Source organism: Phaethon aethereus (assembly GCF_964289735.1).
Source record: "Phaethon aethereus genome assembly, chromosome: 2".
NCBI lineage: Eukaryota > Metazoa > Chordata > Aves > Phaethontiformes > Phaethontidae > Phaethon > Phaethon aethereus.
The window spans coordinates 13526574-13670752 of NC_138582.1; the positions used below are offsets into that span (position 1 = coordinate 13526574).

Genomic DNA, 144179 nt, shown 5'->3' on the forward strand with positions numbered 1-144179 from the left:
TGCCATCAAGCCATATAGGGGCAGAACCCATCTGTATTTCTGGAGTGACAGGGGATCCCAACAGCTGACTGTGCTGGAGGCCGAAGTGAGCCTAACTGGGAATGAGTGGCAGAAGCACCCCATTGTGACTGGCCCGGAGGCTCCGTGCATCCTGGGCATAGACTACCTCAGCAGAGGGTATTTCAAGGACCCAAAAGGGTACCGGTGGGCTTTTGGTATAGCTGCCTTGGAGACGGAAGAAATTAAACAGCTGTCCACCTTGCCTGGTCTCTCAGAGGACCCTTCTGTGGTGGGGTTGCTCAGGGTCAAAGAACAACAGGTGCCGATCGCTACCACAACAGTGCACCGGCGGCAATATCGCACCAACAGACTCCCTGATCCCCATCCATGAGCTGATTCGTCGGCTGGAGAGCCAAGGAGTGATCAGCAAGACTCGCTCACCCTTCAACAGCCCCATATGGCCAGTGCGAAAGTCTAATGGAGAGTGGAGACTGACAGTAGACTATCGTGGCCTGAATGAAGTCACGCCGCCACTGAGCGCTGCTGTGCCGGACATGCTAGAACTTCAATATGAACTGGAGTCAAAGGCAGCCAAGTGGTACGCCACCATTGATATTGCTAACGCGTTTTTCTCGATCCCTTTGGCGGCAGAGTGCAGGCCACAGTTTGCTTTCACTTGGAGAGGTGTCCAATACACCTGGAATCGACTTCCCCAGGGGTGGAAACACAGCCCTACCATTTGCCATGGGCTGATACAAACTGCACTGGAACAGGGTGAAGCTCCAGAGCATCTGCAATACATTGACGACATCATCGTATGGGGCAACACAGCAGAAGAAGTTTTCGAGAAAGGGAAGAAAATAATTCAAGTCCTTCTGAAAGCTGGTTTTGCTATAAAACAAAGTAAAGTCAAGGGACCTGCACAAGAGATCCAGTTTTTAGGAATAAAATGGCAAGATGGACGTCGACAGATCCCAACGGATGTGATCAACAAAATAACAGCTATGTCTCCACCAACTAGCAAAAAAGAAACACAAGCATTTCTGGGTGTTGTGGGTTTCTGGAGAATGCATATTCCAAATTACAGTCTGATTGTAAGCCCTCTTTATCAAGTGACCCGGAAGAAGAACGATTTTAAATGGGGCCCTGAGCAACGACAAGCCTTCGAACAAATCAAACAGGAGATAGTTCATGCCGTAGCCCTCGGGCCAGTCCGGGCAGGACAAGATGTTAAAAATGTGCTCTACACGGCAGCCGGGGAGAATGGCCCTACCTGGAGTCTCTGGCAGAAGGCACCAGGAGAGACTCGAGGTCGACCTCTAGGGTTTTGGAGTCGAGGATATAGGGGATCTGAGTCCCGCTATACTCCAACTGAAAAGGAGATATTGGCGGCATACGAAGGAGTTCGAGCTGCCTCAGAAGTGGTTGGTACTGAAGCACAGCTCCTCCTGGCACCCCGACTGCCAGTGCTGGGCTGGATGTTCAAAGGGAGGGTCCCCTCTACGCATCATGCGACTGATGCTACGTGGAGTAAGTGGGTCGCGCTTATTACACAGCGGGCTCGAATAGGAAATCTTAATCGCCCGGGAATCTTGGAAGTGATCATGGACTGGCCAGAAGGCAAAGATTTTGGAATATCACCGGAAGAGGAGGTGGCGCGTGCTGAAGAGGCTCCACCATATAATGAACTGCCAGAGAACGAAAGGCAATCTGCCCTGTTTACTGATGGGTCCTGTCGTATTGTAGGCAAACATCGAAGGTGGAAAGCTGCTGTATGGAGCCCTATACGACGAGTTGCAGAAGTGGCTGAAGGACAAGGTGAATCAAGTCAGTTTGCGGAGGTGAAAGCCATCCAGCTGGCTTTAGATATTGCTGAACGAGAAAAATGGCCAGTACTCTATCTTTATACTGACTCATGGATGGTAGCAAATGCTCTATGGGGGTGGCTGCAGCAATGGAAGCAGAGCAACTGGCAACGCAGAGGCAAGCCCATCTGGGCTGCTGAATTGTGGCAAGATATTGCTGCCCGACTAGAGAATCTCGTCATAAAAGTACGTCACGTAGATGCTCACGTACCCAAGAGTCGGGCCACCGAAGAACATCAAAACAACCATCAGGTGGATCAGGCTGCTAAGATTGAAGTGGCTCAGGTGGATCTGGACTGGCAACATAAGGGTGAATTATTTATAGCTCGGTGGGCCCATGACACCTCAGGCCATCAGGGAAGAGATGCAACATATAGATGGGCTCGGGATCGAGGGGTGGACCTGACCATGGATGCTATTGCACAGGTTATCCATGAATGTGAAACGTGTGCTGCGATCAAACAAGCCAAGCGGTTAAAGCCTCTCTGGTATGAAGGACGATGGTTGAAATATAAATATGGGGAGGCCTGGCAGATTGACTATATCACACTTCCACAAACTCGCCAAGGCAAGCGCTATGTGCTTACCATGGTGGAAGCAACCACCGGATGGCTGGAAACATACCCTGTGCCCCATGCCACCGCCCGGAACACTATCCTGGGCCTTGAAAAGCAAGTCTTATGGCGACATGGCACCCCCGAAAGAATTGAGTCAGACAATGGGACTCATTTCCAAAACAACCTCATAGACACCTGGGCCAAAGAGCACGGCATTGAGTGGGTGTATCATATCCCCTATCATGCACCAGCTTCCGGAAAAATTGAACGATACAACGGACTGTTAAAGACTACCCTGAGAGCAATGGGTGACGGGACATTCAAAAATTGGGATAAACATTTAGCCAAAGCCACCTGGTTAGTCAACACTAGGGGATCTACTAATAGAGCCGGCCCTGCCCAATCAAAACTTCTACGTACTGTAGAAGGGGATAAAGTCCCTGTGGTGCATGTGAGAAACATGCTGGGGAAGACAGTCTGGGTTACTCCTGCATTAGGAAAAGGCAAACCCGTTCGTGGGATTGCCTTTGCCCAGGGACCTGGGTGCGCTTGGTGGGTAATGCGGAAGGATGGGGAAGTCCGATGTGTACCTCAAGGAGACTTGATTTTGGGTGAAAACAGTCAATGATTTGAATTGTATTATGTTAATTGTTCAGAATGACATTACTACTATGGTTGCTATCTACCATATCAATGGTATTATAGTAAGAATCACCCAGACTGATGAAGAATGAGCTTCACTGAAACCAAGCAATGTGCAGCAGTGATGAAACCAGAACTGGCTTCAGCAGCTTGCGCCCAACAAATCCCTCGAGATCGACATCTTCGACCTGCAGATCATGGACATGGACCGTGCCAGATGACAATCCAACACCACATACCATCTCCCCTGCCCTGAGAGACTGCTATGATGGATGAAGCCCAGAGTCATGGACTGACTGAACTCCATAGACATTTTAAGTGATGGCCCATGGACTAAGAGAGTGATATCTGTGTGTATATATTAAAGGACAGGAAGAGTAATAATGAATAATTGGAATGTATTGAAAAGTATAGGACCTGGGCATGACGTAAATGGTATGGAATAAGGGGTGGATACTGTCCTGGTTTCAGCCAGGATAGAGCTGGTTTTCCTCACAGAAGCTAGTGTGAGACTGTGTTTTGGATTTGGGATGAGGAACTGTTGATAATGTGCTGATGTTTTGGGTTGTTGCTGAGCCGTCAAGGACAGTCCAGCTTCTTGTGCTGGCCTGCCAGCGAGCAGGCTGGGGGTGCACGGGGAGCTGGGAGGGGACACAGCCGGGACAGCTGACCCAGACTGGCCAAAGAGATATTCCCTACCATACGACGTCATGCCCAGTACATAAACTGGAGTTGGCCGGGGGGGCGGAAATCGCTGCTCGGGGATGGGCTGTCGATCACGGGGTGGTGAGCAATTTCTGTATTGGGCCTCACTTGTTCTTGTACATTCCTTTGTTGGTATTATCATTGTTGTTCCCTTCTTTCTTTCTGTCCTATTAAACCGTGTTTATCTCAACCCACGAGGTTTTTCCTAATTCTCTCCCCCGTCCCACTGTGGGAGGGAGAGTGAGCGAGCGGCTGCGTGGTGCTTAGTTGCCGGCTGGGGCTAAACCACGACATTCATGAATCTGGCATCTTCAGTCCCATATGGAGACAAGTCTTTCAAACTCACTTCATGCTTTGAGCACCCTCACTGCTGTTCCGCGTGGAGATCCTCAGCTCAGTTTTGGTAAGCTCCTTGCTGCCTTCCCAAGTGCTTTCAGCCAAAACCATTCAAAAGCTCAGAGAACATCTCCCTGACCTGCCATTTTAAGAATGTCACACAGACTTCTTTGCATTTTTTCACTTGTTTCTTCCTTCATCATCATTACAACAGAGACATCTCAACTGAGTCATTCAGGAACTTCACAGGTCTGCCCTGCTTTACCACTACAACGTGGATGAGGGTAAATTTGGCACAGAAAAGACATCATGCATGAGTCTTGGACAACCACGAAACCCCATGGCATTTCTGACCACGTTACCGCTATCTCTGTAGGCAGTTACAGCTGTATCAGAGCAAAAGATGCCCCGTGGTGCTCACAGCACCACCGATGCCAGATCTTCTGCTTGCATTTGCCAGAGGCGCCGGCGCTTGTCCAAGATGTTTGCATTACACCACCAGTGTGGCTCAGAGCAGACCATACCATAGACTGTAACTTCACTAACTGCAGTCAGAAGCTCCTGGGGCTCTGCTGTGCAGAAAGACACCAGGGCACAGGTGTGGACATTGCCATGCCCAGCAGCACCCTTCCCCTCCTTCAGCCTCAAGTTCTTGGCCCAAAATGACTTTTGATAAAGGAGCAAGACCTTAAATCAAGCAGAAATCAGAGCAGCAGCCTTTTACTCACAAGGGTTACCTAGCCCTGAAGGCAGCCAGCATAATATGGGGAAAGTGTCACCTGTGTACAGCGATGCCGTCATAAACTTAAACCCAGCAAGAAGTGGAGTCACATACCTGAACTTCAAACCAGGCATGATCCCACATTTCGTGCTATTACAGTCACTTAGCAAAATGCCCACTTGTGTGTTTTGCCACACCAGGCTGAACCATCATAAATTGTTATAAGAATAATTCTAATTGACTCTGAAAAGTAAAGAATTTGCAAAAGAAAGTTCTGGGGCATGTGGGGAAGAAAAAGTTAGCATCTCCTGCAAAAGTCAGTTCTCTGTTTCCTTAAAATAATTTGCATCCTTTGAAATGAAGAGGAAAAAGGGTCTGGACTGTGAATTGATGGTTTATTGTCTTTACCGGTTGTAATACCAATAACAATTTTTTATTGCTGAAAATGACGGAGATTCAGAAAGTTGTCTTGTTGCATACTTGGTGCCATAGATAATAAGAGCTTCAGGGTTTCCTCCGGGAGCCATGTGACTGCGTTCGATGATCACGTTCGTGTTTTAGAAAACCTAATCCTGGCCCATGATCTGAGCGTAAGTCACTGATTCTACAATCAAAGGCAAAAATCGCTCAACACAGTTGTCTCACATTTTATGCTGGCTGGACACTTGAATGCTGCATCTGCAATAGCACATGGAACAATGACCATGTTGGCCAATTTTAGTCACTTCATGAGAATTTGGTATCATCTGCCTTGCAGTGAGGCAGCACCTAGCACAGAAAGTGGAGCTGTTTTCACAGGATTACCAGATTTAGACTTCAATTAGCTCCAAGCTATTCATTAACACCTCTGGTTTCTTCTTGGTTCTTCAGTATTTCAGTATAGGAGTTTTAATGAACTTACCAGTGGGACAAAGAGGAATTTTTGCTATGAATTTATATATTTAAGATCTGCCTCAGAAGTATGTGACAGAAACAGATGACATGGATCCCCCGAGGAGGGTCTCTGACAGGGTGTTAGTCTGGGAGGCTTTTCTGCATTTCACACGTAGAGACTCACGCGTCTGAGAGCATTTCCTCCAGAGGCATTTGACAGGGGACACCCTTCAGAGCAGGGAGAGAGGGCATAGAAGGAGAGAACACATATGCGGCACTATAGATGCACGTAACACAGATACACACGCAACTTCCCCACCAGCTTCAAAATTATCCATCAGACCCCTCCTAGGTTTCAGCAGCGGCAGGCAATGCTGCGTAGAGCTCTTCACAGCAAAGACAGGGCTGTGCCTGCTATGCAGGATGCAGAAAAACCTTCCAGCAGGTTTCTGGGCAATTAAAGTTGTAAGTTCAGTCAAGTTTGCAAATTTACAGCAAATTCATTCACCCGCATTTGACCTTCTGCGGACTCGAGCCCTGGCGAGGGCTCTGGCAGTGAGCCAGGGAAGGGATCTCCATCGCTTCTAGAGCACCAAGACTGCGTCCTGCAGCTACCATGCAAACACCACAGCGCCAGCCGCAAGAACTAATTACTTAGAAATGCAGCCTTCAGGGGTCAAGTATCATTATCATCGTTATTATATATTTTATTATACTGCTTATAGCAAGGTCCCTGGTAGGCTACATATTTTTTATTTATAAATTAAATGGCACAATGCAGTCACCGTCATTCTCTGCTGTCCCACTTAGGGCAAAGGTAAGCCTGCAGCAAAATTACTTGATACACAGCATGATTCTGTAGTTGGAGTTGGAGCTCTATTTTTAGTTATTAATAAGACATCCCAAAACTCAGAAGAACTTAATTCATTTTCATTTGGCTTAAGCATTTTTTTCTCCCCCCAAAACTGCAATACGTCTCTGCCCTGAGCCCGCTCCTCACATCACCCACCGTAGGCAGCCTCACACAGCCTGAGAAGCCAGTGAGCACTGAAGCCTCGAGCCCATGTGCGACAGGCACAGCAACACAATATGAATTAACGGAAGGTGTCTGTGCTCTTATAATAATAAATCCTTTAACTGCTACCGTGATTAAATACAGATCTGCAGCAGAAATAAATTTTTCCTGGGTCTGACCTGTGCCTCAGCAATGCAGATGTGTTGTTGGCAGACAGGGCTAGCCTTTCCCCACCGCTGTAATTAGCATGATGGATTCATCATTACATGGAAATTTAGATTTGTTTGGATAATGAGAGAAAAAACCTACTGGGGTCCTGGTGACTGTATTCATTACCTAAAGACACGTCAGCATTCAGATCGGGGTTGGACACACAGAGCTATGGGTGGTTTCTCCCACTGGTCTGTACGTGTGGGACTGGTGGCATCCCAGGGACAGCCACTAAACCTGTCCCCTTCAGCGCCACCAGACACCTCCAATTTCTAAACATCCAAAGCCAACCATTCTCTGGTTCTTTTCTTTCACCCCACTGTAGCTCACGGTTAACATGACAGAGGTGCAGAAGGATCAGGGTATGGACTGTGCCTCAAGCATCGGGACCTCGGCATTGCCTTCCGCAATCGTACCTGGGAATTGCAGCTACATGAAAACACCATCTAGCTCAGGTGGCGGCAACATGAGAAAGCACGCGCAAAGGGCAGTTTGTTTGGTTTATCGGAGTCGGGCAACACACGAGCAGCTGAACAACAGGGTGCAAGATCACTCCATTCACCAGGTTGTCCTCAGGCTGGAGATGTACCTAACCCCAGCTAGTCCTGATGGGCTGGTGTTAAGCGTACTAGACTGACATATTAAATAGGTCGGGGCGCCGAGGCGTGCTGCTAAGCCTTCCAGCCCAGCCTCCCTGCGTGCTGCCTTGCTGAACTCCTCTGAGGGAAACTCAACCTGCCGGGGAACTTACAAAGACCCAAGATAAGCCCAGTTTAAGCTAGCAGCTTAACCCTGGCAGAAGGGAGCTCCACACAGCTGGACCAAGGACCTGGCAAGCACCGGCTATGCCAAAGCATCCCCAGGAGAGCAAGCACACAGCTAATCCAGCCGGACTCCCCCGGCTGCGCTTGCGGCAACAGAAATGCTCTTCCAGTACCAGTCTCCTCCATGAGACGCTCTACAGACATGATGGCGGCGAGTCCTCGCAGCCCCTCAGCGAGGCTGGTGATGTTGTCTTTGCATCTCACGGACAAGAAAAGAGGCAGAGAAGCAGCTTGCAAAGGCCCGGTGAGAGCCATCAGCAGGGCTAACGTCAGAAGTTGAGCTCCTGTGCCCAGTTTAACCTGTTGTTTCTTCACCTGTGAACGCAGCGGGGAGCAAAGATGAGCTGCAAAGGATGCCACCGCCTCTCCCTCAGCACCCTGTGGTCCCAGGCTATGGACACGGCCCTCAGCTCTGCCTCCCACCTGCAAGCCAGGTCTGACAACATACAGAAGTGCCCCTCCAAGGGAAGGGCATTGACTGTTCCTAAAGCACCTCAGTCTGCAGAGATGAAACAAATCGCCGTGAAGTCTCAGGAGCATCAGGGAGAAGCTCCACCCTCGTACAAGCTACCCAAGCTCATGTCAGATGTGTGTCATCTGTGTTTACACACCCGTCTACCTTGGCAGAGCTTCTTTAGAAAGACCAAGACAAAGAAATTCATGCTACTTCTGGTGATAACACCTTTTCTCCTGAAAAGAGCCAGCATCAGTTTCTACAGCCTTTTCAAACTGATCTGCTGCAAGGAAACTTGCTTCCGATCATTTCCCACCATTGCTCCAAAGCAGGACATTGGGGGTGCTGATTGGCAGCATTCTGAGCCAGCAGTGTGCCCAGGTGGCCAAGAAGACCAACAGCATCCTGGCCTGTATCAGAACTAGTGTGGCCAGCAGGAGAAGGGAAGTGATTGTGCCCCTGTACTCGGCACTGGTGAGGCCGCAGCTTGAATCCTGTGTTCAGTTTTGGGCCCCTCACTACAAGAAGGACGTTGAGGTGCTGGAGCGTGTTCAGAGAAGGACAACGAAGCTGGTGAGGGGCCTGAAGCACAAGTCTTATGAGGAGCGGCTGAGGGAACTGGAGTTGTTCAGTCTGGAGAAGAGGAGGCTGAGGGGAGACCTCATCGCTCTCTACAACTACCTGAAAGGGGGGTGTGGTGAGGTGGGTGTTGGTCTCTTCTCCCAAGTAAGTAGTGATAGGATGAGAGGAAATGGCCTCAAGTTGCACCAGGGGAGGTTTAGATTGGATATTAGGAAAAATTTCTTTACTGAGTGGTCAAGCATTGGAACAGGCTGCCCAGGGTGGTGGTGGAGCCACCATCTCTGGAAGTGTTCAAAAAATGTGTAGACGTGGCGCTTTGGGACATGGTTTAGTGGGCATTTAGTGGTGTTGGGTTGACGGTTGGACCTGATGATCTCGAAGGTCCTTTCCAACCTTAATGATTCTGTTATTCTGATGTTTCCAAAGGCAGCAAGCAGCAGAGCTCCCCGCAACGTGCCTCATGAAAAAGTACACCTGCTCTGGGGACACCACTTTCATTGTCCTGCAAAGCAGTAAGTCAGCAAATTAACCTAATTCAGCCCCAGTACAAAACACCAGCACCAATCATTCACATCAGGCAGGTAAGAATTGCACAGCACTCCCCAAATGCAAATTTTCACCATTTTCTCAGGGTAAAAGGAGCCAACACTGTAATTGTTCTATAACCCCAGATAATTCAAGAAAGCACTTTCCTGGACTGGCCTTTGAAGTCAGGGACCATTACATATCTGGCTATGGGATCATGGCAAGGAGACAAGAGGTGTATCCCTTCACAGTAGACATTTTAAATATATATATAAACCATGCTCAAAACATGGATTTACAATTTATCCTGGGATTTCTATGGAACCCAAGAGGAAACCTTTTCATCCTACTGCTGTATGCGTCAGGTGTCTGAGAAGTGAAGACGGCAAACTGGCTCATTGGAGCCACCACAAAAAGCCAAATCCCAGCATGAAATATTCCCAGGCAGGACATGATATCCATGGACACTGCAGTGTCATAAGCCATTCCCTCCCCTCCTCCTTTAAACGCTTTTTAAAAGAAAAACTGTAAAAAGACTATAAAAACCAAAGGAACAGGAACACAAACAGACTCAATTCGTGCACGTCTCAGCCACAGCAGCCACCCACAGCGGCATTGTCCACAAAGCCACCACCGCCAAGCCCCAGCTGGCCACCATTTCAGCCACCCCACTGCTTTGACTTATGACCAGGCAAGCTCAGGAGCTGGAACCACCTTCTTAATAATCCATTAAATCAGGTTGAAATCAGCAGGGCTGGACCAGTCTCTGCAGAGACGGGTCCCTGCGGAACAGCTTTGCGCAGCGAGCAAACTCTACAGGGTGTCCAACCTCTGCAAAGCTCCTCGGGGCAGAAATTCACTGAGGAACAGGGGACGGGAGGCAGGAAGGGGCAGTTGCATCCCATCTGCCAATAAATTTATCTGCAAAAGTCAAAACTAGTTTAGAGATAGGAGCCCAGTTCTGCAAAATCTCCTTCCCCCCTCCCCAAGCTAAGCCTGGCCCAGGATAGCTACAGTTATTACCAGACATGTATGAGGATTTAAACAAACAAAAAAAACCCCAAACCTTATTTCACAGGTAGACTCATCTGATGACTTCTTTGAAGCATTTGAAGGTTTTCTGTCATTTTTCCCTCCATGTACAAGTAAAGTTTGATTGGCAGTTTGAAGCTTGCTATTTAATTAGCTCCTATTTTTAGACCTTGGGGACCATAATGTAGTACAAAGTAAACTTTAAGCAGATGAAACCTGTAAAACCACACAAGGACAGAGGAAGGGGCAAGCAATATGCCAGTAGAGTGATCAGGCAGTTCAGGTATGCCAGAAGAACTCCCCCAAGGGGGCACCTAATCCCAGATATAAAATAACCTTATTCCAGAATCACAACTCTGCTTTGAAGCTTAATTACCCTCTTCCCAAGATGCCATTCAATTCCCTGCTCTAGAAAAATTGAACTTTATGGTGATTACGATTGGAAAGACGTATTTCAGTGACACAAATACAACATAATAGTTAAAAGGAGTCCATGGCATTAAAAAAAAGCTTGCTGCATTTCTCCTCACATGTAAGCCTCCATGTCTTCTAACGTTCTGCAAGGCTTAATTGTTCTCATGCACAGAGCAATCCTTCCAAACGTAATGGCTGCATACAGCTTTGCAGCTCTGAGACCCTCAGGTGTCAGGGCATACCTTCAGGAGACACAGTTTCTTCTTACAGAGGCAGCACAGCTCTAGCAGAGCCCTCTCTGCTGGTTATTGAACACGCAGTAGCTGCAGCTGCACAGTGGCCCAACTGTCCCTTGTGGCCCCAGGTCCCCACACAGACCTTTCTGAAGCCATCTGAGGTGTCAGGACCCCGGGATGTTCAGGAGCGGTTTGGGACACATTTCACCTCCATCCCTTCTCGTCCAGAATGGTGAAGGCGCGGCGAGGTGCAGGCGGGAGCCTTGGCTGACAGACACAGCGCAGCTCTGCCACGGGGAAAAACCCTTTCCAAAGAGCTGTAACGTGCTGCAAGAGCAAGACAGAGCAACTCATGTGTTTCACAACAGAGCCGGAGGAAATGGAGTGGAAAGATCTGCAAAAGCAATCCTGGCCCAGCAGTCCCAGGATGGAATGCAGCAGTGCCAGCAGTAAAATTCCTGCAAGTCCCCCCGCTTGCGTGGTACCGTCTCTTTCTACTCTTCTTCCTCTGCAACCCTGCTAAGAGCCCAGAGGTACCCCAGTGTCAGACTCCTTCCCTTGAATCACCTCACCAGTGCTGCTAATTGATCTCAGTACAGACTAATTAATCTCAGAAGGGGAGATTTTTTTCCATCATGGCAACTTTCTTCAGTGGCAGACCACATAGTATTTAATCAAACTAGATCATCTAGATATTTTAGGAAATCCACCTGAGCTCTTCCCTACTCAAGCAAATGGAGATCTATTAAGAGCATTAAGAATTCTGAAGTTTTTTTTTCTTAAGGTCTAATAAGATCTCCACACTAAGAATCATTTCCTCCTCTCCCCCCTTCCCTCCTCCCACAAAATGTTACCCAACTCTATGTCTGACCGTTAGCCCACAAAAAAAAAAAAAACAAACACACCAAAAAACCCACAAATAACCCAGAGCCCAGGGGAAACCCGTCTACAAATGACATAAGATAATCCACCATGCTACACAACCAGTTTAGGTTTGCAGCAAGCCAGCCAACAGCCACCCCACTGCAAGAGCGACAAGGAATCCAGCCCCATTTTGCTCATGTGGGATGGTCCAAAGGGGTTGGACACAGGGAGAAAACTCTGCTTTCGGGGACATCCGCTTGGGCTGCGCTGCTGAAGTGGTCCAGGGGTCCCTTTTAAGCGCAAAGGGAGTGACGGTCTTTGCCCCATGGATGTATTCACACTGACTGCAAGCAAGAGCGTGCAGAGGCTGGCAGCTGGACTGTTTGCAGAGCACCAACCATCACCTTTGAGAAAAGGCAATCGGCCAGGTGGGGATGCGGCTCGTGGGCTGCCGGGCACACCACACCGGTAGCTCCCAGGGTCCTCGGTCGACAGCTAGGGACCACTGCAGCAGGCACTGCAGCAGCACACGGTGAGAAGCTGCTTCTGCCCTGTAAGCACTTGCAAAGACGAAGTAAAAGTGAGAAGCCAAGCCAGGAGCTGCAGTCAGAAACTTCACACCTTCACAACATGCTCATCCACGCTCTGCAGACAGAGATTCAGCCAGGAACAGGGATAGGAGAGGAGAGGACCTGGTTAGAAAAACAAAAGTACATTTTTCTAAAATCAAGAGTTTCTGAGTAGCTGTTCTCTCTCCTAACCTAGGAGGAGCAACCACAACAGCACTTCTTTGCAACAGATTAGTCTCTTGGTTTTTTTAAACGCAAGACTGCTCTCTGTTGGAGAAGCCCTGCCTGCTGTTTGCATCCTGTTAAAACCCTGTCAGGCAGCAGTTGGTACTTTTCTAGTATCAGCAGGACAGCGGTACCACTGGCTGGGAGTTAAAAATCAGTTTATGAAAAAAGTAACAGTTTGTTCTGCATCCTAAGAAAGCATTATCTAGATTTTTCCCTTGATAAACAAAGCAGCTGTTCTGCCCAACTCAGAGCAAGGACTATAAACAATTCTACATGGGATGCTGATTTTTTTTTTTTTCCTAATTGCGGGCTACAGATTTTCTTTCCATAGTATGCAGCTATTTCTATGAATTATGCTAGTTAGAGCAAAGAGCATACCACTTCAGAGTAGTGGCACACCTGGTTCAGAGCAGGGATTGAGTGCCCTGCAGACATCTCCCTGCTGCAGGGAAAAAGGGTGCAGCGCACACATACAGGCATCTCAGGCCCATGAAGTTCCCTGTCAGCAAATCAGCACTTTCTATCCAGGACTGCTCGTAAAAAGTTCTGAACCAGTTCCAGTTTTGCTGGTCTGAAGTTCAAGTTTACACAAAGTGTGCAGAGAAGGTGTCCTCCGGCGGCTTCACAGAGGTGCCTCCTTTGGCACAAGCTGATTTACCTGGGTCTCTGTCACTTCAGCCCTCCACTTGCTTCCATAAGCAGAGAGGTTGACTCGGGCACCTCGCATATCTATGCGGCCTCGAGGGTGTATTTTGTAGCCAAGACTGAGCTCTCTGCTGCTGCTGGCTTTGCACAGGGCAGGCTGCCTTTGCCCAACTCCCCTCACTTATAACAAGCTCAACAACATCCCCAGGAGCTGCTGGCTCCATCAGCTCAGTCCACAGGCTTGACATAGATAAATTCATTATTTCAGTGCATGAACTCAAGTCAAAAAAGACTGTCTCCAGACCATCCTGTCCGGGGGAACTGGCTCTACTTTATTTCATTTTGCTTCGCTCATACCCCACGGCACCTCCTGTGCAGATGACCTCCTGTAAAGCAAGCCTGAAGACAAACATGCAGAGCACCTCAGTTCTAGATCCTGCTATCTGTTTAGTAATGGATTTCAGATGCACCTGCTCTGAAGACTAAGAAATGAAAACACAGTATCTGCTTCCACCTTCATGAAACATTATCACATATAAGTTATCATGGATAAACCTTCACTTTTGTCACCGACACCCATTCAGTTCCCTCGGGACGTATTCGGCATAGTTTTAAAATCAGCTCTCTAGGAAGAGGGCAAGAAACATTGGCCTAATGAAGAATATGAGCCAACATAATCAGATTTGTTAGCCAAAGAAACTAATACTTTAGAAACTGCTGTATGGAAATTCAGCTAATAATACTTTATCGGACTGCCTTGGAAGCAAGCGCCAAGAAAAAGAGCTCTCTCTGATAATTCACAAGGTCAGAAATACAGAGACAGCCTAGACAGCCAGGATCTATGCAGAGCAAGAAGTGCAAGGAACATCACAGAACCGAGCTTCAGCTGTCCTCTGAATAGAAATCTCAATTTATTTCTGGATCAAATTGCTACACTAGCACTGTCAGACTTGCCAGGCACCTGAGGGAGTACCAGGCCCAAGACAAAAGGATGCTCCATGCTGATATTCTACCTATGCATTAAGAAGACATTTCAAACTCACTCTTCAGCCCGCCAAATCACGATTTTTAAAAGTTTTATGTAAACAGAGTTGAGCTAAACCCACGTTCCTCCTATTTCCAAGGTGTCTCAGACCCAGGTTCACCAGGTTGCTCAGACACTCGGGTCCCACACATTTACTCAAGAGCTGAACAACCTCTCCAGATCTGGATTTGAGTCCTCCAGGAAAGCCAAGTTAGAGGAAGTCTGCCCTCAATGGGTTTACAGCAAACAAACATACGTGAATGTGAACCAGTTGCTCGTACAGAGTAACAAAGTCCTGTACCCCATCCTTCCCTCAGGGGTTCCTAGTTCTGCTTCAAAAGCCAGAACTTGGCTAACTGGGAGCTAATGCTTAACCTAAGAGATGCTGTCATATATGGCAATGCTTATGGAATCAACAAGTTCATTACAACTGATTAATGTCATATCAATATTTGCCAAAGGCTTAGTCCTATTATTTAGTTTTATAAACAGCTATATGGTATTCTGCAAGTAACATTTTAATCAAGTCTATTTTCTGAAGCCTCTGTATCGAGTAAGCAGAGCTCTGCTGTTAATTACATAAAATTGCCTTAGTTCAGTAGTGTTCACTAGCACAGAACATCCACCTCAAGAATACTTCTAACAAAAAAAAACCCCACAAATCCACTGTTTTTCCTGATGCTGCCTGTTGTTGGAAGTCAATACAATAACAAGAGAAGTGCTGACACCTACAGGGCAAGACATTTGTGTGGCTAGAAACCTCAACCCAGCAAGCCCTACTGCATCACTCACACTGTACGGTCCACTTAAACAAGCATATGATTTCAGGGTATGACAGCTACTTGTTCTGACTTAATTTTAAAAATGATTGGAGTAATACCTTGTAACTCATTTTCAAAACATGTTTTGTTTTTATACCTTGAGTGAAAATGCAATCCAGGCCAATTCATGTTGAGAGTTTGAAGGGAGTTCAGAGCACTGGAAAAATAAACCACGGCAGTACTTTTCCAGTTCTATTTCTACTTCCCACTAACATGCTCGGCACCTCTCACTTCTGTGTCTAACTTCTTTCCCAGATTTTTGAGGGTAGGAATGTCCCCTTAGGACTTGTAATTAGGAGTTTCATTTCCATTTCTCTATTCTGTAAGAGCGAGCTCTAGGATGTAACAGGTCAGACAGACACTCCTCTCCTTCCCCGGCTTTTTCTAGACTATTATTTCTTCCCCCTTCTCACCATTAGCTTCTTTTCATCTCTATTTTTGTTCCCCAGTTGAATATATTCCTTCTATTGCAATGACTCTTTTCAGTCAACAACACTGGGACAAAACTCTGCTTACTAAACCTTGTGGCTTATATACATGCTATACATGTCACACGCTATACACACTACAGAACAGCTTCCAAATCGTTGCAAGTTTAGCGTTGATGTCACATGGAACGTTTGATTCCTGACAACTGACTTAATTCTTCCCGTTGTTTCTAAATCTCTCTCTTCTTAGGACTGGGGACTCCGCTGTCCTGCAGCTTCTGAAGAAGCACACTTATAAACTGAAGAAACAAAACAGTGTCTTGTCAAATCATTCAATTGGAACCTGTGTCTGAATTCAGTAGTTCTTAGCCCAGATAACCCCCAGAAATTGGGAGTTATCAATATATGCAGTGCTACCCTTCAAGCAGATGGTGTGAGCAGCAGACTCACAGCTAGGGTAAACGCCCATGCACAGTGCGATGGAGAACAGAATAAACAGAGGTCCTCCCACCCCCATATGGAATTTTACACAACTGCAACAAAAGAAAGCTTTGAGCTTGCCAAAGGCTTTAGAGAAGAAAAACCTCGTGAACATTATTAAAAACAGTAAAGACAAGCAAAGATTCAAGGTTAGATTTTGCACGAGTGTGACAAGCGCAGTGTAAAGTGACCAAGAGGGATGTAGGGACATGTAGGCTAGCCACAGGTAAAAAGCTGAGGGTGCAGCACAAAAACCCATAGGAAACAAAACATCAAGAAGAAAATGGGTATCACAGAAAATGCAATAGATTTTCTGCCTATAAAAGGAAAGCAAGCAAAAGCTACAGTCCAGGAAGAACAAGTTCAAGTCCTGCAACAGTAAAATCATAAAAGAACTCAACGGTTATCACTACAAACAAAATGTCAGATTAGTTGAAACAAGACAAACACAGAAACCACTGTTGCCAGGTGATATTATCATTAATTCATACAATGCAGAAACAATTCAGAAGACACAACGGAACAACCTGTAAAAGCCTCACAACACATCTGTGAACAGTTTCTCATGGTGCTTTTTTCTTCAGCTGGGATGTTTCCTACAGGCACATTACTTCTAGAAACAAAGAATGCAGCCAGTTCATTAGCATTTCCCTCTTTCACATGGAGGGAAAACAACCTAAAACACAATAGGACAGAAAAGTACATAGAAAAGCAGCCACCCCTGAGATTAGGAAATCTGGTTAGCTGCCCAGTAGCCACCAAAAAAACCTTCCTGCGCTGACCTATGTAACAGAGCCACAAAGGAAAACCCACTGCTGCTAGACGGCCACAGCTGAAGCAGTGTTGTGGGTTTTTCAGGAGCAAAACTCACACCCAGAGCTTGAGGCCACAGAAGCCATTCAGCGCTGCTGGATGAGGAAAGCAGTAAATTCCCCCATACCAGACACCAGCAGGTAAGACGGAAGTTGTTGATGTGCTTCCAGGTTCTAAATTGCTGCAGCCACCCATCAACTTGCTACTGCTGTCAGCAGCATCATGCTCCTGCTCCATAGCATTTGATCACCACCATCTCCACCCACCCTCTCCTCCACAGTCTCCATCGCCAGCACCTTGCTGCTGCCCTGCGCTCTTACCCCCGGTCTTCTTGTTGCCATCAAGTTTTCTTGTCACTGACTCAAAGTAGCTGGTACCACACAAACACCACATTCATAAAGCTAGTCTACTGCTGGTAGTTCAACAGCCATGAGCTATATAGCTTTGCAAAAATGTGTTGTGCTGTATTATTGGCTGTATGTTCTGTTATACTAGTGTTCTCCAAACTCACAATTTGAATTTTGTCTAGCATTCAATCCTGCCCTAGTTAAAAACAAGTGTATAAAAATCACTTAATGTATTTTATAACCAGAGGCATAGAATAATGGAGGTTGAAAAGGACCCCAGGTGGTTTGTAGTCCAACCTCCTGCTTGGAGCAAGGTCAGCCATGAGATCAGATAAAGTTGCTCAGGGCTTTATCCAGTGTGTTTTTGAAAATCTTCACGGATGGAGGCTGCACACCACCTCTGGGCAGCTTGCTCCAGCACGTCACTATCTTAATTGCAAAAAAAAAAAACCTTCCTTATAACCTTTGCAGGGAAAAAAAAAACCCAACAAATAAGCAATTCTAAGACACGACCTGAGCACATCATGCAACATCATTCAGCTCTGTGTGTACAAGATGGAACCTGAGCTACATACCTCATTGCATACATACCCCAGAAGTACTTTATGTACTCAATTCCTAAAGCCTGCCTAGTCCCAGCTCACCAGAAGGCCCATTTCAAAAGGCACCTTGTAGCAAGTAATTCCTAAGCAAGTGATCTTGACTACCAAAGTCACCTAAAACCCTATTCAAGAAGCATTAAAAAGCTTAGCTTTGTTCCAGGGGAAGTCAGGGAGGATTAATATTAGCTTTAAGTGTTGAACAATAAAACCAGATACATTTCACCTATGGTCCAAAAGAAGCCTTGAGCTCTATCATGATGACAAAGCTAGAGGCATGCATTTAGAGTATTCACATTCAGATTCATTCATTCACATGCATTTAGAGTTCCACATTCAAGTGGAACAAAGGGACTTGGGGCCAAAGGGAAGAAAGAAAAAAAAAAAAGAAAAAAGGTAGCTACATACAGATTCTCAAGAAAATCCAAGATAGAACACAGGAAGGTTTAAACCCAATAAGGAGGTTATTAGGTTTCTTTCACCATCTAGGTCTCTCCTTTTTTATATTGTAATCAAACAGCCAGATTCTACAGTTATACTGCCAAGATGAATCCTTGGCCTGGATTACTTTAAAGAAACAAAGAAATAACAATTTTGGTCTCATTTCTTCCAAGTTCGTAGTCAAAAACACCTTTAGTCAAAGAAAATGGGTAAGACACCACATGCGCAAGTGCCTTCAAATATCCAGTATCAAACACTACAGGTTTAGATTGTGGCTGAAGGAGATGGAGTATACACCATCCTCTTGTACCTTCCCTTCTCCTTAGGCGTTAAGCATATGATGTGCAAAAGACTGCACTTAATGAAGAGGTTTCTACTGATAAAACTGCATTTCTGCAGAAGTGCATGCACACAGGAAAAAGACACTCTGATGATATTTGTTGGTCTTGAGCACTACAGTGACAGAGTGACATTTTAGTGCTGTGCCCAAGAAGATAACTACTGCATGTAAAGGATTCTGCACATGGTTTGACCTACACCACAGTTTATTTGTAAACATCTGTAACATGTGCCAATAACTTAACTGAACACAGACTTTGTACAATTCAATGCATAATATTAACAATGTCACAGTAGAAGAGCGCAACTGTAGTCAGTCATACTTTAAAAATCTTCAATCAAACCATTTGGAACACTGAGCAAAAAAATAAAGGAAAAATTTGAGAACAATACGGGAAAAGAAAAAAGAACTGTGAAATACTAAGTCATGATCAAAAAACTCGAAAACAAACATAACTCACTTTCTAGCTGGCTCCTGAACATCTTCAGGTATATGCATCTAGAATGAACACTACTTGGGTTGTGCCAGAGCACAAATCCAACCTCTCTTCTGCAAGTTAAAAATCTTGCTGAAGACAGAAACTTAAAACAGCTTTACAAAGTGTAATACATGTGATTTTCCCCACTGTCAATAAAACTACCTGAAGAAAAAGAAATTGATTTAATTTGTCTTTATTTGCAATACAATATAAAATAATTCTTTTGGTATGAAGATCTTTGAGATCTTATTTTTTACACCACATTTAAAACAAAAGTCACATACTTTGAGTAAAGTCTCTGGACCATCCAAGCACTGTAGCTGTGGTCGAGTTTCAGGTATTTTATGGACTTCTTTGGTTGCAATCTATTCAGTAAACTTCAGATATGTAGACTTGAACATTTAAGCTCCTAAACTAGTGTTGAAGCACCTAAATTAGAGTGGCTTGAGTTCTAAAAAACTGCAACATATCTGGAATTCTCTCCATTAACTGTAAGATTTATGGGTATTAAACAACTCTGAAGAGCAGGCTACTTTTATTTAGAAACTTCACTTTAGACAACCTAATAACAAAGGGTATCCTTCACTTAGTAACACTGAAGAGTATGCAGTGAGAATGAGAAATTTTCATCCAATATCAAACTTCCATACAACTTGCGCTATCATCACTTTATGTACTAGTATAGACAGTGCATGGCAAAATTCAATACAATACACCGAACTAGCTCATCTACTACAGCTCACTGTAGCACTTAAGTAACATCTATAGTACTAGAAGTGTAAGCCACCACCTACTGCTTAGTTCCTCTACAGTGCTAGATATTGGCTTAATCTCCACATTACAATTCTCACAGTAAATGTTTCCTCTCTTGTTTCTAGCAGATTAGCATCCAGTTCCTCTTTGATTTCTTTCAAAGGAAATAAGGCAACTTAAAAAAACCACTATGGAGAGTATGCATACCCAGTACAAAAGTCACTGTAGTGTAAATGATCGACTTTATACAGCTCTGTAACATACACAGAATACTAAATACAGCTGCTGTTGGTAAAATAGAAAAACAAAACAGGTGTAAGAAAGCAGCACTGAGCAAACTGAAGTACTACAGACTTCCAGTTTCTTAAAGCACAAGTTCCACACCTACACTTCAGGAATGTATATAAAGCAAAGGAAAAAGAGAACAGTAGAATTTTCACAGTTATAACTGAAGCCACTGCATTATCCTGGTATGCCCGCATATATCATGGTATGTCTGTCCTTTTCAAACTCCTGTCATTTTTTTTTTTTTTTCTTACAGCCGTACAGAACACGATACAAGCCCAAACGTTTCCATTTTTCTCCTCGCTGTTGTCCAGCATCATCTATGCCACAGATTCTTGGTCCATTAGGTATTGTAGGCTATTAATGAAAGGATGGTTAAGTCTCATTTTTAATTATGACTATTTAAAACAAGGCAAAAGAGTTGCCAGGGTACTTTAGACAGCTGGGTTAAAAGTATTAACATTTTACATCTCTTGTTCTCCTCATGTGCTAAATAGGACAGACTTTAAGGTGGCAAAAAGTTCTTAATGCCTAATATAAACAAAGTGATATCATGCTACATAAAATCATCCCCTACAAATAGAGCCAGAACATTTTTAGATTTTAGATGAAACAACTCACTGTTGATGTTTGTCATAATCAGCAGCTAATGGTTCAAGAAAAACAGATTCAGAGAAGCCTCTGCCAACACATCCCCTGATGTTACCTTCCTTTGCTAATGACTGTCACGTGAAAAATCAAGAGCTCTGTTCTTTCAAACATCAATTAACAGGGCAGATATAGTTATCTGCCTTAAACTCAACTTCTGACATCAGGAGTTTTCCCACAGCAGTCACCACCACTTCAAACAACGAGGGACTAACTCCCAGTGTGATCAAATCTCAGACACTCCTGGTTTCATACAAAGATGAATCCATTATCATGAAGCCACCCATGAACACAGCAGACCGCTTCAGCCCTTCCACAATTCCACACCTCCATTGAATTCTGCCAGAGATGAAAGTGCACCACTCATCTTCAAAGCAGCCTTAAGTCATCAGCAGGCCTTTGAGTTTGCACTAGCTCAGCCCTCCTGTAAGTATCAAATCTCTTCCCATTGTACTGATTTGTCAAGGCCTCAGTGTTAAGCTGAGCTACAGAATTCAACAATTCTTAATGCCCCATATCACCATGATAATTTTTTTTTTTAACCAGTAGGTATCACTGAGCTTTCAGTGGAAGAGCCAAATCTCTTACCTTTATACAGAAAGATTTTCAGTAATACAGTACAAAACTAAACAGAATTTATGTCTGAGTAACGAACATAGAAAACTACTATTGCAATTTTGTGGTGACAGCATAGAAATTTAACAATCATCAGAAAGCCTAGAAAGGGTGTGTTTAGTTATAAAAGAAAGATTGTCTCAAGATAAAAATAGTGCTGACAGCTAAAAAGCTCTCTGTTGCAGCAAGATATGCAGTAATGAGTAACAAGGTCTAGACAGTTTAAGCATTTCCCCAATACTGCAACACAACACATTTTTGTAACACTACTTTTACATGGGTTACGCTGCAGCAACAGTACACTTCTTAGTGGCTGGCACTAGGAATTAACTGTAATAGAAGAAGGCATTTAGTGATCAATGCATCAGAATCCCTATTTGACCTGTTCCTTAGGTGTGGTTGAAAAAAACTGAAGAAGGGGACCACCCGTTCCATTCAGATAATACACCTTCTTTGAACATGAGATTCTTGGCAGGAAGTGGAACACCCATATCTGCAGAAACAGGCTGCAAATGTGAACTTGAAGAACCACCATCATGGAGCTGATCCAGTGTTGAAACACCTTCCTAAAAGTAAAGGAAGAAAAAAAAAAAAATAGTGTCTTAAAAACTAGACAAACAATGAAGGATTTAACAGGTAGAATACGATAGGCTAATCTAATCTGCAAATACACTTAGCATTTCTGAAGTGTGTTACTTTAATCCAGTAAATACCAACACATTATGGAAGAAAAAACAGAAAAAACAAGAGAAAGCATGAAATAAGCATACAGTTGCTCAGCTGCATCTATGCATGCATTATTTGGGTTCCAAGAAACCTACAGGGAAGCCTGAGGCTTAAAATCGAAGGGAAGACCTAGCAAAATGAATGTAAAGGTATAAAAATCTTCAGGACAGCTATCATACTGCTATTTATCCCATACTGTGCTAAGAGCTATGTATATATTTGGCACATGGAGGCACTGATCTGACCACATTTTGTGTAGTTTTATTTCCCAGAAGTTTGGTTTATCTCAGCTTAAAAATCACTTCACTTTCTTTTTTTCTCTATATAAAGATAATCATCAAGAAAAGCGTATCTCAGAGGTAACATTTAAGTGATTAGGACAGGAGTCACTTGAGACTCTTTCATAGATGGTTTCAAGGCTTCTAACCTACTGGGAATCTCAAAGTTCTCATAAGGAAGCCGTTTCAGGGTCACATCATCCATAACAACTACCTGGTTAAGTAACCTGCAAGTTCCTTACCCTACAGAAAAGATAGAAATTTAGAGAAAAGTATCGTAAGACATCAGCAGCTAACCAGATTCCATGTTACATGTGGACATGCCTTGCTAGCATACACGTCCATGCAGAATTATAGCAGGCTACAGACCTGGCATTCCTCCTTGCTTGCTACACAAAACCTCTATTCTCTATCTATGCTCTTTAAAAAAATCCTCACAGAGTATGCAGTTTTACATATTTCTACTCATTAAACATCAAGTTCTAGAGTATCTTAGGACAAGTGCAAAAAAATAACTGGTATGAAACACATGTTCATGTATTTTTATTTTCCTAAGGGAACACAGTTAACTTCAGACGCAGATAAATCCTCAAAAGATTAGCATATCCATTGTTTGCAGTAAATCTCCCTAACATATCTAAAAAGCAACCAAGTAACCAGCAGAGTCGCTGTGTAAATAAGGCTAGAAAAGGAATAAAGAAGTGTTCACTTTTGCTACCAGGTTGATAGTGCTCTTAGTAACAGTTACCATTTAAAGAAAAAGCAAATGAAACAAACCATATATGTTTCCATACACCCAAGAATGGAAAGTAGGAGGGTAAAAATGGATGCCAGACCATACAGAATGATTTACATCTGGGTTATTACTCCTTACCTGGAATGAATGAACAAAATTAAGGACCTGAAGAGATAGCTTTCTACTGGAATGTAAGAGTTTTTGAAGGCTGTCAAAAAAAAAAAAAAAGAAGCAGCTATGTCCAAGGTGCACAAATTTTTACTAGTAAAGTACCACCATAGGAACTTGCCCACAAGTAACTAGTAGTACCAATCATCATGTGACAAAGTTAACTTGATAATACTGTTGTCACTGAAGAGGTGCTGGACTCATCTGCTCTTGAGTCTAGTCAGCTAAATGCTATTTTCCCTACCATTTACACCATGCTAAAGTGAAACTATTGCAATTGAAAAGTGTTATTTTACATAAGATATATTAATATATTAGACTTCATCATGTCACATTCTTATGTAGGACAGTCTGGTAACATGACTTTTAAGCAGCAGATTAGTGACACACTGTTAAAAAGCAGGTCAACTACTATAATAAAATACTTAAGCCATGTTTTCAAGCACCCTTATTTTCGGAACAATGCCCTAGGGAAAAAAAAAAATCCCATTGTTTGAGAGAGTAATCTTTCATAAAAAAAAAGCTAAAGTAAAAAGCAGAAGATGGCTTATCAAAAGCCATGATTAAACTTATCAAATAAAATACCAATAGCAAAGAAAATTTCCACAAGAGCTAGATGTATTTTACATCAAAGCATTACCAACAAGCTTCACCCCCCGAACTGTTAGGAGAAGGAAAGAAAGCCTGTGCCAGGCTAGGAACGTGAAAATGAGTAGGATGGCACCCAAATTTACTTTTTTTTCCTCATTTGTTCAGACAGTTTACTACAATTAATTTTCACCTTGCAGAAACTATAAAAACAACCTAATCTTTACCACAACTAAGGACTACTAGATTGTACATTATAGCTAGTATCTATGAGCCAAAAAGCCACCCCACACACTAGAATTAGGTACTCAATGAAATTTAGATGAGTTCTGCTCCTATAGTCATCAAGTTGTAGGTATCGTTTTTTGCAGAAGCTCTGGATATAACACAACCTGTTAAACCTGTAGCTGATAAACTACAGCTCACCTTTCTTTTCTACATAATCCATGAGTGGCAATTTTTCTGCAGACTTTCTGATTCAACTCAGAGCTGAAGAGTGGAATGCCAAAGCACAATTCCAGGGGAACCCATTCCAGTTCTGTTGTAGGTACTGCAGAAAGAAAACCAAGAGACAACCAAGTGTTAAGAAAAGATGAAACAATAATATTGATCCCAGAATCAGTTATCTCAGATCAGGATCCATTGGACAGTTCATATTTTTTAAGACAGTTCAGTTACTGAACTGCTTAAAGATTGAAGGGAATCTGAATTCAAGCGGAGTAACAGTTAGTGTTGCACTTGTTCCAGACAATAATCAATGTGTTCCAATCCTTAAAACAAGATATCTCATTGGACTGAAAATGTTTAGTACAAGCCATTTGTGATGTTTTTACCTTCAAGGCTTTGCTTGACTGCAGAATCCATTGAGGCTTCTTCTATTACCATCTCAAATGATTCTGTGCTCCCATTTACATCAGATCCTGATGTTAGCTCAGCCTCTCCTAAAGGTAAAGTAATTCTTACATAAACATGTAAATGAATATAAGTTTAGTTACCACCTGATGTAAGGAACATGACACAAGCTTTGCCAAAAGACCATGCAGCTATAAAACTGGAGGAAGGGATATGGAGAAACACAGGGCCTGACTCTTTTTAGGACCAGTCATGTAGAGATCCTCAACACACTTATGAAAGATTAAGTTCTAGCTTATAAAAGTGACACAATTTACTTAGAGTATTTTGAAATTACTCTTTTTTTTTTTCTTCTGATGACTGTTCTAGTCCAGTCATTTTTCAGCCTGTAATTGCTATTTCTGAGCTAGTCACAGAAAAGAATTAGGAAGCAAGCCTACTGCAAATAGTTTTACACTCAAAATGGGTTCCTATCTGTGTTGGATAGTATTTTGTAAAGCTCCAAATCAAAGAGTCTAACCCTTTGTTCACCGTTGCTAAAGTGGTTGTATGCAAAATTAAGGGAACACAGACAAGAAAGACAATTATTGGTAACCAACCTCTTCCATCAGAAGCATCGCTGAGCTTTCTGTTAGCATGGCGACTTGAAGGATTCAACATCGTGACATAGCCACAAAAATGCTGCAAGTCAACTTTGTTTCTCAGTATTTTTAAAGCTGTATGAATGCCCATGTTCACACGAGAGAAGTCTAGTAGAAAACAACACATAGTCCAGCTTACTTTACAAGAAGCCTCCTCCATAACCATATAGTTCATCTCTAGGCCAGGCTAAGTTTTTTATCTGGATTTCTCTGTCTTGTAATGCTCCATCTTAGTGATCACAGTGGTAGAGCTGGGATAACACATCACAGAATCATTAGGTTGGAAAGGACCTTTCATCAAGTACAACCGTTAAGTGATAACATAAGTGGTAACAGTCTTCCCACACCAAGCCCTAACTGGTATTTTATAGTACAGTAAAAGACACGAGGAGAAAGAAAAACACAAACAGAAGATGACATCTCTCTCACACACAGACACATACAGACAACAGAGATAGCAAGGTTCAGCTAGGAATCAGATGTCCAGCTCTTTCAGTGCCAGAATCTTTTATGACAAATTCAATGCAAGATACATTTTCCACATACCTGAAATCTTGAAGAATTAGAATACAGTATTAGAGGTTAACAAGGAGTTTCAACATTGAGTTGTTCATGCTAGAACTTAGAGAGTCTGCCTTCAAGATTTTTCACCTAGCATCAAGTCAGAAGAAAGCAGACATCCCAGAGAGAGCAAATATAGAAGTAACTCATTCTGAACCTAGCAAAACTAAACTAGGAAGTTAGCTTTACTTCTAGTTGGCCCAGATTTTTCTTAGTAGCTTAAAGAATTTTATATTTCATATCTGGAAAGTCATACTTTTATGACAGCTCTCAGTTGGGAAGGCTATGGCCTCAACTATGCAAAGCTTATGTCCCACTCATCAAGGAGTATTTCAGAACATGTTAATTCCTGCCTTTCAAAATCAGTAGGGCTAGGCAGACTTTGAAGCAATAGGAGATTTTGCTAAAAAAGCTCTTCCTAGGGAAAAAAAACTCCATAATAGTTCCTAGTGCTACTAATCAAGATAAGTTTGTTCAGTTTCAGTCTCACCCATCTCACAGTTAAGAGATGCTGAATAGAATACACGGAAGATTTATTTATGCAGTTAATAAATATGCTAGTTAATAAGCAAGTATGCACAAAGAAAGATTCGGAGGTGTTTGTGGAAGTTACTTCTTTATATCTGTGCTAGAAGAGAGGACAGAAAACACATTTTAGTTATGACAGAGAAGATAGGAGAAGACCATATCTCTAAGCTCAGAACAGACTTTCAACCATTTAAATACTTTCACTTTTCTCATCTAACTTCTCATAAGTACAAGAAAATTTGTATTAAAAGTATTATTGTAACCCTACTGCACAAGGTAATGTGCCAGAAAATTGAATACAGTGATGTACAGATTACATTGAACACAGTCAGTTACCTCCCTGCTGCTCAGCTTCATCAAATGGGAAAGGTATGTGCATTGTTTCCCCCACTCCGTGCATGCCATGCCCCTGAACATGAAGAAATTAAATTAGGAACAGAAAAATATACTCATCAGCATAGTTTTGTCCTACTTGTGCTCCCTTTTAAGCAGTACCAATCAAGTTGATGAAACAAATGAGCAGATCATTAAAGTTCTTGCTTAGCTGAAGTAAGTAATTAAATTAAATACCCTGTCTTTCCTCCTAAAATGCATCTGAGTAAACTCATTGAAGTTAAATTCTTCCTGTGAAGAGGAACAATTTTTCTCTCAAATTACTAGTTAAAAACAGATTTCATAATTGCCAAGCACTTCTGGACCAAAATGGAGTTTCCATGCCTAAAAACAGACCATTTTTGAACAGTCAAGGCTGTCACAAGTGGGCCTTTAAGAATGTGTAATCTTACGTTTGTCACACTATTAAACATCTATGTATTTGAATGATTAATCTTGAGAGTTCAGCTGAACTGATGGAACAGAACAGGAAGCTATTTTACTTCTCCCAAGAAGACAAACCCACTCTATTTCTGCTGTTTGTGATGAAGAACATATTTTGCTATTTACTGCAAGAGCTGAATAGCAAGCATTGTGGAAAAAGTGCATTTCTACAGCAACAGTTCATACTCCCAGCTACCTTAAAGCATTACTGTTTAAAAAGCTTGTGGGCTCTTCACTTTCATTCCAACTTCCTATATCCCCAACAATCTCATAAATCTACATCTCATTTTTAGCTAGCAAAACTCTATTGTATCTACCCATAATACCGTAACGCATACGGAACACGCATTCAGTTCAAAACCCATGTCTTAACCACCACTGAATCACAGCAACACTGGCTACAGAAGTTAAACGTATTTTCAAGTTCTTGGCAAAAGTGTAGCTCTCCTACATTGTTTGCCTCTACCACATAACAGCTTAACTCAAAAAATTATACATGTTTTCATAATTTATACAAAGCACTCTGTACCTGAATTAAAACAGCAGAATGTGTTAAAGCATCATTCAACATCGTGAGCACATTTGAAGTAGGAACTACTCCTGGGTCATGACCCCAAGACGTTATTAGTAAGCGATCATAACCCTAGAAGAGAGAAATTAAGAGTATTTACATTTGTAATGGACTACCCAGGCACATAAAGTGAAATACTAGAGTTAAGCATTAGCATATTGTTGCAATCAGGAAGTTACCACAGGTAACTACAGCTTTATAGAGTTATACTTTGTACCAAGGATCACTTGTTTTCATATTCCTAGTAAAGACAGAAGTTTGCCAACCTCAAAGTCAAGATGCTATTTTGAACAGGAGTGTCATCTATTCTAGTAGAACTATGTGGCCATTGCAGCAGCCTCCTAGCAAATAGCAAATGAAAATAACCCCACATAAATTTAAAAGCAAAATATAAGCTAGATAAACCAACATCGCCAAAAGAGAATGAAGATGTATCAAGCCCCAAAATACCTGCCCAAGGGGGAGGGACAGGAAGACAAGAACACTGACTAGGAAGTAATTGCCTAGTTTCTCAGTTTTCAAGATTTAATTCCCTTACATCTCCGTACGATTTCTAGAAATGTCTTGATAGTTCTCTACAAAAATGACACTGCAAAACAGTAGCAGGAGAGAAGCATTCACATATGCACTCAGGGAAAAAAAGCTCCAATAAGCTTGTGATAGCGCAGAATGTGAGATCATTTAGTACAAAGCAAACACAACCTACCAGCACACTGAGATTAAAGCAGTATCGAAGTTTTCCAAGGCCACCACACTCAACGCTTTTTACTAATAAAAAGTATACAATCCATACATTTACTGGTAGTTTAAGCTAATGACAGGCTAAGGTTTGAATCAAGCTCATCATCACTGGCCTTACAAAATGCCTTCTGCTCTAGAAGCCTTGATTCAATTAATCCTATGTTATCCTAAATTAAGTCTTAGAAGTATCAACAAAATTTTTGCAATCAGAAAGGGAAAGGACACATGAAAGAGGTTTGAGGAATGGAAAATACATCTACAAATCCTAGAGCCAGAAATGACTGCTGATTCAGGTACACCTAAAAATACACATCCCTCCCTGAAAGTCTCCATATCATGCTAATGTATTTAGCTCCTCAAGTATTATTGGAGCACAAGTCTTACGAGGAGCGGCTGAGGGAACTGGGGTTGTTCAGTCTGGAGAAGAGGAGGCTGAGGGGAGACCTCATCGCTCTCTACAACTACCTGAAAGGGGGGTGTGGTGAGGTGGGTGTTGGTCTCTTCTCCCCAGTAACTAGCAATAGGATGAGAGGAAATGGCCTCAGGTTGCACCAGGGGAGGTTTAGATTGGATATTAGGAAAAATTTCTTCACCGAGTGGTCAAGCATTGGAACAGGCTGCCCAGGGAGGTGGTGGAGCCACCATCTCTGGAAGTGTTCAAAAAACGTGTGGATGTGGCGCTTCGGGACATGGTTTAGGGGGCATGATGTTGTTGGGTTAACAGTTGGACTTGATGATCTCGATGTCCTTTCCAACCTTAATGATTCTGTGATTCTGTATCTACTCAGAACGATGACACGAAAACTGCAAAGGCCTTTGCAATTCTAAATTTAACAATATTCTTTTTTTAATTCCATTGTCAGCAGCAAGATGCAAACACTGCTAAGCGTCTGGGGCATTTCAAGTCAAAGTCAATAGATACAATGATGTTTGGTTCAGTCAAGTTTAGAAGTTGCCATGGCCACTTCCACCTGGGTTTGCCTAGTATACTGAAAACCTAACAGTGCTCCTTTGTGGCACATTTGCCCTTATTACCATCTCAGAGACACAATGGGAGAAGGCAGCATCCGAAGTTTTTCAGGCATGAGTTGACCACCTGCACTGTTTTGTGAGACTCCTTGTCAAAGTACTGTATGGATGATAAAAAGTTAAGTGGATTGAAGGCTGTTAAGGAATTTGGGAGAGCAACTGATCACTGCAGAGACAAGAATTCCAGTCACAACCTCCATATACACAAAAATCCCATACAGCTCAGGAAGTTCCAGACCAGAACATGGGGAGGGATTGAAAGGTTTTAAGAGGAAGTATAACACATTGTGCTTATTCTTCCTATTTCCAGCCACTGTTAGAGACAGGCTACTGGGCTAGGAGACCTTTTGTCCAACCCAGCACAAGCTTTATTAAATTATTCTGCTATTTAAATTGCAGGGAGAGTTACAGCCTAGAATTTCAAAGTCTTTATCACAGATTTCTACAGTAGACAAACTGAAAGTGATCACCTTAGTCATCTTCTAAACCAGGCAAAGTTGTATATCACAGAATCATTAAGGTTGGAAAAGACCTTTAAGATCAAGTCCAACCGTCAACCCACCACCACCATGCCCACTAAACCATGTCCTGAAGTGCCACATCTACACATTTTTTGAATGCGTGTGATGGTGACTCCACCACCTTCCTGGGCAGCCTGTTCCAATGTTTGACCACGCTCTCAGTAAAGACATTTTTCCTAATATCCAGAGGTGTCCTTTCTTAGATGATACTAGAAGAAGTACAATATACTATGGTCTCTATCTTTTGATATAGCTCTTCTACATCTTTGTAACACACTCTAGGGATGGGCTTACAAACATACATTCACAATGACTGCAGTACCACATTTTACACTAAAATTGAAAGGGGTGGCATCAAATACACCAAAGTTACATTGTGACAAAAGAGACATAAGTAGCATTCCCTTTTTCAGAACCTGGAAAGAAAACAAACTAAGATGCTACATAAAACTTACTTCTAGAAAAGGTACATCATCTACAATGAATTATACCTCTGACTTCAGCTGTTATCCGTGAATAGTCTACAACATCTCTTTGAAACATTTAGAAAAGGAAGGGAGAATAAATCTATACATACACTACCTGAAAAATGTCTGGAAGTTTTCGAAGTCGTGTTCCTTTAGAGAGCAACAAAGAGGGTGGCCCTTGTCCAGTTATGTGGTAAATATACAGTTTGAACCAAACTGAACTGACTTCTGGTATTGCAGGTCCAATATGCTGAAGAGATATTCAAGAAATTAGAAAGAACCTAATACTGCAACTGTCATATGTACAGATATCATCTAAGAATCAACATTTTTAAAAAAATATAAATCTGGTTTTGTAGCACAGGAGTTCAAATGTATTATTCTGCTACTGATGATGTTCTAGGTACTTAGTCCAGTATTGCAAGACTCTTTACAGAAAGGTGATAGTAAGGTATTTTCTATGAATATAAATTCAAGAACAAAGTATCTGTCATTGACTCTCATTTATGAACAATTTACCTGTTCAAGTTAACAAACTTAGTTTACTAAGTATTCACATTTTCCCTCACTAAACACTTTTTTTCTTTTTAGATGAATGGCAATACTATTCTACATGCTAATTCAGTCTCTTCAAAAGGGACATCTAACACATGTATCCAAAATAAAGCTATTAAGAAAATACTATATTACTAGATACTGTGAGGAAAAACCCCAGTATTTTTTCACCTGGGGAGTACAGCTGCTGATAGGTCGAATTTCATTGGTAAGTGGTGCCATGGAAACCAGCAGAGTATAATTTTTGTTGAGCACTCTGCTGCAGGTAGCTGGATCCAAGCCAAGCAAACTCTCACATCGCAACAGGTCCAAGGGAAACCCTATGTTGAAAATGTAAGATTCTTAAATTATCACTTAAGATGGAACATACAAACCAAAATATGAGTTCAGATTTTCCATTCTTCCTGCTAAGCCATAAATCCAATATTTTCCACAACAAAGTTTTAAATTGAGGTAAATTTTAATAAATCTGTACATAATTTTAGCAATTCCAGTCACACAGGGGTGTCTGGCACAGAACTACAGCTTGCTCCTCACCAACTAGCTGATCCCAGGAATTAAGCAAAGAGGTGCTGAGGAAGTTAGGTAAGATTTAAAAAAAATAAAAATATAATAATATTAATCTACCCCCATTAGAAGAATACACTCCCTTTCATGACTTGAAAAATGTTTCTTTGACTGAACAACTCTGAATAAACAGTGACTCCTTCATCATGGTTGTAAGAAGCACACAATTTGAAACCAATCTCTTCCTCAAGTTCAACTTGTCTTGCCATCATTATGCTTTAATCTGTTGCTTTGGATGTTAAGTCCAAGCCTTGGCAACCAAATCTGTCATTCAACAAGCAAACCCAGTAATGCAGGCTCAAAGGATGATGAAAAAGTGACTTTTTGTCTTCAAAATATCTTTAAACAAGTAGGACATAGATTGTTTTCTGAAACAGCAGCTTAATCAGAAAGCCACGGCAAATAAGTAAACAAACTTAGAAGGATTTCATCAAGTGTTCACAGTACCGTTATTTGGTTGATCAGGCTGTACAGCTTGTGCGCCTAGGTCTTTATTATGCCGCAAAAAGAGTATCGTGTTTCTCAGTGTAAGTGCATGATCGAAGTACCGCTGGGCTTCCCCTTCACCTGTACTTTGAACCTAAGGAAGAAACAAAATAAATGCATACAAGTGGCATGTTGTTTCCACAAGCATCAATTACACAAAAAGAAAGATTAACAAATTAGCATATTAAAGCTTTGTAATTGTGTAACAACCCTGTAGCTTATATGCAAAGGTGATTTACAGCAACTATTAAATGAAAAGCAAATCTTGGCCATGCTAGTCAGTCAAAAAGTACACAAAGACAACAGCTATAAATCAGAACTACGACTCAGTCTTTAAGTAAAAGGATTTATAGGTCTAGTCATCCTGATACGTACAAAAGGATACAGCAATTAACAGCAGTCCTCCTACATAATTCTACAGTTGTCCTTCTGGAATTATCTTCAAAAGGCAGATAGGTTAAACATTCCAGCACATAATGGTCAAATTTTCCTACAAAAATTATGTGCAGTCTCTCATAAATATTAGCACTTTACTAAAAATAAACTGATTTCCATTGAACAAGCCCTAACGCAGGTGTGTGTACACACAGACTCAGGCAAACGTAGTTCATGGAATCACTTTGCTCACCAGACTCACCACATACACGCATACATGCACAGTGTGTCCCTTCAAGTCACTAGAAGTACAAGTGTTGTGAATAAAAAAACCATCTTAACTGAACCACCTAGGTTCAGTATGATAAGGTGTTTTTTCTTATCATTGTATTGCTAAATAATCAGTTTTACACAACGAAAATACTGGGGGTTTTTGCCCCTTTACAATTCAAGTGCTGAAAAAGCATTTGGTCAAATATGTAACAGATTATTACCTTTTCCAGCTCCACTAGGAAGCTGTCAAGACTCTCATCTGACAGCTTCCCAACTTCAAACATAGTGACCGCATGACTTTTCAAGTTCTGGAACAACAAAACAAAACTGTCTTAATTCTTTGAGAATTGAATGGGCAAGTAAAAGTTTCACTAAGCAAAAACATTTCTTAAAAAAGAAACAATACAGCACTTTTTTTAAAATTAGTTACAGCTCTATTATATTGAAGTCAAAGTATTTTAAAGCTCTACATGTTTATTGATGGCATAATACATTGAACAATTTTGACATACTGGTGAAAGATTTCCCATCATTAAAAAGGCAGTGAGAGTAGAATCAAACAGGAAGGCAATACGCTTTGTGTGTCCACTAGACAGATTCAGGCTGCTCACGCTGGCTGTTTCAGCTAACAGAGAATAAAAAGAAAATATATGATCACATTTGTTTTATTTAAAAATAATCAAGTTTAAGTCAAATCTATTAAAATAAAAAATAAAAAAGAAAAAAGCATTAGTTATTCCCACACTGAGTGGAGCAGAATTCCCTTATAACTACTAAACTACTGATACAGTTTGTATCTTTACACCAATTGATACCCATAATACAGATCAGCCTCATCTTCAGAAAAAAGCTACTTGGCTAAAGAATTTTAAACCAAGAAGTAGACACCACCTCTCCCCACTGTATATTCCATATGAAAAAATGAAATCTACACAATCTGTGTTTCACTTGTTTCTAGACCCTTTACAGTCTATGGCACTCTAGAAATATAAAAACAATTGATCCTAATGTATTAAGATTTACTGTTAGTGCTAACCTGGATCATCTTGACTGTTGGTATCTGTATCTGTGGCTGATGACCCAGCTTCCTGTATAGGACTTCTGTTTTCCCCACTGTCCCATGAAAGCAGCATCTTTTGAGGGTCCAAAGTACTCCTATTAATGTGAATTAAAAACCGTATCTATCGGTCACTGTAGCACTAAGAGAAATATCTCTGCCTTCCAGTGCTAGTAGTCCATGTATAGGCATACCCAATACATGCCTTTCAATACTTCTAAGCCCTAAACCAGTCAAGCTTTATATCCCTCAGAGTCCTGCTTCAGCTTCAGCAGAAAAGTTTATTTGGAGGTTTGAAAATACCACATTTTGAAAAAGAGACCTAAAAAAAAAAATCAAACCACTATTGCTGAAGAAGAATCCAATGAAAAAAATCTAATTCACTTTGTTCTCACAGTCTGAATTAGCACTAAAGAAAACTCGGGCATGGCTGTTGTTTTAAATGGCTTAATAGAATTTGAACGAAAAGTGCCTGACCATTCTTAATTAATGCAACTTGGCACTCCAGCATGGAGAACCCTTTGCTGACTGGCATTAACAACAGTGTCCCAGGATTTCCTACAGATATTCATGTATGTAAGAGTGTAAATGACAGAACTGCAATGGTACCTGATAGCAAGCAAGCAAACCTTATGTACATATCCACTGACAGCAGCGCCAACAGACATTGTCTCTGCACTAGCACAGCAACAGCTGTTATTTCTGACCCCAGGAGTTTAAAGCAAATGTACACTTGCCTGCTTCAAAAGTGAGCATTTAAAGGTCAAAAAGCCAGCACTAAGTAACAGCAACAAAAGTAGTCCATTGAACTTACAGAGTACATTATCACCCCTTATCCTCAGATTAAGAGGATCAGGTACTCATGATATACATTAGAAAGCCAAGTGAGATTTGTTGTTCCAGAAGTCAAAGCAAGCAATCAATAGCTTTACAATCAGATTTTGGTGCTAGCTTTCTCTTCAATGAGAAAAATAAGACTTGTGAAAGAAGGGAGACACTTACTTCAGTCTGTTTACCGAAGGAACGTTCTTCCATGATGGATGAAGATTATCCAGGTTTATTACTTGGCCTTTTTTATGCGCAAAGCCTAACCGACAATACATGGACACAGCATTCTGAAGAAACACACACACAATAAGGAATTGCTATATGAATCCAGGTTGCAAGACAGTGAACTTTCCACATCAAGTTCAACAGATGCATCATACACACTTACCTTTACTAAAGATAAGTCAATCTCTAGGACATTTGCAAGCTAAAAAAAAAAAATCAACAATACAGTATTAACAACACACAATTCATCACTTGTGGGCTTCAGCATCTTTTTGTTGGCTTTCTTTATTTTGAAACCCAGCCTGTACTGGTAGAAACAATTTTCTCTTCATTGAAAGTGATGAAAAAAAGGGGACGAAGTCTCATAATTGTCCCACTTGAAACCAGGCAAAAGAAATATGAAGTTATCTTCCACTGTGTAATTCCTAGGTTAATCATGTATATCAGAAGACACACAAAGACAAAAACAAATCCTGGATATATTTAATGGGTATTTTTCAGGTGCTTATTCACCATGTTTTGTGAATAAGACCTTATGAAAACATAATTATCATATTAAAATTATAAATACTTATGCAAAAGTTGCATTCCTACTTTAAGCCAACAGTCTGCATGTCTTCACTGCCAAAGAAAAAAATTATTTTTTTAATTTCACACTAGCAAAACAGACTCTGTTCCAGTTCTAGATAAAATAGTCTACATTAGTCACCCCTGTACAAATTCATTCCAGCTGATGGAATGGGTTCACTGAATTGAAGGTACTCCTTCAAGCCTGAAGGACCATAAGAGTTACATTCAACATAGAAGAAACAGGTTGGATCTTAAGCCTGGCAATAGCTCTAAATAAAATCACTTGATATCGACCCATATCTCTTTATGTATTTTCAGCAGTATGCTTCCTATCTCCCTGACACAGGGTAAGTTTTACTTACCTCTGCCACATTAGTGTGTTCATCTATTGAAACAAATATCTTGTACAGAAGTGTTTCAAAGTAATCACCTTGCACTCTGTTCATCACAAAACCTTCAAGTGGTGGCACTAAAAAGAAGAGTGACTTGCAAAATTACAATTTGGTAACTTCATTAAATTGAAACTGCATAAAAAAGGCAAAATATATTTATTAAGTTTTCAAAGTACCTGTAATCTTGAGGATTTCCCAGTCACAAAGAATAAAAGCCTAAAGATAGTTACATGGTATATAAAATTCTCACACTCCTTAAGAAAAAAGTAATGTTGTCAACGTGTTTTCTTATAAAAACTAAAGCCACTCTACCTTGCATTGTAGCCTTGCAGTCTCCAGCTCATCCACTACAGATAATTTTCAGTCACCCAGACCATAAAATGATTTTGTAATGTGGATGGAGATTAAATCATGGCTTTAATGATTTAAAAAACAGAAAGTGGGGCCACAGAAAACCCACCCCACACACATAATCCAGAGCTGAGACTTCCAAAGCTATCATCTAAGCAGTAACTCTCTTGTACTTAGAGGACTTTCACTTAACTGAGCTCTACTACAGCAATGACAGGTATTTCTGCATGACCAGGCTCCAAACGATTAATGCCTTTGCAGATTATACCGAATTCAGAAACCCCGAAGACCTAGCATAGAATAATGAGTTGTTCAAAGGGCAGTCATATGCTGTACTAGTTTATGCTCCTACATAGTCCCCAGACACAGCGCATAACTATAATTGAGGTGACAATACTATGAAGGATGGAACAGATAGCTATAAAAAAGTTGCATCTGTAGAAAATCGGAGTGAAAAACCCATGCCCTTTTGGTAAGGCAACTACATTTCTCTATACTATTCTTCCTTTTCATTACAGACATGTAGGAGGGTACATATTAATTCATGCCGCGACTCTTTAAAACAATCTCATCTTACCTAAACATGCAAACAAAATAACATAAAAATTCAAGTTGAAATAAATCCTATATAGAAAAAAATGTTTTAATAAGGTTGAAAACATTTAGTCAGGAAAAAAATTTCACAGCTCACATGCTTTGTTTAAACAAACTCATGCACACAGACAAGCAGCTTCCAAGACAACTACAGGATAACTGAAATGAAACCAAGAAAACACAGGTATAATGCCATTAATATTTACTTACCTGCTATACAGCTGTCATCAGATATTGGTACATCAAGGTAAATAAATCCTTTGTTATACAAACCTTTACAAATAAAAGCACATCATTTTAGAAAAAAACATTTTCCAGAGTACTAATGATACAAAGTAGACTTCCCCATCAGCCAATTCAGAACTTAAAGTAATTTTACTTAACAGCCTCTGCAGTAGAATATTACTTTGCAATGCATGGATCAACCAACTGCATCTACTGTTAAAAGGTATCACCCTAAACCAAAGTTATTTACCTGCAGTCTGATGGAGCTCTACAAGTACTCTCAGGACAATCGACCACAGTAGAATGACCACAGATTGAAGCCACAACATTTGACAAAGATGAGTGTGCCTTTGCCTAAATGTTAACTTAGTTTTTGGCATCGTCACTGTACTGTCAAGAGGTAGTTTTTCTATCCTGAATTAGTTTTGGCAGCTGAGGATGCTGGCTACATTTTGGTTCTCCCTTAATTCAGGCTGGAACTCACACACTTCATAGCAAGGATACAAACTAAATCACATCAGTTCTGATGGTCCTCACATGTCCTTCCTACTCATCTTCACAGAAAGTCTTTTTTATACAACTGCAAAAATAAATGCTGGGACACTTCAGCACAAGGCATCAGCAAAGCTGCAGCAGATACAGATGGACATTATATACAATAAAGACAGTAATATGGTAGATTTTTAAATGACACTTCCCCACATGAAGTTGATTTGAGCACTAAGCATCGCAACTGAGTTCTGCAGAGTAGATAATCCAGGGCGAGCTTTTTAAGGAAGGGCAAAACATTTCAGCATGGTTATCTTTAGACTCTAAAGTTTGTAAGAACTATACTCTAATAGTAAAGCATAAAGCTAAATTACACTGTATAAAATAAGCCAAATCTATTGTCAGTTGTTCCTTTGGTGTCACCCAAGATCACTCCATCTACACCATATTCATTACAGCAGGAAAGAAGTGTACCAACAACCCTCAGGTGAAATGTTATTAAACACCTAAAGTAGAATTGTCAGGATGTTTCACACACACACACAGAGCTCAGCCCAGCTATAGCGTATGTGTATATACATATCTCAATATTGTATCTAGTAAGATTACTACTCCCAATCAGATCTTAAATAAAATACCTGCATTGAAACAACAACTAATCTGAATTCATGCTAAAACAACTGCTGTTCGGCACGGGCAGTGACACACACTCAGCTATGCAAACTGATGTGCATCAACAAACCAGCTTTAATGGGTCAGGATGACATTACAAGCCATCAACATGCTAAGGGTGCTTTTCACTGTCTCTCCTCCATATTCAACTCTCATAGCTGATACATCCTTACTTACTGTACCTGAAATGTATTGATGGCATCATAGTTTGGACTAAACAGTCCTCTTTCCCCATAAAATCACATCCTACTGGCAGTCCATTACATTAATCATCTGTACATTCATTTTCTACCCATGATTAGGGTAGAAAGTTACATTAGATCCTTCTAAACCTACTAAACCTGAACTGTAACCCCCTCCATGAGCAACACCAGGCCATGAAGGGATTGAGAACAGCCCTGCCAAGAAGGACTTGGGGGTCTTGGGGACTGAAAAGCTGGACATGAGCTGGCAATGTGCGCTCACAGCCCAGAAGGCCAACCTTGCTGATTGCAAGATGCTGGACTGCATCCAAAGCAGCGTGGCCAGCAGGTCAAGGGAGGGGATTCTGCCCCTCGACCCCACCCAGAGTCCTACATCCAGCTCTGGAGCCCTCAGCACAGGAAAGACATGGGCCTGTTGGAGCGGGGCCAGGGGAGGCCACAAAAATGATCAGAGGGGTGGAACACCTCTCCTGTGAGGACAGGCTGAGAGAGTTGTGGGTGTTCGGCCTGGAGAAGAGAAGGCTCCAGGGAGACCTCATCACAGCCTTCCAGTACTTAAAGAGGGCTTCTAAGAAAGATGGGGACATATGTTTTTAGCAGGGCCTGTTGCAATAAGACAAGGGGTAATGGTTTTAAACTAAGAGGGTAGATTTCGACTAGAGATAGGAAGACATTTTTCACAATGAGGGTGGTGAAACACTGGCACAGGTTGCCCAGAGACATGGTAGATGCCCCATCCCTGACAACATTCCAGGTCAGGTTGGACAGGGCTCTGAGCAACCTCCTCTAGATGAAGATGTCCTTGCTCACTGCAGCAGATTGGACTAGATGACTTTTAAAGGTCCCTTCCAACCCAAAGATTCTATGATTCTATGTATAGAGAAAGATCATGAAGTGTTTGCAGAATTTGAATTTTCTTAAGCCCTATACTGTTTCAGATCCACTCCAGAGCTTGAATTTCACCTACCTTTTTGTTTTTTTTATCATTTTGCTCTTCTTCAGTAACAGGCAGTGGAATTCTGCCTCAATTTCTTATGAAAACCACAGTACACAGGTTCGATCGCTTGTAGTAAGCCAAGCATTTACAGACAGACTTCTCAAGGAGTTCATCAATGAATTTGTACTCCCTTGCCTAATATGATTTGTCTATATCTAATACTTACACTGAAATGTGGACACATATGCACACCATTTTTCAGTGATAGTTGCAGACCTTTGAGAAACAAGACAGCCTATTGAATTTAAGCCCCATTTTTATGGTGTTCTAACAGTACAAAAATCACAAAAACTCTCCTTCTTTGAAAAGCAAGGAGTGAAGTTTTACCACCCAGGATTACCAACTCTGACATTTTTAATTTTAGTTTCTCTTATCCTCATCTACATCCACGTGCCCCACAATCTTTACTGACAGTTTCTAATGAAAGAATTTGTTGAATCAAAGAATAACAGAGCAACAGCTGCTAATGGCTCACCATACAAGATCTAGACTGCAGTCTGTACATGCTCTTGAGTATTTTCTTCCGCTTCCTCTTATGCTTCAGCTGTCTGCATCCCCTTTTATTCCTAGTTTTCAGACACTACTCTCAGAATTTATTAAGCAAGATATACAAAACGGAAAAAGAATGTTCATGAAAAACTTACTGTGAACTACATTGAAGTCTAATGAACCAGCAAGCTGTGGACCTGAATCAATTATCTTGTCAATAGCAGACTTCTCCGATGTAGTACATATCTAGGTAAAAGAAATCATGTCAGTCTTTTGTAGAAATGAGTCTATACAACTTATTTAATACCACTCAGAAAAATCCCAAATATTTCAGCCCCAAATCAGTCATAAGTAATACAAGAATACAGGAAGTAACCCATGTTCTTAATCAAAATATTTGCACTGAAGAATTCACTGCAGCTCTTGTTAAAGTCTTAAAATTTTTTTAACTCTTTTCACCACATAAAATTATGCATGCTCTAGGAATGGTACTTAATTGCACAGATGTTTGGCAAGTGAAGTCCACAGTATAATAGATTTGCTCTTTGTAACTTCCAAACTGAGTGTTCAGCCACACAACTGAAACCGTTCTAGAAAGAGGTCCATTACAATAACAAAGTAATGTGCTTCAGGTTAACTCTGAGTTGATGGAATGTCAGAATATAAATAGCCACTGCCAAAGATATTCCAAATAGTAGCCAAAAAGAGATTTCATCACTGCTTTAAATATGTTCCAATCTAAACAAACGACTTACATAGAAGGTATTAAATTCAGATCATATGACTAACTGACTGTAAAAAGAAACTGTGGGAATAGAAGCAGAATGAGGATGAAACATTAAGTCAGCTCACAAGTTTTTCATGTGCAAACTGAAAAAAATAAGACTACACAAGGAGCAGAAACAATGAAGGTATATATCAAATAATGTCCACTAACATTCTGATTCTAATTATACTGAAGGTGAGGATTCAGTCAACACTGAACTGTCAGGGCTTAAATACAAAATTTAAGAAAACATATTTTGTTTTGTGTTCCCTACAAAGCACATTATAATACACATTAGTTACTACAGATTGGTTGACGCAAAACCGCCTCAGCACCGTACATACTGCAGAAAGTAAAAAGAAGGGAGAGGAAAGAATGTGTCAACAAAGAAAACATCACAATTTCCATTAGTTCCAACCTCTATTTCCACAAAAGAGTTGTTATAAACCTGCAACGTTATCTTTGGGTACTCTACACAAAAGGAGGCCCCTGTTTTCAGAGACTATCACTATTCAATCAAAATTAAAAATGCAATCCATACTAAAATACCTTGATGTCATCCTCAGTGATGTAGCCAGACTGCACGACCCACCACGCTTCTATAGCGATCTCCACAGGTTTCATGGGTAACAGATCATGAGCAGTTTTCCTTCTGAAAAATTTCTGCAGTGGTACAAACCATTTGAGATAGTAATAAAGAGCACTTCACATGTGCAGACAGCCATTTACCTTTATATAAACTGATTTTTATAAACATCCATTTTTAAGTATATTATATTCAGACTGGACACACACAAATACTATTAGCCTTGTCCTTTAGTAAAAGTTTCCCTCCTCTCTCAAATCACTGAAAATGGGACGGAAAAAAAATGATTTACATCTGATACTGTTAAGTCTTCCCATAAACCCATATTTTCATCCACATTGTATGTGTCACTAATCAAAAAAACATACTATTCAAACACATTAGGATCAAGTCCAAATTTAAACTATTTATGACATTTTCTAATGTGAACAGGTAAGAGAGCGCAGCAAAGTAAAAAAATGGGGTTTTTTTTAAAAGAAGTTCAATTTAAAAAAAAATTAGGAACATATTTTATTTACTTTAAAGGATAAAGTACCCCACATTCTCAATAAGAACGATGCTAAAAAAGTACAGTGAATGTCGGTCTAAGAAAACTGGAGGATACTTTTTATTTATAGACCTAAGTAGCTTCTCATCCTTTATAGAGCCATTACATTCTGGTTCACTCTACCAGCTTCATATTTTGGTAAGCGCACTTTTGGTCGCAAGAGCACTGTGAAGCTACTGTAAGAGCACTTACGAGTTTCCTAAAGAAAGGAACTGTTGCAAACTAAAGGGCTTACTTCTGCCACCAGTCATTACAACATTTGCCACATGTGCTGTTCACATACAAGGATGCCTGCTCAGACTCATTACCATTGTCTTAGAGAAAAACATACATACTACAAAAATTTACACCTAGATGGAGGACTGTCCCAGAATAAACTATGATCTCAACTGCACCCATAGAAACATGGAACAGTTCTTCCAGAACCAGTATCATTATTCCATGTTTACATTGGCCAGGAGACAGTTATCTGGTGCCATAGAGTAAATATAGCTCTGAAAAATATAAGATTTTAAAAAACAAACAAACAAAAAAAACCAAAAAAAACCCAAACATGTATCTTTTTCTTTAGTACACTTCAATTTTAAATTAAAAAGATTATTAACTTCAGGAAATACAATATTATTAGCAATACACTATGTCACACACAATTAGCCACACTATTAAACTAACCAGGCTCATGAAATTATTCCATTTTTCATTTCCCATGAAATAATGGGGGGGGGGGGGCGGAAATTAAAGACAAACTTACTTTTGAAGACCTACATTGGTTCATTAGATCTATATACTGGTTCCTTCCTATACCAAGAAGTCTTAGACCTGAAAAATAAGTAAGGTTTCCTTTCTCTTAAGATAAGTTTCAGCTGAAGATACATAAAACATTATTCAAAGAATCAGACATACTTCTATAACAATATTTTTAATTACTCTTTCTTCCCAAAATAAAAAGATAGTTATGGGACTTAAATTCAGTTCTAACTGAATTTGACAGAGAACCATGTGTATCTAAAACCAGAATCCATCCCCAGTCATTTACTCTGTACAGGTCTAAAAAAAAACACCAAACCAACCAACCACAAAAACCATATCACTCAAGTCACAGGCAGCAGGGAATAATCCAACCCCCTTCTCTCCTACACTCACATCACCAGGAAATAACTGTGCTTCAAATTAGCAGGACTAAAGTTTTACCAGATTTTGGTGGATAGTTTTTCTTTCCCCTAACAAAGCCCATCCCATACACTGGATTTAGAACTCTAAACTAAGAATTAGAGCACAAAAGGCCACATAAGCCTCTAAAGAAGACCATTAAGATACATTTGAGTTAAAATTAATCAAAATTTAATTCTATAATTTCTAGCCTTCAACCATTAAGGAACTATGAACAAATACTGGAAAACTACTCATTAGTTTTAAGCCATATTCTGTCTCAGTTTTAACTCCAACTTTCTAGTTTGACACTAGTTTTTAAGATAAAATGTTAATAAAGATATTTAACTTAATTATACCACAGTCACTGACCTGCAGATGCTGCTAAAGTAACACAATTGCAAGGGGCGGGGGGGACACGACCAAACAACAACAAAAAAACAACTACACAAACCAACACAACAGGGAAGCCTTTCCTCTCCTCATACTCCTGACCACTCTAGATGCTATGCAGCCGCTGAGGAAAAAAGTTTTTCCTTATCTATTTCCCCAGTGTGAACATTATTATGAGGCAGATTAGTACAGTTAACTGACAATATCCTTTTAAGAAACAAAAATAACTGTTTTCAAAAGCTGTAGGCTACTCATTACCTGACTACACACTATCCTTAAACATTCATACCAGAGGTGAGGAATGAAGTCTTCAGCTATAAATAACCTCTCAGTGGCAGGTTTGATTAACACCCGCCCTATGCCAGTAGTTTACATTTTGCTCTGTAAGACTTATCAGCGGGCTATTGCTCTTACTCTGTTCTCCCCCACCAGGTTCAACATTTTTGCTTTCCTGATCTCCCCATCCCATACCCACAACAGTCTAATAGAAAGCAGGATAAAACATTGGGCACATCCAGGAGTGTCATAAAATACCGGCTTCTCTCTCTTTTCTGGTACACCATCCCTCAATCCACACTGATGCTAATTTAAAGGAACAGCAACAGCTTTTCAGTGTCTTGCTAAAGTTTTCTGCCCAACACAGGCCAAAAAGCACACTAGGAAAGGACCAGCTGCTCAGCTTGCTGATGCACAACAGCTGATAAGACTTTCCGCCCAGAAGTCCAAGCAAACCGGAATGCAATACAAGGAAGGACAGAAGCTGCACAAGGTTTTGCACATGCCTATCTGTACTCAAACTAGCCCAATTCCCATGCTGACCATACAGACAGAACTCTGTATGGAGACCATACACTCCTTAATATCACTATTTAAATGTTTCCACACGCTTATGTTCAAGCAAACAGATGCCCACAAAGCAGTTTCCACAAGCTCCTTATTTTCACCTCATTGAAAGCAGAAATGCAAGTAGGCAATACTCACAGTCAGCAGCAGTGAAGTTGGGTAATGAATCATAGCTTTTTTCACTGTTCATTATATCCTTAAAAAGACAAGAAAACTTAGTTGCAACAAGAAAGTCATTGTTTCAGAGAAGCCGGTCCAAAATTCTGCTTGCCTTTTTTTTTTTTTTTAAGAACAAAATGAAATTAGAACGAATCTATTAAAGTCAGTTACCTTATCAAACTTGCCAATTACTTGATTAATCATTACACAATAAATTAAATAAATAAAGAATGAGACTCCTGTTTGATGTAAGCTTTGCAAAGAAAAATGCTGATAGGAAGAATAATAAAATGCTGTATCTGTCTTCAAAAAAAACCAACACACGGAATTGCTAACAGTAATAACCAAGTAAGCTAACAACTAATCTGTTACGTCTGCAATCACTATACACAAGATTAAAAAAAGCACTTCCAATATCCAATGAAAATAAAAGAAGATTGCAAAAGTGCTGACAGAAAACAGAACCATCTTCTTTCTCATAAAAAAGGATCATGCTTCAAGTTTTTAAAAAGCTTCTAATATGGTTAAGTGTCCTTTTGAAAAAGAAAGAAAAGAAAATAACCATTCAAATGTACTCATTTTTAGAAACGGTAACTCTTTTTGTTTCATTTTGTAACAGAATGAATTTTTTTTTTTTATTTTTTTTTTTTTTACAGTTTGAAGTCACAAATCTCAAACATCAAAAGAGAAAGACTGGCCTCAGAGTGAGTGTCACCACAGCTCCACATGACAAAGTCCAGCTCTTGAAAGGCTAACAGGAGCAGAAGGGAAAAAACTGCAGGTACTAGTTATTCTTTAGAAACTTTCCTTACCGTTTCCTTCCTTGTTAGCAGACCCTACCCAAAACCAAACCACATGACAGTGCCTCATATGCATTACAGGGCCATTACCAACATCTCTAGGACAGAAAACAACCTATTCTCACCATAGGTTTGTACTCACCTCCATTATGCCTGTGTAATAGGAAAATGGTGTTACCCTCAGACCTTTTACCATGATGTCAGACAAATGATAAGGATACAACATGAGATGATCTCGACTGTATTTTAACAGATCCTCATAATATTTACGTTCATCTTTCTTGACATGCTTAACTACAAGGAAACGAAAAAAAGTTATACAGTTCTACTATGTTCAGTTTGGAAAAAAAGTGTTACAACAACAGGATTAGAAATAGTATAATGGCAACTGACAGAAAACTAAAAACAAAATAAAGGAGTGGTGCAGGGTATTCGACATCCAAGGATTTCTACATATGATACAAGTTCTCTCAGAGCCTTTAAGGATGACACTAGAACAGAGAAGATTTATTAGGAATTACCTAATAGTTACCAGGAAGTGGCCCACTGAGACAGAACTCATGCAGGCTGTAGAAAACGATCTTTCAATTAGTGAAACTATTATCTACTTTGGGAAGACGAATGGATGCAGTCAGTGGAAAAAAAAACCTGAAAGTCTCCAAACAAATCATAGCCCATAGCTCATGTGAGTCAGGGCTACTGTCAGCATCTCATCTAATGACAGGCTTTATTTTATTAGTCAAATCCTCTCTTAACATCTCTTAATTTCTTGGAAAAGGGAAGCATAACTACAGCAGGAATTCAGTTCCACCTGCCAAGTCAGTAACCTTAAAGAGTGCTTCACTAGAAAAGCTGCAAAATGGACTCAAAAGTCAAGACTTTTCTTGATGTTTTATCATTTAAAAGTATTTATTTTCAGGGATGGATGGACCTTTGAACAGGTCTAGTTCTTGCAGTTTTACAGTAAAGACAAGCTTCCACACAGAAGAATCAGGTAGCAATTAGAAGTTACTTAGCTTCTTTACTCACCTAAGTTATTCCGGTATCGTAACTGATTGCGGATGCTGTAGAGTACGACCTGCCTTTCATATTCCCTCTGAGAGTTTCCAAGACCCTTGAAAACATAAAGGTCTTTTAGCTGGCACATACAAAACCCCTTCTAGTTAAACCACTGCAAAGTGTCTTATGAAGAAGCATATGCAAGCAGTTGTCATCGCTCAGGGAGTATCCCAGTTCAATACAGTGACAGTATCTTTAGCCTCTGTACAAGGTCAAAAGTATCTTTAGTTAAATAGGTCTCTCCCTACAAGGGATGCAGATTTAAGTAATAATCTTTTTTTTTTCCTAGTACCATCCTGATAAAAAAAGGGAGCATCTTATTCTCAAATCAAAGGTTTAGAACACATAAAGCATGAAGCATTTTACCAAGTGTTCAGGATCTTGCAGCCTTGAAGAACTACCTAGAATTAGTGTAGCATAAGCCAAGCATGGTGAATGACATGCTGCACCTAAGCAACTTATAACACAAAAAATAAATAAATAATGAAACAGCCTAAGTTGTAGCTTCACAGAAGTAAGGCAATCAAGTGACCTTAGGTCACAAGATTAAGGCATAAGCACTGCACATTACTTGACTATCATGAAAGAAGATAAAAAGAGAACTTTGGTTGATGTTTTAAAGGCCTTATTTCAAAAACTGTCCCCTCAAAATTCTTCATATTACTCTTCTACTTCACATCTGCAACAAGTGATCTGTTGGGGTCGTTCCCCTCCCCCGGTTCCCTCACTGATGCTCGTATTAAAAAAAGATCCTCAGATAAAAAGGTACTTTACTGCATATATGAGATAAACAAGGAAGTAGCACACATACTGCAAAATCAGGTATTAGAAAAGAAACACCTGATATCACAGACAGGGTCCATAATTGATTAAGTATCCAAAGAGGGATACAAGTATTTGCTCAAGGTACAAAAATATTAAGGACTATTCTAACACTAAAGTAAACAAAACAGTATTCCAGAAGTTACATTAAAGTAAACAGTGCATTAAATACTGGTATATTTTCTATCATGAATCACATAGCCAACAGTATGGCACTGAGCTGGGCAGGTAAAGAGAAATCATCATTCATTCCCCTCTTACAGCTCCTGAAATCTCAAACCCAAGGAATTCAATTCCTCAAGGCCTGCAGCCACTACCCATCCTCTCCATCCTTCCTTTATGCAAGAGCAGGAATTGTTTAACAGCATCAGCTTTCAAGCAGCTAAGACTGTGGAGACGAGAACCTCCTCTCAACTTGAGACAACACCTCTCCTCTGCTATCAGAGGCCCATTAAATCCAGCAAATCAAAATTTCATGAGGTTTTCTCCTCCACAAGCCACTCACTGCAACAGTTCCCTGGCTACGGAAAGGCAGGGCTGCACAAGTCTCCGATGGCCCCTGTCCTGCTTCAGCTCCCACTCTTCAGGAGTTGCCTGCAGGGCACCAGCTGGTCTCGTGCCTGCACAAGTGGAGAGTGACCCCCACATCTCCCTCTGCCCACAGAGACACCAAACCACCCCTTCGTCCCCCTCTACTCACAGAGGCCGCCCCGAACACACACCTATACACCCTGCTCCTCACATACAAACCCCAGACCACTCGCATACCCCGTTCTACCCGCACATCCCCACTCTCCCCACAGAGGGGCCGTGCACCCTCCCATAACCTCCCCTTCACATGCAAACCCCACACCCTCCTCACACTCCCCTCTCCCCATGGAAAGCCCCACACCCACCCCCACATCCCCCCTATTCCGTCAGCCACGCACCTCTCTCCCACGCAGGCACCCGACGGTCCCCGTGGCCAGGGCTACCCGCCTTCCCCCGGAGCACACAGGGTAGAGTCCCCACGTCCCCACGTCGCCCCGCGCTCCGCCTGGCGCCCTGGCACCCTCCCACCCTCCGCTTCCCCAGGCCGGGAGCTCGGCAGGCCAGACCCTCTCCACTCGCCGGTACCTGCTTGACGCTGGCCGGCAGCCGGCCCCAGGGGTAGTTGTGGCGGATGTGGAACTCCACGTCGATGTTCATGGCGAGCAGGCCCGGCCCCACCACAAGACCCCGCCGCCAGGAGGCACTCCAGCCCAGCGGCCGCGCTGCCCTCGGCCCGCCGCCTGCACCGCTTCCGCGTTACGCCCCCGGAAGCGCCTTCATACGTCAGTTCCGGCGGGGGCGGGCAGGGGTGGTGGTCACCCGGGGGTCTGGCCGGTGGCGGGGGTGTGCGCAGCTGCGCATGCGCGCGGCGATAGGCGGGCGGCGGGCGGCGGCCGGCAGCCGGTGGGGACGCGGCAGCCGGCTTGCCCGCCCGGGCGAGCCCCGCTTGCCCGCTGCCTTCCCCCGCATCGTCGGGCGGCAGGGCGGGGCGGCCGTTTCGGCCGGTGTTGATAAGCTGCTGTAAGCGGAGGCGAGGCCTGTGCCTCGCAGCCGGCGCGTTCCGTCACTACAGCAGCAGCAGCAGCAAGCGGCGGGAGTGAGGAGGCCCGGCACGCGCTGTGCTTTTACAGGAGTTTATGCCTCGAAAAGGTTATCCCTCACCTTGGCTGCTTCCCCCGAACACCAACACAACGGTCCGTGGGCTGACACAGATGGGGAACGGATCCAAGCCTAAAACACCTCACCTGCTTGGTCATCCTTAGCCTGAGGTTCCCTGTGCTGTTCACAATGCACCTGGACAAATGCTACTGACAGCTCAGAGCAAGGGCAGGTACAGGAGCAGAAATAAGCATTTCACAAGGAATGAGCAAGATGATTACTTCATTTAGCAGTGGCCCTGGACTACATCAACTGTGTGTGGTCTGCATAGCGTGGGGACTGAAAACTTGCAGACCTGAATAGCAACAGCAGTCTGTCCCATTCATACAGAGTCTTGAGCAAGTGGATTAATACAGAATCATAGATTGGGTTGGAAGAGATGTTTGAAGGTCATCTAGTCCAGCCCCACTGCAACGAGTGGGGACATACTCAACTCAGATTGCTCAGAGCCCCATCCAACCTGACCTTGAATGTTTCCAGCGATGGGGCATCCACCACCTCTCTGGGTAACCTGCGCCAGTGTTTCACCACCCTCATTGTCATAAATGTCTTCCTTACATCCAGTCTAAATCTACCCTCTTTTACTTTAAAACCATTACCCCTTGTCCTATTGCAACAGGCCCTGCTAAAAAGTCTGTCCTCATCTTTCTTAAAAGCCCCCTTTAAGTACTGGAAGGCTGCAGAAATGTCTCCCCGGAGCCTTCTCTTCTCCAGGCTGAACAACCCCAACTCTCTCAGCCTGTCCTCACAGGAGAGGTGTTCCACCCCTCTGATCACTTTTGGTGGCCTCCTCTGGACCCGCTCCAACAGGTCCATGTCTTTGCTGTGCTGAGGGCTCCAGAGCTGGACGCAGGACTCCAGGTGGGGTCTCAGCAGAGCAGAGCAGAGGGGCAGAATCCCCTCCCTCGACCTGCTGGCCACGCTGCTTTGGATGCAGCCCAGGAGATGGTTGGCCGCCTGGGCCAAGTGCTCATTGCTGGCTCATGTCCAGCTTTTCATCCACCAGTACCCTCAAGTCCCTTCTCAGCAGGGCTGCTCTCAATCCCTTCATCCCCCAGCCTGCACTGATACCAGTGGTTACCCCAACCCAGGTGCAGGACCCTGCACTTGGCCTTGTTGAACCTCTTGAGGTTCACATGGGCCCATTCCTTGAGCCTGTTTGGGGGTTATTTTGTTGTTTTTTTTTTTTTAAATCCAGAGGGACCTGGACAATCATCAAGGAAGCTGCTTCAAATAAAATAGCAGCAGGTGCCCCTCCTTGTCTTAGGATTTAGGTATTTGTGAGTCATTTAAAGTCTTATCAGTGTCAAAATCAGTGCCAACTCCCCATGCAGAAGTATTTTCTTATTGTTTAAGGGTCAAGGAATTACAGATGGGGGAAGGGCTCTATAATTTTAATACTACACAACATCTTAGTGAATTATTTGTTATGTAAGTAGAATAAACAAAGCAAGTTAGCCCCAATCACTTGTGCTTTTTATTTTTTAAGGCTGTTATCCTGCATGCACAATACTAACCTTGGAGCAGTGGTGGCAGAGCTGAAAGGGGACCGATAGCAATAGAAGGAAACTCAGTGCTCTGTTATGTTTGAGTAGGTCCCCAGAGAACTACAGACCCAGTTCTCCTTCTTCAGCGTCACCAGTATCTTCTGGATCCCAGTTCTGTGCAACTGCAAAAACACAAAGGCTCAGCCTGCAGACATGCCCCATGGTGCTGACATGCAGAGATCCCTGCAACTGAGGAGATGGTAAGCAACTCACACAATCTGCAGAGTCCCAAATAAGGTCTCCCTGCTCATATCACCAGCACGATTCAATCCAGGAACACAGTCACAGCCTGCCAACCTGACCTCATCCTTAATTCTTTTAAACCTAGTTGTCAGATTTCGTATAAGCCTTTCTCTGTCACACCCTACAATGGTTTATAAATAAACTATGAAAAGACATTAATAAGAAACCCTTTTTGCCTTGCCCATTGCCACATAAACCAGATGGTACAGGTCTTTGGCTGGTACTGTCTGTTTGCTTTTGATATCAGTAATTAGACACACCTCTCAATAGGGCAGGACAATTTTTTTCTTGGATGGTTCTGAGGTAAATTATCTTGTTAGTGGCACCAGCACCTGAATAATATTTTTAGTAAGACACAGACATGAGAATCAACAAGCTAAAAATTCAGGTGCTCAGAATAACAGTAATGTATGCAGTATTCCTATTCCATTATACTCCTATCGGCTGCCTCAGACTTTTCAGTCATAGCACTGGCAAAAGGGAAGAAAAACCAAGACAATTAGAAGGAAACTACTGACGTGGGTAGATCTTCAGAGAGGCAGAATAATTGAGCTGAGCTGTGATTAGAAGCCAATAGTTGAAATACTTGATTTTTAACAGGATTTTAATTTGTTACCAGAAAGGGTACTATACAACAAAGTTGTTCTGTGTTTATTAATGAGTTTGAGAATTTGCAGGCAACTGATTCAAATTCACTTTCTAAATGAAGGTCATAAATAAAACACTCTGAACTCCTGCACCTTCTTTGAGGTCATTGGACTCTGAAGTTATAACCACATTGATGTAAATCATGTGTGAGCACTGAGGATCAGGCTCCTGATCCTTTTTTCCAAACCTTAGGATATCAGTAAAACAACATCCACTCTCTCCCAGCTCTGCTCCTCAGGATGGATATGTATGTGTAGGATGTTGTGCAGTTTGCGGTTTCTCCAGCTGACCCCTCAGGCAGTTACAACAATGAACAGATTTATCCTGGAACATGGGCACTATGTGTAGCCTTCTCCAGTCCTTTATGACTTTCCCTGACCTGCATTAGTGCTCACAGGTAATCAACCCTGGTTCAGAATTTGCTACCCCTAGTTTAGCACCCAGTAGACCTGTACTCCTCATTATCTATCATGAATATTCTTTTTTTTTTTTTCTATTCTGGTTGGTATACATGACTGTTTACTTAAATGTATGCATTTCTGGCAGGAGTAATCTTCCTTTGTGAGGACAAGCAAAACAAGGATTCAACATTTTAGCCTGGTGTGCATCATCCATTAGCTGCTCTCCTTCTACATTCTGTAGTAAATCTCCACTTACCTTTGTTTATCCCTTACTTCTGAGATATTTTTAAAACATCTTCTTTTTGTCTTTGATGTATCTTGTTGCTCGTAACTCATTCTGTCGATTTGTTTTTCTAAAATGGTTCCCACGTTCTGTATCTACGTACAGCCTCAGTTATGATTTATTGTCTTTTGGGGTTTCATTTAAGGATGGCTGTCAGGAGGATGGACCCAGTCTCTTTTCATTAGTGCCCAGTGACAGGACGAGGGGCAACGGGCACAAACTGCAGCACAGGAAGTTCCACCTCAACATGAGGAAAAACTTCTCTACTGTGAGGGTGACGAAGCACTGGAACAGGCTGCCCAGAGAGGTTGTGGAGTCTCCTTCTCTGGAGACCTTCATAACCCAACTGGATGTCGTCCTGTGCAACCTGCCCTAGGTGATCCTGCCTTGGCAGGGGGGTTGGACCAGATGATCTTCAGAGGTCCCTTCCAACCCCCACCATTCTGTGATTCTGTGATTTTCTTAAAGAGCACTTGTTGCAGACATATTGCTACACATTTTTCTTACTATGCTTTCTATCTTTCCTTCCTATAGAGAAAATATTCCTCTTGGGTTTTAATATATTCTCTTCCAGTTATTCTCAGCAGCATTCATTCTTGAGATCACCTTTAGACATTATCTTTTGGTTCACTGACTTTTCAAAAGTCTGAAGTTTTTTCCTTATTCCAAGTATTTTGTGTTTTTCCTTTGCAATAACTCCCTGTGTCATTACCACTTTCAAACAAATTACCTTCCTCTTCTGGATTTTCAACCAGTTCCTCCTTGTTTAAAATAGGAAGTAGCAGCTTGGCTTCCTCTAGTGACTTCCTCTATTTCCTGAGACAGAAGTTGATTCCAGTGTGCTCAACAAGCTTGATGGACTGGTGGGGGCCTGACAGTTTGCTTTTCCCACCAACAGGTAGCTGAGGCATATCTACACAGTAAAATATAGTGCTCTGAAAGAGCTAGCTGAGCTGAATCAGTGCAGCTCTCCTCTGAATTGAGCACCTGCACTGAGAAGTTGCAATGAGATCTTTTACTCATTTCTTCTAGTCCTGGCTGGCCTGATCAGCTGTATGCCATCTTCACCAACGTGTGAAGAACATTCAGTCCCCAAGATAACTCTTGTCTCTTTTCCAGGAGTGATTTGTGCAGTACCCTCGAGCTGCTTATTCAAATTGACAGCTGTTGATCAGATCTCAAGACCAAATAGTTCCCAGGGAATTCTTTCCTCACAAATAATGCTTTTTGTATATCTAGGAATGGGACAGTGACTTCCTTCAAGGACACTGACTTCCAACTGGAGACAAATTAATTGTAAATGCCTGGTTTTAGCTCAGTTTGTTGGTGGGCTGAATTGTTTATTTAGGACTTCCACTCCAGTTTTCAACACCTTGAATTTCTCTCCAAAGTGGACATTTGAAAGCTTAAGTCCTTCCTGCAGTTTATCCCTGTTAGTGAATGTCTTGGTAAACATGTCTGAAAATCTTTTGGTCCCTGATAGTGCCTGATCAGTCTCTGGACAGCCCACTGCCCTTTTTGTCTGGTCTGTATAAATCTCCAAATACTATTCTGAGTTCTTGTGGTTGTCTACTTTCTGCAAATTCTGTATCGCACACAGGTTCACCAGGGATCAGTGGGGTTGAACAGGAATGCCAGGCACCTCTACCACTCTAAGAGCCATTTCACAGCTCACACCAATGCTGCAATCAAGGTTGGTGAAGGCATTAATTCTGTTGACTCTGATGTAATCCACAAGCCGTGTTTCTCTGTCATACGGAAGTCCAGGTGCCTGTCTCTCCAGGGAAAGTTCTGTGTCTTCTTGCAAACAGGCAAAGCACCATCCTGCTGCCCACCCCTGTGGGCACGCTGCTACTACAAATATCCTCTGCAAAAAGTGCAAAGCCCAGCTTCATTTAGTTCTTACTTGTTACCACCTTGGTCCTTCATTATTTCACTTCACTAGAGTGAAGATGTTAATTTCCTCTTCCATTTAGCCTCAGTTAAGGCCCATCCGCTTTAAGCAATTTTGGGGTTACCTTTAGCGCAAAGACTCGCTTGGTGGTCACCAGCGATAATCTCCAGAGAAGCAATGTTGTCAATCAACAGTTATGCACTGCAGTGTGTGGTGTTACCTGAGATAATATTTCATCTCCTTTTCACCTTTTTGAATTCTCCCTGCTCCACCTTTCGGAGCAGAATGTTCATAGACACCCTTTTGATAAGCCCTTAGTGCCTCCTTGTCCTCTGCATCCAGCCTGCTTGACCTTACCATGCCATAATACGCATCCCTCAGTTTTCCATCCTGCTGGCAAAAAAAGGAAGAAATAGGTGGAGGCGGACTCCATTCACTAGATGCCAAGAGATGCTACTATCTCATTGCCTGGGTATGTCACCCACAGCAGTACGGTCTTCGGGTCTTCTGCAGGGAGTCAGTCCTGTTATTTACAAAGCTGAAAAGTACCATACAATCCTTAATTTTTGTTAATTATACCAACTTTTAAACTCCCAGTACACAAACTAAATCAACCAAGTTGATCAGTGGGAGTAGCACATAGTTTTCCTACTGATACCATATTTGCATGTTTAGGTAGTTTGTTTTAGATCCTTAATGAGTTGCGCCTTCTGGGCTGCTGTATTTCACTCACAACCAGTAGGATTACCAGTCTGTATTTGAGTTTATGAGTGCCCTCTGACCTGGCAGATTCCAGAGAAACCCTGCAGTTGCTTTATCTCCAATTTTAGTATTCCTAATACTAAATACTACTACTAGTAGTAATACTACCAGTAATACTACTAGTACTGCTAATAATATTCCTAATGCTAAATACTACTAGTATTCCTAATATACTATTATTTAGTATTTCCTTTAATGTCTGTTAGGATAGCTTTATTTCCAAAAATATTATGAAAGCAGTGGATAGTTCCCAGCTCAGTAACGTCTTTGAAGAGGCCTTTGAGATGTTACCACAAAGCATTGCGTTCTGGATAAAATTCTTCATACTCACATTTGATTTTTACATTGCATGTCATCGAATACCATATTCAAAGCTGATCCTTTATTTTTTAAGTGTGTTTGAATGGTAGCAAGGTCTTTGCAGGGTAGTACTGTCAAACCATTTAAAGCCTAGAATTATTACTGCACTTTTGCTAACACGGTGATTTTCTTTTGCTTACTATTTAGGTAGTCACATAGATACTTTTGTTTTCCCCTGAACTGCTATAAATTCAAGTGTAATTGTTGTCTTCTCTTATTTTTCTCTGGGTGTCCTATGTGAGGGCTAAAGCGGGACCTTGGCTGGCTTCCAGGTGCCCACCAAGCTGCTCTCACTCCCCTTCCTCAAAAGAAGGAGAGAAAAGAAGATGAAAAACCTCATAGGTTGAGATAAAGACAGGGAGATTGTTCACCAGTTACTGTCATGGGCAAAACAGGCTTGGCATAGGGACATTAATTTACTTTATTGCCAATTAAAAATAGAGCAAGATAGTGAGAAACAAAGACAAAACTAAAAGCACCTTCCTCCTCCACTTCTTCCCAGGCTCAACTTCACTCCTTCATTCCCAACTTTTCTACCTCTACCCCCCAAACGGCGCCAGGGGGTGGGGCTTAGGGGTTGCAGTCAGTCCATAATACTTTGTATCTGCTGCTCCTTCCTCCTCATGTTCATCCCCTGCTGCAACATGGGTCCCCAGGGGTCACAGGACCTGCCAGAAAACCTGCTACTGCGTGGGGTCCTCTCCACAGGCCACCATTCCTGCCAGGAGCCTGCTCCAGCGTGGGCTGTCCACAGGCTGCAGCTTCCCTCAGGGCACATCCACCTGCTCCGGTGTGGGGACCTCCGTGGGCTACAATGTGGGTATCTGTTCCACGGTGGACCTCCGTGGGCTGCAGGAGGACAACCTGTTTCCCTGTGGTCGCCTTCACAAGCTGCAGGAGAAGCTCTGCTGTAGCAGCTGGAGCACCTCCTCCCCCTCCTTCCTCACTGACCTTGGTGTCTGCAGGGCTGTTTCTCTCACATTTTTTTCATTCCTCTCTCACAGCTGCTGTGCAGTATGTTTTACCCTTTCTTAAATATGTTATCACAGAAGCACCGCCAGCGTTGCTGATGGAGCTCAGCTTTGTCCAGTGGTGGGTCCATTTTGGAGTTAGCTGGCTCAGGCTCTGTCCAGGATGGGGGCAACCCCTGGTCTCTTCTCACAGAGGCCACCCCTGCAACCCCCCCACTACCAAAACCTTGCCACACAAACCCAACAGAAGCAGTGAGATTCTGTTTGAAATATTTTGTATGAGATGAGTGTCCTCAATGACATACTAAATACCAATAAATCCCATAAGATCACAGAATCATGGAATCATAGAATCTTTGGGTTGGAAGGGACCTTTTAAAGGCCATTTAGCCCCCTGCAATGAGCAGGGACATCTTCAACTCAGTCAGATTGCTCAGAGCCCCGTCCAATCTGACCTTGAATGTTCCCAGCGATGGGGCATCTACCACCTCTCTGGGCAACCTGTGCCAGTGTTTCACCACCCTCATTGTCATAAATGTCTTCCTTACATCCAGTCTAAATCTGCCCTCTTTTACTTTAAAACCATCACCCCTTGTCCTATTGCTACAGGCCCTGCTAAAAAGTCTGTCACCATCTTTCTTAGAAGCCCCCCCTAAGTACTGGAAGGCTGCTGTAAGGTCTCCCCGGAGCCTTCTCTTCTCCAGGCTGAACAACCCCAACTTTCTTAGCCTGTCCTCACAAGAGAGATCTTCCATCCCTCTGATCATTTTTGTGGCCTCCTCTGGACCCGCTCCAACAGGTCCATGTCTTTGCTGTCCTGAGGGCTCCAGAGCTGGACGCAGGACTCCAGGTGGGGTCTCACCAGAACGATACAAACTCTTCAGAGGAGGCATACTTCCTTATAAAATCTTTGGAAAGCTTGGGTTTGGCACTACCATTTCTATATGTTTTAAATCATTGTAATAAAAATTGGATAAATAAAGTCTCCAGGCTTATATTGTGAAATCCTGATTTTCCTTGGAGAAACCAGCCAGCTCCATGACCCAACAGGATGTGATATTAGATAGCAGGGATAATAAAGCCACCGTGTAATGATGAATACACCCCACCTTGAAATGACTAGAATTTAAATAATGTCAGAAGTTATTGTTTAACCCAGGGTTGGTTAGGATTTAGCTGCCGTAGTAAAAGTTGGCTATTCCATCTGAATGCTTGTTTTATTGAGGAGCAGAAGAGTTTCATCTTCCACACGCAGGCTAAGGAAAAATGGGCAGTTCGCATGTAAGTAGTTATTTAATTTGGATTTTCAAGAATGCAACAATTTCCTGTTTTTATTTTTGTCCATTTTCACTTAAATGACAGTAATACAGCTGCAAATGTAGGTTTAATCTCAAAATCTACATTAAGTGTGGGTGGGAAACTTGTATGTAGCTGGTAACATCACTTAATTGCAGCACACAAATAATGAGACTATTACTGTAATACACAGGTTCTGAGTGTTTTAACACTCATTGTGGCTTAGTTAAGAAAGGTAGCACTTTAATTTTGAGAAAAAGAAATTATGCATAGGATGTCATGGGAAAACTAATTTTAGTTAGTTTAGCAAATTTGTGTCGGAACATTCTGAACACTAAAATAATTCCCTAAAGATGTATGAAAAACTTCCTGTCCCAAAGGCCAACACTTTCAAAACTTGGATAAGTTTATCACCAAATAGTAGGGACAGGAGTAGTCTCAACGTGTGGTGCTCACAGAAGGGCCTGATTAAAATCCAGGTGTCAGGATTTACTGCATCAAATTACTGTATGAGTTTTGACTGAGACAATTTTGGCTAACATTTGGGTGTTTAATAATAAATATCTGAATCTGCATAAAGATATTTAACCTCAAAACAACCTGATTGTCAGAAGTTTGTGTGGTAGCTGTGAATGATTGGTGCTTCTGAAAGTTAAGTAGCAGAAGCACTTCTGCAGAAGTTGGGGGGTTTTAGCTTCAATTTTAAAACTAGTGGATGAAAAGCAATATTTATTCAGCAGCGCATTTTCTCCTTGAATGCTGAAAACCTGCACTTTTACAGTATGTATCAACAGAAGTCAACCTGTTTGCTGATACAGGCTAATGTTACATTAGTTTATCTAGGATTTATATTATTTTATTATGTGACTGTTTTTTTAATTCAAATTCAACAAGGCCTTGAGATCTGTTGAGCATCTGCTGCTTTTGGACCAGCTCTCCGGGACATTTTCTTTGCCAGACTGAGCAAAATAGCCTGTACCATTTGCAAAAGCTCCAGCTACCAAGTCAAAGAGCTTTTTGTCTCCCTGTGAAAGGGTGGACGGTCTCATATCCACACCACCCTTTTGTGGCCTGACTGCTTGCATAAGGGGAAAGAAGCAAACAATTCAGCAACCTCTCTTTGCATAGGTAAAAAGGCCAAGAAGGCTCCTGCTGCACAGCCCCATGTGTCCACATAAGCACACATTGTAGGGTTGTTGGCAGGCATCTCCTGAGGGTTCTGACCCCAGAAAGACTTTCACTGAACACTGCACTGAATGCAGTGTAGAGCAAGCATAATTTAGGTTTAAACCAGCCATCTGAGGTCTAGCTATGGCAGGAGAGATCACAGCACTGCATCTCAGGCAGGTTTAGCAGGTGTATGAGCTCCATGCTGGACTAGGTAGTCTGAATGTAGGTGCAGTACACCGGAGTCATGCTGTAGGCTCAGTGAGAAGGGGGATGAGCTCATGTTGGAAGAGAATCATAGAATGGTTTGGGTTGGAAGGGACCTTAAAGATCATCTAGTTCTAGCCCCCTGCCATGGGCAGGGACACCTTCCACTAAACCAGGTTGCTCAAAGCCCCATCCAACCTGCCCTTGAACACTTCCCATAATTCAGCCCATGACTCAACTGGGAATTGTATTATTCTGTGTTTGTCCCTAGGAAATGACAGGTAATCTTGGAGAAATGCCTGCATCTGTATCAGAGAACTGCTTCTGGAACAGCCTGAAAATATTAAGTTCTTAACAGAGCTTTTCAGCTGCACTTTGTTGTTTCTCCTAATCTCATATTTTGCAACCATAAGTTCATGAGTGTCTTATGTATTGTGTTTTTTAAACCTCCAGAGCAAGTCTTACAGACTCACAGGGGATATACGGAAACCAACCGTAGGGACTACCAGTCTGTCAGCAGATGAGCCAGTAAGCACTTTTTTTATGAAGGATGAAAGGGGCACTGTGGTGTTGCAGCACATGCTGCTGTGGTTTATGGTGGCTTTGGGAAGCACTGCACTGCACAAAAGCAATTCCTCTTTCATGATCAAGACTGGCACTGGAAAGCTGGGTAAAACTGGGTTGTTTCATTCTGTTGAGTACTGCATCTTTCCAAAATTTTGTCTGCTTTGAAATTTCAGAAGTGAAATTTTTTTGAATAGCCCAAATTCTGCTGGGAGAAATATCAAAGTAAGCATCTGTGTCAAATGAGATACTTTATTTGGTTAAGTAGAATTAGGTTTTAAAACTTTTTTTTTTAAATGTCATTCTTAAATGAAGATTTCACTGAAAGCTAAGCATTGTTCAAAGAAAAGGTTCCATTATGTGGATGTTCAAATGGAACTTTTCAGCTATATCAAAATATCTAATTTTAAAATGAAGCTTTAATCAAAATTAATATCTTCCTGAACATGCTAATTTGAACAGAAGTAATAAGTTTTACTGAAAAAAATGCTTTCAACAAATAATTTCTAACTAGCTCTAAAGTGCACCTTTCTCCTAGAAACTGAGCTCTTAAGAGCTGCACCTGATGCAACATTACAGCTCCAAATCTGCACACACTTTTTGCTCTCTGAACTCAGTCCAGTCCCTTTTTCTATAATTAAACAAAGTTTTTGACTGCACATCCTTAGAAATTTAAAGTCTCTAATTATTTTCTCTGTTTGCAGTCTTACATCAAGCTTATCTGTACTTCTGCTGTGTTCAAAATTACTGCAAGTAGAATCAATCCACCTGAATATCTGGGTAGCTGCCCTACTGTAAGCAAGGTGCTTTGGGGACATTTTGGGAATAGCAGCAATGGTTTTGATGGTATGATGGTTTGAAAAGTTTGATGGATTTTGTCTTTTGTGAAAACATGTAATTGTTTTTTAACCTTCTGTCTCTCAAGAATCCAAGATAACTCCATGCATTACTTTGTTGTTCTCTGTGATGTTTAGGACTTGAATTAATCTGGGGGGTGAGTGAGTTCCTTGTTTTTAAGGTCAATCACTTTTTAAGATTCTCTGGGACACCCTTGAGTTTCATCTTCTTATCGTAAAGCAGCTCAAACTGTCTGCCGGGGAGGACTTTATAATTTAAGGGGGTGGCAGGTTGTCATGGGCCAGATGGTTTGAGAGTTTGATAGTAAAAAAGTAAGTATAACGTGGAGAACATATCTGCCTGAGGAGTCCTCTTGGGGATGAGCTCAAAAACATCACAAGGGCCTCTGTGTTGCCTATGGACTTTTCTATCCTTGTAAAAATGTTTCCTTAGTGCAAGTATTAATGACGTCATGATTTTATTATCTCATCACAAAGCTCAACAATTGCTATTTGTTGCTTCCCCTGGCAGACCTATATTCATTGACAGCCGACTCTTGTTCAGTCCCTGGCTATAAGCCCACAGTAAGCAGAAGACAGAACTACCTTCTTGTTCAGCCACCCAACACTGGGGAAGAGCTGTGGCAGATTCTTTTTGTTTCATGGTCCTCTTTTATCCGGGATATTTGCTGTTCCTTTTAGGTCTGAGGCTGTCCTGTGAATGCAGCTGTGGTAGGTGTTAACAAGCATCTACCCATGAAAAATTTACAATGCATTTTGTGGCAAAAAAAAAAGAACCCATCTGGAGTATCAAAGGGTCATTAAATTTATGTTTTACATAATGTAAGCAGGTCTAATAATTATGTTTTACAAAAACATAAAAAATTCCAAAATATCTGAACTCTAATGCTCTTCTTTGTATACAACATTTTTAGTATATTCTACCAAGTTCTGGTGTTACTATCCAGAAAAATTACTCTGTCTTTATTGTTAACTATGACTACTGACTGAAGCGATGGACTGGTTACTGCTGCTCTGGGTGACTCAGCTGACCTGGGAGTATCTTGAGACTTCCTCTACCCTGTCAGGTGGAGAAGAGTTAGACACAGAAACCTGCAAGTTCAGTAGACACAGTTGGTTTGTTGGACACTAAACGTGCAATGTCTGTATAGTAACAGCCCTTCAATGTGTCTATGAATGCATAGATGGTGTTTAGATAATGTGTCTTGCAGACGAATGTTTTAAAAACAGTGAAGCGGCCAAGGGGAGAAGCACATAATCCTGGGGCTTCCCTGATGGGGTGCAACATCCTTCCTGTTCTTCTCCTTTTAAATAATTCAGCTTTAGAATACATGAAGGAGTCAGCATGATGTTCCCAAAGAGATTGTGTCCATGTATTTCAGCTCAGCATAGGTATATTTAAGTCATGTTAGCTTTCATGCTGGCATACACAAGAATTTACTTCCGTTCCGTCAATGTTAACTTACCAAAACTTATCACGAGTCTTAGCTGAGGTAATGAATGTAAAATTTTTAATAAGATATAAGAACACTTGAGCTATCTCTGTATCTGTATGCAAGTCAGAGATTTGGTGTCTCAGCTGAAAAAGCGGCAGAATATGCCAGTTTCCAATCATTTTAGTTATCATTATCCCTAACAGCGCAGCATTATGAAGTGTTTTCCAACCAGGCATTATGGTCAATAAAATAAAAGTAGATCAGTCCACCCGGGCATAACAGAGAATTATTCCAGACTTGGAATTCTAGATTTGTCCTATGTGAATAAAGCCATTTCTTCGCCATTTGTTTTGTGGCTTCCATTTGCAAAACAAGTATTAAGAGCAGGTGATCTGAGGCATGACTTATGCCTAAACATAGGCATGGTGTCTCTGGAGATTTCTAGCATCCTTTCCTGCCTCAGCTTCAGCTAGCACTCCAGGCGAGTCGGGCCCCTGTCAGCCGTGTGTCACCTTTGCCAGCCCCACGCAAGTGTAGATGTGGTACTTCAGGATACGGTTTAGTGGGCATGGTGGTGTTGGGTTGGTGGTTGGACTTGATGATCTTAAAGGTCTTTTCCAACCTTAACGATTCTGTGATTCTGTGAAGTGCTGGGTGCTCTGGCACATCTGAAAGGTGTCTGTATTTAAGCAGATGAATTGAGCCCTCTAGAAATAAAAGCTGCAGTTTTCCAACTTTGGCGTTCCCACTGCGTGGTATCCTGCACTAACTGATTTTAAATGTAATCTGTGTTAAGAAGTTCCATAAGCCAGAAGAGGATTTGGACACATTAAAACCAGGCAGTGTAAAATTCAACCATGAGACAACCCCTTCCAAACATGTTTTTCTCTTCACTGTGGACTTGTCTATCATGGTGATGAGCATGAATATATACAGTGGATAAAAAATTAGCCATAAGGTATTATGAGGTAATGTATTAACAGATACTTAGAGAAGAGATGTTGTAGGAGAGAGATGGTTTTCATTTTGCAGTTTAAATAAACGTCAGAGCAATTGGCGTCACTGTTGACACTTGTTTGTGCTAGGAAAAAGTAACTGCAGCTAATTCTATTAGGATCTTGTTGTCACTGTAGTTTTAGTCTCAGATGTAGAAAATAAAGTTATTTGCACCTCTTGGTTTGGAACGAGTCACTGAATCATTGCAAAGGCTGTTGAGTAATGAAGACTAATCTACATGACTTGCATATATTGTATTATCCAGTATAGAATTGATATAGAAATTGTTTTGTTCCTGATGGCAACAAACTGTCAGCAGCAAGCTAGCCTGACAGTGCTGTCGTACAGCTGTTAGACCTAAAACAGACGTAAGGATTTGGGAGAGTGACAGCCTGCCTGGCAGATGGCGGACGGCATTCGGAGACGCCGATAGCGTTCTCTGAGCAGTCAAGGAGGCAGATGGCAATTTTCCAGTTACATATTGTAGTTGACTGAGAAAATTGCTGGAAGAAACAAAAATGACAGGTATGTTTTACAAAACAGCAGAGGAAGAAACCTTGCGGTCAAAAGGACACACATAGTCCTTAAGGTAGCGCTTGCCAATTGACATATGTCAAAAAGATGTTTATCAACCCCACCTTTTTATTACCATAGCATGAACCCCGGTACTGGCTGACACTGCCTGACTGCCAACATGCCACAGCTGTTTGCTTCTGTTTGTTTTTAAATGTTAGCAACCATCTACTCTGAGCTGTGTGCTAAAAGCCTTTACATTTCTCATAAATTCCTACCTGAATAATTGAGCCCAATTCTTTGGATTTCACTGAAGAAGAGCTTGCTGAAGAGCATCTTTCTTTGATGCAAGGATGATAGGATTTGATGAACCCACCATCCGCTAATGACTAGATATTCTCACCCATGAACAGCCTTTCCCAGCTAGATGAGACCTGACGTTGCCTACCAGTAATTGCTCTTCATTTCTTTTGCTTCTCCAGTATATTAAAGAGCTCTAATATTCGGAAGTTTTTGTCATGGAAGTACCTATACACTGAAGTGTAATGGTCTTCTAAATGTAATGGTCTTTATCTGCTTTTCTGCCCTTTCTGATTGATGGTCTGGAGCTCTCTGAGGATATCAACCTTTTTATCCCCCAAGAATATTTGCAGCCCTGTGGCAGACGGGCTGACACGGCGGGGAGCAGTGCTGTGCCGGTGTCCCGGGGCCTTGCTGCCGCAGAAAGCAGCCACAGGCCATCGAGCCCCATTGCCAGCTTGCCCCAGGGCCCTCATACCTCCCACAGCAAAGCCGGAGGCTCCCAGCGGAGGAGCAGTCCTCTGCCTGCCGGGTCCGAGATCTCACCCACCCACAGCTCTGGGACGCGAGACGCGTGTCTCCAGGCTGTTTGCCATGGGTGAGGGAGGTACATCGCTCGTCAGGCAGGTTGGATGCTACCCCTGAGATGGCTTTTCCTCCCCTCTGTTGATGTTAATTCCAGTCTCAACTGCATTTTTTACTGACACAAGCGTGCAGATATATCTTCTATTAAGAATGCATAGGTTTAAAATAAGGTGACAATATTGTAGAAGAATAATATACCTTATATAGGGTAAAAGGCTGTGACTATTCCTGTTATGCTCATACCTTCTGCTATGATCCAAAAATTGATCCAGTTCAAAGAGGGCTAAGGGAGCATTAAATATTGAAAAAAATATTTATGACTGGTAATGTCTGTTCTGGTAAATCAGACCATTGATGAAGTACAAACGTAGCATCATGTTTTCAGTCCATCCTTGGAAGTAGATCAGAATCAAAATACAGCAGCCTACTCCCATGTTTGTTCTTGTGTTTTATTCTTAACACACGGAAATGCTTGAAAATGAGTGATGAGATTTGGGCTGTTTGTCACTAAGGCTGTCCCTTTGAGTGGGAGTTCAGAGTTTGTTCTGCTAACAGGGTGTTATCCTGTCAACGGGTAATGTACTAGAAGACTAAAACCACAAGATCTAAGACAACCATGCCCTTACTTTTTTTTCCTATCCAGTACTTTTAGTCTAGTTAACCTTGGATTCCCGTTGCATTATAGCCCATTAAAGGCTTCTGCCAAGATAAATAATTAATCTTGAGTATATGTGTGTTGATAAAAAATTAATCATGGAGATGCTGATTTGCCAAAAGCCATCTTCCGTGATCGTAGTATATTAGATACAATTTAACTAATGAGATGAACACGCTGGTCCTGTTGTTTATTATGCTAACAAGATGACTAGATGGTTTGGGACATTTCTTGGTAGACAGAATAAATAAATTTTCCTCTCCACACAAAAGAGAAATACAGAAAATCATAGAATTGGAAGGCATCTTGAGATGTCAGCTCACTTATCCATTGCCTACAGCTAGATCGGCTCTGCCCAAACCAGTCCTGACAGCTCTAGCAGTGCTGAACTGGAGGAGAACTGGTTCATTAGCTGGAGACAAGGCTCCCCAAAGGTCTTTGAACTGGTGACTCAGTGACTGTGCACAGTGAGAACTGAGAAATCTCAACAGGTTCCACAGTTTCCTACCCATGATGGGTTTTCAATTGTTTTGGCTTGTCTCTTTGTTTTTCTGGGATTCCTGTGCTCACCTTTGGGATATTGTGGATTGTTTGGGTCTTGACTTCCTAAAGAAACAGGATGCACGGCGCTGCAGTACATATATATCTGTTACCCTAAATAAAAGTATTTGAACCCACTGGACAATTTTTAGATTAATTTACCAGCAGGGTGTTAGTCTCAAAATTATTAGGTGCCTGTTACGTTTCTTGAAAATTTTGAGAAGAGAGAGACTGTATTAGAAAAACCTTGAACAAAAGATTGAGGCATGAGCTCAACTCTTATAAGACACCAGAGAATCCACACAGTGATGGGCCATTATGCCTATGCCCATCCCAGGAGCTGCTTAGGCTGCAGTAGGCAGCAGAAGCACCAAAATCAGTCAGACAAGGGATGTAAATCTGTGGGAAACTAGGTAGCGGGGTTTCTGGTGCTTACCTGCTTGGTAGAAAGGAAAGCTCAGATTGTTACACAGGGAACTGGTTTATGTCATCCTTTTTATAACCTCCGTTTTCTCCAATGCATTTTTGTGAACATAATTAAATATATGAGAAGAATAAGAAAACTGGTGAAATAGCTGTGGTGTGATTCTGTTGCCCACCTCCAGTAACCATTGGTGATGCCCTCAGATACGTGAGACTTCCACACCGGGTTGACAGATGCGGGTCCCACAGCAGACCACTCATCTCTGACAGGCAGCTTGCCCTGGGGCATCTCTAATGGCACCAGATACCTACGTTTAGACAACTGAATACTGCCCTAAATTTTATTCCAGACCCCACTCAGGTGCAGTAGTCAGTGCTGCAAAGAGCATGGCTGGGTCAGTCTGCCCTTTCTGTGCGCTGCCATTTTGAGATTCAATTCTTATTTCTGTTAAGTAAAAAAAAAAAAGAAAACAGCAACCAAAGAAGCTTGAAATTAGACATCCACTGAATAAAGCACATAAAATGGACCTGGCAACAATGAAGACTGGGGTAAGCACTCAACATCCCTGGATTAATCCAGCCTTTTTATTGCTCTGCCCATAGCTATTAGACCTGCATCTCGACTGCTCTGGTCAGCAGCCGCATTGCTGTTGGCTCTTCCTATCGATTTGCTTGTAAGGGTCTGCGTCTGCATTTACCCATGTACGTTGTCAGCATCGATCTGTGTTAGAGCTGCAGCGGGTGAGCACAGTCAGCAGCATCCCGAGCAGCTACCCTTTCTGTTGTTTCGACAGTACTCCTCCATAAACCTCTGTTCCCAAGCATGGTTGTGCCACCTGCCTGAGATGATGGAAATGGAAAAATAGCCGCGATTGCTCAGCTGTATTATCAGCTATTTTCAGATAGCATACATTGTCTCTCTTTTGCAATACAGGTAGCTACCTGGCATGCTCATGGTAGTGATTCTTCTACTTCTTCTTCTGTCTACTGACAGACAAGCATTTTGTACCTACTGCAAGCTTAATTGTCTTTAGCTCAAGGAAGATATTAGATTTTGTCTTCAGGAATGTCTGCAACGTATTGCAACATCCCACCAATTCTAACCACTGATGCCTTGAATCCACCAGAGCTCTTCTTTCTTCCCCCCATGTCTGTCAGTTTTGCTGACCTTTTTGTTAAGCTGTTTATTTGTGCACCATGAGGGCTCCACATGGTGAAATACCAAAGAACAGTCTCCAAATGCTTCTCTAAACATTGCAGACTGTCTTCAACTCTAAACTCATCTTACATCTCCTTAAAGTCAAACATAATTTACAGGAAAAACTACTTGGTGTGCTTTACAACAATGTAGACCTGTTAGCTTTAGATCAGTTATAATCTATCCAGTTTAATAGAAATAAATCTGTGGCAATTCTAGCCAAAGCTGCAAGAGAAAATGATTGCTAGCTTAAAATATGCTTGAGTGAGGCAAAACTGTTTAAGCAAAGGAACACTGCAGAAAAAACCAAGTGGACACAAGCCATGAATACAGCTAAGCTGGAAGGGAAAAGAGGGTTTCTTACCACCAGAACTCTGGTTACACCAATTAATATAGAAGTATTGCAGAGAAGTGTAGAAGAAAACAAAGTAACAGAGCAGATGGAGCTGAAGCATTTTATGAGAGCAAGTTCCCTTACATCCTATGTCCAGCTGCAAAATTTGTATGCAATCTCTCCACCTGATATTTCAGACTCCACATCATGATATCACCAAAATTGCTGTAACACTTGTAAGTCATTCACTAATCCTAACTCTAAAACAAGGACTATATTAAAGTGACTCTCCCAGTATTTTTAAAAGAATACCTACAAGTTACAAATGGTATTAAACATCAATTTATTTTGCCATTTATCCCCTGCAGGAAGAGCCACAGGATAGGAAGCAATACGGTTCTGAAGCAGCTCTCCCTCTCTGCGTGGGAAAGCTGCATCAGTGGGCAAGAAGAAGGCTGGGACCCAGCAGGTAGTGAATTTTAACCAGGGCTTTCCAGATGACTCAGAAGTTGTCCTTGATAGTCACTTACTGTCTGTAAAGCTGATGCTAGTATTACACAGAGTACTATAAGAATGGTATCTCCCAGGTACATCATTTAATGTTTTACAGTCATTTATTTGAAGACGGAGGCTTTAACAAAGCTGACTCAATAGATTCCTCTGGTGCTTTAAAACAAACATGTCCTGAACACCATTAAGAAACAGTCTTTCCTTCCCTTCTGTGTGATTTTTCCTTTGAAAAGAAATACTTTCCGTTATGTCTTTATGAATCCTTATAAATCCACAATGTTATTTCAGTCACTGGTGCTACCATTTTCCTACCTGTTGCAACTGTGCTACGCACAAGCACACCAGCTACCATGACAAGTTGCACGTAGGAGTTAGGGACTCACTAAAACCTGAGCATAACTGAAGGGCCATCAAGGCATAAGAGAGCAAATCCCAATGTCCTGTAGTGAATTACCAGGACCAGGTACATCTGTGATAGGGTTGGGGCGGTGGGAGCTGTAGAGGCAGCAGCATTGGCATGACAAGGGTGATACCCACAGCCCAGCGCTGCTGGTGGGTAAGACAAAGCGAAGTACAGACCTGCTCCTTGTCTTTGGGGTTTGTGTAGGTGTTTCTGTCCAAGCTGAAAGACTGAAAAGTGTGAGGGAATGCCAGACGAAGGTTTTTACCTCTCACTTGTCACCAGTGCATCTTCTGTCCCGGATCAGGAGGAAGTAAAAGTGGAGCAACAGTTCTCAACTCATATTGCTGGAGTGAATTTGGGAGTCTATAAAGTAGAACAGCATTTCGATACTACAGATTACTATAAAACGTTGGAACAGGTTGCCCAAGGAGGTGGTGGAGTCACCATCACTGGAAGTGTTCAAAAAAGATGTAAATGTGGTAATTCAGGATCTTGTTTAGTGGGCATGGTGGTGCTGGGTTGGTGGTTGGACTTGATGATCTTAAAGGTCTTTTCCAACCTTAATGATTCTGTGATTCTGTGAAATTAGTCAAATCTATGCATTTGACGTGTTAGCGCTTTTCTTTGCATTTTGTGCTCTAGAATTGTTCCTTTTTTGGACAATTTTTCAGATGCTTCCCTGGTCCTTACGCTCACAAAGAAATGCTTTGCAAACAACTCTAGAATAACTTCAGTACTGGCTGCCTAACACAAACAGCAGGATCAACTGTGAAGATCATCTGAAAAGCATACTAACACTATAGAGCCAAAATAATGATAGCTTAATGTCACCACCATTTACTCCATTCAGACATTGTACCCTGTTCCTACAAACAGTTTTCCACATGGCACAGGGGAAGGGCAGGGGTACTGTGTTTTCCAGCTTTTGGAATTGTCCTTTGGGATTGCTCCCGGATACATGATACAGATGCAAGAAGTAATTAGGAGCACATTACCCAACTTGGTGGTAACTCTGACAGTACTACCAGTCATATGTTAAAGTATGGACTGAAGTCTCTAAAAACACTTTGAATGTTAAAGTTGGTATTGTGGAGAGGGGAAAACCATACCAGCACCACACGCTGCTGTCTGCAGGGCATGCTGAATTGAACAGGCAGCAGAGCATCCTCCTGAATGCTATGCCACGATGCTCATTGAATCCGCCACGCGTTGAGGAGCACCTGGACCACACTCCTTGTGTCAAAACCCTGCCTGTACAACTCTCCAGCGGAGAGGCTGTCCTGGTTTCAGCCAGGATAGAGCTGGTTTTCTTCACAGAAGCTAGTGTGAGACTGAGTTTTGGATTTGGGATGAGGAACTGTTGATAATGTGCTGATGTTTTGGGTTGTTGCTGAGCAGTCAAGGACAGTCCAGCTTCTTGTGCTGGCCTGCCAGCGAGCAGGCTGGGGGTGCACGGGGAGCTGGGAGGAGACACAGCCGGGACAGCTGACCCAGAGTGGCCAAAGAGATATTCCCTACCATCCGACGTCATGCCCAGTACATAAACTGGAGTTGGCCGGGGGATGGAAATCGCTGCTCGGGGACGGGCTGTCGATCACGGGGTGGTGAGCAATTGCTGTATTGGGCATCACTTGTTCTTGTACATTCCTTTGTTGGTATTATCATTGTTGTTCCCTTCTTTCTTTCTGTCCTATTAAACCGTGTTTATCTCAACCCACGAGGTTTTTCCTAATTCTCTCCCCCGTCCCACTGCGGGAGGGAGAGTGAGCGAGCGGCTGCGTGGTGCTTAGTTGCCGGCTGGGGCTAAACCACGACAGAGGCCCGTTGTGCATGCAGCAATTGCATCCTGGGGCTGTATATCCAGAATAGACTTTCATTGTGTTGTGGGATCCCATTGTTCTGTTCCCCCAGATTCATCGCCCACCGAGTCTGGTTAGCTGTCATTGTTTGTTTTGGTATTACAGAGAACAAAGGTGAATTTTATTCTCACAAGAATGGAAACGAGAGTCTAGCAATCAGAAAAGAAGAGAGACATTAGAGCTGCTTAATTTTCAAGCATGTGGTGCAAAAAGATGTATTTGGTACATGATTCCATCAAAGGAGAAGCAGGTACACCCTATCGTAATAGAAAAATGTGAATGCAATTCATTTTGGATAAAGACAGTGATCAGTGCATGTGTTTTCTAACTTTGTGCTTTTCCCTGTCTTTTTTTGACAAAATCCATGAGAAATTTGAAGACTGTTAAATAAAATCACCCACACGAAAATATTAGTTACGTATATGCATCTATTTCCACGTTATTTGAAAGGTTAAAAGAAGCATGTGTGTGTATCAGAGCATACGGTAGGATACATGTTTACAAACAACATTTTTGGTAATGGTGGGGCAATGAAAGTGTTCCCTTGTGCTGCAGAGACTAAGAGAACTTATTGCATGGTTATTGTATCTCACTAATTGCTAGTGTTGTAAGAATAACTTTCCGTTTCAGTGAGATGGCTGCACTACAGCAGCTACCATTAGCAGCAAGTTCTATCCCAGCTGCTAGCTGCATTAGGAAAGCCAGGTACCCAAATGGCCTTTAGTCACAAAGGTACATTGGTAAAGCGGGGTAGGGACTGCCTTTGGGGTTTCTCCTTGAGATAAAACCCTCCGTCTTTTGATAGAGGACTCTCTTACCCAGAGCTGTAGCTCTTCTACAAGAGCTAGTAGATCACGGCATGAAACTTTTGAAGAATACTAGCAAACAAGCTTCCAGGCTTTATCTATACTTGTAAATAAAACAGGTCGTTCTCTGTGCAGGTGGGTACCTGGCAGAGCGTGGCCCACAGCCATATGGCTAAATTCTCTTTATCCCACAAGCAGAATGATCTTGTGCCTAATGTCTTTCAGGAATCATCTCTGTCCTGTGCTACCCCCAAAGACAAGGAGGCTAATGAGCCATTTAGCCTCTTCTGCTCTTCAGCAGGATGGTGGCATCTTCAGAAGGGCTTAAAAGCAGACTGCCATGCCCTGGGGTGTCATAACCCTTAGTTAGCAGTGGTGGTGCCAGCACCTGGCAGCCCTGCAAAGCAAGTAGCCTGGTCCACGTGTTTCTATTTGAATGGAAATGCCAAAGCGCTTGCAATGCCCACTCAGACCCCCCACCCCGAGTACGTGGTGTGCATATAGTTCTAATTGGTTTAGGAGCCTAGGACCTATTTTCCAGTATCGTTTTAGAGTTTAGGCATTTAAAAGATCTGAGTCATGATATTACAGGGGTTAAAACATTGCTGACCTCCTGGTCTCAGATATTTCTACCCTTGTCTGAGAAAGAGAGAATAGAAGAATAAAGGGTGTACCAGCATTTCAGCCCTCGTGATTCACGGCTCGTCAGATCAGTGGGAACGGCATGGTTTTCTGTTTACATTGATATGTCAAGCTGTAAACTGCCACTGTGGCTGTGGACTTTGAGTTATTATCCCTGACGGATTTAGCTCAAGGTAACCAAATGTAATATTTTGCCTCCCCAAAAAATTTGAAGCCAAACCACCAGCTTTATCATGTTATTTATCTCCAATTATCTTGTTTGCATGAATGCATCAATGCAAGAAAGTTTTGCAGGACCAGTTTTTATTCAGCCTGTTGGGAGTGTAAGCTCCTAGTACTTACAACCGTACTGCAGAGATGGGGTATGGTTCTGTACGCATTTGATAAGGCATTTATATTGGCCTATTGTTAAAGTAGTACAAACAAATAATATTTGATCTCGCATGAAGATGCCTAGTATGAAGTTATTACCTTTAAATTATTTTAATAAGCCTGAACCAGCAGAACAAAGTTATATAGGATCAGCACTGTATGTCATGTCGTGACAGCTATTTGTGGACTGATTCTAGGAGCCCTAGTGACAGACAGAGTATTTCAGCAAAACCCAGCGTGAGCTTCACAGTTTAGATGATATGAACCAAGATCAAGCAAGAACCTGGCCCAAACTGCTGTCATTCTGAGAGACTAATGCAAAAATTTTCCCCATTTATCTGTTGTGTCTCTGTTTTCCTAGTCAACCAATAAACGCCATCAGCATGGTTTTGATGCAGACCGAGATGCCAAGAAAATACATAGTGCCTGCAAAGGAGCGGGTAAGAAAGCTCTTGTATTTTTATACAAAGGGCAATTCAAGATTATGAAGAGCATGTACATAAACTTAGGGCAAAACAACTGTTTCAACCAGTTTCAGGTAATCTTTATGTTTTCTGTCACTTACTGACTCAAAGAACATGCACACCCATGAAGTTTTATATGATTAAGATGAATGGGAAGGGATTGGGATAAACATGATATTTGCTTCCTGTGGTAGGAACATCAAGCTGTCAAGGCTGATATGACAGTCAGTTCAGGTTAAGGTCATGGTTATATGTCCTTTCCCAGGCCTTCAAGGACCAATCAAAAACATCACCACCATCACCACCTCCATATGCTCATCAGAGCCCACTGCAGCTCCATCAGCTGAAAAGAATATACGATGCTCCTTGATCTGCATCAGTGTTTTTTAACCAAAAACACTTGCCCCCACCATTTTCTAAAATAAAGTAAGCTGGCTGACTGTGCACTGATGCGAATGAGGAATGCAACTGATGCTCAGGTCTGTGGAGGTGACAATGTCCAGCAAAGGAAGAACAGCCAGGCAGCACAAGAGCCAAAAGTTATTAATTCACTCCAGGCATTTGCAGAGTAAACACGTATTTAAGCATTTCTTCCTGGTATAGCACTGACATTCGTAATCAGCTAGTTACGTGCTGAATTTTAGGAACTGCTCATGTTCTATGAACTGAGCCCCCTCAAGAAAGTTGTCCAGAAGACTCTCCTACTGAGAGTTTAACCCCACATTGTCAGGTGGGAGCGCTTTTCCTTCTAAAAATGGCCCATGCCCTCTGCCTCGGTTCTAAGCAGGAAGAACTGGACAAGATGCCCTAAACTTGTCCTGTAGGTGCCTGGTGGTGATATGCAGGCATGAAAACGCATCAGCTGCTGCTGAATGCCAGTATTATTTGTATTTTTACCCTTTGTACTGGTAGCTCCTTGGAAACCCTTGTTGGTCCCTGCTCCCAAGAGCCTGCGATGAGGCATGGCATGAAGCCCAGCAGGTGGATGCAACAGATGGAAGAGCATGGAGCAGTGTCCACCAGCGTGACGTGCATGCGTCAGCAGACCTGGCATATGGCTTGATGCCTTTGATCTGCCATCTAAACTCTTGATATGCTATGGGCATTTTGGCAGTGCCCATGACATGCAGGGTCATAGGTCTCTCCTGGTACACATTCTCCATTTCAATACTTGTCTTGAAGAAATAATACCGGTGGCAAGCTGCTGGCCCCTAGACGGAGGTGCATCAGGACATGTGTGTTAATGCAATAGCTACTCTATTGTGTCTTTCAGGCATACATATGCGATACGTATGCGATAGCTACTCTGCTGTGTCTTTCGGGCATCGCTGCAGTCCTGTCCCTTTAGCCACAAGCATAACAAATGCCTTCCAGCAGTTTTGTTTAGTGCAAACATCTGTTTATATGGCCGAGGGCAAGAAAAGTACAAGAACGAGGTCATTGCCTTTAGTAAGCTGCTTCCACCCATGGCACAAGTTACAGCTGAGAGCTGCCCTGGGGCTTTCTGCTGGGGGGACTTCGCATGTCCAGTTCTCCCACGGTTGCTGGGAGATGCAGCTGCGGTGGTGCCCACCAGCAGGGAACCCCATGCTCCCACTTCGCCCTCACTTACTTTTGCCGAGCAAAAGAGCATCAGCAGAGACTCAGACCATGAAGGCTGGTTCCTGCTCCTCTTCCTGACCCCATTTAGCACAAAGCACAACCTGTTTCATACAGGCTGTACATTCAAGCTGATTTAAACACACCCTCACCGACCCCCGCCTCTTGCCCCACACCATTTTTTCTGTTGTGCCAGCACAAACGTTCACGCGCTTAATGAACTGGAGCTGGTGGCTGATCCTTCAGGACTACTCAAACAAACATTGCCACCAAAAATGTGTATGTCAGCCTATGGGCACTGGCGTAACCCTGATTTTAGGAGCAGTGTCTGACCTTCTCGAACAGAAGACTCGATTTCCCTGATAAAATGAGTGACGCGACATGGTGAGCTTCTATTTTATGGTCTGGTGATTGTTAACTACAGTTAAATATGTCCTCAAACGAATCTTAGATGCTACAAATACTAAAATGGGTACCAGTGGGGATATATGTATAGCAATTTTTTTCTCTTTAGAGATCACGTTTTCTTTCCTCTGCATTAGATTCCTGATTAAATAATTCCTATGCACAACTTCTTTTTCAGGAACTGATGAAAAGAAAATTATCGAAGTCTTGTCAACTCGAACATCAGAGCAGAGGCAACAAATAAAACAGAAGTACAAGGCTCTGTATAGCAAGGTATTTCAAAATAAATGGCCTCTCTGTTTCAAACCATATGCATGCTAGAAATATACCCTACAGCCCCCTGTTTTTGAAAATATCAAGGGCGCGGTGGATTTAAGGAGGACACCAGTTAGTTTCTGATTCAGCAGTTTATTTTATCTCCTAAATTACCAATTATGTTCCTAATCTTAAGCTTCAGAGTCTCCTTGAAATCATCCCTAACCAGATCAGAGCATTTTAATCAAAGTTAGGAGAGCTAGAAAAGAATTCGTCACTCAAATAAAAAATATTTCAGCTTGTGTTCATCTTCAGCACATTCAGAAAAAGGAATTAATGTAAAAGGGAAATTTTAAGTCAAAATTCCTCTCAGACCAAATGCAAATTCAGAGGAACTATTTGATCTTACCTTATTATATTTTTATTGAGTTTAATAAATGTAGTATTGATTTCTTGCAGCGATGAAGCAGAATACATGTTGCAAAACTGAGCAATGTCATTGGGCGCTTGATTTCTGGAGGAGGAAATGTAGACTGCCTTGATGATTTTGCGTGTAAGAAAAATAAAGCTTCCAATATATTATTTAGGTAAACAGCTGAATCCTGCAGAGCTTATTATTAAATTGGTATTTTCTTAAGGTCTGCTTGCTCATTAGTCATTAATGTCAATAGGGTGGGCAGCACTGAAACTGAAGGCCTTCATATCTAAACCTTAAAGAAAGCACGATAAGGGGTTTTGTTGCATAAATACTATAGCTTTAGTTCTAGAATAAAGATTAGTAAAAACAGGCATTAGAAATGAGCAAATGCCATGAGACATCCCGGCTACATCAGCATGTAGCCCTTCTCGCTTGCCTGGGCAGCCTGAGTCTCTCAGGAAGGAGCCGCAAGTTGTACCATTTCCCTCTCCGGATGCTTGAGGAGGTGAGGTTCATGGTGCGCACGTTGACACTGTTCCAACAGCAGTGTCAGGTGTTGACTTCCATAGGTTGAGTGTTGACTTGAGATGGTGTAAGAGGATATTTATGAACAATATAGATTTAGAGCTGGGCTTCTCATTCGCTGTTCTGAACTTGTCAAGTACTTCCCGTACTACAGGAAATGTTAACTGCAGATAGGGCTTCAAATAAATCATCAGTAGACATCCTTGTCAGCATACATACACTAGCTAGTTCTTCTCCGAGCTCTTACTAAATTTCGAATTAGGTAGATCATATCACAGAAGGCTGATTTTTTTTTTGGTGGAAAAAATGCTGATTGCTTGCCACCAAAGCACTTGGTAGAAATTTGTTGCTTTTTCAAATAAGGCCATTTTAACCAGAACTGGAAGAGAAGTTTAGTAAGCTTGATGCCTTTTGTTGCAGCTCTTTTAAAGCAGGAAGTTTCTGTGTTGTGTTTCAGAGTAAAGTCTCCTGTTAAGCTTTTAAAAACACTAGTTTGCATTTATTTAAACAAGTAAGAGTCAAAACTGGACTGATATCGGTTGTTATTTGAAGATGGGTCAATCGTTTCATTCAATACGAAACAAAAATTTTGAGGGAATTTATTTTGCAAAAAATAGAGTCAACATATTTAAAGGCTTTTTTATGTAATTGTCCCTTTTTGGTACAGAAGAAGCTTTGAAATAATGAAATTGCCCAAAACAAATTTTAAAAAATCAGTAATCCTACCTCAGCTTTTGGAATAACCCTTCCAATTTTCTCTGCAGGATTTGGAAAAGGACCTGAAGGGAGACCTGAGTGGGAATTTCGAAAAGGCTGTGCTGGCTCTGCTAGACCTGCCCTGTGAGTACGAGGCTCGAGAGCTTCAGAAGGCGATGAAGGGTGCTGGGACAGATGAATCGCTGCTGATCGAGATCCTTTGCACACGAAACAATAAGGTTGGGACACCATGCGTGACCTTGCGTAGGTAGCAGGGCAAAGAGCTCACCAAGAGCATCCCCTGGGAGGAGGAGAAGGGATCAGACCAGCTTCTGCAGCTGAAATGCTGGTTGTCAGTAATGGCAGCCGTAAGGTTGCCAGACTGGGGCTGAAACTCTTGCAGGAGTTAAGAGCAATATAATTCAAGTTCCTTCCTTGGTCCTACTCATATCTCCCATGGATGGCACAGAGGCAATCCTGATGACAGAGAAGTCCCCCGGTGCCCGTTAAAAGCAGCTTTGGCACTGCTCTGACCATTGGGAGGTAGCTCCCGCCGGGTACAGGAGCATGGTCTTCTTCAGAAAGCCCTTGAGTTTACACCGAAACGCAAGTGAAACCAGAGGGACGCCTGAACGAGTCAGGGACCCTTAAAATGCTGTCCTGAGCCAGGCTGGGTTTGAGCCATGTCTCTGTGCTGCGGTGAATCCCAGCACGAGCAGGGAGTGGGAATTCGGCTGCTCCTGCCTCCACGCCTGCCACACCTCAAGCAACACGGGCACGGTACTGACTTGCTGGGGGGTTGTTTGCTTATTTATTTATTAACTTTTTTTTTTTAATTTATCTATAGTTAATTTTCCTTTATTTATTTCTTAATGTATTTGGTTTGTTTGCTTAGGAAATTGTAAACATAAAGGAGGCATACAAACGGCGTAAGTAGTACTGTCTTTCAAACACCTTCATTTAAAGCCTTTATCACAGGGTAAACCCTCACAGATTTTTTTTTTTGCTTCAGTCTTTGATAAGGATTTAGAGTCTGATGTCAAAAGTGACACAAGTGGCTCCCTCCAGAAGATATTAGTCACTGTGCTAGAGGTAAGGCTGGGGGCTTTCCTCTTATGCATCAACCTGGTAGCGATATGTCATTTTGTCTATCCTGTGTACCCTGGGTAATCATAATAAGTATTAGCTGGTATTTATAATAATGTAATTATAATATGTAATATAACAATGAGGTAATTATAATAAGCTACAGGCATTCTTCAGAATGAGAGCCTACTATATGTATAGCTTTTTAATATAACTAAAGGGCTGTTATAAAATCAGAAGTAATCTTATAAATTACAATACTTTTAAGACAACAGCATTGTTTTGTTATTATTTATACCATGGTAATAACTAGAATAACCACTCAAGGCCATGGTTGTATTGTGCTGAATTCTGCCCAAAACCAGCAAAATCTGATTTCCATCTCAGCTGAGGAATTTACAATTCAGATAGATACAGAACAAGTAAGAAAGAGATTGCTGTTATGTTAGCTTTCCATTCACCAAAAGAGCATATTTGCCATGAGAACACACTTTAGTTTAAACCAGCTACGTGAAATAAAGAAAAAAATTAATATCTCCATAAAGACACCGTATAACTAAGGAGAGTAGGATCACACCTAGAAATGCAACGTGGTGGCCAGTCTGATCAGGCAGCCCTGAGAAACGAAAAGATTCAATAAATAGAAGAAACTTTAAAGACTTAACAGTCACATTGCTGAGAACACCACAATTAGATTCCCATTCTGGAAAGTGTTGATACAGCTCTCTTCAACCTCTTGGGGTATATTTTCAGGGATGACAAATATGTAATTATTCATAGATCTTTTTCACAGATTAGTCCTTCATAATTTCTACCGAGAATTATAGTGTTAATGAATGCTCAGATATATGGATTAGTCAGGAAAATACTTTGCAGTTATCAAGGCATATCCAGCACCACAAAAACCATCAGCACTTCACTGCAGGTACCAGCAACCTTTTCGCAGTAGCTGGATGATGGATACACCAGCTGCTTTCCTAAGAATCCTTGTGGTCTGATCCAGGGTGCTGTACGTACCCAGCAGCTCAGCCCCCCAGGGGTGAAAGCCAAGGGCCGTGTCAGGGCCATCCTGCCCCAGCTCTGCCTGCGCATCTCTGCCCCATTCCCACCCCACCATCTGGCCACACACACTACTACTTCCCACCAGTGGAAAAATAGCTGCAAAAAATGGCAGCAAGCAGAACCGAAGAACAAGCCAGGTGGGAAGGGACCTCTGGAGCTCCTCTGGTCTGGCCCTCCTCAAAGCAAGGCTAGCTCCAAACTCCAATGAGGTTTTCCTCTGATTTTGTTTTCTGCTCCGGACATGTGCTGGCTGGGGGAGGGAGTGGGAAGACCCATGGGACGGCAAGGAGTCTGGGCACAAGGGGGACCAGCAGGCCACCTGGCCACGGGAGAGCATCCACAGAGTACGGTCTCATGCTGTGCATCTGCTCACCCCTGATAGTCCCTTCCTGCTCCAGAGGCATCAGAGCTGCAGTCTCATTAGGGTCCCAGCACCCAGCAAATAAAACCGGGAGGTAAGCCCTAGCACGCAGGCTTCACCTCTAGGGTCTGCAAAACCAGGGGCTGTGGTTAATGTGAACAGACCCTTCAAAACTGTACCAGCGAGTCCCCCCGTGCCCCACTACTAGGCATTGTCAGCAGATGGCAGCAAAACTATAACCAAAATTTTTCTGAGGGCCACGAGGTATCTTCCCTTCCACTACAAAGTGTAACCCGCACTTGGTGTGGTTTTGTTACTGTCGTGTCCTTTCCTCTAGGCAAGCCGAGATGAGACCCAACAGGTCAATGCAGAGCTCGCTGAGCAAGATGCCACAGATCTGTATAAAGTAAGTTCCAATATGGAAAAATCCCTGATTGCCCCATGCTGCACAGCAAGGGCTGCCTCGGGGTGACTAAACGCAGCAAGCACGGAGACAACGGCAGTGTAAGGAGAGGAAGCAAGGGGGGCACGGGCTGGAGCTTGGTGGATCAAGGGCTCTGGCTGACTTTTTGTCTCTACTGTGAATAAACAAGTGCTTCAAAAAAATAACATGCAATCTTTAAGGCAGGAGAAGGCCGCTGGGGAACAGAGGAGTCTACTTTCAATGTGGTCTTAGCAAAGAGAAGCTATAGTCAGCTGAGAGCTACTTTTCAAGCCTACGAAAAGGTGAGTTATTCTCTTTGGCGATGTGGGTTGTGTAGGGTCCGACATGTAGTTTGCAGACCCTACAACCACATGTAGAGCAAGCAATCCTTTATTTGCCAGTTTAAAACTTTTGAATGCTTTAAGAATATTAGAAAAAAATTCTGTACGACTGGATCCTGATCTTACGGAAATGGGGAATAAAATCTGTATCTTCTGTCAGTGAAGAACCTATTCCCCTTCATAACCTACACAACACACAGCCAAATAAATGCCACAATGTCGTTTCCTTCCCACAGCCGCACCATAGTGGGTGTCCCCACTCCTGCAGGAGGACCAGCAAAGGGACAGGTTCACAAACTCCTGCCCTGAAGCAGGGTTTTGCTTTTCTGGTCTTTTCCGCTCCTTCTCCAAAGCAGAGCCTGACAAGGTCTCGCCTCCTGATCTCCCTGCTTCACGCACTCATGTTGGCTGGGCAGAGGCACATCTCCAGCCTCTTCCTCTCTGCCCATGCTGAGCAGACAGCCTGTGCAGGTACTTGCTGCACTCTCCTCTGTCTCCAAGCATAAGGATCCCAGCTGTCTGGTACTGCTCCCTGTGTCACCCACCAGGGACATTTTACTTATGCCTGGACCTGGAACTGACCTCCACCGAGACCTCTCACCTGGAAATGACCTGTGAAAGTCAAAGCAATGGGAGATCCAAAGTCCTTCTCGTGGCAGGGAGGTAGAAGCTCAGCAGAGACATTTATTCTCAGGAGAGGGTCCCCCTCCAGCCTCTGGCTCACAATCCTGAACTTCCCTAGGATGACTCTGAGTTCATCAGAAAACTGTAACCCTAGGCATCAAAGATGAAGAAAGCTCCAGTCAAGGCCATATTTCAGTGTCAGCATAATAAGGAACCCTTAGTTGGAAAAATGTTTGCAGCTTAATCCAAGTTTTGGTTTGTTGCTGGCAGGAGAACAAACCCAGTCACTAACTGATACTCTCTCCCTCAGAGTAGGCCAAACCCTGGGGGTTCAGTTAAATGCTCTGATAACCAAGCTACCTTGGCTTTTTGATTCCTAAAGCCAAGCAGATCAGGTTGCCCAAACCAATCCACCACATCCTGCCTGACTGTACTTGAAGTAGAGGTGGGCCAAGATTAGAGCCATGCAAACATCAGTCCTTCTCTGCAGTTGGAAAGATAAATAGGGCAAGATCTAAACCGAGTTGGGAGTTTGCAGAACTTAAGCCTAAATCCTCAGAAGGTACCCCTCATATCCATGGTCTCCCAGCTCAGACCTAAAAGTCCACTAGAGTCTTGAACCATGCAGGGCCATCCTGCTAGGCAAAACAGAGTGAAGTAAAAGCCTTTGAGGTTCATGAAGTTCACAAAAGTCAGGATAAACTCTTTTTTGAAGTGGCAGTCTGTTTTTCCCCTTTCCTACAGAATAATACAAAAACTTGGGAACAACTGCAGTGCTTGTAAACTTTCCCTGGGAAGCCAAAGACAATAAGTAACAAAACTTCACAGAGCTGGTAAAGCTCCAAAAATTGTCTTATTTGTGTGGGAGCCATCCAGAGCCTTTGATAGAGGGGTTAGAGGAAGCTCGAGCAGTTTCTCCTGACTAGGGGTCACTCAAGAAGCTGCAGCTTCTTTGTCCTACAAGCCCTCAGATACATATGACTGCTTGATTTAGGTTGTCCGTCTCCTAACCATCGTGCCTTACCTGGTGGCATAGACCTTCTTCTTTTGGTGCCAGTGGACCTGTGAGCACTTATACCAGAGGAGGACTTCATGTGCCCTTGAATTACTCCCTTGGAAAAACTCTAAAGGATCTGAATTGGCCTTTTGCCATGGGATCCTAAGTCTGATGCTGGTTTTATGGCAGTGGGATGACATGTACAGACAGCCGCTCTGATGGCTCCTTTTTGTTGTCCTCGTAGGTGTGCGGGAAAGACATAGAAGAATCCATTAAAAGTGAAACATCTGGAGATCTGGAGAAGGCTTATCTCACTCTTGGTAAAAAAAAAGTGTCAAGAGCTTTCTTTTCTAGTTCTTGCCATCATCTGACATTGTTTCTTGGGAGTCTGTGTACAATTGGGCAACAGCTATCGACATAGCCCTAAACTGAGCTGACATATCTGCCAGGAAAAGAAAACCTAGGTTTCAGTAGCTGTTTTGATCCCTTGGTTTTAGAAATAAAACTTGCTAGACACAGCTCTGCTCCACGCAGCTAAATTATTTGCCCTCTAACACAGGGTGGACACCTCCAAGCTGCCCCTGAGGCCATGGCTGTTGATAGCTTCCAGTGGATGCCTGGGCATTGTTGGAAGTGTGCTAGCCAGTCACCACAAAAATGTACAGGGTTCCCAACAGCAATTTAGCACTGGGGATGACTGTGACTGGTATTTAAGCCTGTGCTCTGGCTCTGGTTAGCTTACTGGTATTGCTGTTATCCGTCTGGATCTGGACTCTCCCAAACCTTGCTCCTGTGAGCTGCAGGGTCAGCAGCTACCCCAAGAATAGATAGGCAAGAGGAGGTCCAGAAGGGCAAATGCTCCTTCTCATTCATTTAAATTTCACTGTGGAATGTCAGAGCACGCAGTGCTGATCATCTCACTGTGTAACATGCTTTCCCCATGCAGGAATGTATTTCCCCATTCAGACTCCAAGCCTTCTACTCACATACTGATAGGGGACCAGTCACAGAATGAAAGCCCTACTAGCTCATAAGTCTGCGCATAAACCCTAGAGAGTTTCCTTTATTCCTTCCTTATTTATTTCCTTCTCATTGAAGGGGTATCAAAAAATGTAAATATAAAAGTATAATGAAGTTTTATCTCTTCTGTTTTTTCTAGTCAGCTGTGCCAAAGACTGCCCAGGTTACTTCGCTACACTTCTGCACAAGTCAATGAAAGGAGTTGGGACTGATGAAGAGACCTTGATTCGCATCCTTGTGACCAGGGCTGAGGTAGGGTACCCCGCGACCTGTAATACCTCACATCAGTTCTGGGAGAAATACAAATGTAGAGGGTATGGAGTGAGTCCTGGTAGATTATGTGCTCAGTCAACCCATTTCAGCCCAATGGCATCAGTGGTCACACTCTGCTTTCGTACCCAGGCAACTCTGATTTTGATATTGCATCTATTTCTGTTTTCAAAAGAACTAAACCAGAAAGCATGCAACCAGTTTCAAGTGGTGTCAACTGTACCTGGTTAAAACTAGCCCTTGGGGAGGTCTGACCCCAATAGGATCTTAGAAGTAAATTCCTAGTTAAGTAATGATAAAGCAGCAATTCCCAAATTGAGCATTGCTTATAAACATATATTGCCAATTCTCTCCGATTCCAGATGGGAAAAGCAGATGGGGAAGAGAGAAGAAAAACAAAGAGCCAAATGAGATAATTGTCATTTTAAAAAGCACAAAACTGCACAAGACATTTGAGATCTTAAACACGGTCTTTAAGTCTTCCTTCCTCGTAAGCTGTGTAGGTTGTAACCCCAGGGCTGTTTTAGTCTTGACACAGGGGAGGAGTCGCTGACAGGGACAAGGAGAGCATATTTCTCAATGATCGGCGCTGCGAGAAACTAGGCTCCAGGGTAGTCAAGGCACAGTCCAGTCATGATAACATTTAAAACTCCAGTGATAAAGATCAGAACCGTGTCACGGGTGCCTTTTCACAGGAAAACTCAAGACAGGGCGTTTAATTCTACCCCCTGTAGTAACCAAAAAATTACTTTTGTGGATGGAACAAAGCTCTCTTTTAGCCATACTGCTAGAAGTGCCTCTTTCCCTGCTTCCCACCATGGAGTGGCCTCAGCAGCTCGCAGCGACCTGTGTGAGTTTGCCCAGTACCAAGGCTGTGCCTGCACGGCGCCACTGGGTGCCGGGCAGAGATGCCCCTGGCCACCCCAGCATGGCTGTCCACGCAGGCCCGCACTCCTCTTCACAGCTAGCGTCCCCTCACCACACCATCTGACACGGGCTTACCTCAAATCCAAACATTAAGCTGAAAGTCCTCCAAGGGTTTTTGACCTCCTGCTTTCTCCTCTCCTCCTCCCATCGGGTGCAATGGACCTTGGATCAGACCCCAGGGGTCCTGGTAGGAGTAGGGCATATTACTCAAAGCACATCCCACTATTCTAAAGAGGCTCTTGGTGTCTCCTCAGAGCGACCTGCCAGCAATACAGGAGAAGTTCCAGCAAATGTACAAGAAGTCGTTAGCTGAAGCTGTCCGATCTGATACCTCTGGGGACTTCAGAAAGTTACTGCTGGCTCTTTTGCACTAAAAAGCCATCAAGAATGAAGAGGCATGCTGAGCAGCCACCTCTTGATTAGTTTCCAAAATAACATCCAAAAAATGTGGCATTAGCACAAAGAAAAAAATCCAATTTATTTTCTTTCCAGCTGGGAAATGTGTTGCCAAGTAATGCTGGATATGAGGTTTATGTTATGGCTATCTTGCCAAATGTCCTTAAGCAATAAAGACATGTTAAAAAAACTAAATCTAAATTGACCTCTTTGTGTTTGCATATGTGGAGGAATCTTCTGTCATTGTTTCTTCTGGGCAGATTTTCTGTCTTTCTCTCATTCTGAAGATTATCCCTGTTCTTTCCCCAATTTGATGAGTGCCATGTCATGCCATTACAGTCCTGCCAAGAGAAAATGGATAGTAATTTTTTCTTAGCCTATTATCACAGCTCTTTAAACAACCTGAGGGCTGTGAATTCATGATTTAAGTCAGGCCCTGATTAAAATCCTGCTATCAGCGGGGAAGGTCAGAGTGATTTCCCTGCCTGTGAGTTGCCCTCTTGGCATAGTCACCTCCTAAGTCACCTCATGAAGGGGATAAGGACTTGCAGTCCCCATCAGCACCACCTCCTGGGATATGGTGCAGGAGCGTATCTGGGAAAAAGATGGGGCTTCATGGGATGTATCTGTCAGGCAGGGAAATGCTGTTCCCACAGAGGCAGATGTGGGCCTCAGGACAACTGCATGGTCTCCATCCTTGGAGGTTTCCAAGACCTGACCAGATAAAACCCTGAGCAACCTGGTCTGATCTCATGGCTCACCTTGCTTTGAGCAGGAGATTGAACTAGAGACTGATGGAGGTCTCTTCCCCCCTGAACTACCCTAAAATCCTATAATCATATCACAGATGTAGATGAAAGATAACAAGACAGGGCCTGACAAGAAGAGAGAGAGGGAAGTCTGGGTCAAGGAGATGGGCTTCTGAGTAGTTTTCTGTGTCTGGCCCCTTCTCCCTTTTGAGTGTACTGCTCTGCAAGGGGAAAGGTCTTTCAGACCTAGATCTTCTGAGGTATGATAGCTGATGGCATCTAATTCCCATTGAAAACAGTATTTGTAAAGCACTGGCCCTGTCTCTCCCAGCTTGTATCGATGCCGCAGCACTAGTATCTGGATGCCTAGTTATAGTTTGTAAAGATGGGGCAAAATACATGGGAGATGGGAAGGATGGAGGGCTTTTAAGAAGGATGATCTGTGTGTCACACAGGTGCAACAGGATGTTCCAGCATTTCAGAGGCCTGATCCTCCCTTGGCAACATTTCTAGCAATCTAAAAATATCAGGCAGATAATGAACCTGAAATGAACTATCTGATTCCGTATTTGCCTTTCTCAAAGGCATTTTAATGTTCAGACCCAGAAAGAGCGGAGCAGTGCAGGATCTGTATATCTCCTTGTTGCTGGGGCTCTTGTAACCAGAGACTGTAGAAAGGATAGATGAATAATCTACTGAGGTGTCCAGTGTTCCTGATGATATTTTACCCTCCAGTGGTCATACTGTATGTTCGATCCAAGATAAGCTGGCAGGTACCCATTCTCATATGATGTATTTTGAAGAAAAAGCCAGCGGCTGTCTGAAATGCACATGAAGGAGCTGGTTTAGGCAAAGAATTTGTTTTAAAATATTCCAACAAGAGTGCCCAAAGCTATCTGAGTGGTTTCTGTGAAACCTCTGGAAGCTCAACACATTTTAAACCCAGCTATGTCCTTATTTAATGTGAAGCGCATAACTTTGGCAGCCAAATTTATTTTTGCCTGAAGACTGTTTTAATTAACGCTAGTAGGTCATTCTGACTAAAGAAGGAAGAGTACAATTGCTTTCATCTTAATCTTTCACTCTTTAATTAGAGATTGGCCTGAAACCAAGCCAGGAGCCCACACGTCTTCACACCCACACATACTGGGCCAAAGTCATTATTGAATTACATGCTATATCTCTCTATCTGTACACAATACATACAGTGATGTCAGTGACACTTGTGAAGTTGCTCTGTGTCTCCAATGCTGTAAGAGCAAAACTTGTCCCTATGACTCTATAACAAAAGTTTAGGCTGGGGTTCAAAATTCAAGTTCAGATTTCAAGTCCAGTGTCTACAGATGTAGCCTGTTACGTTGCCTACAAATTCAGAACCAAACCCAGATTCGATCAAGTCTTAAACTAAGCCTTAGTTCAGAATTAAGTATCATACCAATGTGAACGACAGCTGTGGTGATAGGGCACTGAGGGAAATCATGTTTGCTGAGCAGCTGAATAGAAAATGAGTAATGCGATAGTTACAGAGGAATGGGAGGGAAGGATCATAAAGGTATCTGCACTTAAAGAATAGGAAGAAGACCAGAGAGTTGGCAACTAGTAGCTGCAGAAGGAAGTTAGCAGACTTGCCTGTGGGCAAGAGGCAGCATTCACAAGCTGCAACAAAGGAAATTCCTAATGGACATACAGAAAAAAATCTTCACCAGAAGAGTGGTTCAGGACTGGAGCAGGTTTTCCAGAGAGGTTATGAAATCTCCATCCTTCTAGATTTCAAAAATTCAACTGGACAAGGCCCTGAGCAACCTGATCTAACTCTGAGGTTAGCTCTGCTGTGAGCAGGAGGTTGCACTAGGTGAGCTCCCAGGGGCTCCCCAACCTGATCTTCCCATGGGTCTAGGAGAGTTAGGTAGTTTGTGAGCAGGAGACCACACCTGGCAGTGCCATGTGGAATGGTCATCGTATTTCTGCTGCCTGAAGTAACACGAAGGACTTCATCTTATTGTCATGTACGATTGTCCATCAATTCCTTTTATTCACACTAGAGTCTCTTTGCCTTTCAATGTCTTCTGCACTACTTGCTAGCTTGGGGAGTTTCATTGCCTTCCGTGAACCAGGGAGCTAGAAGAGAGGTCAAAGGGCTGTTTTCCCAGTCCAGTGAAGCAAAGAGTGAAGCCACACTGGGCTCCAGCTGAGCCTGGACAGGACTCGGAGAGGCTGCTTCAGCGAGGAGCATCAGGATATGTCCAAAACTGGGTGCTGGGTGCTGGGTGTGGGTGTGGGATCCATTTCCTTCATGGATCTGGCCCAGACATCACATGTGGAGCTAGATCTCCTGGTGTTATCAGCTGGGTGAGATACAGACATACGTGTTGAGTAGAGACGTCCCTGTCCATGATATCTCTTGATAGTAATTTGCTAGTATAGTCCTATCTTTGCTCTTTCAATGCACATATTCATTGTATACATTGACGTGCATGTATAAATATGCGATACGTAAATCTAATAATTCCCCAACACATCAGTCTTCCTTTCTGCTCCTGTATTTCTCTCACCTCCAGCTTATAATAAGCAAAATGGTGTCAGGGGACCACCTTACCCTGGTCAGGGCCTGCCGGCCAAGCTCCAGGCGGCCAAAGGCACGCAGCATCCCCCGGGCAGTGCTGGCTGCTCGCCCAGCCTGGGCTGAAGGCTGTCACCCCAGCCAGCCATGACTGCTGCTTGGGGCATCTTCCCATCCTCTCCAACTCATATGGCATCTGATTAATGATGATCCCTGTAATTGTCTGTTTTTACAACGAGGAATGTTAATCCTGGGTTTTGTTCCCTCTCCCATTTTTATGAAGACCATAATAAGGAATATTTTTTCTTGTCCCCCTGCCTATTTAGACTGCAAATTTGGGGAAAGGGATGATCCCCCTCTTGGTAACTGTGGGGGCTGATAGTCATTGAGGCAGCACACGTAATGCTGAATAAGCTCAGTGAAGTCTCTGCCTTGAACAGTCCTTTTTCCTTATCCATATTTGTTCATTTTCACCTGAATTGTAATAGGATCAGTGCATGAGTTTTAGAAGTTGTCTGACATCACCAATCTTCTGTGCACCTGTCTGCTGGCCGATTAGATTACAGCTTTTTTCCGCTCCGTTGCTTAGTGCATGATAATAGACATTTCATCATCTTATTACTTCAAAACATAAGAAGAGCTGTTCTGGGTCACGTCAAAGGTTCAACCATCCTAATTCCAAAGCTGAGCAATCCCAAACACTTAAGGAGAGAGAGAGCAGAAGGAGCAGGGTGAGTATACAGCATTACAGCAAAGTGGTCGTTCCTTGGTGGACATTCCCATTTTCTAGAAACTGGCCATTGATGGAGTTCAACACAACATCCCATTCCCACGGTTAATGCAGCACCATGTCCTCCCAAAAAAGACTGCTCAGGCCTGGCTGGTCAATAGCACGCCAACCTAGGAAGCCTGCCTCAAGGTCTCACTCAGGAACAGACTTCCCCAGACAAGTTACACTGTCCCAGAGAAGAAACAGCTCTTCCCTCTGACTGGGGGTCATGCTGCAGCGGTAGGGGCCATATAGGATATACTGTTCTAGGATATGGCATGAAAAATGATTTCTAGTTCTTTTATAAAGGAAATCCTAACTAAGCAGTGCTGACGTGCCCGTTTGGTTGGAGACGTGTCTGAAACTGTGATCTCTGGGAAAGAAAGCAGAGCGCGTTGTAAAGCGGGCAGCAGGAGCTTCATTGCTCAGGAGCCTTGGCCCCAAATTGGCAGGGACCTGTGTGGGGACTCAGCAGGGAGCAGCAGCCCCCCCCGAGAGCAATAAGCTATTTAAACAGCACACGCTGTACTCTGGGTTAGCAGGAGTTTGCATAACCGTACAAAGCCCTCGAGCCTGGGATCTTCTAAATAAATGCCACATTCATCAGTATCTAAAGCAGAAGAACATCCCACCTACCCTTCCCCGACCCCATAAGACAGTGTCATTAGTGGACAGCATAGTCCACATTAGTGGATAACATAATTTGTTTCTTTAAGGGTTAAAAAAATAATCCACAGCCACTGCCAGGAAGAGGCAGAACTAAACAGACAGCAAAGAGCTAGAGCCAGAACGGAGATATAAAGCTAAATCAATCGTCAAAACGGACCGCAACGAGAGCATATACATACAGAACAAGAAAGAAAGCGAGAGGGCGTTCTGTTTGGGCAGCTAATGTTCTCTGGATGAGGAGAGAGAATTCTCCTTTGGGTTTTTAATGCCACTCTAAATATTTATAGCAAGATCATGGCCAGCTGGTGAGGCAGCAGCGGCAGGGAGCAGGGAGGGGCGGGCGCATTTTCGCCGGCACCCCAACAGCATCCTCCGGGTCATCTCTTCAGTCGAGGAGAGGGAGGAGGCTGCCAGTTGCCGTGTTCGCCCTCAAAGTGAGTCAGCTGCAGGAGCCAAGTCCAGTGGCTCCTGCCCTCCCCCTCCCTCCCCTGGCCTGGCCGTTCACACGCGCGTGTGCACACACGTGCACAGATTGTGCAGGGAAGGAAGAGGCCACAGCCTCCAAAGACCTATGCCGGCCCAACTCCACCCTGTATTTAACACGGGTCCGGGCCTTCAGGGCTTTGTCCAGCCTCCAGGCGTTGCACCATGTTGCTACGCTGCATTGAAAAGTCTCAGGGAAAGGCCACATACGGCACGACCCGTGATGCAAAGCTGCTGTTTTTAGAGGAACAGGCGCCCCTACCCCCGCAGTCGGCTGGGCCACGGTCGCGGCGGCAGGAACATATGGGGGACTGCAAACGCCGATGCGGCACGGGAGTTGACGTAAGGGCACCGAGGCTCCCAGCGATTTTCGCTCATCTGCCTCGCTGTGACTAGACGCAGACATGAGTCACCCGGGAGCTTTGGCTTTGAAAATATGAGAAGGAGTTCTGCTTTAACCTTATGTTTCCCTGTGGTAGCGATGCTTAGAAATGCCATTTTGGAATCGGTCCCATCCCAGACACATGCAGGAATTTCAGCATAGATGAGGGGCCCCATCCAGTTACCCAGGCATGGGTGGCCAATGCCATTTTTCTGGAAATACCCAGGAAATCAGCAGGGAGCTGGGATACTGGGATACATCACACTGGACCTGCTGGAGACCCTGGCCCTGGGCCAGCTGGGGTCATGGAGGATCATCCACTGGCACAAGACACTCAACTGATCCCAGCCCTGGGGATGGATTTAGGCTCATCGTTGCAGATAGTTACATGGGAGTGTTAAACATGGACACCTACATGTGACTGAGGCAGCTGAGCACCCGTGAAGACTTAGCAGTGCCTGGAGGACTGTTCACCTGCCCAAATATAGGTGGTACTTACTGGTGACCTGAATAACTCGGCAGACTCTGTTGTACTGACTAGACCTCAGTGGCTGCCAAAGGAGCTCGGACACCTTGTTCATGTGCAGCCATCTGCTCTTAGAGACCCCATCGAGGTGTCAGCCCTGGGGAGCCAAGTGCCACTCTGGGACCCTGGTTTCCAGCTTGCTGCACTCACTTCAGCAACCTGCTCCAGCCCTCCCACCCATAATGGTCAGTGTCCTCAAGCCACCTGCTTGAGAAGTTCTTTGCTGAGGGTTTCAGAGACCCGACGTCCTTACAGAAAAGGCCACAACTCGGTTATTTTCTATATGAATATCAAGTGGCATCATAAAGATAAATTGCTCCAAGGGTGAATTTTGTTCTCTGCTTGGCAGAGGTAGCTGGGCTCTCCCCACCCACCATGGGGCAGCCCTGGGCTCAGGGGTCCTGGTGTAGCAGCAGCTCCCACCAGACTGCAATGGGCTGACGCTCCCCAGGTCTCTCCATAAGGTGGAGACACGGTCCGTCCCACCAGAGTCCCTGGAAGCCCTTCTCTCCCCCTCTTCCTCTGTGAAAGTACGGTGACAGTGCATTGCCTAGCGCAAGGCATTGCAGACTGTGTACAGGCTTCTAGAGTTCCCAGGCGCTTTAGGACAGGGTCCTGCCGCTGTTTCCAAACCGACGGCCAGGACTTTTATAAGTGAACTTTCCTCTCTATGTCTGTTTATTATATGTAAACATTTGCCAGAAAAACACCGCTGGGGCATGCTCAGTACTGGCCAGGTCATTACACAAGGCAGCGGCGGCGGCACATGTGATAACAGCGAGAAGCCCGTGTGCGCCTATTCTTAGCGCTGGAATGTATACAATGCCCCACCGCCTCGCCGCTCCTGCGCATAGCTCCCGAAAGCGGCAAAACTGACTTCAGCATAAACACGTCCAGAAATCACCCTCTATGAATCACTTACCTACTGAAAGAAACGTCCTGTGGGTTTATAGGTTTTTATCCAGGCTCTAGCTATGGAAAATCTCAGCAGAGAATAAACGACAGAGAGTAAGTGCATGCAGTGAAGGACAACAGAAGGTAAACGTTTCTACCCTACCGTTTCACTGCAGGTTGAGCAGTTAGCCATGACAATAGATACTCATCATATTGTTCTGCCTGGCACTTAATTTAGTCATTGTGTGTCTGATTAACATTAAAAAAAAAAACCAAAACACAGCTAAGCAGAGTTAATAAATAACCGTTTTAATGCAGATTCCCAGTCTCTAGGGTTTCGTTTGCCCTGCTGCAGAGTTCAGCTCTGCCAGATTTACATTCTTTGGGAGTGACTAACTCTAGGGGAAAGAGGCGCAAGCTACTAAACTGCTAATACTTTAAAATAGTGAATAAATGTCTAAGCGCATTTATTCAACGTGATTAAAATTAACAAACCAATTGCTTCAGCCGTCCAGCTTTCATCCCAAATCAGTGAGATAACTTCAGTGCTTTTGCTTCTTGCCAGGGACACAGGCAGTGCTGACCTCAGAGCTGCAACCTATCTGATAACTTCACTAAAATTTTAAGGGGTCTTAGTGACCTTTTAGCTTCTTTATTATTTTCCCACTGTGCTTAACCCATGTTCCATTTCTTATGTGTAACAGTGAACGGATATTTAGAGCAACATCAAAGTCCCAATTTGTTCCCTTGGAGCTGGATATTTCAATAAAAGCTGCAAAGAATTTGATTTTTTCTGCCAAGTCCAGAATTCATCTCTCTCCTGTTTTGCTATGGAGGAGGGATCCACTGAGGAGCTTCTCTTCAAAGACCAGGACTTCTCCTCCGAACTGCTGAGGCAGCTGAATGCTCTGCGGCAGAGCGGGATGCTGACTGATGTTACCCTCTGCTCTGGGGGCTTCGAAATCCCCTGTCACCGAAACGTGCTGGCTTCCAGCAGCCCGTACTTCAAGGCGATGTTCTGTAACGACTTCAGAGAGAGTCGCCAGGCTAAAGTCATCCTGAAGGGCATCGACGCTGAGATTTTGGATCAGATTATCCTTTATGTTTACACAGGGGAGATTCTTATATCCGCTGAGAATGTCCTGTGCCTATTGGAGACGGCCTCCATGCTGCAATACGCTAAGCTGTTTGAGGCCTGCTCTGCCTACCTCCAAGACAAGCTAACTCCTGACAACTGTCTGAGCATGATCAGACTGGCAAAAGTCTTGAATTGCCAAAGCCTGAATAAGAAAGCCAAGGCTATGGCTTTGAAATGCTTTCCTGAGGTGGCCTCTTCCGAGGACCTGAAGGACCTTTGTCCCTTGGAGCTCATCGATTACCTTGGGGATGATGAGCTCTGCGGGGAAGAGGAGCAGGTCTTTGAGGCACTGATGGTTTGGATCCGGCATGACCTCCAGGCAAGACAAGGTTACATCCAGGAGTTGTTCAAGAAGGTCCGGCTTCAGTACGTCCATCCAACTTTCCTTTTCCACTTCATTGCAAATGACTCCCTTGTTCAATCCTCGCCCACTTGCAGGAGCATCCTTGAGTCAGCCTGGAGACATATGTTTTCCTTGTACAGCACCCAAGCGCCTGACATCAAGCCCATGCTGCATGTTCCTCGCAGGTACTCCAACCAAGAGTTCCTCATCATCATTGGGGGCAGGAAGGACAGCCAGCAGACGACGAGGGATGTCCTGCTCTATGATGACAAGACAAACCAATGGCTAAGCCTGGCCAAACTTCCCATGCGCCTATACAAATCCTCTGCAGTGAGCTTACACAGCAATATTTATGTGCTCGGAGGAATGCCTGTTAGCAATAAGAAAAGCCCAGTCAGCAATAATATTTACATTTATTCCCTTAAACTCAATCAGTGGAGGCTGGCTGAGCACATGTTAGTTCCACGTTACTCCCACAGAAGCTTGGCATATAAAAATTATATTTTGTCATTTGGTGGAATTGGTGAAAACCAAGAAATCCTGAATTCTGTGGAAAGATATGATAGTGTCTACAACACCTGCGAGAGCATGGCCAACATGCCTGTTGCCGTCCTTCACCCTGCTGTTGCTGCCAAAGATCAGAGGGTCTACCTCTTTGGGGGAGAAGACATTATGCAAAACCCTGTCCGTCTGATCCAGGTAATGATCAGTCCTGCTTGTCGTAGGCAGTTTCATCTAAGGAATTCAGCAGTTCATCACCATCCTGAGGAAATTAAACCCCTCAAAAAAATTTTATTGTGAGCTGCAGCAAGAAGCAGGATGAGTTGACACATGACTTCAGGGAAGTCTTGCCTGCAAGGAGCATTGTAACTCTTTCATTTTCCCCTTTGAGTGTTTTTCAGGCACAAGCCCCAAGGTACTTCTCTGGGTGTCAGTTAACTCTGCTGTTGGTGGGCAGTGGGGCCAGGGCTGCTGCAGGTGATGCTATGGCAGGCAGCGGCCGACCCCCCTGCCCAGCTTCATGCCTGTAGCCAGTCTCACTGAAATCAGTGCTTTCCACTTGGCAGCCCAGCTGGGGTCTCAGCCGTGCGCCTGCTCGCTCACAGCAAAAGCAAGATTCACGATCATTAGAGCGATTAGATTCTCACTCATCAAAGGACCAGGACTTAAACTGACAGTTATTTCGTATAAACAGTTGTGTTAAAAATGTGGCTCCTGCCACATGTTGCTGGCTCTCTGCCTGCTTTCAGCTGCTACACTCTATTACGAGGAAAAAAATACATGAAAACCTTTCTTATCTGATTTCATGCTTTAGCAACATTGTAGTGTTACTTTCCCCACGAGTTTTTTTTACTGGTTTAGTTGTTTTAACTAAGAAGGATCATTAAAGGCTAAGATAGCAGCCAGCACATGAGCAATACTTCTTTACGGTGATAACACTACTTGATTATCAGGGGGAAGGAAATATATTTATCAGTTAGTGGGGAGATGTCCTGGAGATATTTGCTATATTAAGAAGCGGATGACGTGACATAAAAGTTTGCATCGCCCAGATACAGATGACTGAATGATCATCATCTGGCAACAGCTCTTTTTCTCATATAAATTGATGACTTAGATACCACTCTTAGTCCCATCAGCAAGTCCCTTTGCCAATCTGAGTACATACCAGCCACCAGCACAAATATAGCAGCTGGGCAAACACAGTGGCTGCCAGCAGAGCTAGGTGAAGTTGAGGATTGTTTGCCCAGGAAATTGCTAAGGCTGAGGCAGGAATACACAGAATAACTGGAAAATGAAAAGAAACAGCCTGCACTTTAGGAGACCATTTTCCAGGAGTTACAGTGATTTAATGGCCATGCAAAGATTTACAGCCGAGAAGTTTGCATGTGGCAGATACACTCTGCTTTAGTATGTGTGCTAGCATCTCCTGAAGCAGACAAGCCTGGAGAACTGGAATGCTTTCTGAGGCACATATTAGGAAAAAAAAAGTGGGTAAATTCTCGGATTTGGAGCAGTTCAAGACAGAGGATTGTATTCATTAGGACAAAATAAAAACTATAAGTTCCTCTGTAATTACAATTGCCAGTTAAAATGCAACATAAACAGCTGTATCTTTATTTGTCAGGTTTACCATGTCTCCAGGAATACATGGTTTCGGATGGAGACCAGAGTGGTGAAGAACGTCTGTGCACCAGCTGTAGTGATTGGAGACCAGATTATCATCGTAGGTGGTAAGGGTTCTGTTCACCCTCCCTCCCACATCCTCCTGCCCAGCTCCTGCAGAATTTCACAGCCTTCCTGCTTGAGGTGTTCCCTCAAAAAGCACGTGGATCTTGGGAAGGAAAGGACAAGTGTGTCCACCCTCCATACACATCTCTCATGGGGTTTCATGACCATGGAAGTGGGGACAAGTTCTCCATGAGGCACCTTCTTACTCCAAGTAGCAGGACCTGGGTGGGGGGAAACTGGAGAAAAGCCAATGCAAGTTATGGCTCTGCAGAAGAAGGGAGGAAGCCAAAGGCATGGGAATCCTGCTTCTCCCCTGCTGACTCACAGACTTGCCCTCCCTGACTGCTCTTTTTGGGAAGGTGGAGAGCACAGTTACCACAAGGCCATGGATGGGCTATGAGGGGTCAATCAGTCCTGTAGCTGCATCCTAGGAGTAATTACAAAATGTCCTGAGAGGGACGTGAAACACCCAGAGAGGGGAGACTTTTCAGTGTCTTTTTCAACCTGAGGATCAGCCTCTGCCTGTGGCTCTGATGAATGACATGTCATAGAATCATAGAATCATAGAATCATAGAATCATAGAATCATAGAACCATACAACCATACAATCATACAATCATACAATCATAGAATAGTTTGGGTTGAAAGGGACCTTTAAAGGTCTAGTCCAACGATCCTGCAATGAGCAGGGACATCTTCAACTCAATCAGGTTGCTCAGAGCTGTGTCCAACCTGACCTTGAATGATGCCAGGGATGGGGCATCTGCCACCTCTCTGAGTAATGTGTGCCACTGTTTCACCACCCTCAGTGTGAAAAATTTCTTCCTTATCGCTAGTGTAAATCTGCCCTCTTTTAGTTTAAAACAGTTACCCCTTGTCCTGTTGCTATAGGCCCTGCTAAAAAGTCTGTCCCCATCTTAAAAGCCCCCTTCAAGTACTGAAAGGCCACAATAAAGTCTCCCCAGAGCCTTCTCTTCTCCAGGCTGAACAACCCCAACTCTCTCAGCCTGTCCTCACAGGAGAGCTGTTCCATCCCTCTGGTCATTTTTGTGGCCTCCTCTGGACCCGCTCCAACAGGTCCATGTCTTTCCTGTGCTGAGGACTCCAGAGCTGGATGCAGGACTCCAGGTGGGGTCTCACCAGAGTGGAGTCGAGGGGCAGAATCACCTCCGTCGCTCTGCTGGCCACGCTGCTTTGGATGCAGCCCGGGAGATGGTTGGCCTTCTGGGCTGCAGGCACCCATTGCTGGCTCATGTCCAGCTTTTCATCCACCAGGACCCCCAAGTCCTTCTCAGCAGGGCTGCTCTCAATCCCTTCATCCCCCAGCCTGTGCTGATACCGGGGGTTGCCCTGACCCAGGTGCAGGACCCTGCACTTGGCCTTGTTGAATCTCATGAGGTTCACACGGGCCCATTCATTGGTAGTTTGGCACTCTACAGTCTTTAATGCAGCTCCCCTGACCACAGGCTGGTACAATGAAGCGTGTGTTAGATTATTTAGGGGAAAATGAGACATAGGGAAGCTTTAGCAGAGCAGAGAACTGAACTCAAATCACACAGGACTCAAATCTGGTGTCATCTCTCAGCGGGAGGCCACTGCTACCCTTTGCAGTGAGAATAGGGGAGACATGAATCAAAATGTCCAAGACTGTCAAGCTGCTGTGTGGCAGATTACCCTGACCTCATCCCACAGTGCTCAAAATATAGTATTTTCAAATCTCTTATCTTCAAATGCATTAATCTGAAGGGCCTGTATTGACCCAAGTCTGTTGCTGATGAGCAATTTATTTTTTATTTATCTAAAAAAAGCCACAGAAATTCATATTAACTTTAATGATCTTTCATTTTGCTTGAAAGTAGGGAGATTCATCATGGTCGGGTTTTATTTACCAGCCAAAATATTGGCCAAACACTCTTAGTTTTTCGACAACAGTAAACCCCACAAAAATAACATTTTCTCTTAAAAGTGGCTTTCATCACAGTTCAGGTCCTCTTTGCATGACTGGACACATCATAAGAAAGAGGATCGGATTGTCCTAAGCAAGACACCCCTTTTGTTAGGGAAAGTGGCTCCGAGGCCTGCAAAACATGGCCCAAAGCAGTTTGCCATGGGCACTCTTGGTTATGTACAAGGATACATGGGCAAGGTACTGCTGGGTACCAGGCTCCCACATGTCCATTCCTCCAGGGCAATGCCTCTGGTACCAGCCCTTACCTCTCAGCAGATGCGAGGTTACATCAACCCTCAGTGGAAGAGCTGTCCATTGGGTCACTGGCATGGTGGCCAGCACAGACACGGCGCCAAGGGCTTTGGGAGTGGAGCAAGCACTGGTGGCACTGTGCTGGTGAATACCCATCTCTAGTAGACATGAATACCCATTATATATACCCATTATATATGATATATATATGGGTATATTGATATATATATATCAATATACCCATTGAACACCCATTCAGTAGACAGCTACAACTCCAGCCCAAGAAAGCATTGTTGCTCCCTTCCCATGTGCCACTGGTTTCTGTATTACCTAGTGAAGCTCTAGGAGTCTGTTGGGTGAAAAGGAATACTTTGAGACATCTGAAGGCATATACAGAAAACTGCAAGCTCCAACTGTGTTTGACATGTTGCTTGCCTAATTTGATGGGTTTTATGGTGCTTGTCAAGCCGTGGCTGCCAAGGTGCTATGAGACAGGGTGCGGACAAAGAGGAAGGGAAGATAGACAGACAGGCATTCTTGTGACACATCATGACTTCCCAGCTTAGATATCTTAATTCTGCCAAATTATGTACCAGTATAATAAGTTCTATCGAAGACTGGCAGGAAATATATTAGCATTGCTTCTGCTGGTCCTAAGCTCTAATTCCCATCTGTCTCTTCCACCTCTGGCTTTGCATTTAGGGTACACTCGGAGAATAATTGCTTATGATACGAAAGGCAACAACTTTGTTAAATGTGCAGACATGAAGGACAGACGGATGCATCACGGGGCCACTGTCATCAAGAACAAGCTGTATGTCACAGGAGGACGATGTCTCACTGCGGACAATGTCATCGAGGACTTGGATTCCTTGGACTGCTATGATCCGGAGACTGACATGTGGACATCAAAGGGAAAACTGCCACACAAACTCTTTGACCATGGGTGCCTTAGACTCCAATGTGTCCCCTGTTCTAAACTTCTCTAAACAACCTTTCGTACTTCTCAGGAATTTTTGTGCTTTCCTTCCCAGAAAGGACCCACCTTGCTCTGCAGAGAGCACATGGGGAATCCTCAAGGGGTCCCACAAATTCCTGGCCTTGAAGGCACCAGTGGCATTAGTAAGTTCCGGCACGCTCTGCCAGAAAGGTTTGTGCTCATGCTGCATTCAGCTGACCAGTATTGCATGTGGTGCTGCTAAGTTCAGCCTGGAGACCTTCCTCAGAGTCTCAGCAGAAAACATGAAAAAGATGCTGGGTAAGAACCTGGTGCAGGATTTGGCCTTGTACAGAGTTTAAAATGAAAGGTGAATAGAAATGCTGGTATCTCCAGGGAATTAAGATCTGGGTAACCTGCATTTGTTAGCGTGCAAACTCAGCTGCATGACATAGCCATTTGCTGCTCAGTGCTGATCAACCTTTCCGTTTCGAGTGGTGGGAGCGTTTAGAATAGGAAGCCCCAAGCTCTAGTTTTGTAGCCAGGCCAGCAATAGCTGCCTGCGTTAGCTATGGTAGTCATGTCATAACAAGCAAAATTTTAATGTTCCTAACATCAAATTAGAAGTTAGCAAAAGGCTGATGCTTTGATCTGAACTCTCACACTGCGACAAGACACAGATTTAACTTTTCTGAGCTATGGTTCTTTCTCAGTGCAGGCAAGATTTTTGTTCCATCTGCCTGCTCTCCAAGGGAGTGGGAGAAGGTGGGATGGAACTGAAGACTGTCTGTGTCTTCTTTTTCAAGGGATCTTGTTTTGCGGGGAGCTTGCTTCTCCTTTAGCATTGGTGATAGCAGCGGAGTTAGTTAGAAGCCCTTTGGCTGATGGAATTACTGAAATCAGGAATAGCAGAGAGGACACATGGAGGAAAGGGGATGTAAAAGAGAAGAGGTATTTGGGAGGAAGAAATTTTTTCTCCCTTTCTCCTCTCTCCAAACCACTGGAAAACAGTGATGAGAGAAATCCAGTGACAGGAAACCAGCTTTCCAAGAAGAGCAAGTCTAAGTCTGCCATTTGGCAAAGCAGCAATGTCTCCACCAATATTTTTGTGGGGTTCTGCCACTAAGTGCATATTTTTAAAGGGAGTGGATTAATCATCAGATACTGAACAGGCTGTGAACTGCTGTCAGGTCACCAGGCTTGGTAAGATTGCTGAGATAGCAAGGAGCTTTAAAGAAAGTTCTGATGACCACCATCCAGAGAACAGATGGCAGAAACAACATCCCTTTTTCCTCATATTTGAAAGAAAGTGGGACTTTTCCAAGGGTACAGGGTGGCATGAGGAAACCACACTCAACCCACCTCTTCACAGAAGGCTACACAGCCACATGGTCACCACCACATTGCAGGACACCAACTCCAACCGCTAAGATCCCTTCCCATAAATCTGGATCTGGGAGCAGAAGTGCGACAGAAATAGTTAACAAAGTGGGGGGCTGGAATGAAGAATTGAGTATCAACTGCTGTTTTAACAATGTGAAATAAAATGTTATTATTGTTTGTATGAGCTTTGTGTTCAGGAGTCCCCATTGTTCCCTCTGCATTGTTGATAAAGGGAATTGTTTTTGTACCAGTGGTTTTTGCCAGGGTTTCCTTCTAAGGATCTGAGCAAACCCGCAAAAAATTAGTGGCAAACCAAACTCATCTCCCAGCTCAGAAGCCTTTGGCTATGTTTCTGCTCTGTCTTTCAGTCTATATCATCATCTTCTCCCCATGCAAAGCAGGGCTAAATCACGGCACTTGCCAAATTGGACCAGAGCAGTGATTCATTCTGCTTCCTCACAGGCCAGCTCCAGCTCTCTGGAGAAAAAAGGCTTGTCATGGCCAATTATGGGAAGTCTGCCCCAGGGAGATGTTTATTCCTAACTCCACAGTGCTGCCTTCCCAAACTTCTTCCTGTTGTGACCCCACTCAGCTCCAGAACTCCAGGAGACGCCAGTTGCTGCCATGCATTTTAGCTATCATGGATTCCTGCCAGGTTCGTGACTGTACCCAGAAACACGGAAAAAAAGCTGACTTGGGGCCATAACCCCATGTTTGCAAACCATTGCCACAGCCATTGGTTTACACTTGGAAACAAACAGATTTTTTTAATTCCCGTATCATATAACTAACTATTTTCTCAGCGTTCATGCAGGGACCAAATAGGACCTCGTGCAACTGTAGCTGGGTAGGAAATGGTGTGTGCAAAGAAGAGATACGGTTGCAGCAGCGTTGAGCACAGCATCCTTCCCCTGGCCCTCAGGGAGCCCTCACAACACCCCCAAGTCCTTGGAGATGCCAAGAGCTATGGCCAGCTCTGCTCTGGCTGCAACCCTGTGCTCCTTCCCTTCATAAACTCCTCACCTCATGCTCATAATTCAAGGAATTTGGGTTTGCTGGGCAGTAAATACAAAGCCTGGTTTCTGATAGACTTCTGTCTTGTGGTCAATTGGCTTTGATGCAAACTGTGACCAGAGCTTTTGGGGCCCTTTGCAAAAAGGATTGAAACCAGAGAACAGCGTTGAGCCTTACCAAGGCAGATGAGGGCTGGCAGAGTCGCTTGGTCACACAGAGGCAGCAGCACACGCAGCTTCAGGGCAGGGGATATGCAGCCCCAGGGCAGATGCTATGGGGAGAAGGGATGCTGCCTTTCTAATCAGGTGCTGGCCACCACCTGGGCCATCTAGAGCAATATCTAGTACCATCCCGAGTGCTTTGCAATTGTCGTACCCAGTGATGCTATGGGTGAAAGCACTTCTAGCAAAGGTTGACCAAAGTTCCCCTTTCCCCAGTGACAGAAAGGGACTTTCCTGAGCAGGATCTGCAAGGCCACCACTACCTAGAACACTTTCTGAGTCACCACATGCTTTTCCAGATGTCTCATCATCCTAATATTTGAGCATTTGAGCATTCACTTAGATGGGAATCCCCCATGGGAGAGCAGCAAGGTGCTTCACAAATATGATGATGGCCCCATGAAAAGGTGGGAATTTGTTGCTCTTTATTTAATAACCATGGAAGCCAAGGAAAAGGGGGTTTTAAGAAAGAGTCATTGATTTGGGGGTCAACTTTTAGAAGGGCTGAGCACCTGCTCCTTTTTTTCAAATCAAGGAGTGCTGTGGGGGCTCACCACCTCCAAGATCTCGTTCTTGGGTGTCCCGAGACAGTAACTAGATCATGGAAACCATAGGACCACATGGCTGAAAGCAGCCTGTTCCATGGGACAGAGAGTTACCCAGTCCCTCATGGCAGGTACTCGTGCAACACATTGAAAATCTCCCATGAGAAACGCTCTGCTCCCTCCTTAAGTAACGTACTTGAGTGCGTTATTAACCTTACAGCTTTTAATACTACCTGTCCTAAATCTTTGCTGTACCTTCTGCCATCCCCACAGAAATAAAGGGCAATTGATTACCCTTTTTATGCCTTTTTTTTTTACATCTTTAAGGATTATTAGGATGTTTCAAATTCTGTAGACTAAACAAACCCAGCCCTTTCAATCTTTTGTCATAAGTCACATTTTCTAGAACTCTGATAATTTTTTGTTGCTGTCCTCTGGACAATTTCCAGTTTGTCTGGTTTTGGGGTTGGATTTTTTTTAAGTGCAGGGCTGTGGCTCAGCCTTGCAGTGCTGAGAAAGGCAATAAACTGCTTCTGTGTCTTACCTACAGCACTCCTGGTCTTGCAGCCCAGAAGAACTTTTGCTTTTTGCAGCAGCAGATTAATGACTCTGGTTCGGCTGTGCTTGGGATTAAGTAATGCTTACAAGTTTGGGCAAGGTCACGTGGAAAGACTGCAAGAGATCCAGGATCTCCCAGGGTTCTGCTGTAACTCCATCTTTGCTTTGGTTCACCAGGATCCCAAGCCAGATCCCGTTGAAAACAATAAGTCTCTCTATGTGCTTCAGCAAGGGGCTTTGGACTGGGCCCTAATTACTATGTTCTCAGCTGGGTTCATCACTAATTCTATTAATTTCAACAGCAAATACTTAAAGTTTGAGTCATTTTTTATACTTGGGGGAAAGTTTCAGGAAATAAAAAAAAAGGAAAGGAGGAGATTGCATTTTCTTTTTAACTTTCTTCTACTTCCCTTGCTGCAAACTCAGAGCTGAATCCCGCTGCACAGGCAGCCTGTGGTGGCAGGCAGCTCTGCTTTGATCTTAGCAAAGAGCTTCGTAGGTTAAGCCTGGGTTTTTTCACTGTAACCATTTATCAAACAATACAACCCTTTTTCTTGCACAGTAATACGTTTATAATTATAATGCATTTCCTGTTTCTCCTTTTTGATTAAACACACCTGACAAAGTAGGAAAGATGTCGATGCATAAATAAATGGGCACTCTGAGTTCATCGCTTCATCATTCCTTTTTTTTCCCAAACGTCAAGGAGTTCACTGTGAGGTGAGTCCTTTAATTGAGAACAAAACAATTGGGGAGAGCATATATGAATAGTGTACGGGGTAATTTATCCCTGGCATTGTTCCTTAGCCTGACCCGAGAGCCATTAATAATTGACAGCAGCAAAAACAATCCCTTTTTAAAAATATAAACACCCATACTTTTTTTTCCAGCTGCCTGAAAGCTCCCACACAGAAGTTAAACAGTCATATTCTCCATGGCACAAATGAGCATGAATTCCTTGGTGCAAGCTTGCACCAGCAAAGGAGCTGAGACCTGCTAGTTAGTGGACTGCTAATAATGTTTTCAGCGGCTATTTCTGATGAGTTTGCCTGGGGTCCAAACGAAGCACAGTGCATTTAAACTGGTGTCAAACACAGTGTCACACAGTGCCAAACTGGTGTCTCAGGCTGCCGTTGCCACCGAAGTCAACGGGGCTCCTGAGGGTTCGTGCTGGAGCAACTGAGAGATTGATCTGGCCTCGTCTGTTTATTGAAGTTTCCAAAATAGCAGCAGAGTAGCGAGGAGCCCAACTGCTCTGTCACTCGGCAAGTCACCCGCCAGCTCCAGCTGCCGCTTGTCACATCTATCCCCGGAGCTCTTTGTTTGCCTGCACCTCTTTCATGTTGCAAGAACCCTTTCCGAGAAAAGCAAGGAGCAGCACGTCTCGGGCAGCCCCGGGCCATGAGGTGGATGCCTCCTGGCTGCTGTAAACACGAGGCTTCCCCACAGCTGTTGGAGACATTTGGCTTTAGGCTGGGCGTGAGCCATGGGGTAAAACATTGCTGGAGGTGGGGAAATGCGGCAGAATCTGGTCCACTTCTTCATCTGGTCAGGAAGATGTCTATAAACCATCCTCTTCTAGCCAATCCATGTCTAGTCCTCTGAAGTTTGTTTCTCGATCAGGCTGCGTCTTCTGCTGAATCAGCCGTGTCCCACCACCCCTCCCTAAAGCAGGCGTGCTGGGACAAGGGCAAAGGCATGTCCCCTTCCTCAGGTACCTCAGTGCCACGGCTGTAATGACATCCCCTGAGTTTTCCCCTGGTCTTGGCACATCGCTGAGGTTTCTCCCTGCTCTCAGACACCTTCTCAGGCCAAACAACTGGCCAGATGTGTTCCACAGGTGCCCTGTACCCATGTTTGGAGGTAGCAATGACTGCCCAGAGCACTGGGAAGTGACACCAAGGACTCTCAAATCCAAATTTTGAAGCTGATGGGATGTTTCTGGTCTGGAAAGTCAGCCAAAACCAGTCTGAGCCTTAAAGCAGAGCCCTAACAGCTCTCTGTGAGAGCTGGGGGACTGCAGAGGAATGTGTCCAGCCCCAGGGAGCAGAAAGCAAACTGCATGGAGGCTGCTGCAACATGAAACTTGGCTACAAAGCTTCAATGCTGGGAAAGTGCAGTGTTTTATACAGATCAGCAGCAAGCCCTGGAATTAATAGGGTTGATTAAACCATTTTGATGTGCATGGTATGTGGAGATAAGGGCCCAATTCCCAAGACCTTCCAGTGGAAATTAGATGTTAACCGTAGCAGTACGTGACATCCCCTGACAGGGGTGAGGAAGGCTGCTGGAAGACAACAGACAAGTACAAACCAAGGGGGTAAAAGAGGCAGCTCTTGGGAGAGCAAAGCTGCCACAAACTTGCTGGATATGTTTTGATGCTGAAATGACGTGGATCCTGGCACCAGGCAGATTGAAAGCAAGGGAACTATGCCTGCTTTATGTTGTTATGACACATATATTTCCCTGAAAATGACATTAAAGAGTACCAGAGGCTCAAACATTGTTCTGTTTATCTGTTCCCTGGGTAGGGCTCTTACTCTTAGAGACAGCCTGAGCACTGCAGAACATGGCCCCTGTCAGGAAAACTTTGCCTCTGGCATGAGGACCATTGGCAAGCATGACATGAGAAGCCAGCCCAGGGGGTCAGGGCATGCATGGCTGTTGCCTGCTGCCACCTGGCAGGACGGCATCCCTTTGAGACACGCAAAGGGATGAGCTGCTGGAGGAGACTCCCCTGCCATGCACTGAGGTTCGCAGATAGTAAGCTGATGGCAGAGGACGATTCCTCCCGAAGGAGCTGACCCGGGGTTCATCCTGTGCAAAAGCATGGAAAGGCTCCTCGTCACCCAGGCTGTGTCAATGGTGCCTCCATATGCTTCAGGCCACACTTCAGCCCTGGGTCTGCCTTGCAGTGGTGCTTGCACCTGAATCAGCCATGAATGGGATCCCAAATTCCCCCTACCCACGCATGAACTAACCCATGCTTGTGGAAGCAATGCACACGTAGCCATGGCATCCTAAGGAGAAGACTCCCAGCAGTTTAAATGGGTGCCACCTCAAGCCTTGACCAAGGAGGAAACCAGAGAGGTTCTATGGATGTTCTTCAAGACACTGTGATGCTTGATAGATAATTCAGTCTTTTTTTAGAAGAAGGCAGTCTTTGTGCTTGGGAGGTGCTGGCTGAAGCCCTGAAGGCTTCTAGCTGAGAGATCCTGTTTAGACCCTACAAGAGTTGTCTTTCTGCTCATTATAACTTGGAACAAACGTCAGTAAATAGAGTCTGTTTTTTCTCCAGGCATAGGGGGCTCTGGAAATTTTCTCAAGAGAAAAACAGCAACACCCAGTGAAAGACGTGATGCCTGCAGACTGAAATACAAATGGCAGAGAAGCCAAAAGCTTGTTCACGCTTCCAAGCTTGAGCTTATGTTTTTAATGGCATGAAATGTGACATGCACAGTCAATCACAGATTTCAAGCCGAGTCTCCATTATTTGTGATGGCAGCGTAAAATACACGGGTCCTTACTCCAACGAGCTTATAAGAGATTGAGAACAGAAGACACAGATGACCCTTGGAGCATCATCAACTGGAGTTTGAAGCATCTAGCTCATTTGTTAGGCAAGAGCAACATCTTACGCCATAACATGGATAACTGAAATACACCTAAAAAAAAAATCAGCTCTTCCCTGTGGCTCCCTGATCTACAGTCCATCCCACAGATCAGCATGCAAATGTGATCAAACAAGTCCAAGGCCCAGGGCTTCCTGGAAACTCAGGCAGCACTTCACACATGGCAGACAGGCATTAGCTGTCTGACACCAACCTCTTCTGTGGCTGGAATAATGCAAATACATGGACTTTCATGTAAATACAACGCATCACTTTGTGGCTGCAAGATGTTGGTGTGCTCAGCTTGATCAGAGAAGATCCTTTGCCCAGGTTTTAGTAGAAATCTGCAAACACACTGCTAGCAGAATCGTGGTAGTGCCAGGCTCAGTGGGATATGGCACTTGCAAACAGAACGAGTCATTTGCCCTGGAGCTGTAGGAACAGAGAACATCTGAAGATCTATATCAGATTGGTGAATTAGCAGCATCTGACACAGTTTAAGAGGTTAAGCCTATTTATAGACAAATTAGGGTAATTTTCATAGCTGAAGGGATTGGAATTTTTTTTAATAAATTCATAATAAACTGTAGGGAGGAGAATGCTGAGATCTGTACTCAGTTAACTCCTCAGAGACAAGAGGAAGTTTATCCAAGACAGGGATGGAGTCAAAGGGGCCAGAAACTCAAGAGTGCATTATCCTCACTGCTTTGCTTTTTTTACCCACTCACAGGAATTAAGTTATGCTTTCAGGACAACACAAAGCATCCCTGTGGAGCCAGACCTTGATCTCCCTGCCTGTCGCACAGGTGGGACTCCCCTGCCACGCATTCGAGCACGTTTGATGGGAGAAACTGGGAGGGACATATCAGATGCACACCCGTGGGGAAACAAGTCCCTCCTTTACAGGGGACTGTCTGTTCATCCATTTCTTGCCTTACTTCATACTTTGGGTTATCATTAATGGTGGGCATGAGAGTTCGTTTGTCAGTGTGTATCAGCAGCAGAGTTACATGGCTTCCTTGGTCAAGTGAGAAAGGACAGGACTTGCTCAGTGACTGTGGGCAAAACATGTTATTTCTTTTGTGTCTCCATTGCCACATTATTAAAATAAGGATGATACCAACCCCACAATGGCATTGCGAATGAAGCCACTAAAGCCTGAAAAATGCTGTCTTTCATGAACTGCCAAAGACTGCTGCTGTACAATCCCACTGCAGCTATTTACTATTTAGGAAGTAACCACACCTATAGAAACAGTGCTGCACTGAATACCTATTATGAATATAATGATGTTTTTACATGAGCTGATAATCAGCTGGTGCAAGTACAAAGACTCATAAAATGAATATAGGTCTGATTTTGACTGAGGCTACCCCCCCTGAAAAAAACCACTAAATGCTCCTTTAAAGAATACCAGTGTTAAGACAAGCCTTCTATAAATAATAGGGCTGAAGTTAGCCCCCATCTCCTTTTCCTACAATGTGTTTTTGTACACTGCTTTCCATAGAAATCCAAGGATGGATTGAATATGGAGTTATAGACCCTCTGGGAGAAGAACGGGCCTTATGAAAAGCACACAAACATGTGCAGTGTTTGCAGGGGGATGATGCCCATGGACTAGTAATGCTTTTACTTAAGCAAGGGGTCTTCTGCTTGGAGGTAATCTCTCAAGTAAGCTCAAAGATGTGAAAATCATCCCTTTGAGGTTATCTGAAACTTTTTTCCAAATTCAGAGTAATGGTGTATGGAGCACTCAATGCACTAATTTTGTTCCCAGGTCTTCACTTTCAGATCATGCTAAAACATGCCATTTCCATAACATGCGTTTCTACACCCAAGGTCTGCAGGACCACATCCTTGCTGGTTCTCTTGGAAGAAGCAAGTTTTTCAGTTTCTTCAATCCTTTTGCACCAGTCTTTCTGAGACACCTTATAATCTCCCCTCAGCATCTGTTTTATTTTAAAAGGATAAAAATGCATCAAAGTCTCACACATTCCTGCTACTTTCAAGGTTCTCCAATTACGTTATTTATATGAATCTATTCCCTTTTTTTGTTAGGTTTTTTGAGGGGTTTTTTTGTAGTTTAAATTTCATATACCCAGTGGCAAGGACAGAGACCTGCAGGGTGTGTTGTTTTTAAAAACCATTTTATTTTGTCTGTTCTGTGATGAAAACTGCCTGCAAATGTAGGATTGCAAGGATGTTTGGGCACCTGCCATCACTCTATTAACTTTAAGCTGATTCTAGGAACTGGCAGTACTTGACTATCCAGTTCCCAAGTAGCATTTGTGAACTGCAGGAGTCCTTCAACCTTGTCTTCCAAGCACGGCTCCTTAGGTCTCTGCACTCACCATCTGCCTCGGTAAGCTGAACTCATCCTGAAATCTCAAAGCTAACATGAGGCATCTCCATTCTTTGTCCTCTGTGTGCCTGTCTTGGCACAAAAGGGGACACAGATTGAAGATGCCCAAGCTGGCAAGCCAGGAGCGTGTACTTCATCTGCACTTGTCCAAGTCAAAATTCCTGAATTTATCCCCTGGAGTTTGATCTGCCAGTAGATGGGACAATGGTTCAAAGCAGCCTCGGGACATTGGTTAAGTGTCCCAGGACTAGCATGGGGCTCCTTGGTACCCCACTGGTTCTCACACCTTCCCAAAAGTGGCTCCGCTCAGCATGCTTCAAGCGAAGCAAGCAAACCACTTAACTGCTTTTGAAAACCCTGGCCTCAGTCTGTTCTGACGAGATCCTCTTGATAACAGCACTGCCTGGAGTGAGCAAAAAGCTTTCCTTGTTTTCCTCAATCCGAATTCAAGCAAACTTCTGCTGATCTCTTCATTTTGGCCATTTGATTTCAATGGGAAATGGACTGCACAGGGACCTTTGACATCAAGCCTTGTATATTTTCTCTAATATTCTTTTACCTTCAATAAAAAAATTTACTAATATTTTAAGCTAATGTTTCTCTTCAAGGGTCACACACAGTTCAGCATGCATCTCGCATCCAAAGATTTCTCCAGGTGTCTAGTGTTACGGTTTTCTAAACAGGTCGGGTATTTACTTGCTGTTGCTGAAGGGAGCAAGCAGAGCCCGTCTGGCTGACATCTAAAATAATGAAAGGAAAACCATATGTAAAACATACTTTCTGGAAATAAACTGACCCTTCTATGTTTACAGGGTTAGGGGAGTACAAGTGACCCCACATGTCCCCATGTGACTGCCCAAGTTTCTGCGTAGCAGGAGAGAACAGGTCACACAGATGTAGTTACAGGAGTTGACATGGGGATGCGGGGGAGATGATGAAACGCCGCCAGATTTAGAGCAGCAGGTGGTTCCTCCGCAGCACCCGCGAGGCTGTGAGCGACCTCCGCCGAGTGTCTGCAGGGATGGGGCACCGTGGAAACAAACAGAGGCATCAGGCCTTTCCTAGGATTGGTCCTGCAAGGAGCTTTGGAGAAACCCGACCCTGCGATGAGGGCTCTACCTTAGGACTTTGGAAGCATGGGGTTTAGACACCTGCTGTCCCAGACTGCGTGTGGCTATCAACAAACCATTTGGCCACAATGTGCAGATCCCAGCGAGTGCTTAAATACCTTCATAGACGTGGGCGTTGGTGTCTCAGTTCTCCTGTTTCCTTTCCATGCCGGGGAGAAAATAGCTCTTCCCTACCTTGCACACTGGAAAAGATAAACACATTCTGCCGTGCCAAATGCTATTTGAAATGAGGTCCTTATTTTAGGGGCCCACGCGACTCAGAAGAAATAAGCCATTCCCGTGTTTCCAGCTCAGCACAGGCACCTCGTGCTACCCTGCAGGTTTCTGCCTGGCAGAGGACGGGTCACACAGCGGCGGTGACAGAAATCCAAGCAGAGCACTACGATCCGGAGAAGATTATCAAGCCCCAAGCAGCTATGGGTCAAGAAGAAAACAATTAACACAAGGCTTGAAACACAGTCTCTGAGGAAGCCCAGAAAGACTTCCTACAGACATTTCAGTGTCTCACGCAGGCACCGATCTTGGTTCTCCACCGTTCTACCCCTCATGTGGGCACCAGCACATAAGGTGCAGGTGCAATACCATCCAGCTTTAAGTCATAGTCTACCTCCAATTCATGCTCTTGAGCCCATCCAAGAGAAGGAAGAGCTGGATTTTTACATACTAAGTTTACAGGATTACACTGCTGCTATGTGGCTGGGGCTTCAGAAATTAAAGCCAGATGCACCCAGACCCTTCCTAGTCCCACTGACCTTTTCCCATCAATGACCAAGATCAGGCCCGCCTGTAGGAGCAGAGAGCAAACAAGTCCAGAGTGGCAGTTCCTTGGCAGCGACTTAGTTTACCTTTCAGTGCCACATATAATAACACTGGATGGCACCTATTGGAATAGATTTTCCAGCAAGTGGCATGCCAAAGCCTTGATGAAATCAGGCCTTCTGTCTGATGTCAATCACCTACCCTTTGCCCGTTCAAAAGTACTATCCATGCTGGAAAAGCAAGACCCAAGGAGCACTTCAGCCCAGAAGCGCACAGCTAAACGTGGCCTAGCAATACGGTGTAGTAAAAAGAGGTCATCGGCACATGGCCTTCAACCTGTTCTTCCACTCTTTGCATTGAACAACGGTCACCAGACTACTAGATGTGCTTCCACAAGTCGTCCTATCTGTTTTATGGGGCATCTTTCATGGACACTGGAGCACAGGCATATGTGCACAGGCATGGGTAGAACTGAGGTGCAATGAAGTGGAAGTGCATCCACCACCTTATTTTGCACACATTCCACAGTCTTTACAATAGATAGACCCAAACAGCTGATTACAAACATGTGCAGATTTTACTGTGTGGGCAAAGCTAATTCTCAGCTCATGGCCAGAGTCTATCCTTGCTAAGTATGCAAAAATAGACATTGTTCTCACCCTAGATTAGGTTATAGCTTCGGTTCTTGTTGTTCCCTGGTGTCAATAGGAAGTATGTTTTCTGGCATCTGCATTAGGCCCACTTGCACCAGTCCCCGACGGCTGCGGAGCTGCAAGTTCTGCTTGTGGGTGGTGACTTTGCCTCCTGGTCTTTTGTTTTCAAAATGCAGCTGCAGAGGAGAGGAACACGGCATCATTACTGCTATGAAAGGTCTTTTCATCCTCTGTGGTTTCCGGGTTAGAGCTGTGTTGGCTGAGAATTCCTCCCCCAGGGTGGAGAAGTAATGGAAACGCAGCCTAAAACAGGATCAGGAGGAAGATGTGAAAATGGGCGCAAACATACAGCGTATGAGTCAGTGCCACAAGGAATCTCTATCCCGTAAAGTCAAGATCACACCTCCTCTTGGTACAGCAGAGCTGTTCCCACACAAAGAGAAGGCACCGTGTGGCGTTCAGCATCTTAAAAAGGACTTGTGTCCTGACTGAAAGTTTAATAGTGGGAAAATGTTTTCAGGTCATACAACACTGCAGCTTCAGAGAAGGGTAGGAAAATCAAGCATGACATGCTGCATTCATTATCTGCTGTGCAATAATATGGCCTGGATGCTGAGGCCAAATCTTCTGCTTGTGCAAATCAACAAAGCCTCACTGACGCTAAACTGATGCTGAACTGATTAACTCCAGCCGATGAGCCGGCCTTTGTCAACAAAACCTTGTACCATGAGGGGTCTCTCATGGGCTATTATGTTTTAAAATTTTCATTAACAAACTCACCTCAGACTCTACAGAGGAATTAAACTGCAGCTTTATCACAAGGCTAAGAAATAAATACCCGAAACAACAGTTTCACTGTCAAGCGTCTCCAGACTCCCAGGCCCTAAAGCAGCAGCCCATGGCAGCCTGGGGCTGCTGGTAGCTGCAGCTCAAAACTCAGCCCATGGGTTCTCCAGTGCAGACACCAGGTCCCTCGGAGTGGGAAGAATTTGTCCTCCAAGGAAAGAGTGGGGACTCAACAGAGAAAGACCTTCTCCTCTCAGGTAAGCATGAACAGGGCAAGGCAGAGTCAAGCTCAAAGAGCAGGGCCAGGTTTGAGCCCAGGCAGGATTAGGAGGTCAGCAATGAAGTCAAGGCAGCCATGAGGCAGACTAGAGAAGCTGCAGTCCACTCCAAATCAAAGGTCCAGGGGACTGTCATGGTTGAGCTCAAGGCACAATATAAAAAGAGCTGGTTTTATTGCTGTTTATGTCTTCAGGACCAGACTCTTAACTGAAGCAGAAGTGGGATGTAAAGGAGCAGGATGGAGCACAGCTACAGGGAGTGGGACTGCTGGTGGGACTGCTACATAGACCATGGGGCAAACACCAGCCCCGCTTCAGCCTCTCTTGGTGAAGCTCGTCAAGCCCTTCCTCTCCCAAGCAGCTACTTACAGTCAGGGAGCAGAGCTGATAGCCCAGCTAGAGGCTCACAGTCTGTCCAGCTAGACATCTGAGCACACATCACGCTTGACACCAGCCCACCGCTTCTCTGGATGAGCCCCACCGTTAGCTGAAGAGCAGCGGCATGCCACACCGCCTGCTCATCCGTCCCGTGGCAGACGGAGCAACGCACTGGCTGTGCAGCCAACGCAGCGGGCGGCCTCCAGCCCAGGGAGGCACATCACATTCTGCTGCCATGAGCATGGCTCATCCAGCCGCACCCAACTGCCTGCCACATTGACAGCGGGTGTTGCAGCACCAACCCTCCCGCCAGCAGCATTCCTGGGGGACGCAGAGGAGCTTTACCAGGAGACAAGATGCTCACAGAGGTGGTGGACTGCAGGTGTCACCCCCCACCAGAGCGGGCAGACGGCTTTGGGGACAATCAGCTCCAAGGAAGCGCAAGAGCAGGGTGGCTCGGGCCACGCTGCGCGCTTGCGTGTCCTACCAGCCTGGGAGACATCCTGAGGAGCCCAGGACAGGAGTGGCCCAGGACTCGGCCCAGGAGGGTGGCCTGGGCCGTACCTGTGCCCTTGGCACCCATTTCCCAACTGGTTCCTCAGAGGTGTCCTTGCAGAGTTGTCCATGCCGATGTGCACCTGCACGGGCAGAGGGGACACATCTGTCAGCCCCTGGACCGGTAGGACATGGCCAAAGGCAGGCCCTGAGCCATAGTGGGGGCATGTCTCCTATTTTGCAGGGGGCTGTGACATGGTACACTATATTAAAAATGTAATTGTGTAATTTCTTGCAGTAGCTGGTCTCTGCTGCGTTCAGTTTATACGTGCAATGACTTTCTTCCTAAGTGCGGGACTGACAAAAGCCGCTGGCATCCGAGGTTCAGGATGTTCCCAAATAAAAATCATGTTTCCAAGGACACATGCACATCTTCCTCTCTCCCATAATTTTCCATGGCTGGAGCCCAGTCAACTGCTGACAAGGCACGAGGAGGCGCAGGACACAGGTCATTCCCTGGTATCCATCCTGGCTTATTTGAAAGCAGACCTTGTTTCAAATACAAAGCGCTGAGTAGAAGATGCCATTTGTCACTCTTGGGAGCAGATTTTCACTGTAGAGGCCCCACTCCCATTTACAATAAATAGCCTCATAATGTGTGGGTGATTTATACCATTCTTCAACTATAAATTATATTTACATCCAGTCTATGGTCTCATTACATTGTTAAAGTGTAGTAATGTGCCTGTGGGTAAGTGATAGCAATAACTTGTCTACAAGGAGAAATTCATCAGAATAACTGTGTGCATGAAGAAGAGTCTTCTTCATCTTGGAAAAATATTCTGTCTGGTCTCCTCATGTGAAAAAAAATTCACATCACAGATTCGATCTGCAGGCGTCGTTTCCCTTGACCTGAACACCACAGATATGTGTTGTATCTTCCTCTGAAATGGGGTCAGGATTTATGAATCTTTTCTGTAACATTATTTTTATCCACACTACTCATCCGAAGATCCCAAGCAGAGAGTAAAAAGCTTCCATCAGAAGCAATCTAAATTGTGAATGAGGATAAATTTGTCCTGTTTGCTTTTTTGGTTTGCTTTTCCAGCATCCGGAGAACATATCTCTTCCTATTATAACCTATTTTTCAAGGGTGATTTTACTTACAGTCAAAAATGAGCATTGTGAAATCAACTGTTAAATTTAGATCTTCAGGCTGTTTTCATCAGAACAAAAACACGGGGATTTGTAGCTGTCGGCTTCCCTAAAACTGATTCATACAGAAAGACCAAATCCTGAGCTCTGTTACCTTAAGGTGGTTTCCAGTGATACCGGAGCCACAGGCATGAAATCAAGGTCCCTTTGGACCTTAGGATGAGGGATCTTTTGAGCATTTCAGGCAATGACCAGATTGGGAGAGGTAATTGGGAGAGAGCCATTTCAGCGGTTTCTCACTGCTAGCTTCCTACTGAAGCTTTTGAAAGAGGAAAACAACATTTCTGCTTTCTCATTTTTCTTTCTATTTTAGGATATTACTTTGGCTACAGTGGAGCTTTCTAGCTTTGAGAGCCAAATTCTACCACTAGATCTGCAGGGCATTTTATCTGGGTGGGGAAGAAGAAAGTTGGCTGGAACAGGTGATGGAGGACCAGCAGGATTCTTCTGCACTCCAAATACTGGTCTCGGTGGATCCATGCAGCTTGTGTGCTCGGGATAATGCTGTATTTTGTTCAAGAGGGGGCAGTTCTAGTGCTACTTGCACCACTAAAACACACGCTGTGATTGCCCGTACTAGGGGCTAAATCCTCCCATGCACTGTCTGATGACTTTTCAGGCCAGATTGCTTAATATGCTAAATTACAGCCAATTTCCTTATTATTATGGATAAAGTATTTTTGTCCAACAGGCTGGGGAGATGAACATTGTACATAACACGATGCCTCTGAAATTCACAACAGTGTTTTCTAAGAAGAGGCGTCCATCTGGTTCACTGGTAATAGCAATGTCTTTTATCACTTCCCAGCAGAGAGGATCAACCAGTTACTGGATGAGCTCCTGCATTCAAAGCTGTACTTTAGTCTTGGAACTTAGTCCAAAACTAAATTCTGGGCCAAAACTCTGGTATCTGCCAACTTGAGTTTTTATCCTCCTCTGTTAGTCCAGCAAAGCAGATCAACAGATACTGTGTCAGTTTAATTGCAGGAATCGTGTTGCACCACTTAAAGCTTTTATGTGCTGGCTCATTTTTATGTTGTTTTGAATGTCCTTTACATCAGGTGAGTTTGTCCCTGCCCTGACCCTGTACATCATCTCTGTGTTGCTTTTTCTAGGGGAAAAAACCATCTTGCTAGCAGACAGACTGCTGTTGGTAGCCTGTACAGGATAAAGTAAATTAAAACCATGCATGTGGTTGGTCAGAAAATTAGGTTTACATGTGAAGAGGCATAACTCCAGTGCTGACTTTTTTGTATCCCTGTTAAACATTACAGAACCTGTAGTTAATGCACTTTATGCTGCCAACTGTATGGGCTCTTTTACTGGTGAAAATCCTCAGGGTTTTCAAGAAAAGACCAAAAAAGACCAAAATCCCCAGGAAGCACTGAAGTCTGTCCTCCTAGAGAATGAAAGTGGTATGTTGTGAGAGTCACTGATGCTGCTGCACCAGAGAAGACCTTCTGTGGCTGAGAAGGACAGCCCATAGAAAAGGATAGAAAAGCAGAGAAATAAAAATTCTGCCTCTTGGGCCACACTGAGGTTAATATCACCACAGCAGCGAACTCTCAGCGTTTCTAAACCCAGAGTTTTCCTGGAAAGTACTCACTTCATGAAAAATGTCATAAAGTTGAACTTAACCTTTCCCTGCTGGAAACATTGCAGCCAGACACTTTGCCTGCTGATAGAGGATGCCTCTTCTCCTTTTTCCTTTCTTTTGTTAACAACAGAACTATTGAAGCATGTTGAATGGCTAGTCAGGACATGACCGAGCTACAGCTGGGGGCAAGAGATGGACTCAGAATTTGGGAGGCGATGTCCTCTTCTGCCCTTTGTGCTACCCATGCCTGGGGAGCAGGGGGATATTTTTGGAATATTATTTTAAATAGCAGGGAGAGGCGATCAGGTTTCATTTCATCTGTTGGTTCTGGTCTGCGGTGTCAATCAAGCTATAATTGTAAATTATAAAATGGAGGCCTCTGTGGCAAGGAGCAAAGGAAGATACCTGCGGCGACCTGCATTTTCAGCACTAAGCCCATGTTCCTGCAATTGCTGTCTGCCTCGGACTTATTTATTTGAAGCCTATTATGTCAGCTTAGTGAGATCAGCGCAGTAATGTTCTGCTCTCCGTACTCCAGCCCCCGGCAGGAGAGAAAATGGGTTCCTCTTTCTAGAGGGAACCGTGGTTTTTCTGACAGTGTGCAATGCACACAAATTCATGGCATAGCTGACATCAGCTAAATCCTCAAGTCTTTACCCAAGGCACCCCCAGGAAGGTCCATCCAGACCCCATGCACTCCAATGAAGGAGGATCAACAGGGAGCATGACTGACCCCGACACACACTCCACTCCTCTCTGGGAATAGCATCTACCTGCGCTTTGCACTTTGTCCCTCCTGTACAGCCTACAAATCTTTCAGCCATTTTGTTTTTACACCAACTGCTGCTGCCGAAACAGCTGATGATCATACGGTCTGACCATGTGGGGAAGATGGCCCAGAGATGCACCGAGCATCTCTGTTTATATCCAGATAAAGCTGGGTATTGGGACAGGGAATGGCTTTGAAAATCCATCAAGATAAGGGAGTTGAGTGGTATCCCCAGCTGACTTTTCCTGAGAAATACGTTTGAACGTAATCTTGCACAAATCCCAGCACTGGGGAAGGGTGAAAAAGGGATCAACTGTTCTCATGGTATCAGGCATTTTTGTAAGCGCTCAGCTACAGTGAAACCACACCAGAAGATAAGGTGGCTTCTGACTGTGATGACACGAACACTTTGGGCCTGATCTTGGGTCTGAAAATTTTAAGTTGAATTTACCTTCTCTTTCTTCCTTCAACTTAAATGGTCTATTCAAAAGACAGTAGGAAGGATTGTTCCAAAAACATTGTGAAATTAGTTTTATGGGAAAAGTAATAAATTTACATTCTGGCTTGCAGGGTTGTATATTGTCTGCACTGCTACAATGACGTAATTTAGCTGGAGGAGTTAGACTCCAGTACGATGACACAGGCTGAACAATAACAGCTTTGTACAAGGTAAGCTCCAGTGCCTGGGCACAGGAGGACAAGACTGGGTTCAGGCAGTTTAAGGTAGGCAGCTGTCTTATATTGTATCTCTCCATTTCAAATAGCTGAGAGATCTAAAAATTCAGCTGTTTAATTAGCTGTCACCTGTTCAAGGTTTCCTAATTCTCCTACACTGTGCACACTGCCTTAGATGATACGTATTTTCCACAGACACATGATGAGACCTCCGTTAGGCCACATGTGTCATTACCCTCCCACACCAGAGCTAACGTCTTTCCCGTGATGGATATCGATACATAGATATACACAACACATCCCCTTCCAAAAAAGCTTTCCAAGCTTTTTCTCGATTAAGTTAACCTCAATTGCATTATCTGGAATTAATTTTGCTGCAATACTTGTTGGATGTTCAACAGAAAGATGAATGCTATAAGCTCTTAGACAAGATTCGTGCTCAATGGAATAGCTGATCACTAAACTTGGATCTAGAAGCGTTTTCCTTCCTTGTGCTCCAGCTGGTGTACTTAACAGTGGGTCACACTTTAAAAGTCAGCATACTCCGCAGAGCGCTCAACACCCTCCAATAAATAGCACAGTATCTGCTGGGAAATGTTTTTTCTTGGCCACCAGCTCTGCCTCCAGACAACAGGGCTGGAGGAAGAGGACTACTGGTCTGCTGCAACCGTCAGCACAAAGCCTCATTTGAACCACCACTGAGTTTCAAGCTAGAGTATTCCTTAGGGACACGGACTGCAAATTTAAGAACAAAACCTGCTCCAGTAATATCAGTGGGAAAGTCGCCAACAGCAGCTGCAGACGCCAAATTAGCTGTTCTGGCAGCAGCAGAGGAGACTATTTTGCGCTCTCAGATTGACACAGCTACTGTGTCCCACCTAGCCTGGGCAAACCCCTGGTGAGTTAGAGTAGAAGAACCTTAAAATGAAAAGCAAACTCAGGCGGGCTCACCTTTTTTGATGCAGTAGGGGTGGGAGATCACGTTAGATAATATAGCTCTGAAAAAAAGCAACTCCTGCTCCTGGGGACCTGCAACCTAAAGAATGGGCTGGGACAGACTCAACTGACAGACTCGTTCTCGCAGTTAATTACTGAAATTTAACGATTTCCTGCCTGTGAGCTGAGCCACAGTATCTGTCCCCAAGCACACTTCCAACCCCAGTGAAACGCAAGGCAATCTGACCTCGTTTAACGAGTGGCGAGGCAGATTGCATCACCCCGCAGCTGGTTCACGCGACGAGCACAGAGCCACCGCGTTCCTGCAGCTCTCCTCGTGCACGGGGACTTGTCGAACTCGGGCGATCGCGCCCCTCAGCTGCCAAAAACCATAAGAAAGGTCCTGTCCTGGGCCAGGTGATGTATTTTGGATCAGAGGGACAAAATTTCCTCCTGAACTGGCCTTTAATTGTAATGTGGCAGCTCACATATCTTACAATGAGCCAAATAAGGATGACAGGTAACTTTTTTTCCCCGTTAGGATTGATTTGCAGTGGCTGGGTAGAGCACCTAACTGCTTCTGCAGAGCTCAGTCGCTCTTAGTGAACACCAGCTCTTGCCAATAAAAAACCCAAAATTGATGTTCCAGCCATGCAGGTGGACTGCTTGGGCTGCTTCTGAATTATGAGCCTGCTGAGCTTGCTGAGTTACTCAGAGTCCTGCGGCTCTGTATCCCGATTTTACTATGGCAGGGATGAATAATTTTTTCCATCAACTCCAAACACCTGAAGCCCTGCCAACGTGACTTTGAGGGATTGTCATGGCTTGTACCTCAACCTTTGGGAAAGCAACCCATGATACTCTCCAAAAAATGCTTCTGCCCATCAGCCAAGTGTTGAGACGAACAACTCAGCACAAGGCTGTGTAATTGCGGTATTAGCCCCGATTAAGAGACAGGACTTGTCTTTTGAAAGGGAAGACCCTCAAAGCAGCAAGTTGCTTTATTTCTTGCAGTTTTAATTATATTTTAAAATTTAAAAATCAAGCCACTAGATATATACTGATAAAGATACATCTTCCTTCTATTTTACAAGGAGAAGACTGCCTCTTTCCCAGCTAAAACTTGGAAACGAGATAACTGCAGCCAAAGAAAAATGGACTTAAACTCTGAATTAATTCCTCCTGCTGCAGGTACCAGTGTTGTGCCCTTTTCTTGCAGCTACCAGCTCTGGACTGATGGACAACACCTTGGAGAGTATCACACTTGGGTAGTGTCTCTGGGCTGCCTCCTCTTTTCCAGCATCTTCTAGGAGTTGGGCTCCCATTGCCTGCAGAAAGACTAAAAGATCCTAAAGGTGTTGTAACCACCCATCATCATTTCAGCACAGTGTGTGCTGAAAATCCCCTCCTTTTAATAACAGTGATGCTGCTGTGACTCCTTGGCACTTTCTCTGCAAATCCACTCACTTCCTGAAAAAAACAGGCACGCTCTATGCCTGGCCAAGAAAGTCCAGATGCTTTATTGCTTCATTCTCATGCTGCATTCAGTTTGTTAATGCTTTCATGTGAAAACAGTGTGACACATTGGAACCCTAAGTCGATACTCTATTTATTTCTTCTGTAAAGTCACTTCTTGGTGAGAGACTTAAAGGTTACAACCAGTGAACAGCTGTTGACTCCAGGGATTACTCTCATAAAGCAAACCAACACCGATTTTTATTTCTGTTTATCTGAAGCGTGAAGAACACTACACACCCTGTAAACATCACAAGGCAGCAAGGGGGAAGTTGAAAGCAAGGGCTGACCACTGTGGTTATGTCTGCACACAGCACGGGGAAGCACAAAAAAGCAGATTAAAAACTGTGGCCGCTGAGCCACAAGGTCTTTGCCTCTACTGGAGCAACACCAAGCCTGACAGAGATGAAGACAAAGTCCCTAAGATATGTCTTCATATTACCTACTGGAAGTGAGAAGCTCAGACGTGCAGCGGTCTTCAGCAGGAGGGCTGATCAGAAAACATTTTTCTTTCATGCAACTCTTTATAAAAAAAGAAAAAGTTAATAAAAATATCTTACTTGTATGTATTTAGATTTAGAGTGCTGGCATTAAGGCTGCCTGTGGGCAGTGATAGGCAAGGCAAGGGAAAGGAGCCAACCTGGTCTCATGCCTCCTACCTGCTCCTCTAAAAGGCCCTGGGCATGAGAGGTGGACCACTGAGCTCACCACTGCAGCTGTGCCCTTCTCAGCACTTCCCAGGAGTGCAGGGAAGAATTTGTGACTGATTCCAGGACACGTAAATCCCTACAGTGCTGGATCTCAAAATTATGGGTAGCTTCTCCATAACAAAAAGGCCTGGCACACTGGCATCTTTCCCTGGCATTGCCCGTGCCAAGTACTCAAAGACCACAACTTAGTCTCAAAAACATAATACTGTTTTTCGATTGCTTTTTTACCCAGAAAGTGGGGTATTTTGCATTTTTTGAGTCACGGGAACATGCTCAGAAGGCACCCTGCAAGCTTCCCTCTGCAACTGTCAGGGCTGCAAATGTGCATTCTCAGTTGAAATCGAAAGCTGAGCTTCTCACCCCAAAACTATGCTCCAGAAACTGGGGCTGTCAAAAAGCAAGCCAGCCATCACAAGACTTACGATAAAAATCAGAAAGTCAGCGACTGCCCTTCCAGCAAAGCATTCTTCGTGGCTATGAGTAGCCAGCTGAATCTCAGCTATGTGGTTTTAGAGACAGAAATTAGTACCTCCAGCTGCACGACGACAAGCCTTAACTATATTAACCCAAGAAGGCGGCTCCGCTGGCATCCCTGCTCACCGGCACCCGCGCTGGCCCGATGCGCAGCCCAATAGAGGGCAGTGGTACGTGCACAGCATCCCTCAGATGCTCAAGAAAGAGAAAACAAAGCTGAAAGAGTGGTGGTGCTTATAAGTCGTGGACGTGAGGGGTAAGGAATAGATGGTGACGGATAGAAAATGGCAAAAAGGCAGGTAATTACAGTACTTCTCTCCCGGTCCGAGTTCAAGCACGCCGGCCAAGTGGCCCTGTTCAATTAAAGATGTATTTGGGAGAGGTCCCACACGAAGCCGCAGCGCTATTCCTGACCACGCTCTGGGTGAGCTACGCCGCGAGGAATGCGTGCTTCAGGAATGCAGCTGGACGGGCTGTGTTTAGGAAAAGTTGTGTATCCTACCAACGGCCAGGAGGATCGGAACTCTCTAATAACCTCGCTCCTCCCTCCGTGGGGGGTTTTACGTGGCAAATCGCAGCAAGCTCAGCTCAGCGCGCTGAGCACTGGCCACCCACAAGACCCAGCCACCCCGGAGCGTCTTTGCACCGCCCGCCCTGCCAGGCAGGGATGCTCGCCGTGTCAGGGCGGCGCTGAGGTACGCAAAGCGCAGAGGGACCCAGGCCGGAGCCTGCCGCAGACACGGAGCATCCCAGAAACTCCCGTGGGCTCTTCACTGAGACTGAGCAATCCAAGCTCTGGCTTTCGTGGAAAGCAGCTGCTGGTGCGGGAGAGGGCTTTCTCACAGATGGAAGAATGAGCTGTCCTGTAAAGTAGGCAGTTCTGGGTTAGAAATACATAAGGGACAAGAAGGGGCACCTTCAAATCCAGCCAGGAAAAACATCCCAGGCAGCTTCCCCTGCGGTGGTTTCTATAGCATGACCATGATCTGCATTTGCTTGACAGAGTGTGAGAAAAACAACTCCTTTCAGAGCCCGTGACAGGGAGCAGATGTGCTGTGTGGTCCCACAGCAAGGAGTTACCTTCAGGTTTTCTCCCCCGTCACATTGAAGGGAGGCCTGGGGTGGGCAGCGTGCCCGACGGGCAGGGCTGTAACCCCCGGCACCTTCCCAGGCCTTGCCTGGGGCCACCTCTCACCTTCGGACACTGCCCTGCCCGGGACAGCTCCTCACGCGATGGGAGCAGCTGCTTTCTGCAGGCTGCTGGAGGGCCAAAAGGGCAGACACTTCACACTCCGTTCCCTCCGTCTGTGTTCCTACCTTCCTTTCCAGGGACGTCTGTCCTCTGCAGCGGGCTCTGCCCTTGGACTGCACCATCCTTACACCTCTGAAGGCTCAAAGTCCCTTTAGGAGACAGGAGAATTAAGATACAAGCAGTCTGCAAAAGGGAGCACCCAGTGCTAGCCACCTCCCTGTAACAGGCATCCAGAGAACAAGAGCAGCGGGCAAAAAAGGGGAGAATTTGGGTCACCAAGCTGGGTCCCCTGAGAATGCGGGCAACCAAGCAGCGATGCTTTTTGCACGGGGGCCACAAACGCCCCAGAAAACCCTGCAGCACCAATAACACGCTCCAGAGCCATTGTAAGAGCCACAGCCGTGATGTGCCACGAGGAGGACGGGAAAGATGAAGGGCATGGCCACTGCGTGATGTCCCCGGGGTAATTACAGGAGCTCACTGGTTATTCTAGGAGGTCAGCCGTAACCTGCACTACAAAGCCAGGCCAAACCAACCCCACCGCTGCCTTGATGCTCGCAGGTGCAACACCCTCACAGCTTGGTGCGCTTCGGTGCCTTTTTCTTTCCCCCGCGCTGGTGGTGCGGCACACACACCGCCGTGGACCTCGAGGAGGCTCTCAAGTTGATCCAGCTCTTGGCTTGGTCCACTCCTGTCCCACCGCGAACCCTGTGTCCTGCAGGACGGTTGCTGCGGCCGGCTCAGGCGCTGCTGGCCGCTTGCCCACCGCAGCTCTGGACTCCCGCTCTTCTCCGTCGTGGAACTGAATGTCAAGCACTAACAACTCTTGGCTGCAAAATCCTGGGCTTAACCCAGCGGGTGGAAGGCGGAGACACCCTTTGACACGCAAAATATATATTTTCTATGAAATCAAATCCCCAAGCCTGCCATCAGCTACATCGTCCACAATTTACTACAAGGAAGAAATAATTCCCAGATATACTTCCAATTTGACAAGACACAGGTCCCTCGGGCTGCTCCTCTTTAAAATCCATTTGCTGACAATAATTTTCTGCCAGCCTGTTTCCTCCTTCCGAGCTACCTACGGGGCGGGAGGCCGGGCTGGCCCATCACACGCGATGTACGTGGAAGTTGGCTCACAGACAACACCCCGCTGTTTGTCTTTTGTGCACGGGGAACTGCCAGTACTATTGCGGCTTTCTCCTCTCTATTATCTGTCCTAACCACATCAACCCGCATTTAGGGGTACGTTTCTGCTAAGGTAATGCCAGGGTGTTATTTTAGTTTTTTCCAAATATTTTCTATTTTCACACGAAATTCACTTGCAGGTATTTGCCCAGAAAACTATGTTGCTCCTCTCCCTCCGGTTCCCAAGGAGCTGCCACTCTGCACCGCTCCCGTTTCAGTGCGGAGCGGGCTTCTCCCCAGGGAGATCAAGTAACTCGCCCAAGGTCAAGCAGCAGCTGATGAGACCAAATCTGCCCTTCTGGCTTGAGTCCCTACTAGGGATTTACACAAACGGCCCTCTCACCCCAACATCAGCAGCCAAGACCCCATCCAGAGGGTTAAAATCTTAGGCTTGGACATTTGAAGGCGAGAAAGAAAAAGTTTGGCACCCCGATCCTGCCAGGAGCTGCCTCCCTCGGACTTTCAGCACCCTTAACTGGGTAGTCTCGTACTGCCAGACCCTGGAAGCGACTGGTCGGAGGATGCACCCTGCAACTCCCTGGCCACATCCAGCGCTGGAACCTGCTTCCAGAGGTGAGTCATGGCCCAGCACCTCCCCACAGGCTGCGTGACTTGCCGCCAGAGGAGAGGCTGGCTCCCGCACCTCCTTGGATGCCAGCTACCTCCTTGATGAGTACACAAGGTCTAATGGTCATGGGACGGGCAGGCAGGAACTGCAGTGATTTCATCGCAGCCGTGACCTGATTCACCCTTCAGCACATCATTTACTCTGTCTCTCTCTGGAGCGAGGGTCATGAGACTTGCCTGCCTGGTATGAGGATTAATTCCCACCCCCTAATACTTTGAAGATGAGAAGAACAGCATACAACGCCGGGTGCCGCTGTTATTGCTGTTAGACCTGTGCTCTGCCCACCTGCAGCCAGGCTCTGGTAATGCCCAGGCATGAGTCCGTGGTGAGAGGCATTTATGTCATCGGTGTTTGTGTGACATCCCTCTCCCGGGAGGATCCCAAAGGGATTTACTGTTGGGTGCCTTGAGGGACCCACGTTCCCCAAGTAGTCACAGGGAGGCTGCCGGGCAGGGGCAGGAGGGTCCCCTCCCATGCCCGGGGCCAAAAGGAGACCTGATCCAGGGTAGAACTATTGAATTTTCTGAAAGATAAGGCTCCACAGGACACCTGTGAGCATCCAGACAGGAGAAATAGAGTCCCAGGTGAAAACCAGCTCCCCTAAAGTATCCCTGTAATGCACACGCCAGCCAAGCCAAGCTCATTCCTGATGTTCGCTCTCGCTCAGTGAGTTGCTGCTTTCGGGGAGCAGGGGTGTAGGAAAATAAAGCTTGGGCTACACCATGACTCACTGTTCCTGGAGTAAGATATCCTTCATTGTCACCGCGTGGCTTTGCCAGACGGCAAACCCTCCCGCGGCAGCGTGAGCCATAGCATGCCAACTCAGCCGCTGGCATGCCCAGCTGGGGGTGACGGGGGCACGGAGGCTACCAGGCCTGCCCCCCAAAGGAAATATCCATCAGCCGGATCATTTTTCAGACAAGAGGGGCACATGCGCTTCTGAGGTTTGAGAGCACAGGCTGCCACAGTCAAACATGGGCTCCTCGCCTCTCCCCATCGGATGGCGGGAGCACGTCTGGGATGGCCCGAGCCTGTGGTGTAGGCAGGATCCTGTAACATGTGCCAAGTGAGGGTTTGTTGCCCAGAGTTCGCTCTGAAAGGGGCTTCCTTGGCTTTATCCCCGTGAGGGAAATGCATCCTTTAATGCAGACATTGATGATACCAGTGACCACAGCAATAATTCTCCTCAAGTCCACTTACCCGTGGGAACCTGAGTGAGTCACAACTAACAGTCAAGCGCCCGTTGTCTTTCTGTAAACCAACTCTGCCATGTTTTGTTATGCACTGCCCGGTGCAGCATCCTTCACCCGCAGCCTCAATGCCCTTTTTCACTGCCAGAGCTGATTTCCAGTGTTAGCTTTGCCCTACAGTATCTATATGCCATTAGTCTACACAGGTTGAAGTCAAGATGGGCTGAACTGTGTCCACCCCCAGCTGCACCCTGTGGCCACTCGGCAAGGTCACCCTGTACCCAACTCATCCCCAAAATTCAGTTCTTCCCTTCCAAGCTATGCTATGGGGTATACTCCAGCCTGTTGTGGGCAACTTGCCTGGTTCGTGCGTGCCCTGAGATAAAACTCATTGCTCGGCGCAAGGAGCGCAGCCTTGGAGGGGTTCAAGGTTTGGGGAGCAGGGTTGTGTGCAGGAGCTCCAGGAGAAGGCATAAGAGGCTGCTTTGGTGTCTGTGCAACGTTCACGCACACGTGCACCCCGGGCTGGCTGCATGCAATCGAGGGCTGACAGAGCCGGTAATGCCGGCCGTGATGGACGTGCTGCAGAGAGGCCCCCGCAGGAGCCACCACGCTGGTATAGGGAGGGGGAAGTTCTCCTTTCACAGCTAAACACGCCGCTTTTAATGGCTTTGCTGCTGGTTCCCAGCTCTGTAAACACGGAGCCACAATCAGTTACAGATGTACCAGCTTTGGACAAAACCAGTGCCTCTGTCAGGCTCTCGTTTGCAAATCTGCACCTTCCCAGGCATCTGCACAGGTTCGTCCCTGCTTCATTAACCCCTGCGAGCCAATGGCCTGCGGAGGACTGAAGGCAGAGCTCGGGTGCCTGTAGTACCTGTTAAGTAAAAGCTGAAGTAAATAAAGGAGGCTCCTGCCCTGCAACACCCCAGTGTGGAAACACGCTTGTCGGAGCAGCCCTCAAGGAAGCCGCCCCTCCAGGACCCGCTCCCTGCAAACCATTGCCACAGTGCCCGGCCGGTGGGAGCGGAGCAGCTCGGCCGTGAGCGGATCTATTTTGGTCTCTGGGGAAAGAGTCCGTGCTCTGGAGCAGCATCTCCGATTCCTGCCTGCGCCTCTGTTTCTAAAACGCCTGAGGCACGTCCAGCCTGGCTAACCCCAGCTCTGCACCCATGTGTCCGTACAGCCAGCTTCACTCTTGGTTTTTTGTTGTTTTTTCAATCATAAAAATTTTTAGCTTGGGTTCAGGCTGTCCTACAGTGCCGACGGCTGCAGCTCTCCTGCCACACCACATTAAAATCTCCAAAGGATTTAACACGCCTCCCACTCGGTTGAATCCACGGCTCTCGCCAGTTCATGGTCTGACACGGTGCTTTCAATCCGGCAGCTCCCTGGCCGCTCATGAGGCTTTGACAGAGCTTGAGAGTTATCGCCCAGTTCACAACAGCTTTTAAAAGAGAATGGACAAAGCAATCCCTGCGTCTGCCTTCCCTAGCACTCGTTTCTCTCTCCATCCTCTTCTGCAGACCGAACCCGACCTGCACTTCAGAGTTGCCAAGCGATCCTCATTAAAAGGATGAAGACTTTTTCCATGACATGGATCTGCCCAGCTTAACTCCCTTGGCAGGGCAAGGCAGCGGGCAGGATGTGGGTGACAGGCAGCCGCAGCCTTTTGGGGACACACCGAGCTCAATGATGCTGTTAGGAAGTGGCCTCACCCCAAGCACCTCCATCGCTGCAGACCTCATCCCCTCCAGGGTTTTCTGGCACGTCGGAAGATGCTTGCTTGTCAAAGGCGCAAGGCATTTAAATCGCAGAAGAAACCCACCAAAGGTGATTTTGCAGGTCACATCTCTTGCAGCTTAAACAACATCCTCTGTCATGCAAAAAACAGCCGGCACTGCCTGTAAGGGAAGGTGGGCGCATTGCCCCGAAGGGGTGGATCGGATGGGCAGAAGGAGATGTCAGCCCCGGTGTCCTCGTATTTAGATTTTAATTTTTGCGTGTGCTGCAGCTCACCGCCGCTCCCAAGCGCTTTCTGTTCCCAGAGGCTGCAGGCACCCTTCGGACGTGGCAGCCTTTAGCCGGTGGGTTTTCACTCTTCCTCCCACCGACCCCTGTGTAACACCCGCCCAGGCGAGCCACGGCAGGAGACGGAGATGGGGCGGCCAACACTCCCGGCGTGGGGCTTCCAGCCTCAGCGGATACCCGGCCCGCAGCCCTCCTGCCCGCAGAGCTCCCGCTGCCCGCAGCCCCGGCAGCGCCGCACTGCGTCCCCGCGTCTGCAGGCACCACCTTCGCGGCGCCTCGAGTGCTTGTTTTTGTTAGGGTGTTTTTGGTTGTTTGAGGGTAAATACATAACGCTGTCGCTAGCAAGCGCCGGATGTTGCCCAACGCCCCACGGCAGCAGGTAGCGCAGCCAGAGAACGGCTGGCGACGTGACCCAGATTAGGGCAGCTTATCCCCCGCGGCCCCGCAGCCAGCCGCTCGCCACGTCTCTTCGAGAAGCGCTGGCCCCGTCCCAACGGCCTGACAGCCACCCGGCCCTTCCTGCCGGACCCGGGCTGCTCCCAGCCGCCCGCAGCAGCCCCTTCCCCACAGGAGCCCAGAGGAAGCGCCATGGGCTGCCCCACACAAGGTGCCCCCAGGTAACGGCGACTCGGCGATACGAAAATCAGTGTGTTGCGATATATACACCATAGCATAGGGCAGATATGTCCTAACCCTAATGCAAAATGTCCTATATTTACGAAATGAGCTACAGTGCATTCCTGGCTATGAATGTACCCCCTCAGCCTGGGCTTGAATGCAAAAAACCCCATATTTTTAATGTTCAATACTTAAGATCTTCTCTAACACCTACCAGTCCATGCACCCAATAAACTACAATTATATATTATACATATATTTTAATATAATATATATTTCTATCTTTCTGGCATACATATTTATCTATAAAATATAAAAGTAGCATTATATATAAAAATATAATGCATATAAAAGCACATGTAAGTATAAAACATACAGACATAAAACATGATATACATGCATAAAACATTACACAGATATAAAATAGATACATATGGAACATACATTTAGAAAACATTCTGTATCTAATATTCTCTTGATATACAATGTTCTCTATATAGAGCCATATATAAAATTATATAGATATTCTGTATGTTTTCACAGTGTTCTAAATTTACCTGTATGTTTAGATGCTTTCTATAAATAGGATATAATTTTGTGATACATAAATATCTAAAGCACATCTATAAGCATAAACACGCCTGTGCAAATATTTATATTATTTGTATCAATAATATAAATTGAATATAGGGGTTATACATGGAATTGAAACATGCATAAACCGTTGTTTTTATATATATTTGTGTGCTATATTTAACATCTTAGACATTCAAGGCAAAGATATAAAAACGTTTATACGCACAGTACGTAAATCACTAGATGTGTGTGCATACATGTACGTGCCGTTTGTGTCACAGACACAGGCGGGCACGCGCTAACAGCGCAGGAACCGGGTCTGCTGCCGCTCGCACCAACACCGCTGGCCCCGCCTCCAGCGGGCTGTCCCCGCCCCCAGAGGCCCGGTCCCGCCCACCGCCCCGCCCCAGGCCGTTCGCGGAGGGCGGGGGCGGTGCCGATAAACACCGCCACGTGCGGCGGGGCGGGGGCGGGGCCAGCTCCGCGCTTCCGGCAACACACCGCCCCGCCGCCGCATAAATAGCGCGGAGCGGCGCGGCGCCCGCAGCCTCGCCGCCCCGGCACCTACTGCATCGCTGTGCTTCCCGGCCCGTGTCTCGCCGCCGCTCCTGATCTCCGTCCCGGACCCGGTTGTGGTCCCGCTCCGTCCTGCCGCCATGCCGTTCCTGGGGCAGGACTGGCGCTCCCCCGGGCAGAGCTGGGTGAAGACGGCCGACGGCTGGACGCGCTTCCTCGACGAGAAGAGCGGCGGCTATGTCGGCGACATCAGCAGGTACCGGCGGCGGGTCGGTCCCGCTCCCGGCCCCTCCCGCGGCGCCGCCGCTAGGGGGCGCCGCGGTGCGGTCTCGCGCTGCCGGGGGGCCGGGGGTGAGCGGCGATAAGATGGACGCCCGGTCCCTGGGCCGGGGGCGGCAGGAGCCGCGGGCCGGGGGCCCGCTGAGCTCCGTGAGCCGGGCGCGGCGGCGGGGGCGTCGCTATGCGCGCCTGCCGGTAATCCTGGGCCTTGGCGTCGCTGGGGTGGCCGGGCCTGCCGGCGGAGGGGCTCGGCGGCCTTCCCCCGGGCCTGCTGTAAACGCCAAATGGGTGCCCCTCTGCCCCGGCGGGGTCCCGGGGCGCCTGAGTACGGAGGCGGCCGCCCCTACGGCTGTGGAATGGGGTGGAAAACCGAGGAAAAAGTGAAAACAGTCGCTGCCCCGCGGCCCGGGTGCTGTGCCCTTGGGGAGCATCGCTGAGCGTCTCCCGGGGGCCCTGGGGGTGTCTCTCCTCCCCCTGAAACAACCCTTCCTCGGGCTGGCAGAAGGATGACGTGTCTGAAACCGTCAATCTTCCCCAGACCATGAGTAACGTACCTTACGTGCTGCTTGACTAATCTGGCTGCAAAACAACAACAAAAACCCCAAGATGGTGAAGCGCCGCGTGCAGGAAGCCTTTGCAAGCAGTGTGCGTGTAATGGTCGCTGGTCAGATCGCTCCCGTCAAAACCAAACTTTTCTTGCAGAGCTGCATCTTATTGTCAGCTGGGTACAGTCCGCTGCCACTGGGCTGAGGGACAGGTCCGGAATGTCCCTGACAAAGGCAGCAGGCAGGAATTTGCTGTGAACTGCTGCTGAGATGTCATTGTGCAAGGAGGTTTATGTAGCAGGTCTCTATCTCTTGACCTCTTTTATGCAAGCTGTAAATAAAAATCAAATTTAGAATCCAAAGCATCTGATTTGTAAATAGGTAGAAGGATATCTGGCTGGTGGTAGTGTGATTGTTGGGAATACTGAGCTTGGCATGGGCGTATACATCCCTCTCACCTTTAAAAAGCAAGGAGGTGACATAGTGGCCCCGGACTGAGGTCCTTGCAGTGCCAGGTCCTGGTGCCCAACTGTTCAACCTGTCAAGATGCCTTGGAGAAGTGTGTGGAAACCTGGCAGTACATAAACAGGGGAACAATCTGCCTTCCATACTGGAATTCGTCCATTGCTATTATGATCGTTTCAGATTACAGAGTCATTCAGTAGGAAGTCAGCAGTCAAGGGTGTGCTGTTGACATGTAAGATTTAAAGCAGATCTGTCTTGTGCTCTTGGACTTGGATTCTGCCACTGCTGGGGGCAGCTAGCCTGGTCCATTATTGATTTTGTGCAACCCCAGTAAAATATAAGTTTGAACATCTCTCAAGATCTCAAAAGTGCTTCTTCCTTACTGCCATACCCTGTTCTTGGGTTTTGGTCCCCCCAGCAGAAGGCTGCACTGATGGGGGAAAATGTGCAGCTGATGTTCTGCTCTTGGGTTTAGGTTCTCCTGGGCCAGGTCCAGCTGGTAGAAGCATCTGATTTCCCTGAGCTGTTGTTGCTGTGCATATTGTCCACCTGCATTGCTGCTGATGTCTCTACAGAGTTGTGGTGGAGCCTGTAGGAGTGGTGCCTTCCCTGCAGCTGTGGCCCCCTGTGAGGGGGGACTTGGAGTGGGAAGAGGGAGCTGAGGCTTCTGGTGTCCTGAAGCTGGGGGAGGTTTCCTCCACCTCTGGGGCCATGTGCAGGTGTCAAACCAGAACACCCATCTGGACCCTGATGGAGGTCTGGGTCCCTTGTGGGACTGAAACTCTGACTTGGTCACTTGACTTCTGTGCATGCTGTTGTTGTGGCCATGCTGACAGACAGCAGACCTTCCTTTCCTGGTTGTGGGCTGGGCTGGTGATCCTGTTTATCAGTAGGGGGAAACAAGGAGCCTCGTCCCACAGATTTTGTTCCTTTGTAGGAGCCTGTGCTGAATAGCTGTTGGAGGTGTGAGTTGGTGTGATGCTTACGGTATTTTTGTTTTTGAGGTTAAAGAGTGTGAACACGAGGTCTGTAGAGGAAGCGGCCTGGCTGTGTAAGGGTCCTCGTGGCTGTCACAGAGAAAGCTGGCCCAGCGCTGTGAGCAGCAGCACATTCAAGCACCTGCCAGAGTTCTGGAGGTGTCCCAGACCAGTGCTGCCACAGCAGCTGAGAGGTGCAGTGAGGTGCTGGGACCCTTCTTTGAATTTAGACCTGCGGACAGCCACCCATTCTCCCATCCTTTGCGAGCTGCTAGAGCAGTGGGGATGGCTCTTTTGTTCTCCTGGTTGCATTGCCTGTCTTTTCCCCAGCACCTGCGAGGCATCCCTGCAGCTCGGGGCAGAATGCTGTGGGCAGGGGGGCCTGGGCTGAGAGCTGCTGGGGGGTGCTGCCTCCCCTGCCACCCCCAGAGAACTGTGCCACAGCGCTGTGGCTGCCCAGGGGCTCCTCTGTTTCACATCACTGCCTGGATATGCTGATTTGCAGGTCTGCAGAACGTGGAGATGTTGATGCATAGCCTTTTTATAGATAGTCTTTCATTGCCTTCGAAGAAAATAAGGGGTTATAGCTCCCTTCAGTAATAATATAGTTACAGCAGAGCTTCAGCAAAAGCAGAAGATGGGCGCTCTTGGACAAGAGATCCTAGCTGTTAATTTGTACAGTCACTACTATGTGGGGTTTGGAAAACTACCAGCCAAGTCTGAACCTCAGCTGAGCTTTTCCTGTAAGCTTGAAAGAATGTTTTGTAGGGACTCTTTTGTTAATAAATATTTTGAGTGCATATATATATGTGTTCTCAGAGATGTCTAAATATGTCCTTCCATAGAAGTCTGACTGGCTCAGAGGAATCTACCACCTACAGTAGGAAGATATGGTGTTTCTTAAAGATAGAAACAGGTTAAAGGAAGGAAAAGAATACTGCCTAGCAGTGTCTCAGCACTAACTGTGCAATCTGTATTACCTGCTCCCGTCTGTTATCTTAGCCAGCACACAAATGAGGCACCAGAGGCTCATGTAAAAATACCACTACTGGATGCAAAAACTACATGCAGACTTCTCGAGAGCAGCCTGCAAGGAGGCAGCTTTGGAGTTCGCAATGAAAACCTGTGTATTTTCTCTCCTGGTGGGAAACAGTGTTCAACAGACTGCAGAAATAAACAGAATCCTTGCTTTGTGTCATTCACAGCTTTTGTAAAAAGGATGATCACAACAAAGAGAATCTCTTCAACAGTTTGAACTATGATGTTGCTGCCAAGAAGAGAAAAAAAGACCTGCTGAATAACAAAGCCAAGATTCAATGTAAGATGTCTATTTGGGCTTTTTAAAATAAAAGTTGTTACAGGAGAATGGGAAATGCTTCATATCTGTTTTTTGCACAGTGCATGAGGAGTCTTCTAGTGTGTCTCGAAGGGCTTTGCGCCCATGTTTGACCTAAGTAGAGAACTTGGATACAGTTTAATGTGAAGATTTATGCCCCTGTTAGTAATCCCTGCTCTGAAGAGTTGTGCTTGTTGTGTTCAAATTTTTGTCATTTGTGTTTGTCAGGAGGGTAATTTTTTCCTATGGTACATTCAAATGAACCAGTTCCAGGTTTTTTTCCCCCTGTAGACTTCCTTCTGCACAACAGGCTAAATTTATTCTTCCTTCCATATGCATGTTGAGTACTAATCTCCATTACTGGAGGCTACAAGCCTGAATGTGAGCTTTGATCCTATCTCTGCGCAGAGTGCATGAAAAACGAAATAAGATTTCAGCTTGCTCAAAACAATGGAAGGTTTGAAATCTTTCTGTATGCACAGCGAGCAGCCGGGGTCTCAGATGGTGCACTGGGAAGACTCAGGGGAGCCTGTAGGGATGGCAAGGTCTGTGGTGATCTGATTGTAAAATAGGTATTGGAGTTAGATGTGAAGGCTACAAATGTAAACATACACAGAGGAAATGAGTTATAATTCCCACACTGCTATTAGCTCATCATGCATCCCCCAGGATTTCAGAAACTGATGCCAAAATCTGGCCCCTCTGTGCATTTGGTTCTCTGAATAAACAAATGCTACCATGGCAGTTTTTGGCTGGATTCTGCTGTGATCTGCTATTTAAGAGCCTGATGCAGGGTCTGCATGCCTGTAACTAAGACTGGGTCTGTCCTTGGGCTCACAGTACCAGGCAGGAGTACATCACTGCATCCTTAGGTGGAAAAAGACTCCAGGAACACAATATTTCCTTTAAGGAAAGGAGTCTAGCAGGATGGGAAGAAGAATTTTTTGTACTAACACTAGCTGTTGAATTGCCAGTGTGTGGTGGAAGAAGGGTCAAGCCCATGGGAGAAGGATCGGGCAGCATAACTGCTGTTACAGTAAGGACTCTTCTGCAAACAGTTAGCATGTGGTGGGTACAGGGAAGCTATTTCGGGGTGTGGATGGGACAACTCCCATTTCTGAGGAAAGGGAGGGGCAATTAGAAATAGGAAAATTTTGGTCCCAAATAGGTTTTTCTTTTTTAGCAAGTTAGCTGCAAGCACAAGCATGCTCCTCTGAGCCTGACCTCACTGCTAAAAGTTCTCTCCCACATGCCTGGTGTCTCATGACATTTTTGCTCAACTTCAAATTTGACATTCAATCCCAAGCCTGTAACCAAGGTAATGAATAGTTAATAAAATCAATAACAACAAAACCTGGTTGTCAGCCACACTTACTGTCTGGGACCAAAGAAGAGGAGGTGCTATGGTATATCTGTGGCTGGCAGATTAAACATTTACAATCTTGAGCTGTGTCACTGAAACACAAGCCCTTTCTAAGGCTCAGGGCCACAGTCTCAAATGAAGCAAAATGGAAACAAAGCGGCTTAGGAAGTTGCTAGTTTTGGTTTCAAGTGTGATGGTGTAAACACAAAATAACTTTATTTGTGCTATAAGAGTACTAAGTGTTGTGAGCAGAACAGGGATCCAGCCTTCTGCAAGGTAGAGGATTAACTGAGCAAAATGTGTCTTTGTCCAAGCAGATTTCCACCAGGAGAAGTGGATCTATGTTCACAAGGGGAGCACAAAAGAGGTGAGTGTGTCCATAGGTTCTTTGTTCCCTTTTCTACTGTTTTTTCCAAGTAGTGGAAGATCCTGTGCTGATATAAATCAGCAGAAGCTCTTAAGAGATAAGTGGAAGATCTGGCTTGTGGCTGGAATTTCAGTAATGATTTTAAGCCTCAATCAGGGAGCCAGGGCGTGCTGTACAAGGCTCTGTACATGTGTTTAAAATATGACTTGTTTGCTTCCCTCAGTTAAAAAAAACAGCCATTTGCAGACCAAGCCATAACACTGTTCTTGGCTTTCACCCAGTACAGTCCTAACATGGAAAATCATTGGAATTCATCACAACGGCTCACTTGTGCTCATGGAGAGAAGCAGCCGTATGGGACTGCTCTGAACTCAGTCTATATATTGAACCCCGGGAATGCGTGGCTCATTCTTACCCGTGGGGTCACGAGGGTCATGAGCAGAGCTTGGGTCGCTCTTGGGAAATTACCATAATCTACATTGGGCCATCCCCGCTCTTGACGTCAATAAGTGCGGCTCTGTGGGAGACAGGCCTGCCTCCTCCGGCTGTGAGCTGGTCTCATGGCTTGTACCCATTAGCTTGCTAAATTCAGTTGCTCTGGGTCATGTCTTTCTGGTGCTGCCTGGACTCATGTCTGCCAGAACATGACCCAGACTGTTTTTTATTCTCAGCGCCATGGTTACTGCACCTTGGGAGAAGCCTTCAACCGACTTGACTTCTCCAGTGCTATCCTGGACTCCAGGCGATTCAACTATGTTGTGAGGGTGAGTGAAAAGCCAGGGTTTATTTTGCTGTGATAGTGGTGCACGCTCTGAACTGAGCACTAGTTGGGTGATGGAAAGCACTGACAAAGAGGTCTAAGCATGCAAGTGGGGGTGTTGGGCTTTGCTGCATGAAGTAATTGATGGAAGTTGTGTGGATAGATGCCTAGAACCTTTTCCATCTGTTTAAAATGGAGAGGGAGGGAGGTGGTGCTAATGTAAAAGATGGGCATTAGCATTCCTACTACTTTTCAGTTGTGAAATTCACTTCTGAGACCCAGAAAACTTAGCTTGTAGTTCCTGAGTTCTCAGTTCAGCCTCTAAATGTGATTTCTGTAGCCCCAAAAGGAACCTGGGCTCTCCTGAAAAGGCCATAGAGCAGTGGGGACATCTTTGCACAGGAGACTCTGGCTCCACAGGGGTGGTGGACCTTTGTCTCCTTTGAAGTGATACAGGAGAAACTCTAGGGAGCTGAGCGTTTTGGGAATGAGAGGATGGTCTGAACCTCCTGAAGGCACTGATCCTACCTTCTCTGTTAAGGATCACGGTTGCTCTTAAGCCTCTGTGACTTGCAGTGGTTTCAGTGGGTAAAGCATTTGTTAGTCCTGACACCATTAGTTGGTAGGAAGGAGTCACCAGCCACAGATTCCCTATGCTCTGGCTTTGCATAATAGGACAGGGCTTCTCTTTTGGCTCTGGGGGCCAAGAAGGGTGGTAGTGGTCAGGGAGAGCTACTGTCCCAAGGGCTGTATGTTTATATGTGTGTGACCTGCAAATTGATCTTGAATTTCAGAATGCTTATCAAGGTTTGGAATTCAATAAGCTTAAAAAAAAAAATCTGTTATTAACTTGAGGCTGTTTATAAACAGCTCTTTTTCACATCTCATCAGCAGTTGATCACTGATGAGGCACCAGCTGTTCAGGTATTAGGTTCTGGAGCAAGCAGCACTGGTATTGCTTTCCCTTTGCGGAGTCAAATGTCATGAAAAGTGTCCAAGGAAAAAATGATCTGAGCAAGTTCACCTTGGTTTGTTAACCTGTTGTCTAGGTGACAAGGAGTCTGAAAACCTCTGTCATCCGAGGAAGAGTGCAAGCACTGGGGGTGATTACCCACCCGCTGTGCAGGAAGGGCACTGGCAATCACTTGGATGTCCTACTGCAGGGGTGGTGGCAAGGAGTGGGGATGCTGGGGGAGGCAAAGCGGGATACAAGACCATGGGAACTCAGGCTGTCCTAGCTCTGCTGGTCCTGGGACAACTTGTTTTCCTGCTTGTACAGAGAAGGTGATCACCAGTGCTGAGGTACTTGGTGTTTTCTGATACTGGATATGTATACACACAGCCATGTCATCTTTAGGGGGATTGTTGTGGAAGGAACAGTTCATGCCAAGGCTATACCCCTTTAATCACACATAAAGGAGGAAAAGAAAATAAAACTTGGTGCTCCAGGGATCCTTTTGGCAGACTTTGTCTTATGACAATGAAGAACTCCAGAGACCTCTGCTAAGCGTGGCCTCAGGTTGTGCTGTGTGATGGGCTTCTGCTGCTCAGCCCAAGGTGACGAGTGTCTCGCATGGGACTGCATTCATTGAGCAGCAGTCCTGTTAAATTTCTTGAAAAGCAAACTCAAGTTTTGGTGAGGTTGGCATGGTCTGGTGGGGAGGCTCAAGCTGACCTTCCCCCTTTTTTCCCATGAGGACTTCATAAAAGCATCCCAAATCTGCTGTGTATCCAAAATAGCAGTTTCTATATGGAAGTCGGCCTGTGTCCTTGTTTCAACAAATTACCTCTCTTGAGCTTTTAGGAGTGGTTTTTCCCCTGGTAGTTTTAAGGATACAGCACTACTGAGAAGTATGAAGCTTTCTAATTGATGCTGACTTGTGGTTTGGCAGATTAAAGAAGATATTAAACCTGGTACCATGGATCAAATATAAACCTGACTTCTTAAAATGAAAGGCTTGTATCAGCCAAGTCTCTGGTGGATAGTAGCTCATAAAATGCCTTATGTGCCAGATTTACTCATGAAGAGCTCTGCCTAGATGCGAATCTTGTTTATGGTCCTTTGCAAATCTTTGGTCCTTTGCCTCCTAGAGCACACAGATGAGCAATCTGTCACATGCAAAATGCCTTGAACATTGGCAGACAAAACATTTTTCACTTTCCTCCCTCTCCCTGTTCTTTCTAGTTCTACCCATTGCTTGGGGTATCTGATTAATGTCACAGTTCATCAACCAAATGCTTTCCAAGGAGGGAAGTTTAGAGTTGGAGGCTGGGGGAGAACCTGAGGGTGTCCATAGGGGAAGAAAGGAGAGAAACACTTGCAGGCTTCTGGGACTCTGCTGCCTATGCCCAGACTTGCCCAATAGAAGAAACAATCTGCATCACTGCTGATAGCAAAATGGGCTTTCAGGGTGAACATCAACTTGCCTCTCTCAAAGTATTCCTTTCTGAATTTCTCTGAACTTAAGTGCTACAGTGTTTCTAGTGCTACTTTTTGTCATAAAGAAGTATCTGCTGCTTGATATACCTGAACTGAGTTCTTGAAGTTCATAAGGGTGCACTGATAAAATGGGCACCTCCAAGTCAGGTGGAGGTGCGAGCTGCAAGAAGCTTGGTAGGTATTTTTCATGGGCAAATACCATCACCTGTAGCCAGTAAGTTCATGTAACGGAAACAGAAGTTTTCCTCCAACATCAATCTTGACAGTCTGCTGATATAGCACTGGAGTGCTAAGTATAGATACTGGTGCCATGACTTAGTCCTTGCTGATCTGTTAAATTATAGCATCTGCCTGCGTGTCACAGGACAATGTTCCCTCTTTAGAGCTAGTAAAGAAGTGTGTGATTGACCCAGAGGACCCAAACTGTTGTTGGTCTTGAAACAGTCCTGGGTTCTCTGGTCTTACAGATTTAATTAAAAGACTGGAAGCATTCTGTAAGCATAAGCAATATGAGCAGAGACAAAAGTGCCAGTAGCCCAGAAGTTGTTGGTTCTCCTTTGGGAACACACTGTTCAGATGACAGTGAAGTTTTGCAGGCTGCTTCCTTTGCAAAGGTTTGTCATATGATGGTTGTGTAGTAATGTTTCAAGGGAAGGTGCTGTTTCTGATCATAAAAGCTTAGGTCAGGTTAAGCTGCATGGGCACAGCTCTTCTGGAATAACACGATCTAGATAGTTTGTAGCCTGTTAAAGTAGTCTCTTAAATTTGTTTCTTAAGTTTTTATAGCAGTTTTTAGCTCTGGGAGTCCTGGATTTATGCTGTGCTGAAAGCGTATCAGCTCAGTGCTGTCTCTTGGAGACCTGTCAGCACCTGCACTGTAAATCATTATAACTTGCCTTGCTCTTGCTGTACCTCCCAGCTGCGAGCCAATGTGGCATTTCAGCCACAGAAAGTGAATGGCTATGAGAGCAAGGGGGGGTTGGAGGAGAAATTTTTCATTGCAATACCTTTCTCGAAGCAGTGATGGTGTGAGGAGCCACATCCCCAACAAGGAGGAACTCGTGGATCCTACTGGGTGCAGGCCAGTAGCTGGTTTGGGGTATTTAAAGGGTGACTTACACTTCAGTAGTCTGAAACTTGTGATTTTAATCATTTAAGAGCATTCCCCTTTTTGCAGCAAGGTTACACCCTTCTGCTCAGTGCAGAATGCCTGCTGAGGACTTTTTGGCTCTGTGTGCTGTAAGGCCCCAGCTGTGGGTTATTTGGGGTATGGATTGCCTGCACACCTCAGTGTTGAACAGGCAGTGGCAGAAGTGCCATCTGGCTGTAGCAGGTCTAAGCAATGTTGTGCACAGGAGTCATGGGTGCAGAGCAGCATGTTTTCACAGCCCTGAAAGAGGGGCCCTTGTTCCCTGCCACATGGCACTGTTTTTGCTGGTTTTTTCCTTGTGCTTATGGGAGGAGGACCTGCTCTGCTCCCAGAGCTAAGTGGCTCATTGCATCAACTGCTTTAGACCAACTGGTAGTGGGGTTTGAGCAGGAGTCCCATCAACACTCGTGAGGAAGTCAGTGGGTTATTGCCCTGCTGTGCCTCCTGCCAGCTTTGCAAAGGGTCTGGAATAATTTGCTGCATCTCTTGTCTTTTCTCCATGGCTCTGGCAGACCTCTGAGAGTAAACAAAATAGGCGTGAGGTGGTAGGAAGGATTTTCTTTGGAAGCTATCGGGTCTTTATTAAACTTCTGAGGAGCTGAAAGTGAATTGGGATCTAATGCCCTGTTTTCTGGAGGTGTTGCAGACTTCCCAGCTCCAGTTAATATTGGCTGGAATGCAATCACTTAGTGTTTTTGAAAAGCAGGCCTTTTAAAATTGCTCTTAACCTTTCCCTGTGCACTCTCTCCTACCATCTGTCCCTTTCAGTTGAGCGTGGGCTGGGCTTAATGCAACCGCATCATAACACAGGCTTGCAGCTCTCCGGCTTTTTTACCCTACTCAGCATTAATCTGAATTCATCAGCCTGCTTTTAGTCTGTATTACACAAGTGGCAACATTGATTTATTTTTTATAATGCTGTAGACCCCAGTGTGGCAGTCCATTAACTGAGACCCTACTCTGCTGGGTCTGTGCCAACACTGAAAGACCCTCAATGCACTGGAGCACGTAGGGTACGGATGAACTGTATTGCTTACCTGGTTTTTGTGTATTACATGAGCACAGAAGAACAAAAAAATGTCTTTTGGTTTGGAGGTCTAGCTAGATGCTTCAGCCAGTGGTCCCTGGGGAGCGGAGTAGTCTTAAAGTATTCACAACATAGTTTTCGTATGGAATTTCATCCTGTGTTTATTGCTGCAGGGGAAGGGAGGTGACACATGATATCTGAGCTGGTTCACTGAACATAAATTGAACCTCGATAGACACAGAAAGGCAAATTTGAATCTGTTCCTTTGGCTAAATTTTGTACCAATTTAGTGTTCTTCAAGGAACTGAGATTTTGATCCTTGTTCCTCTTAAAGAATGGCCCTGGCATCTAGCTCTTATGGTACTGCATTACGTGATGCTTATCTCTGGGTGCATTTCGGTGTTTTCAGTAACAGGCACAACATTGCTAACACCCAGCCTGGAGGAAGCTGTCTCTGTGCCAGTTCCAGAATGGTGCAATCTGGAAACAGCAGTTGTTTATGCACAGAAGAGCTGATCTGGGTGCACGTGTGGCTAATGTACAGATGGAGTCTGGCAAGTTGATCACTATAATCAAAGGTCTGAAGGCTAAATAGTTTAGTGTAAGCAGAGTATTGCAGACTACTTTAGGACACTGTTGGTTTTTTCCTATTTCCAGTATTTCAAGAAATGAAGAAAAGACCTTTCTTAAAACTTTCCAAACATCTTGCAAAGTGCCTTGTTTTTAAGAGTACCTAGTCCTTGTGGTCTCAGTTTAGCTGATATAGCAAGAAGATCCACTTATGCCTGTGCACCAACTACTACCCAGCCCTCCTGTATCTCTTGTTTCCCCCAAATGAGCCAAGAAAACAGGCAGCCTGCCCTTCACGGGAGTTAGCTCAGGTCTTTTTTCATCTTGTTTTCTTTCGGTCATGTGAGGTGCAAGATATTAATAGAATGTAAACTCAAAGCCATCTGATGGTGGTGCTGGCCTGGAAATTAAACGCAAGAACACATCGGTCACTCTAGACAACTTCACTGCTCCTAACTGGCAGTCACATGCCAGTGCCTGAGACAAGCGGAGCAGGCAAACGGCTGCAGTAATACCTCTCCCTGAGGTCCCCGCTTCATGGCAAGCTGCCAGTGACTTTTTGGATACATTCCTGTCATTCTTATAGTGCGGCAAACAGTTCAGCTCATGACTTATCAAGTCTTGTCAAAAGCCATCTTAGTGACTTGACACAAGTAGTTGCACCTTCTCTGGACTCTCTGCGGTGCCAGCAATGGGATACTGTAGCTGCAGATGATAAAGGATTAATAAGCCAGTCATGTGGTAATGTGTTGATTGATTTGTAGCATAAAAGGTTTTTCCTTTCCTTTCTAAATTAAAACAGAAGGCTATGTACATCCAAAACAAATGAACTGACACGTGGACAGTCTGTGTATTTATATAATGCTGGGGGAAGGGAGGAAGGCTTGGAAGATCACAGGCCACATGTTCTGCAGAGCATGATCCATAGGAAACTTCCACAGCTGTTCTTGCGGTGGTAGAGAGCCGGGGAGGACAGGGCATCTTCCCTGTGGGAAATGCTTCCTTTGGCAACTGCAGCCCAAATTCAGTGTTCAGCTTGTACACGAGTCAGGAGATCAGCGGTGGGAAGCAAATCCCAATCGAAAGTAAAAGCCAGATTTCCATTAGGGGAGGTTAACAAGTAAACAAGACAAACAGGGAAAGGTGGTTTGGTGGTGTAGCTGTAAGAGCTGAACAGGAGAGGAAACCTTGGGGGAATAGGGGTTTGGGAGGGAGGCTTTGTTTTTAATATAGTGCTTAACCTTTCTGTCATAGCGACAGCACTCTGACAAAACCCATGCAACCCCGGAGTTTGACGTAAATTGTGGAGTCTGATTCTCATTAATGCTCCATCAATAATATCCCCATCCAAACAGCAGGCATTTTCTCGTGTTCCCTTATGACACTGTTTATGCCCCAGTGAAGGACGGTGACGTTGGCTGTTCGTTGTTCCCTTGGTGTGAATTGAGGCTGTCAGTCTGAGCACTGCTCTGTGGTTTCTTTGCATCTCTGAACCATGAAATCAAGGGTTTTTTTTTTTTTCCCCCCCTGAAGATCATTAGAATGCCTTTTTTTTCTGTCCTTTTCATTGTGGGTTTAATTATTTGGCCTCTGCTTTTCTCCTCCTTTGCATGAGTTTGCTTTGTTGTTCTGTCTCCTTTTTATTTTCAAGCAACAAACAAGTCTCTGGGCTGTTTTGCTATGTCATGTGACCAGGAGTCAAGATTAGAAAGGTATCTCTATGCTCTAAGACTTGCAACTTCTATTTTTATCCACAGCTGCTGGAGCTGATAGCAAAGTCTCAGCTGACGTCACTGAGTGGCATTGCCCAGAAAAACTACATGAACATTTTGGAAAAAGTGGTGCAGAAAGGTAAGAAACAGAAACAGTGAGGGGGAGGAGGAGGAGTCTGATTTAATCTGGTGCACTCTGTGCAAACCACATCCTTGAGAACAGTCAGGCAATACAAAACGGGTGAAGAGGGGCACCACTGCTTATTTCGGTAGTGCGGTTCCCCTTTCCCTTGGTGAAGGACTGTGTGGGGGTGGTGGGAAGAAATGTCTGTATTCTGGTACGTATCTGAGAGGTGATTCCTCCTTCTCCAACTTTCCTCGCTACCACCCCTTCTGCATCCTACTGAGTCCTATTTCTGACTGCAGAAGAGATGGCTGCTCCTGCCCCCAGCCTGGCACATCTGTGGTCTCTGCTGCCTTGTCACCAGTTTTTTGCTCCACAGGAAAGGAAAGCTCGAGGGCTGTCTTCACTTGCTGGGGGGGCTGAACTGTTGTTGAGATGTGCCACTTCCCTCCCTGATACTCTAGCTCTGGCTGAAGCCTGGGAATTGAGTGCCCTGTTAGTGCATCTGTACAAAATAAGAAAGGAGATCCTGAGCTGTCTCCCTGCGCATCAGCCGGGGTAGATGGGGAAGAGGTGCACGTAGATAACCTCTTGCACGTATTGGAGGGTAAAACTGGCTGGTTGCCAGTGTCTGGAAGTGGGAAGTGCTGCAGAAAGGGCAGATCTCATCTGCTTATCCTGGGAGGATCTCTTTCCATCTGCTGCCTAACCTGTTGTGCCTGGCTAATGTTTAAGTGCTTTCTTCTAAAGAAAAGTGCAGGCTTGTTCTCTTGGCCTGTGAGGTTATAGCAGATAACTTGACTTGCCTGAGAAACATGTAGATTCAGAACAGGATTTGGGCAGTTCCCATTTTTAACCTTTCCTTTTCTTCCAAAGTCCTTGAAGATCAGCAGAACATTAGGCTAATACGGGAGTTGCTGCAGACCCTCTACACATCCCTCTGCACGTTAGTTCAACGGGTCGGCAAGTCTGTCCTGGTTGGAAACATCAACATGTGGGTGCACAGGATGGAGAGTATTCTCCACTGGCAGCAGCAGCTGAACAACATTCAGATCACCAGGGTAAGCACAACTCCTGAAAGCTAAAAATAATGTGGCTCCCTTGTGAAACCTCATGTAGGAGCTCTCACTTGGGTGACTGCATCCCACTGTACTCCCAGTGCAAGCACAGAGTGCTGGGGAAGGATCTGGAGTTGCCAAAATAACTGGATGCATTCCTAGCATTACTTGTGTTCCTTAATTCAAACTCAGTGTACACAACCCAAGATCATGTTCCCTGTTACTGGTCACAGACTGTGGCTTGACCCTTTAATGGCCATGAAGTGCTGTGCAAACAGAGCTGGGCAGGAAACAGTCTCTCCCTCTTGAGAGTTTTCAGAGACTAGGCCTTAGTAAAAGTCAACTCAATCTTTCTCAAACTGAGAAATTGTCTTCAAAACTTGTTTATCAGATAGTTGAGGTTTTTAGATTTGCTTAATCTGTAAATTAAATGCAAATTTCCAAATAGCTGCATAACTTCATGCTTCCTGGATGAAAATGTCAGTGATTCTTCCAATAGTCTGGAGCTGCCCGTTCCAGCCGGACAAGTCCTGCTTTCACAACATCTGTTTTTTCAACAGCATCTGTGGGGATGGGGAAAGATATATTGGTTGATAAATTCCCCTTTGCATGGGAATTAAATCTGAACTTGCTCCACTTCACAGAATCACAGAAAGATTGAGGTTGGAAAGAACCTCTGGAGCTCATCTGGTCCAAACCCCCTGCTCAAGCAGGGCCACCTACAACCAGTTGCCCAGGACCATGGCTAGACTTCCCCCCCACCCCACCCTTGAATGGATACTTGCTCACCAGAAATGCTAAAGCTTTCCCCCAGTGCTGATCTCTGCCCCTTGAAGGACTCTTCTGCAGTGAACTGGACTGTGAAATTCCAACTTGGGCAGACCAAGGCATGGCCCAAGGGAATATAAAAAGCACCTTCTTCCCTGGTGGGCCAACCAGAGAGGCATTTGCAAAAGATTAAGCCAAGGGCTTGCTTTCATCATTTTACATGGCTGTGTTCTCTGGGAACACCAGGGAACAGTTTTCAGTCCTAGTAATGAGGTAATAGGACACAAGAGATTATGAACTCTGGGATGTCCCAGGGAGTTTGAAGAGCTGCAAAAGCAGCAGTGCCTTATCTGATGGTGGTCTCTGCTGATGGGCTGTAGCTCCCTTTGCCTTGCAGGGGAAGCACCAGCCCAACTCTGGGGTGGCTCCTGGGGCACAGCAGGTCTGCAGGCTGGGGTGCTGCCCTGTGCCTAGGCACTGTCAGGGTCACCTCCACCTGAGCATCCGCTGGCCTGAGCACACCACAGGTCAGGACCTATCTCCTGCTGCTCAGCTCAGTGGTACAGTGTGGGATTTTCCCTCTACTTTAGGGACTCATAAAACAGACAAGCATTTCAAAGAACTCTGCCTATCCAGACAAAAGTGTATCAAAATATTGCTTGTGAATGGAACTGTCTTCTATGCATACTTATGCGTAGGTTTATAGACACTCTTCTAAAATATATATAGATGTTGACCTTGCAATAAAAAATTCACACCACTGAAGATGGCTTCAGGTCAAGCTAGAAGAGAACCAGTTGAGTTTAGAGGAAGGAAGAAGGAGCTCAGCTCTGTGCAGCTGGTTGCTTACAGTGCACTGAGTGCTTCTGGTGTTTCTGGAGCAGAGGAATGTCTTGCCACAGCCAAGACCTAGACTTTAAAAAAAAAAAACTTGCAAAATACTGTGTATGCTAGAGCTGCTTTTAAAAAAAACTGTCCAGAAAGCGACAGCATACTGATCTGCTCTGATCTGTGTTCTTTCTCCAAAAAAAGTAACGTTTTCAAAGTCCTGGAAAGGAGTACTGAGGAAAAAGTAGCAGATAAGTCTTTGGCTGTGACTCAGAAAACCTGTAAGGATTTGCTTGAGTCATACTGGTTTCTTCAGAAATAAGACATAAGCTTCAGGGGTTTTTTGACCCAAGAGCCTCTGAGCTTAGCCTTGCCTGTTGTGCCCTGGCAAAGCTTATATGTAGAGAGAGCACAGGAGAATTCAAAAGACAGGCTGGCAAGGGAGATCAACAGGAGGTGATCCAAGCCTCCAGTGTATTCTTCTTGGTGGTTGGACTTGATGATCTTAAAGGTCTTTTCCAACCTTAATGATTCTGTGATTCGTACCCCAAAATATGACCTCAGTTTACACTGATGGGCAGGGATGCTGAGTCTGGACTTGTGGATTGTACTGAGGAAGCATCTACAGCTAACCAGGCAGTGCACTTGCAGCTTAATTCTCAGTGTGAAGCATTAAAGCTGTCATGGGAAGAAACGTCCACTGGAAATAGTGGAGACAGTTCACCCCTTCTGGAGGGGTTTCAGGCCTGTCCTGCTGGTAGTCATGGCCAAAAATGATGCCTTGGTCATTTGTGGTCTTTGCAGGTACCAGACAGGGCTGCATGGTCCAGGCAGGCTGGTCACTGGGGCACAGATGGGAAGGTGGGAGCTGTTTGTGTTTAGACAGACTTGTACCTGTGGAGTCTCATGTGCAATGGGATGGCTGTAGATGGGGCTGTATGATTAAAAGCAGCCTTACGCAATGTTCCCCTGCCGATGGCAGTCTGCATGCTGCTTCTTTGAAATGGTTAATAGCTCTGCCAGTTGTGAGACGGATGCTGTGACTTAAAATAGCAGCATCTCTGTGCAG

At 44.7% G+C, this 144179-nt stretch overlaps 4 protein-coding genes across 5 annotated transcripts in view; 3 read left to right on the forward strand and 1 right to left on the reverse strand.

Moving 5' to 3' along the window:
* Positions 1 to 21540: 21540 nt before the first annotated feature.
* FAM91A1 (family with sequence similarity 91 member A1) lies at positions 21541 to 48252 on the reverse strand (the record flags this gene model as incomplete). Its single annotated transcript, XM_081996744.1, has 24 exons — positions 21541 to 21935; positions 23248 to 23317; positions 24292 to 24415; positions 24699 to 24806; positions 25317 to 25466; positions 26784 to 26856; positions 27793 to 27906; positions 30708 to 30842; positions 31319 to 31467; positions 32162 to 32294; positions 33070 to 33156; positions 33361 to 33473; positions 33885 to 34003; positions 34908 to 35020; positions 35122 to 35160; positions 35891 to 35997; positions 37076 to 37138; positions 40096 to 40186; positions 41256 to 41369; positions 42591 to 42658; positions 44363 to 44420; positions 45326 to 45477; positions 46213 to 46297; positions 48181 to 48252. The coding sequence occupies 24 exons, from the start codon at positions 48250 to 48252 to the stop codon at positions 21759 to 21761; spliced, it is 2514 nt and encodes an 837-aa protein (XP_081852870.1). The 3' UTR covers positions 21541 to 21758.
* An 8876-nt stretch (positions 48253 to 57128) lies between these two features.
* Positions 57129 to 83373, forward strand: ANXA13 (annexin A13; the record flags this gene model as incomplete). The annotated part of the gene is made up of 12 exons (XM_082015191.1): positions 57129 to 57143; positions 58986 to 59060; positions 71887 to 71965; positions 74172 to 74266; positions 75956 to 76126; positions 76783 to 76816; positions 76900 to 76979; positions 78734 to 78802; positions 79021 to 79122; positions 81027 to 81102; positions 81942 to 82054; positions 83254 to 83373. The coding sequence occupies 12 exons, from the start codon at positions 57129 to 57131 to the stop codon at positions 83371 to 83373; spliced, it is 1029 nt and encodes a 342-aa protein (XP_081871317.1).
* A 7820-nt stretch (positions 83374 to 91193) lies between these two features.
* Positions 91194 to 97330, forward strand: KLHL38 (kelch like family member 38; the record flags this gene model as incomplete). The annotated part of the gene is made up of 3 exons (XM_081996745.1): positions 91194 to 92607; positions 94037 to 94142; positions 97044 to 97330. Exons 1-3 carry the CDS (start codon positions 91258 to 91260, stop codon positions 97328 to 97330), a joined length of 1743 nt encoding a protein of 580 aa, XP_081852871.1. The 5' UTR covers positions 91194 to 91257.
* Positions 97331 to 127481: 30151 nt separating this feature from the next.
* FBXO32 (F-box protein 32) overlaps positions 127482 to 144179 on the forward strand; it is a gene marked incomplete at both ends in the record, with an annotated part of 19919 nt that continues 3221 nt past the window's right edge. Inside the window, 6 exons of one of the 2 annotated variants that reach the window (XM_082014567.1) lie at positions 127482 to 127597; positions 130813 to 130925; positions 132624 to 132673; positions 133345 to 133437; positions 140378 to 140471; positions 141333 to 141517. In XM_082014567.1, the coding sequence (XP_081870693.1) occupies positions 127482 to 127597; positions 130813 to 130925; positions 132624 to 132673; positions 133345 to 133437; positions 140378 to 140471; positions 141333 to 141517 (651 nt within the window). The remainder of the gene's footprint in view (positions 127598 to 130812; positions 130926 to 132623; positions 132674 to 133344; positions 133438 to 140377; positions 140472 to 141332; positions 141518 to 144179) is intronic. The other variant, XM_082014568.1, reaches the window with a different exon arrangement.